Raw genomic sequence first — 121,896 nt, forward strand, 5'->3', positions numbered from 1 at the left:
GGCTGCGTGGCTGCTCCTGGCTCTGCTCCGCCGCGAGCGCTTCACGCGCTGCTGGGGGGGAGGGGGGGGCTTCTCGTCGAACCCCGTTTGTGGAGCAGCTCGCCCCGCGCGGCTGCCTGGACCCCGTGCCGGCGAGCAAACACTTGCTGGCTCCCGGTCTTTCCCCTGGGGCTCTGCCGATGGACGGGAATCTTTTTTCCCAGCAAAAGCCGTCTGCAGTCTCCGCTGCTGCCGAGGTGTTGCTGGGAGCTCAGCTGCTCCGTGTGCTGCGCACCGGCCGTCTCCGCTGCGCGGGGCGATGGCTGCCCGGCGCGTCGGGTGTCTGCGGCGGGAGCGTCAGCGGCCTCGCCGTCCGCAGGCATCCTCACACCCAGCCCTCCCCGCTTCACCCTGCAGAAAACCACTCCCCTGTCCGCTTTTCCCTGCTTTCAGCACTCGCTCGCTGCTCAGCCCAGGGGTTGTTTTTAAACCTTGTTCCCCTCCCGGCTCGCTCCTTTTTCTGACCTTGCTGAAATAGTTGGATGCTGCTTCGGAATAGTTTCCAGCGTGTTTCTTCGTTCCGTTCCCTGCTCCACCCTCTTCACCGCTGTCTGGGGTTTGGTGAAGACACGAAGCCGGTCCGGGAGCAAGCGGCGCTCGGGGGGCTTCCAGGCAGGCCAGCGCCTTCGGTTCCCGGAGCCGTGCTGCTGTCCCCGCTGTGAACGCAGCGATCGTTTTGGGGGTGGGAGGAAGGAGCCACCTCTATAGCGTAGATTAAAACCATAGACTGGCTTGGATCCCCGAACTGGGATGTGGGGAGAGGAGAGGATGACCTCAGCCAGTTTGCTGATGACACAGAACTGGGAGGACTGGTGAATACACCAGCAGGCTGTGCTGCCATCCAGCGAGACCTGGACAGGCTGGGGAGTTGGGCAGAGAGGAACCTGATGAGGTTCAACAAGGGCAAGTGCAGGGTCCTGCACCTGGGGAGGAACAACCCCAGGCACCAGTACAGGCTGGGGCTGACCTGCTGGAGAGCAGCTCTGTGGAGAGGGACTGGGAGTGCTGGGGGACGACAGGGTGACCGTGAGCCAGCAGCGTGCCCTGGGTGCCAAGAAGGCCAATGGGATCCTGGGGTGCATCACGAGGAGGGTGGGCAGCAGGGCGAGGGAGGTTCTCCTCCCCCTCTGCTCTGCCCTAGTGAGGCCCCATCTGCAGTGCTGTGTCCAGTGCTGGGCTCCCCAGTTCAAGAAAGATGAGGAGCTACTGGAGAGAGTCCAGCGGAGGGCTACGAGGATGGTGAGGGGACTGGAGCATCTCTCCTACGAGGAGAGGCTGAGGGAGCTGGGCTTGTTGAGCCTGGAGAAGAGAAGGCTGCGAGGGGACCTTAGAAATGCCTCTAAATATCTGCAGGGTGGGTGTCAGGAGGACGGGGCCAGACTCTGTTCAGTGGTGCCCAGCGACAGGACAAGGGGCAACGGGCACAAACTGAAGCAGAGGAAGCTCCAGCTGAACCCGAGGAAGAACTTCTTCCCTCTGAGGGTGACGGAGCCCTGGCCCAGGCTGCCCAGGGAGGCTGTGGAGTCTCCTTCTCTGGAGATATTCCAGCCCCGCCTGGCCGCGGTGCTGTGCAGCCTGCTCTGGGTGACCCTGCTTGGGCAGGGGGTTGGGCTGGGTGACCCCAGAGGTCCCTGCCAACCCCTGCCATGCTGGGATTCTGTGACTCTGAGGATGAGGTCCCCAGGGGCAGGAGAGCAGGGACAAGTCCCATGGCGTCCGGGCTGACTGGGCTCCCTGGGGCAGGTGGGGCAGGCCCAGTCCCGCAGAGCTCGTACTGGTTTCCTGCCGGACTCACTCTGGTGCGGGCGGTGGTGCTGGCTGGTGCGGGCTTTGTGGCTGTAGGCGCTGTGGATGCGTGAGGCAAAGAGCAGCTCCCACCCGGGATTTTCCACAGCTCTGTGTTCTCCCCGTCGAGCCAGACGTGGGTTATGGTCCGTGGTGAAAACAGAAGAGGAAGGATGCTGCGGTTTTACTGCAGAACAGGCTCTGTACCACCGACGGGGATGGGACAGAGCTGAGCCATGCGTGCGTGCTGTCCCTCTGCCCTGCTTTGCAGAAGACCTCTCGTGCGTGGTGGCAGCTGGCAAAGCACCGCTGGCCTGGTGTGCCCCAGTCTTCCCTCTCCTCCGTGCTCAGTCCCGCTGCACCCATCTCTGGGGTTGAATTTCCACCTGAGCCGGGACCCTCTCGAAGACCGGGACCCTCCTGGAAACTGTAACCTTGTTTTGGGGACCACTGGCAGGGAGGCTGCCGGCTCGGGGTGCTCCGGCTCCGCAGCAGTAACGTCGCCTGTCCTGCGTCGGGGGAACCTCACGCGGGGGTGGGAGCCCCTGCGCCGTGCCGGGAGCAGGCACCTCTCCCGGGTTTTGGCGTCAGGTCGCTGCCGGACTCACCATGAGCGAGGCTGGGCTCGGCGCAGGGCTTCACGCCTGCGGCTGCCTTGGGGTGATCGTCACCTGGATGTCCGGGGCTGCCCCGCGTCCCTGGGAGGAGGAGCAGAGCCCTGGCGCAGGCGCTTCCTGCCCTGCACTCCCAAAGAGATCTGCTGCTCGGTCTCAATTTTCCAGTTCCAGCGTAACAACATAATAATTTTCGGGGATAACAGCCATTTGTCTCTCTAGATCATCGCCTCTGCAGGTGGGGGGGATGTTTGGTGCGGTGTCCTTGGCCACCAGCCCCTCCGTGGTGCCTGGATCTGCCGCAGTGCCTTATCCCCAAGGCTTGACCAGCATTTGCTGCTCCCGTGCCCATCCTTGGACTGAGAGAGGAGGGAAAACACCAAGCTGGGCATCGCCGCCGCTCCACGGGGTGGATTTGGGTGCGTGGGGCTGAGCGGGGTGATGTGCCAGCAAGGACGCGGTCACCTGCAGCGCGGGGCTCGCACCCCACCACTGAGCAGATGGGGTGGGAGACGCTGGCGCTGGTCCCCTTTTGGGAGCTCGCTGCTGGGAGGGGTGCAGGGGCTGCACCCCCGTGCACCTCGCGTTCCCCCTCCTGGAGACTTGGACTCAGAGCAGGGAGCTTGTATTTTCTCTGAAGAGCTTCAGAAGCCCTATAAATGCTCTCCAAAAGAAAACCCCAAGGCTCTAATGATGTTTCTTTTGTTCCCCAGTGGCTTGAGTCCAGCAAATGACAGCGGAGCCAAAAAGAAGAAAAAGAAACCCAAACGGAAGAAAGAGAAAGGAGGAGACCAGCCTGACCAGGCTCAGGATCAGTCGGTGAAGGTGACCAACCCTTTCCCGGTGTCACAGCCCCACACGACAGCCAGCCCCATCCTGAACCTCTCAAATGTAGCTTAGGGCAAGGAACAGGTCTCCTGGTCCTGGTTTTAGGCGCTTGGCTGCTCCAAAAACTCAAGGTTTCGAGTGATTTCCTGGCCTGGCTCCCCGCGTGGGAACTCCCGTTGCGGCGGGAGGTGTGTGTGGAGCGGTCCTTGGCTGGGTGTCCCGGCCGGTCCCTGCGCTGCGGCGGAGGGCTCGGGCTGGCGCCTCGGCGTTGTTCTGCCCAGACGCCAGCTGCCTCCGCGCAGGCGGGGAACGGCCCCGCTGCCGCCTGCCAGCTTCCCCTCCTGCCCAGAGCCCGCACAACGGACGCCTTTTCCTGCGTTTGGGCAACGTCTGATGTTGTTGGGTTTCGCTTCATTAGCATGAGAACAGCAGCGGGGCAGAGCAGGGTCCCTCTTACTCCTCTTGGCTTTGCCCGGTGCCGAGTGGCAGCCGGCGCGTCGTGAAGGGGCGTGGGACGCGCGAGGTTTGTCCCTCCCGGCACTGGCAGTCACCCCTCCTGTCCCCTCTGGTCCTGTGGCACAGGACACACGCACAGATCAGCACATCAACAGAGGCTGTTTTCTGTCCAAAGCTTGGTTCCCATCCAAATATTTCTAATATTTTGTCCTCATGACTGTGCAGAGCATTAAATTGGGGCTTAGAGCGTTTCAAACAAACTTCGCTGGGAGTCAGGGAGGGGCGGGGGTGGTGAATTCGGTGCAGAGCTACCCACCCTGCCAGGCCTGGCGGGGGGAGGAGGAGGAGGAGAGCAGCCTTCATCTTGACTCGGCCTGTCTGCCTTGTCCTCATCCTCGGTGCCCAAGGACTCCTCTGGAAGCTGCAGTTGTAGATCACAGAATCACAGAACGATCGGGGCTGGCAGGGCCCTCTGTGGGTCACCCAGCCCACCCCCCTGCCCAAGCAGGGTCACCCACAGCAGGCTGCACAGCACCGTGGCCAGGCGGGGCTGGAATATCTCCAGAGAAGGAGACTCCACAGCCTCCCTGGGCAGCCTGGGCCAGGGCTCCGTCACCCTCAGAGGGAAGAAGTTCTTCCTCGGGTTCAGCTGGAGCTTCCTCTGCTTCAGTTTGTGCCCGTTGCCCCTTGTCCTGTCGCAGGGCACCACTGAACAGAGTCTGGCCCCGTCCTCCTGACCCCCACCCTGCAGATATTTATAAACATTTCTAAGGTCCCCTCTCAGCCTTCTCTTCTCCAGGCTGAACAAGCCCAGCTCCCTCAGCCTTTCCTCGTAGGAGAGATGCTCCAGTCCCCTCCTCATCCTCGTAGCCCTCCTCTGGACTCTCTCCAGTAGCTCCTCATCTTTCTTGAACTGAGGAGCCCAGTGGATCCAGCTTAGGTGGAGGAGGCTGAAGCAATGAGAGAGAAAAGCCACCGCAGAAGGTGCAGGCGCTGGGTGTTGTTGGCCCGGGGTGTCTCTGCGTGGGTGTTAGCCGAGGGGTAGCGGAGAGGTTTGCTCTCAGGGCTTCCAGCACCCTCTCCACTGAAGCTTAAAGCATTTTGAGGCAGCTCATCCATCCCCTTTGGCCCAGGAGTGCCTGGAAACCAGGTCTAGGTGTGTCGCGGGTGTCTGACAAGAGGGTTCACCCATCTTGTAGAGGATGACAAGCGGCTCTAGGCTGGGAAGGGAGTCTCCTGCCTGCTCTCCCCTTCCCTGAGGCACGGGCAGCTCCAGGTTCCCCTGACGAGGGGCTTAAGCACAGACCTGGTGGCTCAGCTTACTCGTTTTGTCTTTCCACCCTCCTTTTGTGCCCACAGGTGAACTCTTTACCCGCTGAGAGGATCCAGGAGATTCAAAAAGCCATCGAGCTCTTCTCTGTAGGTCAGGGCCCTGCCAAAACCATGGAGGAAGCCAGCAAGAGGAGCTACCAGTTCTGGGACACGCAGCCGGTGCCCAAGCTAGGTATGTACAGCCCCTCGCTGTTTTGTGCTCCTCAGGAGAAGCCTCGTGGTCCCCAGGCTGTTCAAAGAAGTCCTCAAAGAAGCCCTGAGAAGCTGGTTTCTGGGCAGCGAGTCCCTGGACAGCCTCTAAATGCTGTCCTGTCTGGGCTTCAAAGGCATCGGTGACACTTGTCCGTCACGGACTGAGCAGCCAGCCCTGCCGCCAGAGAGCTGTGCAGGTGGCCGGGGGGGTCGAGAGGGACGAGGAGCCGTTTCAGACATCCAGTTTGATGGCTCCTGTGTTTGGGCGTCCCTTCAGCTCGGTCTTTAGCCCTTGAATTGGGTCTCCCCAGCCCTCTGTGCCGAAGTTTTGCGCAGGGTGTTGCCAGCCTTCCTCTTGCCAAGTCCCAGGGGACTGGGAGCTCACCAGCTCTCCCCTTTCTGGGGGCTGGAGCTTCCCAGTAAGGGATCCTTGATGGGGAAGGTAATTCTGGGCGAGACGGGGCCAGCCAGGGATGGGAGCTGCCCAGGGCAGCAGGTCCATGTGCTGAGCTGCCGCGTCGCTGGTCTGCTGGGCTCGCATCAGCCTCCGTCACGGGCGGGCGCTGGGGCTGAGCCGGGAGAGGGGAGGCACAAACCTCGCCAGCGTCTGCACCCCAAGCTGCCGTGCCCATCTGGAGACAGGGAACCCATCTCCTTGTCCCCGCTTCCCCCCGTGAGCAGCCCGGCTGCGCTCCCCGCCTCGCCTCCTTGCTCCGGCTCGCTGCTGACGCTGTCAGGGGTGATGTGCTGTCGGTAACGGGGCGTCGGGAGCCCCGGGCAGCTGGGCAGGTCTGAGGAAGAGGGGTGCGCTGCCGCAGAGCTGCGTGGCCGGAAGGCGCTCGTTCCCGAGCTAATTAGAGCAAACCTGCAGCGCTAATGAGAGCAAACCTGCAGTGCTCCCGGGGTGCCCGGGATTGCTTCTCTTAGTCTCTCCGCCCCTGCGTCCCCCAGCAAAATCCACGCGGAGCTCAGGAGATCCACAGAGTGAGTCCAAGCCCGTAGTTTCTGGAATCACCCGAAGCTTGTCATGGCTTCAGCTTGGCTGCTGCTCAGTAATTCCCTTCATGGGGTTTTGTCCAACCCCTCTTGTTGCAAACACCGCGTTTGATTCCCTTTTCGTGTTGTCAGCACCAGTCTGAGGCTTGCTTTGGTCTCAGAGACCGTTTGCTGGGAGCAGCGGTCTCAGCTTTGTGCTGGGAAAATCACGGCGAGGTGGCACGGGGTTATGGGAGACAGCAAAGCCTGAGCTCGCGTTTGCCCTTCTCCCCAGAGGGTCCTGGACGTGGCAAACAGCGTTCCTGCTTGGGCAGACCCTGCGGGAAGGGTGGAAGGGATCTCAGGGGGAAGGGGAGGCACGCAGCAGCCCGCTCCTCCGCACGCCGATCTGCCGGCCGCGGGCTGGGCCCCGGCGTCGCGCGGCGCCTGCTCGGGAGCGCGCTCTGGCACGCAGCGCTGCGTGCACGGGGCTGTTTGGGGTCGGGTAACGAGAGTGCTGTGGGATTTTTGGGACCGGATTTCGGAGCGGTTCAGCACCTGCTCAGAACAGAGAGGACGGCCAAGGGTGAGCGTTTCTGGAAGCCGCCCTGGGTGGGTTTGACGGGGGCAGTTCTTGCTCGGGGCTTCTTTTCACCTTCCCATTGCCTGGAAACCTTTTCAATCGCTTTTTAAGGGAATTCCTAATTAGCACAGCGTGCTTCTCTTGGCAGCGCTGAAGCGATGCCACTGTGTTGACATCCCCGAGAAAGCTGGTGCTTGAACCAACATCTCCTGGCTGATTTGGGGGCTTTAGCAGTCACTGTTTTTTCCAACAAAAATTGCCTTGTTCGCGGCAGCTCTTCTTCACGCGCAGTGGGAGGGAGCCCTGACGCTTGCCAAATGGCCGGGCCAGAGCTGGCAGGGAGAGAGCCGCTGTCCGACGGAGCGGCTCATGGGAAAGCGCTGACCGAGGCCGGGATTGTGGGGATGGGGAAGGAGAAGGCATCGCAGGTGGGCCTGGAGGACGGAGCTCTGAAGCTCTGATCAGTTTATTCGCCTCCGCTCCTCTGCCTGATCGGCTCCGTCATTGCCCCTGAAAGAGGGGTTTTGGTTTCTCTGCCCCGGTGTCGCGTTGAGCGCATGGCACGTCCCAAACTGGGTGGTGAAACGGTGATCCAGGGACCTGGGGTGGGAGATCGCACTGGGGAAGCGGGGCACGTTGGTCACCAGACCGAGGTGTCGTGGAGACTTGGCCTCAAACAGCGGAGAGCATCTTCATGGCTCCCTGCTCTCTCCTACAGGAGAAGTGGTGAACACCCACGGTCCCGTTGAGCCAGACAAAGACAATATCCGTCAGGAGCCATACACCTTGCCCCAGGGCTTCACCTGGGACGCCCTGGATCTTGGGGACAGAGGCGTGGTGAGTACAGGCAGCTCGGCGTGTGTTGGGAGGGCGTCTCTGTGGCGCGGTCAGCAGTTCCGTGCTTGGACTGACAAAGATGGTTTTGGGGACAGGAACAGGTCCTTCACCACACCGGGCAGCTCTCCAGCTCGGTGGTCATGCTGTCTCCTCGGAGTTCGATGGGTCTGACTTCCCCCAGCACGCAGTCACCTCGCACCCGTCCCAGGCTGGCCTGGTTTCTTCATGGGGGTGTGAGGATGCCTGAAGCCAGGAGTTCTTCCCTTAGGAAGACCCTCCAGACCCTGACCCACCTCCCCGGGAGGTGACCCGAGGGCAGCGGGACTATCTACATGTCCTGCTGCTTACCCAGCTCCGCAGCGGCACCCGTTCGAGGTCCCCGAGCAGAGGGACGTGCCGGTGGCAGGGACACGGCTGCGTGCGGCGCCCGCTGCTGCGGCCACAGAAGCAGCGTTCAGGGCCCTGTCCCGGGGCAGCGGGGGGGTGTGATGGCTGAGTAACTCTCTTGACCTGCTTCGTCTCTCCTGCTTTAGCTGAAAGAGCTGTACACGCTTCTGAACGAGAACTACGTGGAGGACGACGACAACATGTTCCGGTTCGATTACTCTCCCGAGTTCCTGCTGTGGTGAGCGGCACGACGACGGCGGAGCAGAGGGTGGTGGACGCTGGCGAGCCTGATCCCGGTGGCAGCGCTGCCGCTGCCTTTGCTTGTCCCGTCTCCTTTCTCTCCAAAACCTCCCTTCCCCATCTGTCACCACGTGCAGCGTGCCAGGCTCGCTGCGAGAGGTCTCTCTCCCAGCCCTGCCTGCCTCTGGCTTCTTTGAGATGTGGGAGCCCGAAACTGGTTTTGTTTCCTCTTCGGTTTGGTCCCTCGAGTTTTTGTAAAAATCCTGGGAGCTGAGGAGCTTCCTGGTGCCCTGGAGCTGTAGGCTGAAGGCAGCTGCCAAGTGACGTTGCCAGCAGTGACACTGGGAGACCTGTTGCAGTGGAGCTGCCGTTTCCTCGGGGCGTTCATGAGTTGAGGAACGTGGTTTTCCTCCTGTGTCACCAGCAAGAACTTGCCTTGGCCACAGAGTGCAGGACTTACCCTGGATCCTGGTGGTCCTGCCCTGTCACGTCGCCGTCACCCTCTCATCCTCCTGCCTGCAAACCCATGGCTGCGCTGGGCAGCCTGGCGCAGGACACGGGGCGTCCCAGGGCGGGGTGGGGAGGCAGCAGCAGGTACACAGGGGACCTTTGTTGGGGCGTGACTTCTGAAGCACGTCTCTTCTCCAGGGCGCTGCGTCCTCCGGGCTGGCTGCCCGAGTGGCACTGTGGAGTCAGGGTTGTCTCCAGCAAGAAGCTGGTTGGATTTATCAGCGCGATTCCAGCCACTATCCACATCTATGACACGTGAGTGCTGCTTGGTGGCATGTGGGGCTTCTGGGAGCGCTCGGGGAGTCTGGCTGTGTTGTCCTCCCGTGACCGAGTGAGCCAGACCTGCGCTGTTCAGCTGTGGAGATGCTTCGCTGCTTGGAGGAGAGGGTGGGGAATATTTAAGATGGGCAGTGAAGTTCTGTACAAGGGGTTCATGGAATCATTAAGGTTGGAAAAGACCTCTCAGATCACCAAGTCCAACTGTTACCCCAACCCCACCATGCCTGCTAAACCATGTCCCGAAGTGCCACATCTACATGTTTTTTGAACACCTCCAGGGACGGGGACTCCACCACTGCCCTGGGCAGCCTGGTCCAGTCCCTGACCACTCTTTCAGTACAGAAACTTTTCCCAATATCCAACCTGAACCTCGCCTGATGCAACTTGAGGCCATTGCCTCTCATCCTATCACAGTTACCTGGGAGAAGAGACCAACACCCCCTCACTACACCCTCCTGTCAGGCAGTTGTAGAGAGCGAGAAGGTCTCCCCTCAGCCTCCTCTCCTCCAGACTGAACAACCCCAGCTCCCTCAGCAGCTCCTCATAGGACTCGTGCTCTAAACCCCTCCCCAGCCTTGCTGCTCTTCTCTGGACACACTCCAGCTCCTCCATGTCCTTCCTGTAGTGAGGGGCCCAAAACTGCACACAGTACTGGAGGTGCAGCCTCACCAGGGCCAAGTACAGGGGCACGATCCCCTCCCTGCTGCTGCTGGCCACACCATTCCTGATCCAAGCCAGGGTGGCATTGGCCTTCTTGGCCACCTGGGCACACTGCTGGCTCGTTCAGATCTTGTAGTCAGCAATCGTGAAGGCTGTTTTCTTCAACGAGTGACACCAGCTTAGAGCTCTGGCTTACAGAAATCCTCCAGGGCTGAATGGAGACCATTTTTCCTGGGAAAACCTTGGGTAACAGCTGAAAGCAGAGTTCTCCAAACCCAACCCTCGCCCCGTGGCCTTCCTTGAGGCTTTGACTCCTCTTTCTCTTGAAGGGGCTGGAGGCAGATTACCCAGGGCGTTGGGCTGGTCCTCCCAGGTCAGGGCAGTCGGGTCTCATGCTCTGCATTGTTTCTTTCCCAAGAGAGAAGAAGATGGTAGAGATAAACTTCCTGTGCGTCCACAAGAAGTTGCGCTCAAAACGGGTGGCTCCGGTTCTGATCCGCGAGATCACGCGGCGGGTTCATCTGGAGGGGATCTTTCAGGCTGTTTACACTGCGGGAGTGGTGCTGCCAAAGCCTGTGGGGACTTGCAGGTGAGTGTCTGTCCTTCTCCAAAGAGATTTTGGTCTGCAGACCTTCCCTTGCCGGGATCCCATCTGCGGCACATAGCACGTGTGGGGTTCCCCGGGACAGGAGAGCGATTCCAGCCCAGGTTTCTCCTCCCTGCACCATCCTGCCAGGATTAGGTCCAGTAGCTTTGCTTAAGCTGCTCATGTGTCACAAGACAGGAGACTTTCTGCAGCACGAGCGCTTCGGGCCACCCTTGTTTTTCTCTGCCGGAGCTGCTGGCCGCTTGGCGAGCCGCTGTGATGTTCTCGCTTGCCCTCTCATGGCAGCTACGAGAACCTCGTGCCCGTGCGGCCGTCTCGCTGCCCAAGAACAAGTCTCCCACCGCGAGTGTGTTTCTGCAGGTACTGGCACCGGTCCCTGAATCCTCGGAAACTCATCGAGGTCAAATTTTCCCACCTGAGCAGGAACATGACTATGCAACGTACCATGAAGCTTTACCGGTTGCCCGAGGTGGGTGCCAGCCGGGGCAGTAAGCCGTGGAGACAGAGCTCACGAATTGCTCCTCGCTGAGCAAGGGGTGAGGCTGGGGACTGGAGCCACAAACATCTCGGCCGAGGTCGAGTCCTCTGCCTGGAGAGCTGGGGTTTGTGTCGCGGAGTAAATGACTCTGTCGAGCCATTGCACTTTATGTAATCTTTATTTATTTTTGCCTGGGTACCTGCATTTTAAGGGCAAATTCTTGCAGCTAGAGGACCTGGTGAGCTTTTGTTTCATGGTGAGTCATATCCTGTCCTGGTAAAACGAGAAAGCAGATATGACAGCCTTCATCTGCCCAAACACGGCCTCGGAGTGACCTTGGATTGGATTAGTCCCTCATTCTTCGGTCAAACTGATCGGTTCTGTCACTGCCGTTGTCTTGCTGGGGAAGTTCCCCAGCTGGATATGGGAGAAAAAAACCAAAGCATTAAAATTGCCACCACCTTCCCCGACCTTGTGGGCTGCTGTTGGTCGGTCGGAGCTGCTCGTTTCGGTTGGAGAGTGCTGCTTGGGTGCTGGGCAGCACGTGCCTCCCGCCACAGCCAAGGCACCAGCTGCTGGTCTGTAGCTACCGATTTTTGTGCAGAAACCCACGGCCAGAATCCGTGCTGCTTGATCCAGGCTTCGCTGAGCAATCCCAGCCCTGGGTCGGGAACCGAGTCCACCTGGAAATGGCATCAGGCGGTGCCTGGGGCACGTCTCCCAGCCCGTCCCCGCTGCCAGCGGGAGCAGAGACCTGCAGGGAAGCGGAGATCTTGTGTCGTTAGTGGGTAGGAGGCCGCGTCCAGCAGGACTTGACCTGGCCCGTGGGACTTTGGGACCCGCTGGGCATCTCTGCGTTCTGTGCCATCGGTGTCACAGCCGATCACATCGTCCTTCTGCTGGGCAAGCAGGGCTGGAGGGGAGAGCGCTGGGTTGTGGGACTGAGAACGGGCTGATCCAAGCAGAGAGTGTCTCTGTGCCGCTTGTAGGAGAGCCCTGGGGTGAGGAGAGCAACACCAATGATTTTTCCCGCTTTCTGCAGACTCCCAAGACTCCCGGCTTGCGGCCGATGGAGCACAAAGACATCTCCGCAGTGCACAAGCTCCTGACCGAGTACCTGAAGCAGTTCCACCTGACGCCCGTCATGAGCCGAGAGGAGGTGGAGCACTGGTTCTTACCTCAGGAGAACATCATCGACACCTTTGTGGTAGAGGTGAGGGGGCAGGAGCGAGACGGGGGGGTGCTTACCTGGGCTTGTGCCTCCGCTGGAAGGGCATGCAGCGAGCTGTGGGAGCCATTAGGGAGGTTGCTGCCCCGGGTGGTGAGATGATCTTCCAGGGTGGGAGGTTTGAGCTGCTGGAGGACGGTGCCTCTCCATGCTGGGCTGCCCCAAGTCTCCTCACAGGGAGCGCACACATCAGAGACTGGCAAAGCTCTGCTAAGGCTCCAGCCAGGCTTTGTCCTGGCTCTGACGTCTTGCGGTGTCACTTCTGCCTTCCAGAGCGCCCCAGGGGAGGTGACAGACTTCCTGAGCTTCTACACGCTGCCCTCCACCATCATGAACCACCCAACTCACAAGAGCCTGAAAGCTGCTTACTCCTTCTACAACGTTCACACCAAGACGCCTCTCATCGACCTCATGGGCGATGCTCTCATACTCGCCAAGTCGGTGAGCGACGGTGGGCTGGGGCGGCAGCGCCGGGCACCGGGCAGCTCTCCGGGCAGTTCGCCGCTCGCCTGGCTGCCCTGCATTCCCTGGGGTGGGCTGGCCGTGGGGCAGGGCTCGTACCCAGGGCTGTACGAACCCAAATCCGAAAGGATCTGCCGCCCGGGAGCGGGTTGCGGGGTTAGCCTGACCACTCTGGCCAGCGTTGAGCTGGCTCCTCGTTTCTTACAGCAGATGATACTGCTGTGTGTCCGTAGCGCTTGAATTGCCCGGGGAGGGGGGTACCGCAATGCAAAGTCCTCCCCTGGCAGCCTCGCTGCCTTCTGGGGGTGCAGAGCTGGGTGGGAGAGCGGGCACGCAGCCCGTGGCTGGGAGGAACCCCCAGCATGCGAGCAAGGAGAGCCGACGGCCTCGTGTCTTGCCCCTGCAGAAAGGATTCGACGTCTTCAACGCACTGGATCTGATGGAGAACAAAACCTTCCTGGAGAAGCTGAAGTTCGGGATTGGGGATGGGAACCTGCAGTATTACCTGTACAATTGGAAGTGTCCCAGCATGGCGCCGGAGAAGGTCGGTGCCCTGGGGCGCTGGGCGCGGCGTGACGCGCGGCACTGGGTGAATCGGGGGACGGCTCCTCTGCCTGCGCAGAGGGTGTCCCTGGGGAAAGCGCTCGCCGCTTCTCTCCCCGGGCTCGTTTGACTGGATGTTGTCTGCCTCGACTTCAGCAAGGCTTTCGACACCGTCTCCCATAACATCCTCCTAGGGAAGCTCAGGAAGTGTGGGCTGGATGAGTGGTCGGTGAGGTGGATTGAGAACTGGCTGCATGGCAGAACTCAGAGGGTTGGCATCAGCAGCGCTGAGTCTAGTTGGAGGCCTTGGAACTAGTGGTGTTCCCCAGGGGTCAGTAATGGGCCCAGCCTTGTTTAACTTCTTCATCAATGACCTGGATGAAGAGTTAGAGTGCACCCTCAGCAAGTTTGCTGATGACACAAAACTGGGAGGAGTGGTGGATACACCAGCAGGCTGTGCTGCCATTCAGCGTGACCTGGACAGGCTGGAGAGCTGGGCAGAGAGGAACCTGATGAAGTTCAACAAGGGCAAGGGCAGGGTCCTGCGCCTGGGGAGGAACAACCCCAGGCACCAGTACAGGCTGGGGCTGAGCTGCTGGAGAGCAGCTCTGTGGAGAGGGACCTGGGTGTCCTGGTGGACAATAGGTTGACCATGAGCCAGCAGCGTGCCGTGGCTGCCAAGAAGGCCAATGGGATCCTGGGGTGCATCACGAGGAGTGTGGGCAGCAGGTCGAGGGAGGTTCTCCTCCCCCTCTGCTCTGCCCCAGTGAGGCCCCATCTGCAGTGCTGTGTCCAGTGCTGGGCTCCCCAGTTCAAGAAAGATGAGGAGCTACTGGAGAGAGTCCAGTGGAGGGCGATGAGGATGAGGAGGGGACTGGAGCATCTCTCCTACGAGGAGAGGCTGAGGGAGCTGGGCTTGTTCAGCCTGGAGAAGAGAAGGCTGCGAGGGGACCTTAGAAATGCCTACAAATATCTGCAGGGTGGGGGTCAGGAGGATGGGGCCAGACTCTGTTCAGTGGTGCCCAGCGACAGGACAAGGGGCAACGGGCACAAACTGGAGCAGAGGAAGCTCCAGCTGAACCCGAGGAAGAACTTCTTCCCTCTGAGGGTGACGGAGCCCTGGCCCAGGCTGCCCAGGGAGGCTGTGGAGTCTCCTTCTCTGGAGATATTCCAGCCCCGCCTGGCCGCGGTGCTGTGCAGCCTGCTGTGGGTGACCCTGCTTGGGTAGGGGGTTGGGCTGGGTGACCCACAGAGGGCCCTGCCAACCCCCAACATCCTGGGATTCTGTGACTTTTGGACGAGCACAGGTTCAGAGTCCAGCCGCGCAGACGGCCTCTTCCCCCCACGGAGAGAGCAGAGGCAGGCGGAGGGCTGCGGGGTGACGGTGTGACACCGGTGGCTGTGCTGTTCGCCGGGGAGGTGGTTGCTGTGCCCCGTGAGCCCACACAGGACCCGGGTGTGACCCCCCCAGCCCTGTAGCCGTGTGTCAGCCTGCCGTGGCGGGGCGAGACGATCAACCACCCCTCTCAGAACAGACGGGCGGGAGAGCGTTGGGTGGTTGTTGAGCAGGACGCCGTGGCGATGGGGAGCTGGGCCAGCACGGTCGCTCGTGGCGTGTGCCGAGGGGCTGAGCCGCAGGATGACCGGGCTGTCACCTTGTCCCTGTGGCCAGCAGCTCGCTCCCCACCCGGCTGCTCCCGGCGTCTCCCTGCCCAGGGCCATTTTCAGGCAGCACCCGGCTGCTACCATACCCCGCCCTGAAGATGCAGCTTAGCATCTCCCTGGTCCACAGCCGCCTTGGAGATGACGGTGCTTGAGAGCCAGGAACTGCGCAGTGCCCACGCTACGTCGTTAATTAATGCCTTATCAGCAGTGACGGGGCTTTGGTTGCCTTCGTGGAGTGGGTATGGCCAGGTCCCTCTGTGGGTGCAAGGCCACGTGCCTTCAGCCAGCCTCGCTGTGCCGCTGAGCCTTGCAGAGAGCTCCGGGAGGCTGCCGGGAGGTTTCTGCAATCCCTGTGTTGCTGGGAGAACGGGGGGGTTGGAGAGCCTGGCGCCGGGCACTGCTCCCAGCCGTAGCCCGTGGTGGGGCTGCCCGTGGCTCCAGCGGGTGGGAGCCCGGCGCCGGCCGCCAGCACGTCCCATCCCACAGCGGCCGCAGAGCACCCAGCGGTGCCGGGTGCCGGCGGAGGGACTGGCCCGGTACCGGGCTCTCGGGAAGCAGCTGCTCCCAGATCTGTCGTTACCAGCGTGGAAACAGCCCTGGCTCGGAAATCGGGGCTGCCTTGCAGCCTGCCCGGGCTCATCACGCCCCACACATCGGTCACTCCCCAGACAGGAGCTGGGCAGGGTCCGTCGGCCCGTTTGGCCCCACACCCCGGGCTCTCCCTGCGCTCCCAGATATCCCGAAGCCGGGGGGGAAAACCCTTGTGGGTGGTGCTGAGCCCTCCCGAGGCAGAGGACGCTGGCGCTGGGACGCGTCTGACCCGCCGTCTCCGTTGGCTCCCCCAGGTCGGACTGGTGCTGCAGTGAGCGAGCCCTGGCCGGGAGCGCAGCCGAGGAGCCGGGCCCCGCGGAGCTGCTGCCCTCGTGCTTTCCGCCGCAGCCGGACCCACGCCGGGAGAGGTGGAACCGAAGCAGCCGCCCATGTCCCGCAGCGCCGGCCGCCGCTGCCCCGCTGCCCTCCGCGGCCTCCTTTGTTTTGGTTTAATTGCATCCTCGTAAAGACGTGATCAAGGGAATGTAACTGCTGAAACTAGCTCATGATTGGCATATAATGGAGTTCACGGGTGAATAATAAAAGTATATATTATATATATTTTAAATCTTTCCTGTTCCAAACTGGCACGAGTCGCATTCGTCTGCTGAAGGCCACCTCCGGGCTGCTGGACTGTGACTTTTCTCGACGGGGCCGACCGAGGGAGATGCTTGCTGTGCCGAAGGGCCCGGCGCCGGCGTGCTGGAGCACCGGGCTGCCGAGCCCTCCCGCCTGCCCGGAGGGTGCTGGGGGCCCTGGCTGCGGCTCCGCTGTGTCCCCCGCTTCGCTCCCTCCTCTGCTAAACTCGGCCCTTGCCGCGGGTGCCTGGAGGGGGAGGATGGCACCGTCCCTCCCCGCGGGCTCGGGAGCACGTCAGAATTTCTTTCTAAGGGCTATTTGTGCAAGCGATGCCTTGTCCCTTCTCCTCCCCAGCCTCGGAGACTGGAACCCTCGCTGCTCAACGCTGAACCGAGGAGCAGCGACGCGCGAAGATACGGGGGGGACTCGGCTCGGCCACCCCGCTCCGCTCGGACTCCCGGGGCTTGTCCCCCGCCGCGACGCCAGGGCTGCGGGCGCCGGGGGGACGATCCGTCGCCGCTGCCGCACCTCGGGGCTCTCCGCTCGGCTGCTTTTCTCTGGGAGCGTGGAAACACGGCCGCACACGCAAGCGACTGCGCTGCGACGCGCCTTCGGCATCGGCTCTGCCGCCGCGCCAGCGCCGCTTCCACCCGGCTCGTCACCTTGTGCTACGGGGACCTCCGAGGTAAAGGAAGAGTTTTCTTCCGTGGAAAACCTTCATCCCATCACGCTATCCCGGGCACCGAGCGCCCCGGCAGCCTGCCGCCTCCCGCCGTGCCACGGACCGTGTCCCCGCAGAGCTCCGAGACGCTCCCGCCCTCCCAGCCAAAGGTTTCCACAGCTGCACGCCAAGGCCAGGACCCCGTCTATGCACCCCACGCCTCCCCGTCCGGGCCCCCCGTCGCGCCCCGTGGGACCCCCAGGGGCTGTGCTCACCCCGGCCGGGACCTGCGCGGCCTCGGTGGGGACCAGGAGCCCATCACATCCCCCCCCAGCAGCACCCTCGCGTCCCCCCTGCTCGGGGTCCCGTGTCACCTATGCAAATACCTGTGTCCCCTCCTGTGTCCCCGGTGTCCTGGGTGGGGGGAGGCTGGGTGCAGGACCCTCCCCCTGTCTCCGTTGTTGGGGGCTGCTCCAGTGACCCCCCCCACCCCCCGTGGGTGTTTGGCAGCTCCCCAGGGCCGTGCTGCGTTTGGGGCTGGGCTCAGCCCTCACCCCCCGTCCCCCCACCCAACGGGCCCCGGGAGGTGACAGGGACACCGGGACAGGCGCTGTTAAATAAAACCTTTATTGGACTGGCTTGGCACCGGGCTGTGAGTCTGTGAGCGGCGCTGGAGCAGGGGGGCACGGCCCCAGCCGAGCGAGGCCTCGATGCCATGGGGTGTGCGGTGGCAGGGTCCTCTCGGGGACTGCGTGGTGGCAGGGTCCCCTCGAGGACCTCGTGGCGATGGCCCCGTCCTTGCAGCCCAAAGTGGGGCCAGGATCGAGCGTGGCCGGGGGTGGTGACGTTCGGGGGTTGCTGTCACCCACCTCACCCCCTCCCGGGGCTGTGCTGGCCCACCCGCCCCGTCGCGGTGGTCACAGCGTCCCTGTCCCCTGGGGGTCACAGCCAGGGCAGGGAGGAGCGGGGCACACAGGCTGGCAGGCAGGGTGGCCCTTGGGGACATGGAGGGGGTCCCCTATCCCCGTGGGTCCCCTGACCAGCCCTGCTGTCACCGCAGCCGGGCGAGCGGTGTCCCCAGGCTGTCCCCGCACGGGACGCGGGGTGTCTGCGGCGCAGGAGGGTGCCCACCCCATGCAGGACCACGCCATCCCCCGCCCTGGGACACCACGTCCCTCCCACGGGGACCTCACAGGCTCTCGCATCGCACGTGGACGAAGAGCGTGGCGGGGGACAGGGACGCCCCATCCTTGGAGAGCAGATGGATGTGCCGATACCCTGGGGACGGAGACGGGGGCTGAGCGGGCGGCGGGGGGCCCGTCCCCATCCCCGTGGGGCGGCGGGGTGGGCGCCCACCCACCTTCCCGCATGCTGGCCAGGGGCAGGGTGAACTGGCCCACGAAGTCGTTGCAGGAGGTGCTGTCGTAGTCCTCCACCACGAAGCGCACCAGGGCCAGCTCGGGCGCCCGCAGCTGGAACCGCAGCGTCTCCTCCCAGCGCGGGTTGAAGCCTGCGGCAGCGGGACGGGGGGTGGGCGCTGCCACCGCGGCCACCGCGGCCACCCTGGGCGCTGGCACCAGCTCGGCCCCCCACCCCGCGCACCCCTGCCCCGGCTGAGCCGCCGTCCTGCACTGGGGAACGTGGGGACTGGGGCAGACTGGGGGAGTGGGTGTGATGCTGGGACTGGCTGGGCTGTACTGGGGAAATGGGGGTCATACTGGGGCTGGGCTGGGCTATACAGGGGGAATGGGGCTTATAGTGGGGCTGGGCTGGGCTATACTGGGAAATGGGGGGTCATACTGCGGCTGTGGTGCAGTATACTGGGGGAATGGGGGTCATGCTGGAGCTGGACCGGGCTATACTGGGGAATGGGGGTGATACTAGTGCTGGGCTGGGCTATACTGGGGGAATGGGGGTCATACTGGGGCCATAGTGGGGTATACTGGGGGAGTGGGGTTCATACTGGTGCTGGGCTGGGCTATACTGGGGGAATGGGGGCGATACTGGGGCCAGACTGGATTATACTGGGGGAGAGGAGGTCACACTGGGGCTAGCTGACCCCCATTTCCCCAGTACAGCCCAGCCAGTCCCAGGCTTTACTGGGGGAATGGGGGTCATACTGGGGCCATGGTGGGGTATACTGAGGGAATGGGGGTCATACTGGGACTGGACTGGATTATAATGGTGGAGAGGAGGTCACACTGGGGCTAGGCTGGGCTATACAGGGGGCCATACTGGTGCTGTGGTGGGTTATACTGGGGTAAAGGGGGTCATACTGGGGCCACTGCAGGGTACACTGGGGAACTGGGTGATGCTGGGGCCGTGGTGGGGTATATGGGGGGCAAGCGGGGTCATACTGGAGCTAGGCTGGGATATACTGGGGAATGGGGATCACACTGGGGCCATGGTGCAGTATACTGGGGGAATGGGAGTCATACTGGAGGTGGGCTGGGATATGCTGTGCAATGGGGGTGATACTGGTGCCGGGCCGGGCTACACTGGGGGAATGGGGGTCATACTGGGACTGTGATGGGGTATACTGGGGAGTGGGGGGTCATGCTGGGGCTGTGGTGCAGTATGCTGGGGGAATAGGGGTTGTACTGGAGCTGGGCTGGGCTATACTGGGGGAATGGGGTCATACTGTGGCCATGATGGGGTATACTGGGAGAAAGGGGGTGATACCAGGGCCAGGCTGGGCTATACTGGGGGAATGGGAGTGATACTGGGGCCGGACTGGATTATACTGGCAGGAATAGGGGTTGCACTGGGCTTGGGCTGGGTACACCGGAGGGAGGTGCACTGGGGAGGACTGGGATGTACTGGGGCCCTGCCACTGGCGGGGATCAGGCTGCGCTGGGGACGGGGCACTGTGGGACTGGGGTGCACTGGGGGGACTGGGGAGTCCTGGGCACCGGCTGCACTCGGGTCGGCAGCTGGGGTGCGGGGGGCAGCGGGTGCTCGGGGTGTTGGGTGCCGGGGGGCTCTGCCACCCCCCAGGGATTGGGGTGCCCTGGGGTGTCCCCAGGATTGGGGTGTCCCTGGGGTGTCCCCAGGAGGGACTGGGTGCCCTGGGGTGTCCCCGGGATCAGGGTGCCCTGGGGTGTCCCCAGGGATCGGGGTCCCCTGGGATGTCCCTGGAGATAGGGTGCCCTGGGATGTCTTCAGGGATTGGGGTGCCCCAGGGTGTCCCCAGGATTTGGGGTGCCCTGGGGTGTTCCCAAGGATCGGGGTGTCACTGCGGTGTCCCTGGGGTGTTGGATGCCCTGGGATGTCCCCAGGGGGTACTGGGTGCCCTGGGATGTCTTTGGGATTGGGGTGCCCCAGGGTGTCCCCAGGATTTGGGGTGCCCTGGGGTGTCCCCAGGGAATGGGTGCCCTGGGATATCTTCAGGGATGGGGGTGTCCCCACGGACCAGGTGCCCTGGGCTGTCCCAAGGCTCGGGGTGCCCGGGGCTGTCCCTGGGGCCGGTGGCCGGGCGGTGGTGGCCCGGCGGTCGCTCACCGTTGTTGAGCTTGTGGTGGGTCTGCTGCTTGCCGCAGTCGGCCGGGACGCCGTGGATCTCCACGCGCACGAAGGGGTCCACGATGGAGCTGCCCTTCTCCCGGTTCAGCTTGGGCAGCTGCTGCGCCGTGATCACCTGGGGACAGAGGGTTCTGGGTGCATGGGACGCGGTGGGTGGGGACACGGGTGCCACAGGGCTGCGTGTGGGGACAGGGCTGGTGTCCCCAGGAGAAGGGATGCAGGTGGAACCAGGCCAGGAGTGGGGATGGGGTCACTGTCACCCAGGAGTAGGGACATAGATGGCACCCGCACAGACGTGAGGACTTGATCAGTGGCCCCAGGAGAAGAGAGATTGGTGGCACCCAGAAGGGAAGTGGGTGGCACCTGGCTGGACATTGCATTGGCATCACCCAGAAGGGACATGGGTGGCACCTGGCTGGACACGGGTTTGGTGTCACCCAGAAGGGATGTGGGTGGCACCTAGCTGGACACGGGGTTGGTGTCACCCAGAAGGGATGTGGGTGGCACCCGGCTGGACACAGGGTTGGCATCACTCAGAAGCGACGTGGGTGGCACCTAGCTGGACATGGGGTTGGTGTCACCCACAAGGAATGTGGGTGGCACCTGGCTGGACACAGGGTTGGTGTCACCCAGAAGGGACGTGGGTGGCACCTGGCTGGACATTGGGTTGGCGTCACCCAGAAGGGACGTGGGTGGCACCTGGTTGGACATTGGGTTGGCATCACCCAGAAGGGACGTGGGTGGCACCTGCCTGGACACGGGGTTGGTGTCACCCAGAAGGGATGTGGGTGGCACCCGGCTGGACACAGGGTTGGCATCACTCAGAAGCGACGTGGGTGGCACCTAGCTGGACATGGGGTTGGTGTCACCCACAAGGAATGTGGGTGGCACCTGGCTGGACACAGGGTTGGTGTCACCCAGAAGGGACGTGGGTGGCACCTGGCTGGACATTGGGTTGGCGTCACCCAGAAGGGACGTGGGTGGCACCTGGCTGGACATTGGGTTGGCATCACCCAGAAGGGACGTGGGTGGCACCTGGCTGGACACGGGGTTGGTGCCACCCAGAAGGGACGTGGGTGGCACCTGCCTGGACACGGGGTTGGTGTCACCCAGAAGGGATGTGGGTGGCACCTGGCTGGACATGGGGCTGGCATCACTTATGCAAAGGGATGCAGGTGGCACCTGGCCAGGCATGGGAATGCCATGGCTGTCACCCAGCAGGGATGCGGGTGGCACCCACCCGGGCGCGGGACCAGGGGAAGCGGGGTGCCCTCACCCTGACTTGCAGCGCCAGGCGGCTGGGGCCCTCTCCAGGGGGGCTGCGCAGGCAGGGGGGCTTCAGGACGTAGCCGCAGCACCCGTTGCCCAGGAAGCGCCCGGCGTTCAGGTCCATCTCATAGCCCGGCGTCTGGAAGTTGAGGGCCACTGTGGGGACAGGGGGACAGGGCGTCAGGGTGGGGGGTGGCTCCAGAGAACGGGGGTCCCCCAGGCCCCGGGGTGTCCACGGGGTCCCTGGGGTCTCACCCAGCTGGCAGCCGGCGTTCCACATCTCCTGGGGGTTGTAGTTGGAGGAGTCCATCTTCAGCCCCAGTGGGTAGACGCGGCTGAGCTGCCGGGCGTTGTACCGGACCAGCGCCGGGCCTGGGGGGGGACGGCTGAGCGGGGCCGCGGCACCCATGGGTGCCGGAGCGGGGCCCTGCCAGGGGGTGTCCTGCTGGCGCGGGGACAGGGACAGAGCCCGCCAGGCTGGGCGGAGCCAGAGCCTGAAGCTGGACGCTGGGGGTCAGACCCCAACCCTGGACCTCGACCTTGGACTCCTGACCCCAGACCCTGACCCTGGCTGCTGAACCAGATCTTCATCCCAGCCCTGGACCCTGACTGTGACCTCACACCTTGACTTTAGACCCCAGACCCTGACACTGGACCTTGACCTTGACCCTGGATCCCAGGCCCTGACCCCAGATCCTGACCCTGGACCTCAAATTCCAGACCCCAGACCCTGGAGCCTGACCCAGATCTTAATCCCAGCCCCGGACCCCAGACCCCGACCTTGATCCCAGACCTCGACCCTAGACCCCAGACCTTGACCCTGGATCCCAGATCTTGACCCTAGACCTCAGACCCTGGACGCTGACTAAGATCTTAATCTCAGCCCTGGACCCCAGACTGTGACCCCAGACTCTGACCTCAGGCCCTGACCCTGGACCCCCGGACCGTGAACCCAAACCCCCGACCTTGACCCCACACCCTGGACCCCAACTCAGATCTTCATCCCAGCCCCAGACCCCACACCTGACCCTGGACCCAGATGCCACATCCCAAACCCTGACCCTGGCCCTGTGACCCTCACCTTGGCCTCTGGCCCCAGACCCCAGTCCCACCAGACCAGAGCAGCTTGGCCAGGGCCAGTGTGTCCCCGAGCATCACCTGCGGAGCCACCCCGGTGACAGAGCCCTTCGGTCTCAGCCCTGTGCTGCTTCCCAGTGAGGTCAGGAGCATGAAGCCACCCTGCCCCTGTCCCTGTCCCCATCCCGTCACCCTCACCCGCCTCCTTGATGAGCTTCCGAGCCTTCCTCTCGCTGAAGGAGGACATCTTGCAGGGCTGGGGGTGGCGCAGGGCGTGGGCCAGGCCGGGGAAGGGGACAGCCTGGCAGTACACCACCACAGCTGACAGCTCTGGGGCCACCTGTGACGCTTCCTTGGCCTGCAAGAGCCACCATGATCAGGGCCACCCCAGCTCCGGTGGTCACCCGCCTGCCTGAGGGTCTACAGATCCCCTACCCTGCTGGTGCTGAGTGCTGAGACCCCCGAGGCCACGGAGACCCCAAAGCGATGGAGAACCTGAGGCAATGGAGACCCCCAAAGAGATGGAGAACCCAAGCAGGTGGAGACCCTGATGTGACGCAGACCCCAAGATGTCAGAGACCCCAAGATGATGGAGAACCCAAGGTGATGGACAACTCAAGGTGATGGAGAACTTGAGGTGATGGAAACCTCAAAGTGATGGAGACTTCAAGGTGATGGAGAACCAAGGCAATGAAGAATCACCTCCAAAGGCAATGGAGACCCTGAGGTGACGGAGACCGCACAAATGGAGCACCCAGCCCAATGGTGGAAGAGGAAGGCACAGCCAAAGAGTCCCCAAGCTCAGTCCCCTCTGCCAGCCAGTGACAGCCGCTCGCCGCCCCCGCAGTACCCGACCCCTCAGCCCACCCAGTTCCATCACACGACCCACCTGCAGAGGTTTGACCTCCTGCAGTGACTGCAGCGACTGGAAGAGGAGAGAGCAGGGCCATGATGGTGGATGCTGGGATGCAGTGGTCCCCTGGCACCACCGGGATGCTGTGGTCCTTCAGGACCTCCAGGACGCCACGGTTCTCCAGCACCTCCGGGATGCCATGGTCATCCAGGACCAGTGGGATGCCATGGTCCTCTAGCACCTCCAGGATGCCGTGGTCCTCCAGCACCATAGCCCTGGGGGAGCCCCTTACCTGCCGTCTGCTTCTCTCCTGCAGCTTCTCCTCCTTTTCCTCTTCCTCCTCCTCCTCTTCCTTCTCCTCGGGATCTGAGAGGGATGTGACATCCCGGGGCTCGTGCCACGGCTCTGGCAGCCTCTTGCCCTTCACCAGGACCTTCCCCTTCAGCTGCTGTGGGAGGAAGGGCCGAGCTCAGGGCTCGGAGAGGACATGGGGACACTGTGATGGGTGGGCGGGTGGCCTTACCTCCGGGGATGGAAGGTCATGGGGGTCCTGCCCCTCCAGCGGCTGCGTCAGCAGCATGTCCCCCAGGATGGCCTTCAAGTGCCGGGCCATGGTGGCCTGCTGCTCCAGCCCACAGTGGTTCTCCAGGGACAGGATGACAGGGTAGGGTGATTGCTGGGCACAGGGACGGGCAGCGCTCAGCACCCGGCACCCAGCACCCGTCCCAGGGCTGGTGGCACCTGGCTGACCTTGAAGGCGTAGTCGCGGATGCTCTCGATGACATCGCGGAAGAGGATTTTGGAGGTGAGCGTGTGGCCATGGTAGACAATGGGTTCCCCGTCGGAGCCCTCCCAGCAGTCCAGCTCCACGCAGCGGCACCCCGCCATCAGCGCCCTGCCACCGCACCGTTACCGGATGGGCCCCTGCACCACCCCAGCACCCTCAAACCATGGAGCGACCAACCAGGGGCACCCACCTGACGTAAGCCTCGGTGCTGCTGGTGCCACCGATCTGGTTGCGGGTCAGGTAGGTGTTGTGGGAGGAGGAGATGAAGTAGTGGCACAGGGGCTGGCTCATGTCCTGGTGCACCTTGGTGTGCTCCTGGTTGAGGATGTCACCAGCCGCCGAGAGGAGGTACATCATGAAGCCATCCAGCATCATCAGGTCCTGCTGCCTGGCTGTGGGACACAGTGGAGGGGTGTCGCAGAGGGCTGCACGCTGCTGGCAGGGTGCCACCCCAGGGACTGTCCCCAGCTGGATGTCCCCTGTCTCCCAGCAGTGCCATGTTCACCCCAGACCTGGCACTGCAGCCCCCAGGGGACATGCAAGTCCCCACGAGTGTCTCATCTCCATCTGAATGTCCCCCATCCTGCCAGTGCCATGTTCTGCCTGGAGCTGGCAGGGTGGCATCCATGAGATGTGGAGGTTCTCTGTCCCCACCCTGATGTCCTCTGTCCTCATAGTGCCATGTTCACCCCAGACCTGGCACTGTGGCACCCAGGGGATGTGGAGGTCCCCTTGGTATTCCACCTCCACCCTGATGTCCCCCATCCTGCTAGTGCCATGTCCACCCTAGGGTTCCTACTGTGATACCCAAGGGACATGGAGGTCCTCCATCCCCACCATGATGTCCCTTGTCCTCCTGGTGCCATGCTCACCCTGGACCTGCCGTGGTGGGACCCAAAGGACATGGAGGTTCCCTGGCAGTGTCACATTCATGCTAGGGCTGGCACTGCATCACCCAGGAGACATGAAGGTCCACCTGCTGTCCATCCCCACCCTCATGTCCCCTGTCCCCACAGTGCCACATCCAACAGGGACTAGCAAGGCCACATGTTGGACCACTGAAACCAGATGCCACCCCAGGGAAGGGACATGGGGACACTCACCCAAACCTTGGAGGACGACATGGGGGTGACACCACCAAGCAGAGCCCCATCCCCATGCCATCCATGACCTCCCTTGGCTCCGGCCGCTCCCATCCCGCCATCCCACCACCACCCACGAACGGAGCTGGCCATCCTCAGCCATACCCTTCTCGTTGAGCTCGTAGGTGCGGATGACGGCGCGGGCCTGGCGCAGGCTGGCGTCCTCGCCCTGATCCCGCAGGAAATCCCGCAGCTCCTCGGCCGACAGGACACGGTCCTCGCCCGAGTAACGCCCAAAAAGCTCCTCCAGCTCCGGCCGCCGCAGCAGCCGTCGGCAAAACTCCTCCAGCTCCCGGCCCTCCAGCCGCTCGTTGCCTGAGCGGTCGCACTCCTGGTGGGACCGCAGGCCAACCTTGGGGACTGTCCCCTGCCCGCGGGGAGGGGGAACGGCCACCCCCCTCATCCTGCCTGTCCCTTGGGGTTGGCAGCGTGTGTGACGAGTGTGGGGGGGCTCAGCTACTGTCGTGAGGGCTCGGGGATGGGTTGTGCCTAGGGGGGTGTGGGGGCATGTTCCCTCTGTCCCCCTACCCATAGCCCTCCAACCTTCCAGTCTGGGGTGGAGCAGAGCAGAGCACCGTGCCTCAGTTTCCCCAGATGGAAAGGGATCATGGGAGATGCCCATGGGGGGAGATGCCCATGGTGGGGGGGGAGAATATCACACCTTGGGAACCCACAGAGCAGGCGGGGGGACAGCTCACCCCACCCCATCAGGAGCAGGAGCTGCTGATGGGACCCAGCCATTGGTGGTGGACCCAGCCATTGGCGATGATGGGTGGCTTTGGGTGTGAGGAGTTTGACAGCTCTCTGCACTGGGGAAGGCAGAGGAGGAGCCAGCATTCCCTCCCAGTGACAGCAGCAGGGGACAGCGGGTGGTGGAGCACGGGGTGGGTACCCTGAAGAGCTTGTAGGCGTAGACATCATCCATGTCGATGTTGATCATCCTCAGCATGCTCTTCACCTCCCGGAAGGACATCTTGTTGTCCTTGTTCCTGTCTGCTCGCTGCAGGACCCCATGGATCCAGCTACGCCGAGGTAAGGAAATCACCTGACGTCACCCCCATGGCCGTCCCCAACCCGTCCCCAAGCCCCCATAGCTCCAACGAAGGATATTGGTCAAGCTTCTCCACTTGACTCATGGCCTGCAGCCGCCCCATCAGCTTGGTGAGCCCTTGCACCCAGTGCCGGGCGTCCTCCTCGCCCCGGGCGGCCAGGTCGAGGTTCTTGCGCTTGCCCTTGAAGACGAGGGTGAAGCAGTGCCGCGCGGGGAAGGCGGCCCCGTGCTTGCGTAGCCCCTCCGACTGGTGTCCCTCGCGCACCCCCTCGACGTGCATCACCGAGACTGTGGGGGGACGCGCGGTGATGGGGCCACCCCGGGAAGGGAGGTGGTCCCTCGGCATTTCCCCCACCCATGAGCACCCAGCGAGACACCCCGGCTGCCGGTGACCACCCTGTGTGTCCCCTTTGTGCCCCAGGGAACAAGGGCTCGGGTGCTGTTGATGCCGCAGCCGGGCTTAACTCACTAATCCCAGGCGAGACAGGAGCGGTGGCCGCTGTCCCCTGCGGGGACGGGGACAGGGACACCGGTGGGGGATGGAGCTGTCTCGCAGCGGTGCCAGCTCCGGGCACCCGTCCCACATGAGAGGGTGGGAAGAGATGGGTGATGCTGGGGAGCAGGGACAGAGTCTGGCCAGGATGGAGACAGGACCTCATGCTGGTCCCAAGGCGGGTGGGAAAGGGTGTGGGCACTGGGGGCTTGGCCTGGAGTGCACTGGGAGGCACTGGGTGGACTGGGATGTAATGGGATGCACTGGGAAGCACTGGGAGGCACTGAGTGCAGTGGGTGTGGGTCTGGGTCCTGGGTCAGGGTCCATATTCGGGACTGGGGGTCCAAGACTCGGGTCAGGGTCTGGGTCCCAGGCCGGGGGTGCAGGTCCCAGTTTGAGGTGTGGGTGCTGGACTGGTGTCTGGGTGCCGGGCTGGTGTCTGGGTCCCATGTGGTGGTTCAGGTTCCCAGATGGAGTCCAGCTGGGGTCCTGGGCTGAGGTCTGGGTCTTGGGCTAGGGTCTGGGTCCCAGATTGGGGTCTGGGTTCTGGGCTGGGGTCTGGGTCCTGGGTGAGGGTCCAGGTTCCCAGACAGGCTCCAAGTGGGGGTCTGGGTCCCAGATTGGGGTCTGGCTTCTGGGTGGGGGTCTGGGACTGAGTGGGGTCCAGGTCCCAGGTCAGGGTCCTGGGTGGGGGTCTGGGTGCCAGGGCGGGCGTCTCAGTTGCACGTGAGGGTCTGGGTTGCAGGGTGGGATCTGGTTTGCATGTGGGGGTCCAGGTCCCAGGTTGGGGGCTGGGTCCTGGGTGGGGGTGTGGGACCCAGGTGGGGACCGGGTTCTGGGCAGGGGTCCAGGTTGTTGGTGGGAGTCTGGGTCCTGGGTTGGGATCTGTGTCCTGGGCTGGGGTCTGGGTCCCAGCTCACGCCCAGGTCCCAACCCCTCCCTGTAGGTCGAGGCTGTGCAGGATGTGGTCCAGGGTCCCCAACCCCCAGGGGGAGGGTCCCCAGCGCCAGCACTCACAGCTCTGCCCGGAGCGAGCGCGCCTGAAGCCCCCCTCGAAGCAGACGGTGGCCCCGTCCTCCTGCAGGCGGAAGAGCCGCTCCCTGGGGATCCCCCGGGCCTTGATCTTCCGGAGCAGGGACCCCCGCAGCATCCGCTGGACGTCCTCGTCCTCTGTCAGCCCTGCGGGGGACCAGCCGTGGGCACCCTGCGCAGCTGCTGGGGGCACTGGGGGCACTGGGAGGTACTGGAGGATCTGGGGGGTGTACTGGGGGTGCTGAGGGGGGGGAGGTGGGGCTCGGTGTGCATCTATATGCACACCTGAATGTGTACATCCCTGCACATCCCACGGGATGGGGTGGGATTGGGTGGGGTGGGGTGGGATGGCATGGGACATATAGGACAGCATGGGATAGATGGGACAGGACTGACACGATGGGGTGGGATGGGATGGGATGGGATGGGATGGGATGGGATGGGATGGGATGGGATGGGGTGGGGTGGGGTGGGATGGGTGGGGTGGGGTGGGGTGGGATGGGATGGGACAGAATGTCACAGCACAGCATGGGACAGGATGGAGGGATGGGTTGGGATGGGATGGGATGGGATGGGATGGGATGGGATGGGATGGGATGGGATGGGATGGGATGGGACAGACAGGACAGCATGGGACAGATGGGACAGGACAGACACAATGGGATGGGATGGGATGGGATGGGATGGGATGGGATGGGATGGGATGGGACAGGGTGAAGGGATGGGACACGACAGGGCGGGATGGACAGTGGAGGGTGATGCGATGGGGTGAGGTGGGGCACACGTGGCACAGTGTGACTGCAGATAGGACATGATGGGACAAGATGGGAAAGGTAGGATGGGGCAGAACAGGGTGGGGCAGACAGGTCGGGAGGGGACAGAGTTGGGCAGGACAAACCTGACGGGACGCGACAGAACAGCACGGGATGGGATGGGATATCACAGGATAGGACAGGACGGGACAGGGCAGACAGGGCAGGATGGGACATGATGGGACAGACGAGATGGGGCAGGACAGATGCAATGGGATGGGATGGGACAGACATGACGGGACAGGGCAGACAGGATGGGATGGGATGGGATGGGATGGGATGGGATGGGATGGGATGGGATGGGATGGGACGGGACGGGACGGGACGGGATGGGATGGGATGGGATGGGATGGGACAGACTTGATGGGACAGGGCAGGCAGGATGGGATAGGACGGCACAGAATGGGACAGGATGGGACAGCCAGGACAAGCCACTGCCATCAGGTCTCTCTGGGCACCACGCGGCCGGCCGGAGGGGCAGGGCACAGCATCGCGGTGGCAGAGCCCTGCTCACACGGCACAGCCCAGCCACTAAATCCCAACAAAATCACAAAAAACCCGCATGGGGAGCACCGGGATGGTGCTGGCAGCGGAGGTCAGGCTGGGCACGCTGACGGGGTGGCCTCGAGGGACCCACAGGCCCACGCCCGGGCTCATGGCGGGGCAGGGACTTTTCCGTCTATTCTCCGAAAAGCAGTGATTTCCTCCCTTTCTTGTTTTGGCAACCACCTCAACAGCAGCCCCAGCGCCCGTGTCCCCGCTCCGGCCGGGGACGCTGCTCCGGGGCTGGGAAACGGCAGGGCTGGGGCCGAGCAGGAACATCCCAGCCTCAGGGACACAGCCACCAGCTGCCACCACCTCCTGCACGATGACACCCTGCTGCGGTGCGGGATTGAGGGCACCTGCAGAGGGCAGGTACGGACACATGGACACACGGAAGCACAAGCATACGGATGCATGGATGTGTGGACGCATGGATACGGGTACACAGCGGGATGGACACACGGACTGTCGGACACAGGGACACATGAGGTCACGGGTACACTAGTGTGCGGATGCGTGGGCAGGTGGATGCATGGACACATGGATATATGGAGGCACTGGTACATGGACACATGGATGCATGGACACATGGACACATGGATGTGTGGACACATGGATACATGGACACACGGATGCACGGATATATGGAGGCACTGGTACCTGGACAGATGGCTGCATGGATATAGAGACGCAGGGACGTACAGATACATGGATGCACCAGTGCAAGGACACACGGACACATGGATGCAGCAGTATGTGGATGCACGGATGCGAGGATGCGTGGACACAGGCACACGGGCGTACAGCTGGACGGACACACAGATGCTCGGACACACGAGCACACGGGGTCACAGGTGTGAACACGGACGTAGGGATGCACCGATGCACGGACACAAGGATGCATGGATGCAGTGATACAAGGACTCACGGACACATGGATGCATAAGCATACGGATGCGCAGACACACGGACACATACGGGTGCATGGACACAGGGATGCACCAACACGCAGGGACACGGATGCAGGGACACAGGGATGTTTGGATGCACAGACACACGGATGCAAGGACAGACAGATGCACGGACACACGGATGCATGGATATACAGGTGCAGGGATGCATGGATACATGGAAACGGAGATGCAGGGACAGATGGATGCACTGATGCAAGGACACACCGACACGCGGGCACGTGGCTACACGGATGCACAAGCCTGTGGGTGCACAGACCCGTGGGTGCATGGACACAGGGACACACGGACACGGGGACACACGGACACGGGGCCGCGCAGAGCTGCGGCAGACACACGGCCGCACCGGGCCATGTTGCTCCGGGCCCACGGCCGCACGCCCGAAGCCGTGCGTGGGCCAGCGCAGCGGCGGGAGCAAAGCCCTCCCTCTGCGGCACGGGGCCAGCTCCTGCCCTGCCCACGGCACCCACGCAGGATCGGGCCCGGCCGCCCCGGCAGTCGCACCCCGACCTTCCCGGGCACCCGCTCCTCTGCCCCGAGCCGCTCCGGGGTCAGCAGGGCCCCGAGCCCATGGTGCTGCGGGCAGCACCGCTCTGCGGGGAAACTGAGGCAGGGTGTTGGGTGACAGTCCCAGCGAGCTGGAGCTGAGCCCTGGGGGCAATAAATACCCCCAGTTGGAGGGCTCCTGTCACCCTGATGTGGCTGAACCCCGACCCCCCGACATCTGCGGCAATGCATAGCTTGTCCGGGGCCACCTTGGGGACCCCTCCCAGCCACGGGGACCTTTCCCTGCCGTGGGGGACCCCAGCCACCCCGGGGACCCTCCCGGCCGTGGGGACCCCTCCTGGCCATGGGGACCCATCCCTGCCACGGGGGACCCCGTCCACTTTGGGGACGCCCCTTGGCATGGGGACGCTCACGACCATGGGGACGTCACCTAACCACGGGGACATTTTCCTACATGGGGAGCCCGGCTATCTTGGGGACCCCTCCCCGCCATGGGGGACCCCATCCACTTTGGGGACCCCCCTTGCCATGGGGAACCTCCCTGTCACGGGGTCACCTCTCTACCACGGGGACCCCTCCACCATGGGGACCCTCCCAGCCACGGGGACCCACCCCGGGACCCCTCCCCGGCTCAGTCCCCCATAGATCGCGACGTTTCTGCCCGGTCCTCCCCTGCCCGCCCCGTCGGGGCCCTGGTCCCCCCCACCCCGTCCCCCGTCGGGACCGGCCCCGGGACTCACCCATTTTCTTCAAGGCTCTCCCGGGCTGGCGGGGGCCCCCGGAGCCGTCCGGCGGGGAGCGGGGCTGCCCGGGGGGGTGACGAGCCTTCCTGCCGCAGATCATGGTGCGGGGCCGCTGCCCCGGGACCCCCGGAGCTGCCGGTGCCCCCGGCCGGTGCAGCCGGGCTGGGCGGCGGCGGAGGACGGGGCTGGGGCTGGGCTGGGGCTGGGACCGGGGCCGGGCGCGGGGAGGTACCGGGAGGAGCCACATCGCAGCCCGGGCAGCGTTAACCCTGTGTGCGGGGCCGGGAGGAGCGGTGGCTGCCGGTGGTGGGCTGCGCCGGGACGGGGCTGCGCCGGGACTGGTCTGTACTGGGAGGGGTCCGTACCGGGACGGGGCTGCGCCGGGACTGGTCTGTACTGGGAGGCTTCTGCACCGGGAGGGGTCTGCACTGGGACTGGTCTGTACTGTGAGGGGTCTGTACCGGGGCTGGTCTGCACTGGGAGGGGTCCGCACCGGGTCCGGTCTGCCCCGGGGGTCGTTCTGCCCCGGGAACGGGCCGGGGTCCCGCTGTGCACCCGCGGAGTTGCTCTGCACGGGGGAACGGTACGGGGGGGTCCCGCTCGGCACTGGGTAGAGCCCACAGGGCCGCTCTGCCCTGGAAGGGACCTGGGGTCCCCACCCCCCCGGGGGTCCACCTGCACCCGGGACCGGCCCAGGGGACATCCCGATCTCGGCCAGGGGACCCCGCTCTGCTCGGGGGGCACAGCTACCTGCTGCCGGTGCCACCCCGGTACCACCGGTGGGGACCCAGGGGACCCCCTCCGCCAGCCTGGGGACAGTAGGGACCCACGGGACCCCCTCTGCCATCACACTTGGGGACGGTGGGGACCCATGGGACACCATCCACCAGCCTGGGGACAGTGGGGACACATGGGACCCCCTCCGCCAGCCTGGGGACAGTGGGGACCAATGGGACCCCCTCTGCCATCACACTTGGGGATGGTGGGGACCCGTGGGACACCATCCACCAGCCTGGGGACAGTGGGGACCCATGGGACCCGCTCTGCCAGCCTGGGAGCAGTGGGAACCAACGGGACTCCCTCTGCCATCGTGCCTGGGGACAGTGGGGACCCATGGGACCCACTCTGCCAGCCTGGGGACAGTGGGGACCAACGGGACCCCCTCTGCCATCACACTTGGGGACAGTGGGGACCTATGGGACCCACTCTACCAGCCTGGGAGCAGTGGGAACCAACGGGACCCCCTCTGCCATCGCACCTGGGGACAGTGGGGACACATGGGACCCCCTCTACCAGCCTGGGAGCAGTGGGAACCAACGGGACCCCCTCTGCCATCGCACCTGGGGACAGTGGGGACACATGGGACCCCCTCCACCAGCCTGGGGACAGTGGGGACCAACGGGACCCCCTCTGCCATCGCACCTGGGGACAGTGGGGACACATGGGACCCACTCCGCCATCACACCCTGGGACCCAGTCCTGCCTGCCACATCCCCACCCTGGGCGCAGGGTGCGACAAGGGCTGGGGGGCCGCAGGCAGCTGCTGGGACCCCAGGTGACCGTCCCCACCGGTGGGCCAGCAGCAGGATCCGGAGGCTGGCAGCAGCACAGACCAGGCAGAGAGGAGGGCGATGTCCCCAGTTCGTCCCCAGTCCCAGGGCCCCACATGTGTGCAGGCCTGTACACGTGTGTGCGTACATCCATGCGTGTGTGTGCAGCCATGCGCACACGTACATGCAGATGTGTGCATGTGTGTGCACAGCGTGTGTGTGTACACATGTCTCTGCGTGCACAGGCACACACGCGTGTGTACACGTGTGCATGCAGCCATGTACACTCATATGCACGCATGTCCAGGCACACATGTTTGTGTGCACGTGTGTACGCTGCCATGTACACATGCACGCACGCATTTATGCGTGTGCAGACACACACGAGCATGTGCATGTGCGTGTGTAGCTATGTACACCCATGTGCGTGCACACGCGTGTGCTGCGGGTGTGCCCCCATCTGTGCAGCTGTGCCTGTGCCCACGCCAGCCCGTGCAGGGGTTCACCCCGCACCCAGGTCCCAGGCCAGGGGTGCAGGTCCCAGTTTGGAGTCTGGGTGCTGGACTGGGGTCTGAGTCCCACGTGGGGGTCCAGGTTCCCAGATGGAGTCCAGGTGGGGTCCTGGGCTGGGGTCTGGGCCCTGGGTGGGGGTCTGGGTGCTGGGTAGGGGTCCAGGTTCCCAGATGGGGTCCAAGTGGGGATCTGGGTCCCAGACTGGGGTCTGGGTTCTGGGTGGGGGTCTGGGTGCTGGGCTGGGGTCTGGGTCCTGGGTGGGGGTCTAGGTTCCCAGATGGGCTCCGAGTGGGGGTCTGGGTCCCAGATTGGGGTCTGGCTTCTGGGTGGGGGTCTGGGACTGAGTGGGGTCCTGGGTGGGGCTGTGGGTCCTGGACTGGGGTCTGGGTGCCAGGGTGGGCGTCTAGGTTGCACGTGAGGGTCTGGGTTGCAGGGTGGGATCTGGTTTGCACGTGGGGGTCCAGGTCCCAGGTTGGGGGCTGGGTCCTGCGTGGGGGTGTGGGACCCAGGTGGGGAGCAGCTTCTGCGTGGGGGTCCGGGTTCTGGGTGGGGGGCTGGGTCCTGGGTTGGGATCTGGGTCCTGGACTGGGATCTGTGTCCTGGGCTGGGGTCTGGGTCCCTGCTCACGCCCAGGTCCCAACCCCTCCCTGCAGCTCGAGGCTGTGCAGGACGCGGTCCAGGGTCCCCAAGCCCCCAGGGGAGGGTCCCCAGCGCCGGCACTCACAGCTCTGCCCGGAGCGAGCGCACCCAAAGCCCCCACCCCTACCTGTGCATGTGCCTGTGCCCACGCGAGCCCGTGCAGGGATTCACCCCAAACCCCTGCACCTTCACCCACACCCACCCTTCCCACGGCCCCGGCTTGCTGCGAGCCGATGGGGAGCGGACGGCTGAGCGGCTGCGGGGGAAGAACCCCTGTCCCCAACCCCGGGGGTCCCCACCCCAGTGGAAAGGCCACCCCAGGCCTGGCCAGGCTGTGGGGACCAGGAGCCACGGCACAGGGAGGGGAAGTAGGGACCATAGGCGGTGGCTTGCCCCGTGACTGGGGCAGTGGCAGCACTGCCAGCGGCTGTGAGACCCAGCCTGGGACGGCGGAGGACCCGGGGGTGATGGCAGGGCAGCTGGGGTCAACATCTGGGCACCCTGGGGCCACATCTGGGCACCTTGGGTGATACGCAAGCATCCTGGGTGATACCGGAATATCTGGGAGCAACATCTGGGCACCCTGGGGCAACATCTGGGCACCCTGGCTGATGACTGAATATCCTGGGGCAATATCTGGGTGCCCTGGGGCAACATCTGGGCACCTTGGGCAACATCTGCAGCTCAACACGCAGCAGCCGGACAGCAGGGGCCACATCTGGGCCACCCTTTGGCTGTGTTTGGGGGGGAGTACAGCTGTCCCCGAATCCCCTGGGGACACGGGGACGGGCAATGCCCGCTCCCGTTTGGGTTGAGGCTTTTACCACCCCAGGAGCTGCAAAATACATGGAATTTATTTCTGTGAAACATATCTCGCTTTGCCAAAAACCTGCGGGGAAAGCAGCCGCGGCCACCCAAAAAAATGCGCTTGCGACCCCGCAGCCGGGCTCGGCTCCGATTCCTCTCCCTCCCACGGGAACTGCGTGACCGGGAATCCAGCAACGGACGCACGGACCCGGCAAGAGGACCGGGATGAACACCTCTCACCGCCAAATCCGCAGCGAAAAAGAAATCCCAGTTGCGATTCCCTGCTTCTCGCGCGGCGTCGGGGTTTCCGCCCGCCGGCGACTCGGAAGGAGCCCCACGGAACGCGGCGCCGGGCGTTCCCGGCCGCTGAGGGCACGGCACGTGTCCCCGTGAATCACCGCTCGGGACGCGGGGTGCGCGGGGGGTCAGGGCCAGCCAGGCCCCGCTGCGCCGGCCCGGGGCAGAAAGCCTGAGTCACGGCTTGGGAACCGCAGGGGGTTCCAAAAGCTTCGCTGCTTTTTGGGAGTTTTTCCTGCTGGATCTTGAATTTTGGGCGGGAATTTATCGCCAGCGGACACGGGATGGGGATAAGGGGGGTTGGGAGGGGGGTTCCTCCGCTCGGGTTTGGGATTTGGAGGTTGGATGAAGAGCCGGGGCATGGGGATGCGACGACGCGGCCGAGAGCTGCTCTGCGCCCCGCTCCCAGCACCCAGCCAGGGCGAGGGCCGGGTCCCGGCGGTCCCCAGGGCACCCCGTAACGGCCCAGGTCCCCAGGGCACCCTGTACCTCCGGGTCACCCACGTCCCCACGCCACCCGCGTCCCCACAGCACCCTGCCTGCGAGGAAAGCCCTCGGAGCAGAGGGTGGAGGAGCTTCACCTCGGGGGCTTGGGGACACCAAGTCCCTCCCCTTCCTCACCCCATCACTAACGAAGTTTGATAATAATTGGCAGCAATCAATTGCTCTGCTGGACCCAGCTGTCCCCTGTCCCTTGCAATGGGACCATGCCCCTGCCCAGTGCCCCGGTGACATTGTCCCAGTGCAATGTCCTAGTGTCCCAGTGCAGTGTCCCAGTGTCCCAGTGCAGTGTCCCAGTGCATCGTCCCAGTGCAACGTCCCAGTGCTCCAGTGCATTATCCCAGTGCAATATCCGAGTTCCCCTGTGCATTGTCCCCATGCAGTGTCCCAGTACCCTGGTGCATTGTCCCAGTGCATTGTCCCAGTGCACCAGGGCATTGTCCCAGTGTGCCAGTGCCTGGCCCCAGTGCATTCCCCTGAGGTCCTCGGTACATGGCCCCAGCGCGCTGTCCCATGCCTGCTGCATCGTCCCAGGGCATTGCCCTGGTGCCACAGCGCACGGCCCCAGTGTCCCCGTGCACAGCCCCAGTGCTGTCCCAGTGCTCCTGGTGCACTGTCCCATTGCACTGGAGCACTGTCCCGATGCATTGCCCTGTCACGCTGTCCCAGTACACCGTCCCAGTGCTCCCAGTGCATTGCTCCCTTGCACTGCCCCGGTGCCTTGGAGCACTGTCCCAGTGCTGTCCCAGTGCTCCCAGTGCACTGGAGCATTGTCCGGGTGCATTGCCCTGTCATGCCATCCCTGCACACCGTCCCAGTGCTCCCAGCGCACTGTCCCAGTGCACTGACCCATTGCACTGTCCCGGTGTACTGTCCCGGTGCGTTGGAGCGCTGTCCCGGTGCTCCCGGCACTCTGTCCCGGTGCACAGTCCCGTTGCACCGTCCCCGTGCACAGCCTTACCGTCGCCGCGCATCGACCCCGCGCTCTGGTGCCGTGTCCCGTTGCAATGTCCCGGTGCCCGGGCTCACGGTCCCGGTGCCCGGTCCCCGTGCCCCGCCCGCCCGGTGCCCGGTGCCCGCCTCGCTGCAGTGCCACACGCTCCCCGCAAGGGGGCGCCGCGGCGGGACCGAGCCCCGCGCTCCCCCGGGGACCGCGCCGCTCTCTCCATCCCTCCGGCAGGGGGCGCGCCCGCCTCGCTTCCCCATTGGCTGCGGCGCGCCGGGAGCGAAGGGGCGGGAAAGGGGCAGCGCGGCCCGTTTCGGAAGCGAGGAGCTGATTGGGCGAGGGGCGGAGGGGCCGATGGAAGGCGGGAGCTGATTGGTCCCGGCGCTCTCCCCTCACGGAGGGAGGCACGCACCGGGGCCGGTGTCGGGGCCGGTGCCGGCGCCATGGAGGAGCCGGGTTGCGGGGCTCAGTTCCGCGCCGCCGTTCAGGTTATCCAAGGGTTGCCCCGGAGCGGTGAGTAGGGGCCGGGAGTGGGGCCGGGGCGCTGCGGCCGCGGCGGCGGCCGCGGCCGCAGCGCCCCGGCCCCGTTCCCGGCTCCGCTGAGGCCGTTGTCGCGTCGCAGGTTCGTACCGGCCCTCCTATGAGGAGATGCTGCGTTTCTACAGCTACTACAAGCAGGCGACGGCGGGGTGCTGCCAAGGCCCCAGGCCTGGTTTCTGGGACCCCATCGGCCGGTACAAGTGGTAAGGCCCCCCCCGGGTTGGGGGGGGGGGGGTGGCGGCCTAATTCGGGTCCGGTTGACCCCCGTTCCCCCCCCTGCCTCACAGCCACTGTGACCCGCAGGGATGCCTGGCACAGCCTGGGGAGGATGTCCAAGGAGGAGGCGATGGCGGCTTACGTGGCCGAGATGAAGAAGGTGGCTCAGAAGGTAACGGGGAGGGGGGGAGAGTGGGCGGGGTGCTCGGTGGGGCCCCGCGGCAAGCTGCGTCCCTCCCCAGATCATTGACACGGTGCCCATGGACGAGACGACAGAGGAGATGTTCGGGCACTTCGAGCCGCTCTACGAGGTGATTCACGACATGCCCCGGCCCCCTGAGGCCTTCTTCAAGAGGAAAGGGGGTGAGTGGGAGCTGCTGTGCCCCGCTTGCGCCCGGTGCATCCCTCACCTCTGTTCCACCCTCTTCTCTGCTGGCATGTCACTCCAGCTGTTCTCTGCGTGCTTCTGTGCCAGTATGGCCATCGCCTCTGAGCTCTGCTCTTCCCCAGAGCACGTCCTTCTGCTGCTCCCCGAGGAGGGGACAGCATGGACGCACCACGTCCCGTCTGACTCCCCTGCCATGGCGCGGCTGCTGCCGAGGCGCTCGCTAGGGTCGCACCAAACAAGCGTCCCTGCAAGTGGCGCGGGTGTCTTCATTCTGGGCTTTCTCTCTGTAAAGCTTTGAGGAGAGGACTTGCGATTTGGCTTCCAAATGCCCCTTGGCCCAGATCCCTGTACATGGCAGAGCAGGGGATCAGCTCCCGTGGAGCGCTGCGGCAGGGAGCCTGTGCTGTCTCTTGGCGCTGGCCCACCTCCAGGCATGGCGGGCTGTGTACAGGGAGTGCAGGTCGTCTGATGTAAACATCTGGGTAGGCCGGCCAGTTTTTGCAGCACAGTGCATGTGGAGAAACTGGGGTTGAGAAACAGGATTACTGGGGCCGCCTTCTGCTAGAGAAGAGTCCCCCCCAGCCCTTTCCATGCCTGTGGCTGCCGCCTCGTGCGGAGAGGTGGCTGGGGACCTGTCCCACCCCCGGAGCAGGGCAGTCCTCGGTGAGGACTGGTGAGAAGTGTCTGAGGGAGCGAGGGGCTGGGCATGGTGGTTCAGAAAGGTGTCGGCTGCCGCGGAGCGAACCTGCCGGCTGCACATCTGGAGGTTTTGGCTGCGCCGCATCTCCAGTAGATGAGCTCAGCAGCAGATCAGCTTTCGGGGTATGTTCACAGCGGGTGTGTAAGCAGTCAGTGGTTTGCTAGTGTCGGAAGAGCGCTGACAAATAGACTCGCTCCCCGCCTGTCCCAGGCATCTGTCCTGTGTCTGACAGCTCCTGTCACCCCCTGCTTCCAACAAGGATGCTGAAAACACGTTGCCTGTAAGGCCTGGCCTCAGGACGGCTGCTCCTTCCTGCAGTACCCAGGCGCTTTCGTTCTCCATTTTGATGCTGAATCCCTTGAAAAGGCAAATAGACTTAATGCTTCTCTGGAACGTGAAAGCTGCGTTCAAACTCCTGGTCGTTACCTGCCTGGGAGCGTCATCCTGCGCTGCATCCCTTAGAAATGGCTTCTGTCGCTTAGATCTAACCCTGGTAGCGTCTGTGGGGCGAATGAGCCCGAGGTGCCTGCAGCGGTGGTTTAAAGCGCTGAACTTCTTAAGCTGTTGAGTCATTTGTGTTAAAGGTTCTCAAACCTGCCTTCAGGTTTTGTGTGATCGCAGCTTTTGTTACCGATAGTCCAGGGGAGAAAGGGGATTTTAGATGCCGCGGCCGGTGAGAGCAGCGTGGCAGGCACAGGGCCCTCGGCGGCTGCAGAGCTTTCAGGGGACAGAGGTGCTGCACGCTGGGAGTCCGGGCAGGTTCGGTTTTGTTTATTTACCAAGTCAGCGCACTGCAAAGTGGCACTTGGAACCCACATCGTGAATAGGTCAGGGTCCCGACAGGTCTCCGCTCAGCGCAGCGTTCACCGGCGCCTTGCGTGTGCTGGCCAAGACCCTGAAGCAGCTGGGAACCGACGACTGAGGCCTTGAGGCGCAGGCCTGGTGCTGCTCTGCCAGCCCCGCGGGGCCGGGGGCCCAGCGCTGGAGCCAGGCGGCGACGCGTGAGGTGACAGGACCCTCCCTGCGCCCACCCGCCCAGGCTCGGGGTCACAGCACCCGCGCTGAGCGGGGACGTGGGGACGGGGACGGTCCCTGAGCAGAGCAGCCCTGCTGCTAAACTGCCGTGCGGGGTGGGGGCAGGGTCCACTCTGGGGGGCTGCTGCCTGCCGAGAGCCCTCGCAGGTGATGGCGGCGTGCGCTGCCGAGACAAGGCTGTCCCCAGCCGGCGCCTCGTGCGTTAGGCTCCGTTCGTTCGCGCGGGTGGGCCCTGTGCCCTGCAAGACGGTGGCCCTCGCCCGTCGGTGTTTACCCAGCCACTGGCCGGCGCTGATCCCTCCGCCTGCTGCCACGGGGGCTCGGGGGACAGGGACTCCCCTGCCACCCCCGGGTGAGCGAGACACTCTGCACGAGGTAGACGCTGCTGATGGCTTGAGTTCGCGGTGATTCCCGGCTGTCGGCAAGCGGAGCCGGCCCCTCTCCGTCTGTGCCTTGTCCGGAGGCTGCCGGCCTGCCTGGCAGCAGGGTGGCCCCGTGCCCGCCTGTCCCCAGCCGTGCCGGCCGGGACGCGGTGCCGAGCCCAGCCCGCAGAGAGCCTGCGCCGCGAGGATCCCCCGCAACGCTGTGATCCTCCTCTGCCCCTTCCCCTCCGTGCAGGCGGTCAGGAGCGGCCGGCCGACCCCAGCCAGGACGACCCGGCGAGCAGCCCGGCTCCGGAGCACCCTGAAGACGCCCTGCCCGGGGAGCAGCGCATGCCAGGTTGGTCTCCCTGGTGTGGCCAGCGCCCGGCAGAGACCCCGTGGAGGAGGCACCGGCGACGGGGCTGGGCCTCCGTCCGCCCGCAGAGCTGTTGGCTGCCAGCACCGCTGGGCAAACCCTGCCGGCGCGTCAGGCGTCACCCGAGTAACGGCGAGCTGGGGCTTTGCGTGGGTCCGGCTCTCAGTGCCGGGGTAACGCTGGGCGTGGTGGTTTGGCGCTGCGTTTCTCTCGCCTGCTCAGGGGGGCCTGATTCTGCGAAACCTCAGTGAGAAGCGAGGCTGTTTCCCTCTGGACTGGGAAAACGTCGCCCTGGAAGGTCCATGGTCCGGGAGGGGGATGTTCTCCCTCGGCTCAAGCCAAGTCCGCCCCTCCCACAGCACCGGGGGCCGCGGTGCCGAGCCCCGGCTCTCCCTGGCCGTGCCGTGGCCAACGCCTTGGTCCTGGCTTTTCTTATACAGCCCCTTGTACGCTCACCCCCCCCCGTGTGCCCCCCCGCGAGGGCACGTGCAGCTGTCCCAGCCCGGAGGGGCCTCTCACTGTGCCCGTCCTCGGGCAGCGTGCTCCGGGTACACGTTCCTCCCCCAAGGAGCATATATGGTCACCGAGCGAGCGCCGGCGTCGCCGCTGTGCCCGTGTGCGCCTGGGCTGGCAGCGTGCGGGGAGCTGGGCAGCGTCTCCGCGGGTGGCAGTTGGCGTTGTGCGAACGGTACCTGCTCCCCACTGGAGCAGCTGGGGCCGTGGGTCCTGCCGCGGGGGCTCCCCACCGTGCCGGGGTTTTGGCCGGCCACCGCCGCAGCCGTCTGCGCAGGCGGGAGCTGCACGTGGGTGGAGAAACCCACCCTGAAATGGCACCGCGTCGGGGCGTGCCCGCCGTGAGCGGGGCTCTGCGACACCGTGGGCAGCGGCAGGGGGAATCTGGTCCTTGGATTGACGGCCCCGATCCGGGGAGCGGTACCAGAGCCAGGTCCTCCCTGCTCTGTGCCTCAGTTTCCCTCTCCCCCTGCCTCCCCCCGTGCACGCAGACGCTGCTGGACCTGTTGCCTTGTGGCTGCTGCTGCCCTCCGGACACGGCCGAAAGGCCTCCCTGCCCCGCCGCGCTGCCGCGGCTGAGCCGTCTGCTTCCCTTCCAGGAGCCGGGCTGGCTCCCGCCGCCGAGGCGCTGGAGCGGAGCCAGGTGACCGGTGACTCCGAGGGGGACGTGTACTGCGACACCCTGGAGCAGATGGAGCTGGAGCAGGTAACGGAGGGCTACGAAGTGCCCGAGTCCTGCCACGCCGCGGCGAAGGCTTTGCCTGCTGCCCGCCCTGCCCTGCCTGTGCCGTACGGGCAAGCTCTCCGCGTCGTCGGCTCCCGCAGCTCCGCTCGCTGCTGCGGCACTGCCACACTGCTGCTTGGCACCACCGTCCTGGGAGCCCAGCGAGACTCCCAGCACCTCCAGGGCCACCCAGCTGCACCCCTCTGTGCTTTGTGTCCCTCTCGGAGCCTGGTCCCCATCACCAAGGGGAGGCTGCGGAGCCTGGCACTGCCCGTGGCCCAACTCGCTGCCGCGGCGCAGCTCCGGTGCGGCACCGGTGGGCTGCCGGGGCTGAGTGGGGCTGGTAGCCCCGAGTGGGGATGGTGCGGGCACCTCGCTTGCTCTCCGCTCCCTGCTGCCCGGCAGCTTGGCTCGGCACTTGGCGTGCTGCGGCGAGGCTCGGCGGATACGGTGGGCAGGGGCGAGGAAGCCGCCCGGCCGCCGTCTCGAGCGTGGGCACCTCATCTCCCTCGGAGGTTCTGCCCTGTCGCCTCCCAAACCGCCTGCTGACTGGTGCTGCCGGAGGGATTCGCTGCGCTCAGCCCCACGCGTGCTCCGCCACCAAAAATGCCGCCGTGGCACAGGGGCACAGACATCACCATTGCCCACCTCTCGCCGGCCGTGCCCCGGGGAGGGGAGCGGGGGTCTCAGCGCCCGTCTTCTCTCCCCTTGCGCAGGCCGGGCAGCCGCTGGGTCTCTCCCCGAACGGTGGCCGGGCCGGGCCTGAGCCCCTGACGCCGCACGGCGCTGGGCAGGGCGAGCGGGGCGAAGGCCGAAGACCGGAGGGGAGGAGCGGTGCTGGCCTCGCAGCCCCTGGCTCCGAGAGAGGTGGGTGCAGCGCTGGGCTCCCGCGCGCCTTCCCGCTGCCCCCTCCCCACCGCCCGGTGACCAGGGGCTGAGTGGCACGGCGAGGGCTGCGCCCGCCAGCAGGGACCAGAGCTTGGCTCCAGCACCCAGGGGTGGGTCGTGGAGTCGCTGCGAGGCGTCCCGGGCGTCCCTTCTCCTCATCCCTCAGTCCCCAAGCCGTTCAGTGTCTTTACCCCTCAAGGACGCGTCCCCTGTGCCACCTGTTTCTTGCAATGGTGCTAAATTGCCTGAATTTGGAGGCGGCTTTGCCGGGTGCTCTCCGGCAGCCGGGTGGGGAACGCGGATCCCTGGCTGCCTGCACCCAGCTCCTGCCAGCGTCTGTGCCCGGTGCCTGTGGGCGTGGGTGGTGCTGGGCGCAGCAGGTGAAGCTGGGCCTGGTGTCCCTGGAGGCCCTGAGCTCTACCGCAGCGGAGAGGGGAGAAGGAGCATCCTGCCAAGCTCTGCAGCCATCCCCAGACACGTCCCAAGGAGTTCTGGTGCCGGGGTGGCATCGCCGCCCTCACCCGTGGGACCGCAGGGCTGGTGCCACCGCCTCACCTGGGCACGGCCCACCTGTCTCACCCTTACCTTCCCCCCGCCAATGTTTCCGCAAACCCTCCCGGGCTGCTTGACCTTGGGAGTTAACTTGTAACGAGGCCGATAAAGCCGGGCTGGGCTGTCACCCCGGGGTGCCGGCGCATGGCGGGGCTGGCAGCGAGCCCCTGCCTGTGCCCGCTGGCAGCGCGGTTCGGCTGGGGGTTTGCCAGCCTAAGGCCAGGTGGGTTTGGGGCCGTTGCTGAGCCCGGGGGGTTGGCGGAGAGGCAGCCGCGCAGGCAAGGCATCCTGCCGCGCGCTGGGTGTCCTGCCTTCGCCGGGTGAAGCGAGGTGTCCAGCGTGTGCCACTGCACCTGCCGCGTCAGCAGGCCGGAGGTCACCCACTGCCACCACCATGGCACTGGGGGGCCTGGGGACGGGCCCAGTGCCGGCTGGTGGAGGGGGATGTGGGCAGCTGGGCTGGGGGCACCCGGCTCTGCCCGGAGCAGCTGCGGCACAGGCACCCGATGAGACCCACGGCTCGCCATGCCAGGCCTGGGCGTCCCCGGGGACGCGAGGCGCTGCCCAGCCTGCCCTGCCCGATCCGGACGGGCTCTGTGCCTGCCCTGCCGCCGCTGAGCAGCGCCCGTCTTCGTGCCCCACAGGTCTGCGGCTCGCCGGGGGGGAGCAGGACGCCGGGAGCGTCCCCGAGCTGGCCGCAGGGCTGCCGGCGGAGCTGGATGCCCTCGTGTCCAGCACGGTGCGAGCCCTGCAGGACGACATGCGGCGAGTGCTGGAGCGCCTGAGCGAGCTGGAGACGCTGGCCGCCGCACAGGTACGCGCCACGCCGCGCAGGCAGCCGCCGCACGCCGACGCTGGCTGGCAGGGCCGCCATGCCCGCACCGGCGTAGGCCAGGCCGGCAGGGCTCGGCTCCGGGCCCTGCGAACGGGCAGCCTGGGGTGGCTGAAGGGACCTCGGGGTTCGGTGATGCAACCCCAACGGGGCAGAGGGTGCTGCTGCTGTGATCCGCCCCGGGGGGCAGGCAGGGAGCCAGGGGGCACGCAGGGAGCTGGGGGGGCAGGCAGGGAGCCGGGGGGTGGAGGCAGGGAGCCGGGGGGACAGGCAGGGAGCCGGGGGGGGGCAGGCAGGGAGCTGGGGGGGCAGGCAGGGATCTGGAGGGCAGGCAGGGATCTGGAGGGCAGGCAGGGAGCCAGGGGGCAGGCAGGGAGCTGGGGGGGCAGGCAGGGAGCCGGGGGGTGGAGGCAGGGAGCCGGGGGGACAGGCAGGGAGCCGGGGGGGGGCAGGCAGGGAGCTGGGGGGGCAGGCAGGGATCTGGAGGGCAGGCAGGGAGCCGGGGGGGGCAGGCAGGGAGCTGGGGGGCAGGCAAGGAGCTGGGGGGTGGAGGCAGGGATCGGGGGGAGCAGGCAGGGAGCTGGGGGGTGGAGGCAGGGATCGGGGGGGGGCAGGCAGGGAGCCGGGGGGCAGGCAGGGAGCGGGGGGGGCAGGCAGGGATCGGGGGGGGCAGGCAGGGAGCTGGGGGGGTAGGCAGAGAGCGGGGGGGTCAGGCAGGGAGCCGGGGGGGGGCAGGCAGGGAGCGGGGGGGGCAGGCAGGGAGCTGGGGGGCAGGCAGGGAGAGGGGGGGTTAGGCAGGGAGCCGGGGGGGGCAGGCAGGGAGCCGGGGGGGCAGGCAGGGATCGGGGGGGGCAGGCAGGGAGCTGGGGGGTGGAGGCAGGGATCAGGGAGGCAGGCAGGGATCGGGGGGGCAGGCAGGGAGCTGGGGGGGCAGGCAGGGAGCTGGGGGGGCAGGCAGGGATCAGGGAGGCAGGCAGTGAGCTGGGGGGGCAGGCAGGGATCTGGAGGGCAGGCAGGGATCGGGGGGGGCAGGCAGGGATCGGGGGGGCAGGCAGGGAGCTGCTGCCCCCGTCATTCCCATTGCCCCTGCGGTCCCTGCCCAGTCCCCCCTCCCTCGGGGGCCGGAGGGGGGGCCCCGCACCCACAACCCTCTCCTCTCGCAGGGGGACGCAGCAGGGAGCGACCCCGGCCCGGCGCTGGCCCCGCAGGTGAGCCGGAGCCGGAGGGGGCTCTGGGGGGGGGGTCCCTTGGCTGGGGAGCGGGTGACACCCCCGGGTGCCAGGGACGTGGGTGCTGATGCCGGGTGTCCCTGGGGTGACGGGCGTGACACGGCCCGTGGCCCGCGGCTGCACAGCTGGGGGGTGCGGGGGGGGCTCGGTGCCAGGGTGACACCGGCGTCCTCCTCCCCTCCCGGTTCCTTCGCCAGGCCCCGCGGCCGCTGGCCGTCTCCCCGCGCACCCTGCTCTTCCTCGTCGCTTGGCCCTTCGTCACCCAGTGGCTGCTGCGCCGCTGGCAGGGCAAGAGGAGGTGACGGCCGCGACCCTCCCCCCCCGCCACCGCTCCCTCGCCGCCGGGGGTCTCTGCGGGCCGGGACCCCCCCAGGCGTGGGCCCGCACCGCGCTCCGGGCCCCGCAGCACCGCGGGGGGGGGGGGGCGGGGGGGGGGATCCCCGCGCAGGAGCGGGCCTCTCCCCCCCCGCACACCCCCGCCATTAAAGCTGTCTTTTGAGCCCGGCTCTGGCTGCTGCTGCCCGCGGGGGGGGGGGAACTGGACACAGCGGGGGGAGGGAGGGGAATCCGGCAGGCCCAGGGCTCCGGTGCCCCCCGCCCCGCGTGGGGTGCCCGGCCGCGCTGCCCGACACGGCCCCCCCAAGCCCAGGGTGAGCCCACGGTACCCCCCCCCCCCCCCCACCCGGGACGGAGCCCCCATGGCCGTGGGACGCCTAGGGCTGCCCCCCCCCTCCCGCCACAGCTCCCTCGGGCCCAGCCCCCCCCCCCCGCCCCCCCGTGAGGCCGCGGGATCGGGGTGGGGGGGAACGGACACCGCCACTGCGGGGGATGGGGGGGGGTAGGGCCAGGCTCCGGGCCGCTCTGCCCCCCCTTTCTGCCCCTCCCCTTCCCCCCCCCGGACGCGGGCGGACCCAGTCGTCCGGGAGCGCAGCTCCGCGCCGCCCCTTGGAAAAAGGGACGCGGTGCCTTTAAGGCGGGACTTCTTTCCGCTCGGGTTTGTTTACAACTCCCTCCGCGCGGTGAGGCCTCCGCACCCAGCGCAGCCCCGGGGTTCCTCCGCCCGCCCCCCCCCCCCCCCCCCCCCCGGGGCCTCCCCGCCGCCCGGGCCGGTGCAGCCCCTCCCGCCGGGGACCGGGCCGGGGGCCGAGGCGGGTCCACAGACCAGCCCGCCGCCTCCTCCGCCGCCCGGGGACTCCTTTCGGGCCGTCCCACCGGAGGGGGGGGGGGGCGCTGCCCTCGGCGCGGCCCTGAAGGTCGCCGGGCGCCCGCGGCCCCGCGCACGGGGGCGCCCCTCCGCGCGTGGTACGGCCCAGCCCCGCCCCCCGCCCCTCCGCGCATTGGCGGTGCCGCGGCACGAGTGGCGTCCCGCGCGGCCAATCGCGGCCTCCCTCCCGCGGCGGCCGGGGGGGCGGGGCCAGGCGGACTTTCCCCGCTCTCCGCGCCCGCCGATTGGCCGCGGGTCGGCACCGCCCCCGCGCGGGGAGCCGTGGCGGCGGCGGCGGGCGCGCGGCGCGGGGCGGGGCACTGCGGGTGCGGGCGTGCGGCGGGGCGGGGCGGGCAGCGCGCCTGCGCGGGGGCGGGGCGGGGCGCGCGCGGGTACATAAGGCGGGGCGGCGGGCGGGGAGCGGCAGTCGGGAGCGGGCGGCGGCGGTGGCGGGTGGGAGTGCGGGGCGAGGGGAGGCGGCGGCGGGAGGCGGTGGCGCGTGCCATGCGCGCGGGGGGGCGGGCCCGGCGGCGTTAACCCCTCGGCGGCCGGCGGCGACCCCCGGGGCCATGTCCCAGGCGGCCTGAGGCGGGGGGAGCGGGGGCAGCCCCATGCGGCGCCGGTAGCGCCGGGCCCTGAGGCAGCAGCGCAGCCGAGCGCCATGGCCGACGAGGCGCCCGCCGAGCCGGGGCCGCAGCCCCAGCGCGAACCGGAGCCCGAGCCGCGGCCAGAGCCCGAGCCCGAGGCGGCGGACGAGGAGGCGGCGCGGCTGCCGGCCCCGGTGCCGCAGGAGGAGCAGGAGGAGGCGGCGGCGGCAGCAGGCGGCGCCGAGGGGCGGCCGGCGGCGGGCGGAGCGGCGCGGCCCGGGCTGGGCCCGCGGTACCGGGCGGCCGTGGGCCGCGCCGAGGAGTGGCCGGCGAAGAAGAAGCATCGGCGGCGGCCCTCGAAGAAGAAGCGGCGCTGGAAGCCCTACTCGAAGCTGAGCTGGGAGGAGAAGCAGCAGTTCGACGAGCGGCAGAGCCTCCGCGCCTCCCGGCTGCGCGCCGAGATGTTCGCCAAGGGGCAGCCGGTGGCCCCCTACAACACGACGCAGTTCCTGATGGAGGACCACGACCAGGAGGAGCCCGACCTGAAGACGGGGCTGTACCCGCGGCGGGCGGCCGCCAAGGCGGAGGACACGAGCGAGGAGGATTTCCTGGAGGAGGCGGCGGAGGAGGAGGACGGGGGCAGCGACGGGATGGGGGGGGACGGCAGCGAGTTTCTGCAGCGGGACTTCTCGGAGACGTACGAGCGGTACCATGTGGAGAGCCTGCAGAACATGAGCAAGCAGGAGCTGGTGAAGGAGTACCTGGAGCTGGAGAAGTGCCTCTCCCGCATGGAGGAGGAGAACAACCGGCTGCGGCTGGAGGGGAAGAAGCACGGCGGGGGGGGGGAGGAGGCGGCGCGGCTGCGGCAGCTGGAGCTGGAGGTGGACAGGTTGCGGGCCGAGAACCTGCGGCTGCTGCGGGAGCGGGACCGGCCCGCGCCGGAGAAGGGACCCTGCAAGCCGGGGGAGTGACCTGGGGAGGGGCTTTTTACGGGGGGGGGGGGGGGGGGCACAGTCGCTGCGGGGGCGCCGCGGACCCTGAGGGGGGGGGGGGGCGAGGCCGCTCCCCTCCCCCTCTTTAGGTGGCTGTGGCGGGGGGGTGGGGGGGGGTCGGTGTATCGGTGATATTCGGTTGATTTTATTTTAAATGTTTCTTTTGTGTCTAAACCAAAAAAAAAAAAAAAAAAAAAAAATCCCCAGGAAAGCTGTAAATTGGCCAAAACTGACTATAAAAAAAAAATTATAGAGGTCTAATAAATTTAATTACTTGTAACTGTAACGGTTCTGGTGTGATTTCTGGAAAATCTTCCAAAGGGCGTTCCGGAGGGGAACACCTCGGGAATTATTTTGATGCTGTTCGAGCTGCTCCGTGGTGGTGTTTGGTTAAAATGAGCTGGAATTCCCCACTTTGCCCTTTTTTTTGTTACACACACCCCCCCCCCCCATTTTAAATTCTGCTGCTGCTCTGTCAGCTGCAGGCGTTGCCGTGATCCCAGCCCGGGGGTCGCTGGGTGCTGCCGACACCTCCTGGGTGCAGGAACAAGCTGAAGGCTCGCTGGAACCGAACTCTGCTTCCCCCCAGGGCTGGAGGAGGCCGGGTCGGTGAACTGGAATCTGGGCAAAAACTGCCGGAAAATGGACTTCAAGCTACAAGTGAGGGGGGGGGAAACTTCTGGAGCAGCTCAGGGAAAAGTTTTGGTCGTCAGCACTTGGCCTCCGAAATGGCTGACGAGGAGGGAGCGGGGCAAGGCGACGGCCGAACCTCCCCGTGCCCCGCTGCCGCACCTGAGAGCGGCCGGAGGAGGGAAAAGCAGCAGCTCCAGGGGGCTGCAGGGGACTTTTTTGGGGAAAACGGGTAAATTAAAGGGTAAGGTAATGGAGGGGCCCGAGCCTGCTCTGGGCTGTGCCGAGGCGTAATCGAAGGGGGTAGGGGTCGAAGTGGGGCGTGGGTGTCAGTGGAATTGTACCTGGGGAGCCGGGGGACCACGAAAACCGGGGAGGGGGAGGCAAAGGCATGGGGGTGGGCACCCAGGCGGGGGCATCTGAAATTGGGGCTCGAAGGATCACGCCGGATTTTTAACCAGAGTCTGGCAAAAAAACAATCTGCTCCGGGGCCTGGGCTGGCGTCGCCGCTCGGCTCCGGCGGGGAAGGACGGGAACCCTTTGAGGGCTGGAGAGCGCGGCAGCCGCCCGCGCTGCCATGACATCACCGGGCAGAGCCCGCGCCCGGTGCGGCGGCGGAGGGCGGCAGCACCGAGCCAGGCCGGCGGCGAGCGCGTCGGCATCGCGCTGGCCGCGACGGAGCGGCACCGAGCCCACCTCGCTCGTCCCGGGAGCTGCTTTCTGCAGTTTTATCCCCCCCAGGAGCGAGTCCCTCTCCGGAGCCGTGCTGCCCGCGGGTTTCATTTTCTCCGGGCACGGGACAAGCGCAGGCGCGTGTCCGATGGCGACGCCGCCGGCCGCGGTGCTGCGCGGCACCAGTACCACGCAGCGCAGGTCCCAGCGCCAACAGCGGAACATCAGGACACGTGGGCAGGCGCAGGCAGCGCGACGGCTGGGGCCGCGCTCGGCGCACCCGCGGGGTTTGCCCTCAGCCACTGTCCCTGAACCTGTCCCCTTCACTCCTGGGAATAAAGCGTTGAGCTGCAACTGCTTTACGAAACAGAACTTTAAAAAAAAATAATCCTGAAAGTACCGTAACGGTAACTCTCCAACCCGCTCTGGCTCCACCAACTCTTCCCACTTCGTTTTGTTTTAACGAAGACGAGTGTCGACGGGAGCCGGGTCACCCCGCTGCCGCAGGTGCGGACGCGCGGCACGGCTCCTCGCGGAGGCTCCCTCCAGCGCCCGCGTCCAAACCCCCCGGCAGACGCGGACTGACGGCGTGCGGGGACCTGTGAAAGCCCCGCACGCATCAGTGACGGACGGGGAGCTCGTCCCCGCGCCGCGGCCCCGGCCGAGGGCAGAGCTCGCCCGCCTGAGCCCCCCTGCCGGCTCCGGAGCCCGGCCGAGGGGACGCGCTCCACTGCAGCCCGGCTGGTCGAGAGGAACAAATAAAATCTTCGAGATGGCCGGAGAGAAAGGTGCCGCAGCGCTGGCTGTGACGCGGTGTCAGAGGGCAGCAATTCGTCCCTCCTGACAAGCGGGCAGCGCGCGGTCTTAACGAGTCGAGGGCAAGGCAGCCGCGCCTGCCAACCCTCGGCAGCGCATCCCTCCCCTCCCCACCGCCGCTGTGCTCTCGCCCTTTATTCCGGCTCCTCCGGTGAGCCCCGGCACGCCGCCGGCGCGGCAGCACCCCTCCGATCGCCCCACGGTGCCGCGCCTCGGCGCGGGGCCCGTGGCGGCAGGAACCTGCCCGTCGGAGCTCCGGCACGGCCGAGGAGGGAGGACAAGGCCGACAGCGGCCCCGCGGCAAGCAGCCTCGGGGACATGAGGGACCCTCCCGGCTCAAGGGCGCTCAGAATTCCTCCCCGGCACGGTCTCCCACTCGCCGAGGAGGGGACCGCCGCGCCGGCCCGGGGAGAGGCAGAAATTACCACACTGAGGCGAAAGAGCAGGCGGTGACGGGCACGCCGAGGCAGGGCGAAGCCGGGCAGGGACCGACCGCTTCCCCGACAGCGGCTGGCTGCAAGAAAAGAAAAGAAAATTAAAAAAAAGGGAAGTAGTCCATCTTACCAGGCGGTTACTGCCGCAGCGCCGGCGCAGGGCGAAAGCCGAATCCCTCACGGTCTGAGGACGTCGCAGCGGCGCGGCCATCGGTCCGGAGCGCCAAACCCGGCCGCCTGATTTTCCGGGCTGCGCAGAGCAAGGACACGGCGCTGGTGGGACTGCCGTCGGCCTGCCTCCCACCTGACTCGCGCTAATTGCCTTTAACGTCGTTAGCTTTACGTTCTGAGGGGATACTCACTCGGCTCTTCGGGAGGTCCCTGCGATTCTCAAAGCGGTAGTTGGGTAAAAAAGAGCGAGCCCCGCACACGGATGAGGCCTCCCAGCGCTCGCTGCCGAGGCTGTCGCCACAAAACTGGCAGCTTTTGGTCCATCTGCAACGTATCAAAGCCTGGCTGTTAGCGTCAGCCCCTTCGTGTTCGCGTCCTCCCCACAGCAAACCCTCTCACGAGCCGGGCAGGCGCAAGGCTCGCGGCTTGAACTAAGCGTAACCCCGATTCGACTGGCAAAAGCGACGTGAAATTGGATCTTCAGCTGTCGGGCGCACGCAAAGACACACACGGCGATAAGCCGCCCGGCTTTTATAACGCAGCGGTTTGTAAAAACACGAAGCTTCGGAGCTCAGGACCTGATAAAGCAACGTGGGAGTCGAAAATTATCAGCGGAGTCGTAACAACAAAGCATCTTCTTCCAAAACAGAACAGCAAGCCCATAAAGGCAAAATAATCCGGTTTTTAACTGGAAGGGCCCACATTTGACAGTGCAATCTGTGCTTCAACCAGAAGCCTCCCAAATCTCACTGTCTGGCATCTAAACCACGTCCTGCTCAGGCCAGGGCATGAGCCGGCACCGGCTGCCTCTCGCAGAGGGGAGGAAACGCGGCCGAGGAACTCGCCTACAGAACCTGGGCCTGCAACACCACCAGGAACGCAGCGCAGGCTGCCTCGCCGCCCGCCGGGGAACCCAGCGCAGAGCCTGCAGTCAGCTCAAAACTCCCCACCACCGAGGGCTGCTTTTTTTAAAAAAAAAAAAACAAACACAGAGTCTTCTTTTGCCTCTGCAGAGGCAAAAAACCCCCCTCAGTTACTTCCCCTGCCCTCCTTGCCCCCAGCCAGAGGAGTGGCATTATCACTCCAAGTCAAGGGTCGCTCCAGTTTATTATCGGCTTGGAGAGTCACCCCTTCGGCCCCGGCGAACGGTTTGGATTTCCGGCTCTCCAAGCGCCGCGGCGGTCGCTGCTGCCTCGGCAGCCGGCGTGGGGAGGCCATGTTAGCCGCGACCCACTGGATCCGGCCGGGGAGCACCGCTCCGGGGACCCGGCCGTGGTTCGGCTGAATCGTGTGGAACAAAGGATTAAATTCGAGGGGTCTGGGGTTCTCCCCCCCCCCCGACACGGTGCGCGAGCAGGGTGCGGTGCGATGGCGGGCGGGCGACGAGCAGCGTTCGTCCCTCCAGGAAACCCCTTCCCTCACCCGAATTTCACTTTCGACGCCAAACCGCGCCGCTCCTCCCCGCCGCGCTGGGCCAGGAGCCCCGCAACGCTCCGGCTCTGCCCAACGCGGGTTTGGAGAGGAAAACCTCCCCCTCCCCCCCCCCGGCGCTACAGGCCAGGCCGAGCCGCGGGGCCGAGGCGGGGAGGGCCGCGCCGGACCCCCGCCCGCCCCCCCAGACCCCGACGAGGGTCTCCCCGCGCTCCCGCAGCCCTGCCGGGGGGAGCGCCCGGCGGCGGGCGCGGCCCTGCCGCCCACCCCCGGGCCGGCGGGGAGCCCCGCGCTGCGCTCCCGGGGGAAGGAGGGAGGCCCGGGCGGAGCCCGCGCTCCCGGCTCGGTGCCGCGGAGGAGCCGCCGCCGCCCGCCTCACCCCCCCTGCCGGTCCCCGGCCGCTCACCGGCCCCGCCGCGCCGCCCACCCCCGCCTCCGCGGCGGGCAGCGGGGCCCGGAGCCGGCCTCCACACACACAAAATGGCGGCCGGCGCTCCCCCACCGCCCGCTCGGCCGCCATAGCCAGCGCCTCGGCTCCGTCGCCTTTCCACCAATCAGGCGCCGCCGTACCTCTGCCCGACGGCTCGGCGGAGCCAATGGAAATGAGCGTCGTAGAGGAAGAGGAGGGGCACGCCGCCGCCGCGGAGTCTTGTGGGGGTTGTAGTTCTGCGCCGCAGCAGGGCGGCGGGGAGGGGGCTGTGGCGGACTCGCTGTCCCATGATGCCGAGCGGGGAGAGCCGCATCCGGGCGCGGCGTGCTGCTATGGCGACGGGCGGGGGCCGAGGCGGGGGGCACCGGGCCTGCGCCGCCGCCGCCGGGACCCCGGTGCGGGCCGGGACCCGCCGGGCTGCGGGGAGGGGGGGTTCCGGCCTGGACAGAGGGGCCGGAATGCGGCCCTGGGTGCGGCGCGGCCCGGCGAGGCCTGCGCGGGGCGGGGGGGGGGAAGGGGTCCGGCAGATGGACGGTGCCCAGCTCCGCGCCCGGCCCGCTGCTCCGCCGCCACCACCTTAACTGCTTAACGCCCCTCTCCTGCAGGGCTGCTCCCGGTGGCGATGGACAGACACCGGTCCCAGTTAGCAGATACCGGTCCCAGTTAGCAGACACCGGTCCCAGTTAGCAGACACTGATCTCAATTAGCAGACACTGATCTCAATTAGCAGACCCCGGTCCCAGTTAGCAGACAGACACCGGTCCCAGTTAGCAGACACTGATCCCAGTTAGCGGACACCGATCCCAGTTAGCAGACACCGGTCCCAGTTAGCGGACAGACACCGATCCCAGTTAGCAGACACTGATCCCAGTTAGCGGACACCGATCCCAGTTAGCAGACCCTGGTCCCAGTTAGCGGACAGACACCGATCCCAGTTAGCAGACACTGATCCCAGTTAGCAGACAGACACTGGTCCCAGTTAGCAGAGCCCAGTCCCAGTTAGCGGACGGACCCTGGTCCCGCCGAGCGGACGCATCTCCCCAGGGACAGCCGGCGCAGCGCTGGTTCTGGCCCCGCATTCCCCCTGTGCCGCATCCACCCCCTGAGCCCGGGCTCCATCCTGCTCCTGCCGGAGAGCAGCGACCCAGAGGGTGACGCCGAGCAGGGCCCTTTCCGCGCGTCCCCCTCGGGTGCTCCCAACGCCTCGGTGCCGGCCGCCGGCCCTGGGCACGCTGCTCGCCGGCTGAGCCCCCGCGGCACGCCCCGGGTTTTCGGTCTGCGAGGAAGGGAATAACGTGTTTATTGGGGCTAGGGACACACGAAAGACAAAAATAAACCATAAATTTTGCGTAAAGGCAGAAAAATAAACGCCTCTCCATGCGCAGGCGGACGGCTGGGACTTCCCGTTGACGGCGGGGAGCGTGGGGCGGGCTGGGCCCGGCGGGATCTTGGGAAGAGCGGCGGCCAGGCTGCTCCCGCTCGGAAAAGCGGGAGACGGGGAGGGTAAAACGGGGCGAATCTTGGGACATGGGTGAGGAGGAAGGGGACAGACCCACCCCTCCCCCCCTGCTGAGGATGGGGGGGGGCAGAGCCCGGGGGGCTGCGGAGGAGGCTGGCGATGGCTGCGCCCCGTCCGTGGGGAGGGGGCTCCCCGGGTCCCCCCCGGCGTCGCGCCAGCCGCCCCCAGCCCCTCCGGGGCTCTCCCCGTCCCCGGTGGGCACCGTGCCCGGCAGCCAGCGAGAGGCCTGGGCTTGCCCCGCTGCGGTGACGGCGATGGCTGACGCGGTGCCAGGGAGCGGGGGGGGCCCTGGCACAGCCCCTCGCCCCCCCCCCGAGGGTTTCGTCCCCGTCCCCTCGCTGGCCGGGAGACGCTGGGCTCCTCAGGAGGGGTCCGGGGGGAGGCAGAGCCGCGCTCCCCGACCCTGCCATTGCTGGGGTGAGCGGCTGGGTGGGCTCCCGGTGCCAGCCCACCCCCACGAGCCCGAGGAACCCCCCCCTTTTTTGGGGCGTTTTCTGTGTCGGGAGCCCGGTTTCGGTCGCTCTGACATCGGCGACTCAAGGAGCCGACAGTCCCCAAGCAGCGCAGCTGGGGTTTGCCTCCCCCCCGTCCCATTTCCCGGGGCTTTGTGCCTTCGGCGGGTCCGAGCCCAGCGACAGCCCCCTCGGTCACGGTCACGGGGGTCCTGGCCGTGGGACCCCCCCCGCCTCCTCCCGCCCTTCCCTTGCCCGCTGTTGCCCAAAGCCCGGCGCAAGGCGGAGGCACAGAGGGGTTCGGCGGTGTGGGGGAGCAGCCTGGCGTGGTGATAACCCGCGCCCCGCACGGCGTCGAGCTTATCTTTCCACCCAGAGCTGCCCCGGCACAGCTGAGCCCCACACACACGTGTGCCGAGTCAGCCAGGGCTCAGCTCCGGCCCCCCCATCACAATACGCCGCGTATTTAACAGCAGAGCTCCCCGAGGCCACCATGTGAGATGATTCTTTGACCCGTGGGGTTGCCGTAAGGATCCGGGCGCGATTCCGCTCCCACGGGTGCTGCGTGCGCCGTGAAAGCGCCGCGGTCCCATCCCGAGCGGCTTCACCTTCCACGGGCTGGGGGAACAGGCTCCGGGTCCCACCGGTGCTGGGGGCTCGAGGCTGCGCGGAGGAGCTGGAGGCTTTGGTGGGGACGGGCTGATCCCCGAGCTGCTGCCGCCGGAGCTTTTTGGGTTTTAAAGTTCCAGATTGATTTTATTTTTTCTCCTCCCCCCCCCCCCCGAATTTGGATCATGAATTTGTGCTCAGCTGGACACCCCGACGTGTGGAGGGGGCGAAACCACGGCTGGAAAGCCGTGGTTTCGCCCCCTCCACACGTCGGGGTGTCCAGCTGAGCACGACCAGCCGGCTCCGGGCGCAGCCATCGCCCCGTCTGCCACCCGTGGGTCCTCCTGCCCTTCGCAGCACCTGAAAGCCTGGGTGCTGCGGCCCTGCCTGCGCCTCTCGGGGAGGTTTTGGGGACGTGGGGTGCTTGTACAGCCCCATCTTGCAGCTCTGGCCTCCTGCGGGGCGGCAGGCTGGGCTGGGTTTGCCCCCAGCCTCCGGGCAGGCTTTGCGGGGGGCTGAAGCACCTCGGGCTGGGGTTATACTGGTGACACTGGTTGGGGTGCCAACTTCCAGGGCAGTTTTGGGTCTGGATTTGCCGTCGGAGCAGGGGGGTTATCACGCCGTAGCCCCGGGATAGCGCTGCCCCGGATGAAGCGGGGCGGCTGCTGGGCTGGATGGGGCGGGGAGCTGCGTGCTGGGACCAGCCCGAGCGTGAGCAAAGCCTTTGGGTGCTGGGGCAGGGGTGGGGTGAAGGGAGCCCGGCGCTGGCGACCGAGCTCTGCAACCAGCCCTCGCAAGCCCAGTCATGGCCGTGAGCCCAGGCCCAGCTCCCAGACGTCCCTCTCCCGGCATCGGCGTGGGCAGCACCGCAGCCGGGGGGACGGGCTGCCTGCCCTGCCTGCCCGCTGCTGCCGGGAGCCCTCGGGTGCCCCCGGGTGCCCTCGTCCCCGGGGCGCCCAAAAGCCCAGCCCGTCACCCCGCCGTGGCCTCGTGCAGTTTGCTTTGCTCTGTTTCTCTCTCCGGGACGAAGCGGGTGGGAAGCCTCCCCCCGGCACCACCATGGCCTTCCCACCCACGTCCCACAGCCACCCAGTGCCCAGCGCCCAGCACCCAGCTCCACAGGTCATAGAGCACCAGCTCCCAGCACCCATGTCCCAGCTCTCCATATCCCAGCATCCAGCATCCGGTGACCATCGCCCAGCACCCCAGTCCCCAAGATCCCAGTGCTCCCAGCACACACCTCCCGGCACCCATCTCCCAGTGCTCCCAGTTACCCAGCTCCCAGCACTCCCATCTCCCCAGCTCCCATCTCCCAGCACTCAGCTCCCAGTGCTCCCAGCTCCCACACCGCAGCACTCTCAGCCCCCATCTCCCAGCACTCCCAGCTCCCAGCGCTCCCACCTCCTATTTCCCAGTGCTCCCAGCTCCTCTCGCCTCTCTCCCATCTCCCAGCACTCCCAGCTCCCATCTCCAATTTCCCAGTGCTCCCAGCTCCTCTCTCCTCTCTCCCAGCTCCCATCTCCCAGTGCTCCCATCTCCCAGTGCTCCCAGCTCCTCTCCTCTCTCCCATCTCCGATTTCCCAGTGCTCCCAGCTCCTCTCTCCCACCTTCCATCTCCCAGCACTCCCAGCTCCCATCTCCCATTTCCCAGTGCTCCCAGCTCCTCTCTCCCAGCTCCCAGTTCCCAGCACTCCCAGCTCCCAGCGCTCCCACCTCCTATTTCCCAGTGCTCCCAGCTCCTCTCGCCTCTCTCCCATCTCCCAGCACTCCCAGCTCCCATCTCCAATTTCCCAGTGCTCCCAGCTCCTCTCTCCCATTTCCCAGTGCTCCCAGCTCCTCTCTCCTCTCTCCCATCTCCGATTTCCCAGTGCTCCCAGCTCCTCTCTCCCAGATCCCAGCTCCCAGCACTCCCAGCTCCCATCTCCGATTTCCCAGTGCTCCCAGCTCCTCTCTCCTCTCTCCCATCTCCCACCTCCCAGCGCTCCCAGTGCTCCCAGTACGACGCTGCTCCCACCCGCCCCGAACGCAGCGGGGCGCCAGAGCCGGCCCCGCGCGCCCCCGCCTGGCCCCGCCCATTGCCGGGCATGGCCCCGCCCACCGTGGCGAACCAGCTTCTGTCCCCGCCCTCTGCGTTGCGCAACCGTCTGGCCCCGCCCCAACCGCCCCCGCCCCGCCCGCCAGTGCCCCGCCCACTCCTAGCTCCGCCCACGCGCGGCGCGCGCTGATCCCGGGCGTGTCCCCTGGGTCCCCCACGCGTGTCCGGGTCCCCTCTGCCCCCCCCCCCCCCCGTGTCCCCAGGTGTCCCCGCACCCCCCCCAGGTCCCTGCTGTCCCCGTCCCTGCTGTCCCCCGTGTCCCCCCCGCCTGCTGTGCCACCGCTGCCCCCACGGTGCTGGGGGGCCCTGTGGGTCCCCTGTCCCCCCATCCCCAGGGTCCCCCGCCTCTCCTCTGTCCCCTCCCCGGTCCCCCGGTCCCCCCATGTCCTCCAAGCACCCGCTTCTGGCTCCATGTCCCTGGTGTCCCCCCGTGTCCCCATGTCCTCCATGTGCCACCATGTCCCCTGTGTCCCCCAAGTCCTCTGTGTCCTCCAGGTCTATGGGGTCCCCCCATGTCCCTGGTGTCCCCCCTATGCCCTCCATGTGCCACCATGTCCCCTGTGTCCCCCAAGTCCTCTATGGCCTCCATGTCCCTCGTGTCCCCGTGTCCTACATGCACTCATGTCACCATGTCCTCCATGTCCTTTGTGTCCCCATATCCTCCATGTCCCCATGTCCCTGTGTCCTTCACATGGCCGCGTCCCCCACGTCCCCACACGCCTGGCGCCAGCGCACACACCGCGCGCTGCGTCCCCAGACGACGGGGACCGACGGGCTGTGCCCCCTCTGCAGAGAAATGGGGAGCAGGGACGGCGTGTCGCCCGCAGCGATGGCGGACGGGGACCTCGTCCCCCCAGGATAACGGGGAGCAGGGGCTGTGCCCCCCAGTGTCATCAAGCCCGTCCCTCAGGCACGATGGGACCGTGGACAGGCGGACGCCCAGACCCGGCACCCAGCGAGGTGACCCTGTCCCCCCCGCCCCCCCCCCCCCACGCTGTCACCCAGCATCAGCCCCGTGGCGACAGCGTTTATTGTAGGACCTACAAAAAAGCAGAGGCAGCTAAATCTGCCCAGTGCCCCGCATGGAGGGGCCCTGGCTGAGCCCACAGGCCGGGGGGGCTGCGCGGAGGGGTCGGGGTGAGGTGGGGGGGCCGACGGGACACCCCATGGCGGGCAAGAGCCCATGGGGGATGGGGGGCAGGCGCCTGGAAATCCCACCCCGGCTTTGCCATGGGCTCCTCCGGGCAGACGGGGACAGAGATGACCCCGGGGGAGCCCGTGGGTGCCTGGGAGTGAGTGGTAATGATTAAATAATTTATTTTTTAATTAATTAATTAATTTTCTAAGGCAGGAGAAGAGGACGTCCATGGCGGGTAACGCACCGCCGGCCATCCCACCGCCTTCCCAAACCCGAAAGCAAAGGCAGAAGATGAGGCCGGGGATCGGCGGCCGTCAAACGAAGCGCTGTCGGTAACGAGGTTCATTCCGCGGGCTGGAAAACACCGAAGGGTGGAGGGCTCTGCTTCTCCAGCCGTGCTCCGGCTCCTTTACCCTCGCTCCTTAAAACCCTTCCGGCATTTCCCGCTGCTGCTCTCAAACTCCCGGGGATGCTCCGGCAGACGAGATCGAAGGGAAATCTCATTTAGAGCTCGGCAATTAATTGCTGTCCTTAGGCGGGCTCGCGGGAGGCTGAGCCAGGCTCCGCTCCTGCGGGAATTAAGGGCTGGGAGCGGGATAACGACCGGTGCCGCAGCGTGAGGGACGGAGCTGGGGACGGCCGCGCTGTCCCCGACCTGTGCTTGGCCCAGAGCCGCTCGTTGTCCTCATCGGACACCGGGGAATAAAGATCTCCACGTCTGTTGGTGGCAAGAAGCCGAGTTGGGGTGGTGCCCTGGGCGATGTCACCATGCGGGGTCACCCTGGTGCCCCACGGCAGCCCAGGGACGCCGGGCTGGGGCCGTCCCGGGGCTGCAATTCTCCATCCTCGGGGTGGGAAGCGGCTCCCGAGGGATTCGCCCTCCAGCCAAGCGCCGGGTCCGGACGCGTCCTCGCAGGGACGATGGGTGCTGCCACCCCTCCGCAGCTCCCCCAAAGCTTTTTTCCCCTCCCGGCCTTTTTCTGCTCGTTTTTGCTGCTGGGCGCGGGGACGAGCATCGAGCGGCTGCGGGATCCCCCGCGTGCCGGGGCCCGATCCTGCCTCGCCCTGCACCGCAGAGCCCGGCATCGCCCGGACCCAAGCGGGGCTGCGGTCCGCGGCCAGCGGCGCTGGGCATCAGCGTGGTCAGGTCTCCGTCAGCCCTCACCGTGCGGGCAGCAGGCAGCCAGCCGTACGCCATCGTCACCAGCCGGGCCACCGCTGTGTCCTACCCCCGTCCCCGGCGTCCCTGGCCACGGCAGTCGATATCCCAGCGGGGTCGAGCCGAGCGCGCTGCCGGCATCGCCGAGCCGGGAGCATCCGCCGCATCCATCGCCACGGGGCACCGGTGGGGACCCCCCAGGCCGCGGCACCCGCATCCCGTGCGCTGCCCCGCCGGTGGCAAGGTCACGGGGCCGGGCGAGCAGCCAGGCCGTGGTGGCCCTGCCACCGCCCCGGCGCTGGGGACGTTTCTCCCTGACAACCTGCCAGCGGCCGTGGACTTTGTGCCAAGCGTGGGAGCGGCGGCGGTGACGGCGACGCGTCTGCCGGCGCTGGCGGAGCCCCAGATCGCCCACGAGACCTGGCTGCGGACAGCAGGTAACGGCGGGGTGACGTCCCCTCCGCTCGGGGGGATGCCGTGACACGGGGCTCGCCGGGGAGGACGGGTTCCCCCCGCGGTGCTGCTGCCCCATCCCCAGCTCTGGCGCCAGCTCTGGGAGGAAATCACGGCGTTATTCCCATTTTAAAGCAGGGGAAACTGAGGCACAGCCGCAGAGCAGCCGCGCGGTCCTGCTTTTAGGGGAGAAAGGCTGAAAAACTTCATTTTTCACCCAAACCACCGGGCTCGGAGGCCCGGAGGAGTTTTGCCATACCCCATTCACCTTCATCCCAGCTTCCCTGAACGGGGGGCTGAGCTCGGCCGGGGAAGCCCGAAGCCCGGGGTGGGTTTTGGGGAGAGCGCTGGCTCCGGCGGGGTATTGGCTGCAGGTGGGGCTGGGGAGGGGGAGCAGGTGTGGGTGCTCAGCCCCTCTCGGGAACCCACCCATGGGTGGGGATGGAGGTGGAGGCATGTTGGGGCTGGACCGCCGGTAGATTTAGCTCCCGAGAGTCTCTGAGGTCTGGATGCGTGCCGGGAAGGCTGAGCTTTCTGCCATGTGATGAGGTGCGTCAGGTCTCTGCAGAACCCCCCTGGGGTTCCTCCTGCTGGAACCCCCCTGTGCTGCAGACCTGTGGCCCTGCACGGTGCCAAGCGGGGGGTCGGGGGGTTTGGGGCCACGGTGCCCGGCACGGGTTGGGGAGGGCTCAGCAATGGTGCTGGTGGTTGTTTATCCCCCAAGTCCGGAAACTCTCTGCTGGGAAGGAAAGGGAGGAGGGAGCTGGGGCCGTTCCCGGCACCGGAGCGGGGGGGATGCTCCCGGAGACAGCCCCGAGCCATCCCCACACGTGTGGTCCCAGCGGTCCTTGACCCCCAGCATCGCCTCTGCCTCCCCTCCTCCAGCTCCCTGGTGATGCCGCAGTGACCGGGAGGGATCGGGGACCTGCTGGTGGCCTGGGACGGGACAGCACCGGACGGCGACAGGTCTGGGGCTCTTGGCTTGGGGTTTGGGTGCTGCTGCCCAGCACCCTTGGGTGCCTTCACCTTGCCCTCCCTAACTTCACATGGATGGAGTGAGGAGGGGACAGGCGTGAGGAAACGGGTCCTTTGCCCTAGAAATGTGGCTTTTCCTGGGGATTTCCTGGCCGATGCGGGCCAGGGCGGGAGCAAACCGGTGGCTCTGAGCCGAAGGCGCTGCTGGAGAGGGGTGGTCTCCACCTGGGAAGGGACTTTGCCTCGAAACTGGGTTTGGCCCCTGTGGGTCCATCACGACGTCAGCTCCCGGGGAGGATGGGGAGCGCAGGTGGACGGATGCTGGTGGTCTCGCGTGGCAGGGAGAAGGTGCGGGGCTCCGCGGAGCAGCCGGAGCGGACACAGCGGCGTCGCCTGCCCCAGCACAGCGCTGCCGGGAGCCCCGGGGCCGCATCCAGCACCCGTCCTGACTGCGCCGGCACCCGGCAGGAGCTGGTGGCACCGCCATGTCCTGGGCAGAAGGTACGGCTCAGCCCTCGGTCTGTCCCGGGGGAGGCGCAGGCTTTGCACGGGGACCCCAGCGCTGGTGTGACCCCCACCCCGCCGCCAAACCAGCACCGATCCCCATCCCCCCCTGTTTACTGGCCCTGTTTCGCTTGGAGTTTTGATCCTAAAAGCACCTTTTGCCCCAAACGCTGATTTGGTGGGTGCTGGGCTGCTCCCAGAGCTTCTGTAGCAGCAGCCCCTGTCCCCATGTCCCCCCCCAGGTCCCCTCTGCCCGCATGGGGAGGGTGGGTGGAGCTGGGGGGGGCACAGAAATGGGCACTGGTGGGGAAGCGAGGCAGCTGGTGCCCAAAATAGGAGGGATCCATGCATGGACCACCCCGCGCCGTCCCTCCCAGGAGGCCAGGAGACCTTTGAGTACTGCGACGTGGTCATCAACACCCAGGAGAAGGTTTCGGACGTGTACACGCAGCTGGAGAAGCTGGGAGAGTAAGTGGGGGGGGGGGGGTCCCGTGTCCCCGCTGCTCGGGGGTGGTCCATGGCTGCCCATGCACAGCCCCAGGTGGGATGCAGGGTGGTGGTGAAGGCTCCTCCATTGCTCATCCTCGCTCTGTCCTAGGGGAAAATTCGGGACGGTGTACCGGCTCCAGGAAAAAGCCACCGGCAAAATCCGGGCTGGGAAATATTTCCGGACGCGGACGGCTAAAGAGAAGCAGGCGGCGCGGGCCGAGGTGGAGCTCATGAACCTGCTGCATCACCCGCGCCTCGTGCAGTGCCTCGCCGCCTTCCAGGGTCCCGCCGAGCTGGTGATGGTGATGGAGTAGTGAGTGGAGGGGCAGGGTCAAGTCTGGGGGTGGTGGGGACAGTGCTGCACCCTGCAAGGAAGAGCGCTGAAGGTGGGGAGGGGTCCCTGCACTGTGGGGTGCTGGTATGGTGTGTAGGATGGACGGGGAACCTGAAGACCCTGGAGATACGGGTGGTGAGATGCTCCCAGAGTGCAGAGTCTGGGTTCCCTGGTGGGACTTCTCCTCCTTGGGGCTGGTAGACCCCAATGGGGTCCCCGGCACCTTGTCCTCCCCCAGCGTGGCAGGCGGGGAGCTCTTTGAGCGCATCGTGGACGATGACTTTGAGCACACGGAGCCCAGCAGCACCCAGTACATGCGGCAGATCCTGGAGGGGCTGCAGTTCATGCACGGCCAGGCCATCGTCCACCTTGACCTCAAACCCGAGAACATCGTCTGCGTCAGCCCCAGCAGCCACTGGCTCAAGATCATTGACTTTGGCTTGGCGCGGAAGCTGGGTGAGCAAGAACGGGGGTTCTGGGGGACCAGGGCAGGGACTGTCACCATCATCACAGGAACCTGATCTGGCCAGGCACGTCAGCAAGGAGCTTGGCACCCTCTTGCCGGCCTCTGGGACAGGGAGCCCTGTGGCACCAGATCAAAGCCCTTCCTGGTGACCATGAGATGCGCTGGGGAAACCTGCAAGTCCCCGGCCCTGTCTCTGAGGTGGGGACCCCTGAGACCCCTGCCCTTACAGCTGCTGGGCACCCAGAGATCATAGAATTACAGAGTGGTTTGGGTTGGAAGGGACCTTATAGACCATCTTGTTCCACCCCTCCTGCCATGGGCAGGGACCCCTTCCACCAGCCCAGGGTGCTCAGAGCCCTGTCCAACCTGGCCTTGAACACTGCCAGGGACGGGGCAGCCACAGCTTCTCTGGGCAACCTGTGCCAGGTGATCTAGGACATCACCAAGACCTGTGATGAGTCCTGGAGGGGAGGCAGATCCACCTGGATGCAGGGGCTCATCCCAGCTGGATACCTGCCCCATGGTCTCCATCTTCTCCACAGCTCCAGACACCCCCGTGAAGGTGTTGCATGGCACCCCTGAGTTCATGGCTCCAGAAGTGGTCGCCTTTGAGCCCGTGGGCTTCTTCACAGACATGTGGAGTGTTGGTGTCATCTGCTACATCCTGTGAGTGGCCTTCTGGGATCGGCAGGTCGGGCTGGAGGGGGCTGAGCCGTCGCTGATGTCCTTTTGTCACCTCTCCAGGCTGAGCGGGGAGTCCCCCTTCCAGGGGGACAATGACATGGAGACGCTGAGCAACATCACAGCTGCCCGGTGGGACTTTGAGGAGGAGACTTTCTCGGAGATCTCCCAGCAAGCCAAGGACTTCATCAGCCAACTGCTGCAGAAGGAGCCTCGGTAGGACCTGGGGGTAGCTGTGGGGTGGATTGCAATGGTCAGAGCTGAAGCTGGGCTGGGTTTTGGGGTGCCAAGGGGATGGGCAGGGGAAAGCGCCCGAAGTGGTTGGTGGAGGGGATGCTCCATGGGGCCATGTCAGCTTCTGGGGGTCTGGTGGTGGAGAAGCTCCCCCATGACCACTCCGTCTGCCCCTAGCCGCCGGCTCTCCAGCGCAGGGGCTCTGCTGCACCCCTGGCTGCAGCAGCCCCAGCCCAGCAGCACCAAGGCGCTGTCGAAGGAGAGGATCAAGCAGTTCCTGACTCGTCGGAAGTGGCAGGTACCTGGGGGAGGTGATGAGGACGTGGAGATGGGGCTGGGGAAGGTGGGGCTCAGTGCTGCTCCTCTTCTCTCCAGAAAACAGGCAAAGCCCTGCTGGCCCTCAACAGGTTGACCCTGCTGTCCCAGAGCCTGGAGAGGAAAGCATCAGAGGCTCAGGACGAGGAAGGTGATGGCCCCTGAAGCATCATCCCCAACACACTCTGCCAACCCCATTCTCTCTGCTTTGTCACCCCCAACTCCTGCTCCTGGGCAGCTTCCCTCACCTTTGCTCCAACCTGCCCTGGTGCCACCGAACACCCAGACATGTGTCCACTGTGGCATTTCTGCTCTGTGCTGGCTACCGGGCCCTGAAGTCCTCTCCATCCTCAGTCCCAAGGGGCCACCTCTGATGCAGCCTCAGAACAGGCGCATCCTGCTCAGCAGGGCTGGGATCTGCGTGTGACGCACATCTCTGGGATCCAGAGCTGATCCCCATGGGACCTGGTCCACTGGTGCCACATGTGTTCCACCAGCAGAAGAGGAGGTTGAACTCAGCCAGCTCCTCACCCTCCCCTCTGTCCATCTGCCAGCAGGCCTGGGCTGCAGCCCGGAGGAGGACCAAGCCTCCGGGTCTCTACCTCGGCGAGGTCCCAGCTGCTTGGACCAAGAGGAGGAGGAAGGTGGGAGCGCTGCGGCCGCAGCGGAGGCAGAGAGCAGCACTAGCGTGGCCGTGCCACCCCAGCCCCAGACCATCTAGAGCGGCCAGTACGAGAGGAGCAGGCAGTGATGGGGTTGAAACCCCCTCCAGCAGCTCACACGATAACCTGGCCAGCCTGGGGTAGACCCAGACCCCACAGCTCCTCTCCTATGGATGAGCTCTGGGGTCCCACGGTGTCCCTGCGCTGGTGTGTGGACAGCCATGCCTGCTGTTCCCAGCAAGAAACCAGTGCTCCTAACTGTATGGCCACCCGGGGTAGAGCTGTCGCCAATAAAGGACTGAGGATTTCTGCACTACCAGTGCTGCTCCTTTTTTACCCCAAAAATCACTGGGAGGGGTGGGAAAGAGCTGCCCAAGCTGTGCACACCCTTGGGGAGCTGGCACCATGCTCTCCCCCAACCTGGGCCACCACTCTTGTCTTCTCCAGGAGAGATGTTGGCCTTGGGGACAGGGTCTGAGTGGGGATGACTCTCGCAACTGCCCTTGGTGTGCCTTGTTTGGAAGAGTTTTCCTTCAGCCCCAAGAGGGGTTGGCAACATGTCCTGAGCCCACAGGCAGGAGGAGCCTGGATGAGCCCTGGGTGCTCTGGTCTCTCCCTTTCTGGGCCAACTCTGGTACCAACAGGGCTGGAAGGGGCCCAGAAACTGCCGGTGTGTCCTCCAACCTCCTCCCCAGGAGGCAGCCTGGGCAGAAATCGGGCTTTGGGAGCCCGTCTCCTTCAGCCCTACCTCTGGGGAAGAAGAACCCCAAGCACCAGTATGTGCTGGAGGACACCCAGCTTGCCCTGAGGGTCCTGGTGGACACCAGGTTGACCATAATTCAGCAGCGTGCCCTTGCAAAGAAGGTGAACGGTGGCCTGGGCTGCACTCGACAGCGTATCGCGAGCAGGCAAAGGGAGGTGACCCTTCCCTTTCCTCAGGGCTGGTGAGGCCACACCTGGATGATTCTGGTGTGTTCTGGGCTCCCCAGTACAAGAGAGACATGGGTGTACTGGGAAGAGTTCAGTGAAGGATTATGGAGGGACTGGAGCACCTCGCCTACGAGGGAAGGCTGAGGGAGCTGGCATTCTTTTGGCAAGAGAAGGCTCAGGGGCGTCAATGTAAATAAATCTCTGAAGGGAGGGCGTGGAGAGGATGGAGCCAGGCTCTTCTCCATGGTGCCCACTAACAGGACCATAGGCCACAGGCACCAACCAGCTCACAGGATATTCCATCTGAACCTCAGGAAACACTTTTTTTTTACTGGTGATGGAGCACTGGTGCAGGTTGCCCAGGGAGGTTGCATGATCTCCATCGTTGGAGATATTAAGCTGTCTAGGGATGGTCCTCAGCAACCTGCTCTAGGTGGCCCTGCTGGAGCAGGGGGATGGACCAGATGAGCTCCAGAGGTTCCTTCCAACCACACTCATCCCGTGACTCTGTGAAAACCCACCTCTGGCTGCAGCTGGGCTGGGGGCTGCTCTCCCTCAGGGCTTGCGAAGGTGTCCTGGTGGGAGTGGTCCAGCCCTGTGCCTGCTGCCAAGGTGTGCTGTGCCAAATAACCCACGGCTGAGGCACAGCTCCGACCCTTCGCCCTCCTCTTCCTCCTCCCCTGCTGGGCAAGGCCACCATAGGGTAGGAGGAAAGTGTTATTTTTGTTAAACAGAACCGAATCCACCCACTCTCAACTAGGGCGGGGACACGCGTCTGAGCGCTCTGGCCAGGAGTGCTCACTGGATGCAGACGGAAGGGACACCAGCCGTCAGAGCTGCTGCTGGGCTGGTGATGACAAACCCGCTTTTGGATCATTTGCTGAACCCTCGAGGAAGCTGATGGCCACCATGGCAGGAGGTTTCCATATCGGGATTTGACATCCTGCTGCCTCTGGAGACGGTAGACCAACTGGAGTGCCCGTGGTTCCTTGGGTGGGGGACGTCATGGCTCTTATCTGCTTTTCTCTTGGGCTAACAGGGAGGGATGCTGTCCCTTTCCTGTCCCGTTGTTGTGGCATGGACTCTCCAGCTGACAAGGCTTTATCAGCACCCGGGCCTGACTTGAATTTTTGTGGCAAAAGGCTTTTCCTGTTAATAACGTCCATGGCTGATGGCTGCTTCTGGGGCCATCTGACCACGGGAAGCCAGCGGTGTGGCCCAGTTATAACGTGCTCTGCTCGGGATTTGGTGGTCTCTGCCCTTGTTGGAAACAGTAGATGCAACCTAAAAAGGAACTTCATTTGGAAGCTGGTGCGTGACCTACAGCCAGAGCATGGGGAGCCCTTCTGGGGATCCCTGAACAACGCTGAGGCCACCTTGCTGTTCCTTTGGTTGGTCATTCCTCCCAGGGTCTGACCACGGCTCTTCAATGGCTGGGTGAGACATCTCCTGCCAGAACCCATCTGCTTCCTGTTCCTCCTGTGTTTTCAGAAGTGGATTCACTGCTCTGAGTTGGAGGAGAAACTTCTTAGAAACAAATAAACAAACGAAAATATTCCCTATTCTATCCATGGCGTTCGTTTTGCCTTCCCAGCGTAACAGGGAGAGGCTGAGGAACCCCTTTCTCCTCCACTGCTGTTCTCTTGATGTCCACACACATCAGAGCCCCATTCCTACCTGCTATCTACACCGTGTTTTCCTTGTTATGCAGGCTCTGAACTCACACGCGTCCCTTGGGAGCCAAGCCGCATGCCTTCAAGCTGCAGATGATAAGCAAACACCGAGTTATGTATAATCAATCCCTTGATGAGCTATTTACCATGTGACATTACCAAAATATTTCTGGTTGGGAACTATGTTTATCTTCATCTGTTTTCTAAACTCCTCGCAGCCCGGAAAATCCATGTCCCACGACTCCTGCCGTGAGCTTTCTCTCTGTAATCCTGGGTTTTACACTGTAAAAACTGATTTACCTGCAGAAGAAGCTGTTTGACCGTCAGAAGGCACACTTTTCTTCTTCTGCTGCTGCTTCCCACGGCTTAACACCTTAAAACGCGCTTGAGAAAGCGATGGACTCGATGGAGAGTGGAGTTCTACCTGGAACTCACTACAGCCACGGAGAAATTCAGCGGCGCTGAACACAGAAATCCGACATCAGCATCTCCGAGGCAAGGGAGTTAAGGTTTTGATCCTTCCACCAAAAAGGACTCCTGGGTTGACCTTCACTTCAGCTGCACAATGTCAGAGCAGGTCCTCAAACCACCAGAACTTCTCCATCAAGGCAGAAAGGAAGAGCGATGCCCCTGGGGAACCCTGAGAAACAGTTCCCTCCCTATCTCAGATACCCCCAGGTCCAGATCCTTGGCAGTGCGTGAGATGGGGTCGGCTGTCCAAAGACCCTCCAGCTTCTGGAGCTTAATCCTTCAGCGTCAAGTTGCCATGGTAATCTTGGGTTTATTCTGGGCTGCAGAAGCTAGGCCTAGGAACGCTTACTTGGATGAGGAAATCTTGCCTGCGTAGCTCTAACAGCAAGAAATGGATTTTTTTTTGTGGACCTGCAAATTCAGGGGGAAAAAACAGAAGAGCATGGCGTCCTGTTGGAGTGTTTTCCAGTGAATTGAAAGTGATCAGGAGAACAAACTGAAGTTTGAAGTCAACCTTAATGTAAAAATTAAAAAAAATTAGCCCTGGGCAGGTCTTGAAGACAATTATTTCAAGACGTGATTTCGAGCGTGGTTTTTTGAAGGACCGTTACAGCAGGGAGCGGACAGCCACCGTGTGATTTGAATTCTCCAACAAAAGCCTTCGCGTATCGCAAGTTGGACACCAGAGGAGCGGTGAAAGGAGAGCAGACGCGAGAGTACCAGGACTTGGTCGCGACAGATGCCGAGGCAGTTCAATGAGGAGAAGCTGTGGGTGACGAAGGGACATCAGTAACGTCCAAGCTGCGATGAGCTCGTCTCCCAGCAAAGGTCCCCGAGTGAAGCGGAGTGTCCTCATCTCCCAGAGGGCATGGCCTGGTCCCAGCCACGTTCTGGGGGGTCAGGAGGCTCTTTGTGGTCACAGGAGCTCAACAACCATCACCCCAAGGTGCAGCACCCACGCTGGGTCATCCAGGCTGGCCCAAGAGAACCGCTGATCCGCTGATGAGGGCCATGAAGTCCCCCAACCAAGGGACTCTGGCTGGTCTACCACCTCTGGAGGCATCCAGACCTCCAGGGGTTGAGATGAGGGGTGAGCAGGATGCTGCCCCACCTCATCCTCTTCTTCTCCCTAGTGCAAAGGACTGCCGTGTCCACGCTGCGCCAAGGACCACCAACAGCCCAAAAGTCAGGACTGGGCTCCCTCTTTGCAGCTTGGTACCATGCCCACGGGGGTCAGCGCAACCCCAAATCCCTCATGAAACACCTCCTCCTGCCAAGGGGGCCACAAGCCCCGTCCTTCCCAGCCTACAGTCCCCATTTCATGCCCTGCTTTCACAGCCTTCATCCCACCATCGCAGCCCTCACCGTGGCCAGGAGATGGTACCCTTGGCCTTGTCCCTGCTTCTTCTGAGGATCGAGAGCCATAGCTGTCCCTCCTGTCAACCTCACCCTGCCCAGCCCTGCCTGCTGCTCTGCCCTTGACATGGGGCATCCCACCCCAAGTCAGGAGGGACCTGGTGGGACTGCTGAGATCAAAGCCCGGCCCTGCCTGGCTCAGCAGGCAGCCTGGGACCTGCCCCAGCACCCATCTCCCACTGGGCTCGGTCCACGCCGAGTCTCCTGCGTGGGGGTCTCCACTCCTACCCTGCGTCTCCAGTTGGATCCCAGCCCTGGTGCTTCCCATCGGGAAAGGTCCTTGCGCCCTTGTCCAGCTGTGGTCAGGAGGGCGTTGCCAGCACGAATATGGGTGCTCCGACAGCACCCAGGTTTCACCCCGGCATGTAGGCAGGATGCGTATGGTGGGATCCAGACCCTGGGGGTCCCCACAGACCCCCTGCCCACAGCAGAGCCCATCCCTGGTCCTCACACGTGGTCCTGGTGACATCTGCCCGCCCAGGCACACCTCTAGGACTGCACTGGGGTGGCCGTCCCCGTCCCTGCCGAGGGTCGCAACACCTGCCCTTAAAAACCGGGATCTCAGGGAATCCGCTGCAAAATATTTAATGAAATGCTGAAATATTTAACAGAACAAAGAGATTTAAACTGCAAAATGGAGCTTTGGAAAATCAGAACCAACCCAAATGTGGGTGACCTGGATTTCGGTGCTGCGGAGCCGCCCGCGGCTCCTCTCGACCTCCCAAACCCCTGGAGATGATGAGGAGGACGCAGCATCGCGCCGAGAGCCGCCCGGGAATGGGCGGCAGCTGCCTGCTCGCGTCCCCCGGCTGGGGTTTGGGGTTTGCAGAGGGCGGGAGGGGTTGGCGGAACAGGTCCGGCGCGTTCCCCCGGTCCCTGCGGTGCCGACACCTCGGCCGGTCTCACCGAGCAGGAGACACCACGAAAGCCGGACGGACACGGTGACGCCGGCATCTGGCCCAGCGCTGCACGGGGTCTGCCGGACCACGCTGGGTCCCGTCTGGGTCTGCCCTCCACCCACCCCTCAGCAGATCTCGCCTTCAATCTTAAATCTCAGGAAATCTCGCCAAATCTCAGGAAATCTCGCCAAATCGCAGGAAATCTCGCCGGATCGCAGTAAATCTCACCGAATCTCAGGAAATCTCGCCAAATTGCAGGAAATCTCGCCGAATCTCAGTAAATCTCGCTGAATCTCAGTAAATCTCACCGAATCTCGCCAAATCTCAGCGGAACAGCGTGCTTCATGTCCCGGCAGCGGTTCGGAGCTGTCGTCATTGACGCCGGCGCGGTGGGAGCCGTGGGAGATGCCTTGCCCCACACAGGCGGGGAGCAGGCAGGAGTTGGGCATCGGTGGGGTGAAACTGGCCACCGCGTCCCCAGCCGCGAGCCGTGGGTGCTCTGCTGAAGGCGATGGGTGCTGCGGCTCCCCTGGGAGCGCCGGCAGGGAGCGTGGACACCGATGTCGGCTCCAGCTCCACGTGCCCCCTGCCCACGGCACCCCTGGGCCAGGGGGTTCTGCTCCTCCGGGTTTGTCCCGGCCCAGCGACCAGGCAGGAGCACCCCGGGCTGTCAGGATTTGTCCCTCCGGGCAGGTCCATCCCGGCCCACACCACGCCAGCGCTGGCACTGGGCACGTGTCCCCACCCGGGGAGCCCCCAGACCTGGTGTCGCACGCTCCAGAGGTCCCTTGCCCAGGGGTGCAATGAGTTGGCTCGGTCTCAGCTCTCCCTCCCATGGTGGCCGAGGCGGGGAGAGAGGGGAGGGAGCCCAGCACCTCCCAGCTGCCCTCCTTGCTCCCATCTGCCCCCTGAAAAAACAAAAGGTGTAAAATTAAAAAGTCAATAAAATCGGAGAAGTAGTAAAATAAAATAGAAAAGATAAGCAATTAAAGGAAAATAAAATAAAATAATGAAGTAGATAATAGAAAAGGAAAAAGTAGTGAAAATAAAAGAAATCATAAAATAAAGAAATAAAATGAAAATTGAAATAAAATGAAAATTGAAATAAAATGAAAATTGAAATAAAAGAAATAAAATAAAAATGGAAATTAAAAAATAAAATAAATCATAGAATGAAATAAAATTTAAATAAAATGATAAACTAAAATAAAAAGTATAAAATGACAAGTGATAAATTAAAAAATGAAGAAAATAATATTAAAAATAAAAAATAGATGAATAAAATGAAAGTGAATGATACCAAAATTACAATAAAAATGGAAATCATGAAATAAATACAAGTGAATGAAAAAATAAAGACGAACACTACAGTCAAGGCAGGGGCGGGGAGCGGGGAGGGGGCGGCCCGGAGCGCCCGGGGCCGCAGGTGCCGGGGCCGCCCCTCGCTGCCGGGGCGGGGGGGGGGCGGGGGGGGGCGGGGGGGGCGGTGTTCACAGCGCGCTAACGCCCCGGAGAAGTTGCAAACGGCGGAGAGCAGCGGCGGGGAAGGAGGGGAAGGAGGGGAAGGGACACCCTCCCCCCCCCCGCCCAAACCCCCCCTCCGACCCCGACCCAGCTGCACCACCCCCCCCCCCCGCGCCCCCGCCATGGGCAACGCGGCCGGGGGCTTGGACGGGGGGGCTGCGGGGCGGGAGAGCCGGGACGGGCGGCCCCCGGTGCCCCCCCCCGCCGCCGCCCCGCCGCCCATGCCCGCGGCCGCCGAGCTGGAGGAGCGCTTCGGCCGGGTCCTGGTGAGTGGGGGGCCGGGGGGGCTGGGGGGGGGGGGCTGGCAGCGCATCGCTGCCATCCCCGCCGTCATCACAGGCTGCTAATTGTCATTATCGTATCGTTTGGTATCTATGATTGTGATTATTATTTAATGATTAATAAGAATCCCCCCCCCCCCCCCCCCGCCCCGTTACCGGTGGGGATGCTGGAGCCTGCCCAGGGGATGCTCGAACCCGCTGCTCTCATGGGGGGGGGGGGGTTGCACCCCCAAACTGTTGGGGTGACCCCCGCAACGCTCCGCCATGGCGGGAGCCGGCGGCAGGGCCCGGGGCCGGCAGCGTGCCGCAGGCAGCCGGTGCTGCGGATGGCGAAGCGCTGCCTTCACCTCCTCCTCCTCCTCCTCCTCCTCCTCCTCCTCCCCGGGGAAAGCCGCCGGCATCGCTGCCGGCCTGCCCGGCTCCGGGCTGAGCAGCGGGCGGTGCCGGAGCCCCGTCCCCGTGGGATGGAGCCCCCCGGGAGCCCCCCGGGGCCGCCAGCCCCCGGCTCCCGCTCGCCGTCCTTGAGCCGCGCTGCCCGGCCGTGACCTTCGCACCGGGCCGGCCGCGGCCTCACGGCGGGAGCTGCGTCCCGTGCCCTCCCCGAGAACACCCCGTGGCGGAGGGGTCAGGCTGGGAACCGGGGGGGGGGGGAACCCAAAAATCGCTGCTTTAATCCCTCGGTGCCCCGGCGGGAGATGGAGCCTTTCGCCGGCCGCGTGCCGGGAGCGGCCGCGGGCAAGCGCCGGTGTCTGCGCGGTGGGACCCCCATCCCAGCCCCGCGCCTGGATGGATCGGAAGCTTTTTTATCTTGTGGCGGTTATAGGAGGGTTATTTGGGGGTGGGCATCGCGGCCGGAGCCGCTGCCGCTTCGCCGCCGCCGGTAGCATCCGCTCCGGCTCGGCATGGCCGTGGGGGGACGATGGCGAAGGCCTTTGCAAGGCGGGGACCCGCATGGGACCCCCCAAAACCGCCAAGGAGGGGGCTTTGCGGCGGGACGGCCGTCGGGAGGGCGGCGGGGGGCTGAGCTGGGTGCTGGCGCCCGTGGTGGCTCCGGGTGCCGCCGCGGCGGGAGGGGACGGGCGCGCGGGGACCTTGGGGTGCTTCCGCTGCTGCTGCGAGGCCTCAGGAAACGGCGCTTTCCGCCCGGCTGGGGGGCGGCAGGTTGGAGACCCTAAGCTGAAAAATGATCAGAAAAAGGGGGGGAAACGCCGGCGCAGAGCCTCACCGCCAGCCGGACCCCCGCCATCCGAGGGAGAGCCCTGTCCCGGAGCCGGGGGGACCCGGGGTGCTGGGTTCTGGCCAGAGGGGAACCGGGCGCCTTGTGAAATCGGCTGTCCCAATCTCGCTTCCTCCTTTCGCAGGTTCCCTTCCCCCTTCTCATGGCCGGGGGGGGGCAGAGGGACCCCCGAGGGATGGGGACAGGGGGGTCCCTCTGCCGCCCCCCGCCCCAGCCACCTCCCTTGAGTCGGGATTTCATTTTTCCACCTCCTGGGCTTGCGAGGTCGCTGATGGAGCGGGAGGTGACGGGTCGGGAGTCTCCCGGTGGGGCAGGATCTGGATCCAGCACGACGCCGTGAGAGCACGGTCGGTGCAAACCAGTCTCGGACTGGACATCCCAAACTGGGAGAGCTGGTGGGACAAAGCCCGGCAGAAAAGCCAACGGTGGGGTCTGGGGGATCGAACTGCCGCCGGGAAGGGGACGGATAAAGCCGCCACGTGCCGAGGAATGGGGAATTTAGGTTTATTCCCCAAAAGCTGGCTTCTGCCCAGCTAGGGCACGGTGGCAGATGCCGCTCTGGCAGAGCGGCGCGAGGGTTGTCCCCGTGCCAAGCGGTCTGGGCCGCGCCGGGGTGGCTGCTTAGGGTGGAGCGGAGGAAGGGGAGCGTCTTTGCTGCCGGGATGGGGATGCTCGGGTGCTCCCGCTCGGAGCAGCGGGGATTTTTTTCCCCCCTTTCCATGTTAAGAAGTAGCAAACGGGGAAATATAAATGAAATTGTGAGTCGAGAAAGCGGTGGAAGTCAAAAATAGCTGGGAGGGTTCGGCTGGAGCCTTGGGGACGGGGTCTGCTCCGGCCGGGACGTTTCGCTGGCGGAGGCTTTGCTGCCGCCTCTCCCGGGACCTGGGGGAGAGCGCGGCGAACGTCACCGCTGCAGATGTTTGCAGATGTGCTGCTGGCCCGGGCAGCGGGGCCACTCACCAGCGAGCCCCGGCTGCGGCGTCGGCCTCAGCTCAACTGGGAAAGCAAACTGGTGCTCGGCTTTGTCCCCAGCCCAGCGCCGGGGGTGCCGCGGGGGCTGCGGTGGTCCCCCCACGGGGGATGCGTGCCCTGGGTGGGAAGGGAAGCGGCCGTACGCGGCTGGATCTGGCGTCCCGGCACAGGATGGGAGCTGCTGGGTGGGTCCCAGGATGGGCAAGGTGGCAACAGCACCCAGATGTCCTGTTTGTTGGGGAGCCCAGTCCTCGTGGTCCCTAAGGTGCCATGCTCGGGATGGATGAGACCCTCCAGGAGGACCAGATCAAGGGATGCACCCAAACACCCTGCCCAGAGCCCTGGCAGCACCCGTGGCACCCTCCGTGGGACCTTCTGTTGGGTGCCCTCAGCGGCGAGGGGATGGTGGCACCCACCATATGGACCACCTCATCCAGGGACCACCTGTGGGACCTGGAAAACCCAGGACCAAGCGTCACCGGTGGGACAGGACCTCCCGCGGGCTCCCTGCCCCGGGGATGCAGGCAGGGCAGGGGGATGCTGCGGATGTCCCTACGGAGGTGGCTCTGCCACCGAGCCCCGCGGTCCCCTCCCCGCGAGCAGGGCTGGGCCGGGCGGCAGGATGTGGCCCGGCTCGGGTACGAGCTGGGTGGTGGCTGCGTCCCGCGGGCACATGGCGCCGGGGCGGAGGAAGTGGCTCCGTTGTGGTCCCCGGCATCAGCCGGCAGCACCAAGAAACCAGTTCTGGTTTCCTGCCAGGGAGGGGGGACCGGTGCTGCCAGAGGTGTGGGGCAGGGCGGGAGCTGTGGGTCTGGGTGGGAGATGTGGGGCAGGGCAGCACCCGAGCACCAGGGAGGTGTCAGGGGAAGGACTTCGTCCTCCTCTTCCTCCTCGGGGGACAAAGATGGAGCGGCCACGGGGACTCGCCCTCAGCAGCCACATCCCACCCCGGCGTGGGGCTTCCCCATCGTCCCCCCCCCACCCGCCAGCAGCGTCACAGCCCACCGCGCTGCTGAACGGATGCCACCAACGTCCCCCACCGACCCGCCTGGGACACGAGGTGCCAGGGAGCCCGCGGTGCCAGCCCACCCACGCCCAGCCGGCCGGGACCCCCCCACCTCAGGGTGGGTTTGCTGCGGGGTTGAGCTGGGCTGAACCCAACACCTAAAACCGAGACGGGGGGCAGGCAGAGCAGCGCCTGCACCGTTTTCCGGTACGAAAAGCCCTCATCTCACGGCACCCGCGGTGCTGGGGCTGCCGCGGCGCCGGGGACGGAGTTATTTTGGGTGTCAGACACCGTCTCTTCGTTCCGCACGCGAGCGGAGGCCGCGCTCTGCACCAAACCCCAGCGTCAGAAACTCGCAGCGCCCTTCGGGGTCTGCTCTGCGAAACATGGGGCGAGGCCAGGCCGAGCCCCGCGAGCGTCGCGCGTCCCCGGGGCGGGAGGGAAGGCCTCGACGGCGCGTGGCTCGGGAGCGCATCCCGGTCCGGCCATCGGCGCCCAGCGCTGCCTGCCACGGGGAAGGGGCCGGAGTGGTGCCGGGAGGGTGGATCAGGGGCTTCCACCGCCCGCGGGAAGGACCAGCGGCACCGGGACCACGCCGCTGCCGGGATGCTCCATCCCTCGTGCTCCATCAGAGCGCGATGCTCCAGCCCGAGGGGGCTCGGGGCACGCCCAGCCCCGCAGCGTCAGCCGTGCCGGGGTGTCCCCTCCAGTGTCCCCAACCACCACCGGATCCGTCCTCCCGCCTCTCCTTGAGGCCCAGCGCCGGGCACCCAGCAGGATCGGGCCCACCCAGGGCTCTCCCAGCCCCCAGCGTGCAGCAAACCGGGCTGGGCGACGCTCCCAGGACCAGCTCATCCCGCCGGGGACCCCCTGGATCCAGCCAGGCCCCAAACCCACCACGCGCAGGGCAGGGACGAGCCGGCGGAGGAGCAGACGGGTCCATGCTGATGGCCGGACCGTGCCGCCATGGCGGCGAGGAGCAGGCTACGGGACGGGCGGCCGCTACCGCCTGCTGCTCCCGGCTCCGGGAACAACCAGAAGCTGCTCCGGGCACGGGCTGGGGAGGTGACCCCGATCCTGCCACCGCCGTACCCCGCCGGCTGCCTGCCTGCCCACCCAACACCCCCCTGCCCTGCCTGCATCCCCGGGGCAGGGAGCCCGCGGGAGGTCCTGTCCCACTGGTGACGCTTGGTCCTGGGTTTTCCAGGTCCCACAGGTGGTCCCTGGATGAGGTGGTCCATATGGTGGGTGCCACCGTCCCCTCGCCGCTGAGGGCACCCAACAGAAGGTCCCACGGAGGGTGCCACGGGTGCTGCCAGGGCTCTGGGCGGGGTGTTTGGGTGCATCCCTTGATCTGGTCCTCCTGGAGGGTCTCATCCATCCCGAGCATGGCACCTTAGGGACCACGAGGACAGGGCTCCCCAACAAACAGGACATCTGGGTGCTGTTGCCACCTTGCCCATCCTGGACCCACCCAGCAGCTCCGGTGCAGCCCTGGCAGCTTCACGATGAGGCTCTTTCTGACCCCGCAGCCTCATCCCACCCTTCCTGCCCAGCTCTCCGTGTGAGCCGTCCCCTGGCCAAATCCAGCCGAGCGCTGGCTCCTCTCCACCCACAGCTTCTGGCTTTGGCTTCTTGCGAAAGCAGCTCCACAGGTCCTTGGTGGAGGTGGGTGGCGAGGTTTCCGCTCCTGCCTGCCACCCTGGCACCTCTCCTCTCGGACCCGCTCCTCTGTGGGCAACCAAACCCCTGCGAGATGCCACTTCCCCAAGGATGTGGGTGTTCCAGGGGTGCAGGCACCCCGCATCCACATCCTCAACATCAGGGGACCCCAAAACTGGAGGTTAAGGGTGACTTGGGGCTGTGCGTCACCTCCACGTGCCGTCGTGCCAGCTTGCCCGGGCTCTGCGGGCCGGCAGCAGCCTCAGCTCCTGCTTTTCCCCCGGGGACCAGATCACCAAGAGATGGGGTGTTTGGGCAGTTAAATCGGCCATGACCTCAGCGGAGCTCCCAGTGTCACCCGGGCTATGGTGGGTGCCCCGTTAAAGGCTCTGCTGGTCACCCCATGGTGTCCCTCGGGGACCCGCCATGTCCCTGAGCACCCCAGAGGCAGGAGCTGCACCCAGGGCCCCCCGGAACCCCCCGGCCGTGGTTTCGGCAGCCGCCTCGTGCCGTTCGGAGAGCGGAAACCACGTCACGTCCTGCCGGGGTGGCCCCAAGTTGGGGGCTGGGGTTGTGCAACGGTGGCACGGAGGGACGCGGTGACACGCCGGGCCCTGCCCTGACATCACGTCTCTAAAGAAACACTGATTTCACCCGCCGGGCTCGTCACGCGCCTGCGGCGGGGGGACGCGGAGGCGACCGTCGCCCTCGAGCGGGGCCCAGGCTCCTGGGTTCCTCAGCTGTGCCACCAACCTGCGTCCCCGTCCCTCAGCCCGAGTGGCTCTGCCGGCACCGGGCTGGCTGAGGCCGGGAGCGTTGTGCGCTCATGACATGGATGGACGGGTCCAGTTCTACCTCTTGTCCCCCGTGAACACCCCCTGCCCTCTGCCTCAGGGACCCAGTTCAAGAAAGATGAGGAGCTATTGGAGAGAGCCCAGCGGAGGGCTACGAGGATGGTGAGGGTACTGGAGCATCTCTCCTGTGAGGAGAGGCTGAGGGAGCTGGGCTTGTTGAGCCTGGAGAAGAGAAGGCTGCGAGGGGACCTTAGAAATGCCTCTACATATCTGCAGGGTGGGGGTCAGGAGGACGGGGCCAGACTCTTTCCAGTGGTGCCCAGCGACAGGACAAGGGGCAACAGGCACAAACTGAAGCAGAGGAAGCTCCAGCTGCACCCGAGGAAGAACTTCTTCCCTCTGAGGGTGACGGAGCCCTGGCCCAGGCTGCCCAGGGAGGCTGTGGAGTCTCCTTCTCTGGAGATATTCCAGCCCCGCCTGGCCGCGGTGCTGTGCAGCCTGCTCTGGGTGACCCTGCTTGGGCAGGGGGTTGGGCTGGGTGACCCACAGAGGGCCCTGCCAACCCCTGCCATGCTGGGATTCTGTGACCCCCAGGTGGGGACGTTGCTGATGTGTCCATGGGATGGTGACATCCTGGGGATGGTGGTGGCCCTGTGCTCCCACTGCTGAGCGAGGGCACCCGGCGGGTGCCACAGCCCCGGGGGGTGGTTTCGGGGGTGACCCCCCCCTCCCTGACACCCATCGCCCCACAGAACTCCATGAACCTGCCCCCGGACAAGATGAAGCTGCTCAACCAGTACGACAACGAGAAGAAGTGGGAGCTCATCTGCGACCAGGTGAGGTCCGGGCGTCACTGCGTCCCCGGTGCCGTCCCTGTCCCCAGGTGCCACTCGTGGTGTGGGCATCAGCTGGGCACGTGCCAAGTGCCGACAGCCACCGCCGTTAGCGAGACAGCGCCTCATTAACCTGATTAAACACTGACGCAGCGCGGGGGTGGGGACGGGGACGCGGTGGCTGCCGCGGGGACGGTGGCACGTCCCCGTGCCGTGGGCGGGTGGCCCGCTTTCAGCCACTCTCTGGGGCTCGTAGGAGCGTTTCCAGGTGAAGAACCCACCGTCCGCCTACATCCAGAAGCTCAAGAGCTACTTGGAGACGGGCGGCGTGAGCAGGAAGGTGAGGGGTCCCCTTGTCCCCTTGTCCCCATCCCGGGTTGGGGCAGGGACGGTGCCAACGGCTCTCCCCGTCCCCAGTTCAAGAGGCGAGTGCAGGAGTCGACGCAGGTGCTCCGGGAGCTGGAGATTTCCTTGAGGACCAACTACATCGGGTGAGGATGGGGGTGTCCCCGTTGTCACCCAGCCGCTGCTGCTGTCCCCGGCGTGGCTGGGACAGGGATGGGCATGGTGGTGGCTTCTGGCTGTGGGGGTGGCAGTGGGGTGCAGAGGCTGGTGGCCTTGTCCTGCCCCTCTGGGGTGGCTCTGATAGGGGGACGGGGGTGCTGAATGACCCAAACCCTGTTTTGGCTCTCGGGTGCACCCGGGGTGCCAGCATGGACCCTGGTCCCCACCCCAGGTGCCCGGACCCCTTGCAGTGTGGTGGGTGCTGAGCCCGGGTAGTCCCACTGCCCGGGGCTGGGTGGTCCTGTCGTGGTGGCAGTGGTGGCTTTGGTGGCTTTGGTGGCAGCAGAGCCCTAGGGCAGTGTCCCCTGGGCGTCAGGAGTGGGGGTCACCGTGGCACCCACCTGCCTCGGAGAGGTGCCAGCTCATGGTGCCACCTCGTGTCCCCAGCATGGGGACCTCTGGACAGGGGGTCTGCTGGGGGTCTGGGGAGGGGAGGAGAAGGGAGGATGAGGGGGGCTGGCAGAGCCCGCTGACCCCCTGCACCCCTCCAGCTGGGTCCAGGAGTTCCTCAACGAGGAGAACAAGGGCCTGGACGTGCTGCTGGAGTATCTCGCCTTCGCCCAGTGCTCCGTTGCGTACGTCCCCACCCGTCCCCGTTCCCCAAGGCCGGGGTCCCCCCGGGGCCCAGAGGGGCTGGGGGGGAGGTCCCGGGGGCTGCTCTTCCCTCTCATCAGAGTGATGGAGCATCGGGGTGATGGACCATGGGAGTGATGGACCATAGGAGTGATGGACCAGGGGAGTGATGGACCATGGGGGTGATGGACCAGGGGAGTGATGGACCATGGGGGTGATGGACCATGGGAGTGATGGACCGTGGGAGTGATGGACCATGGGGGTGATGGACCATGGGGGTGATGGAGCATGGGAGTGATGGAGCATTGGGGTGATGGACCATCAGAGTGATGGACCATCAGAGTGATGGAGCTCAGGATGCTGAGGGTGGAGCAGAGCATCCTCAGCACCTCCATGCCGATGTCCCCAGCCCTGGGGGGGTTCCCGCTCGTGTCGGGTTGCCACATCTCACCCGTCACCGTGTCCCCGCGGGCCGCCAGGTACGACATGGAGAACGCCGAGAACGGCAGCCCGGGCTCCGAGAAGGGCAAGGTCCTGGAGCGGTCGGTGGAGGACCTGAGCAAAAGCAACTCCTCGTCGCCCACCCAGGGCTCCTCCAAAGCGCGGCACCTCACCGTCAGGTAACGCGTCCCCCGCGTCCCCGCGCCCTGTCCCCAGCTCTCCGCCTCGCTGCACCCCCGGCCGCGCCGTGCTGGGAGAGGGGCTCAGCGGGGAGACGCAGGCCTGCTCCGAAAAAATGGGGTCCCCGGCGTTGGTTTGGGGGGGAACACAGAGCCCCAAAGTCCCTGTGGTGCGCGCAAGGGCTGAGCCCTGCGGGGAGCTGGGCTGGATCGGTCCCCCAGCCCCGCGCCGCGACCCGTGTGGGGGGCTCGGGGTAAGACCCACGAGCAAGCCAAAATTGGAGGTGGCTGAGATTTTTTGGGGGGAGCAAATCGCACCCCAGCCCTGGTTTAAAACCAGAATTGGGCCTGTGTCCCCCCCCCCGTAGCCAGTGCCGGGGGCTCTCGCTTGCCGCTGCTGGCCCCCGCAGCCCCCTCTAACCCCGCTCTTCTCTCGCACGCTGCCGGGGACGCGCTGACGGTAGGTGACGGGTGACGGGGCGCTGGGGGACGGGGACGCCCATCGGGACCCCGCTGCTGGTCACCGGCATTGGGGACGGTGCCTGGGTGGGGAGGGGGGGTCCCAGGGGCCACCCCACCGCCGTCACGCCGGGAGCCGTAATGTGGCATCTTGGGGACCATGGGGGTCCCTTGATGGCAGCTCCAGATGAGCCAGTGTCCCCTCCCCAGCCCCAGGACCAGGTCAGGAGTGAGGTGGCACCCGCAGGGGGTCCCGGCCCGCGTCCCCCACCCGTGTCCCCCAGCCCGGGCGTCCCAGGGGCGACACGGGAGCCCCGTTTCTCCCTCCTGTCCTGCAGGCTCTAACGCTCCTCCAGCTGCTGCCTCTCGAACCAGTACATCCACACCCTCCTCCGCCACGTCCACCCCAGCGTCCCCCCGCCCAGCGACGGGGACAGTGCCCCCCGGTCACCCGGCAGCTCCTGCCCGCCCCGGTGAGCCTCCGAGACCACCCTCCACCCCCCACCCCCACCCCAGGGCTTGTAGAAGGGCACGGATGTGGGGGTCTCGCCGGTGGGGACGTGGCCGCTTGGGTTCCTTGGTGTCACCCCAACCTGTCCCCGCTGCCACCCGCCCATGCGCTGCCCCCTCCCCGCTTGCGCTGCGCCCGCCGGCCGCCCCCCCCAGCCCCCGCTCAGCCGCCGTCTCGCCCGCCCAGGCTGAACCCCTCGCACAGCAGGAAGGCGCTGAGGAACTCCCGCCTCGTCAGCCAGAAGGACGACGTCCACGTCTGCATCATGTGTCTGCGCGCCATCATGAACTACCAGGTGGGAGAGGGTGACGTCCTTGGGTGACCCGCCTTGGGGGGGGGTCCCCAAATGTCTCCAGCCCCTGCGGTGCCGTCATTGAGGGCAGGGTTTGGGGTGGGACCCGTTCTCCATCCCTTTGCTCGGAGATGTCCTCACTCAAGCTCATCTCTTGATGGTTTGGGGATGTGATGGTCATGGGGACATGGCACGGGGACGGCCCAAGGTCCCGGAGCGTCCCTGGGGACAGGAGGACACACAGAATCACAGAATGATCGGGGTTGGCAGGGCCCTCTGTGGGTCACCCAGCCCAACCCCCTGCCCAAGCAGGGTCACCCAGAGCAGGCTGCACAGCACCGCGGCCAGGCGGGGCTGGAATATCTCCAGAGAAGGAGACTCCACAGCCTCCCTGGGCAGCCTGGGCCAGGGCTCCGGCACCCTCAGAGGGAAGAAGTTCTTCCTCGGGTTCAGCTGGAGCTTCCTCTGCTTCAGTTTGTGCCCGTTGCCCCTTGTCCTGTCGCTGGGCACCACTGGAAAGAGTCTGGCCCCGTCCTCCTGACCCCCACCCTGCAGATATTTAGAGGCATTTCTAAGGTCCCCTCTCAGCCTTCTCTTCTCCAGGCTGAACAAGCCCAGCTCCCTCAGCCTCTCCTTGTAGGAGAGATGCTCCAGTCCCCTCCTCATCCTCGTAGCCCTCCGCTGGGCTCTCTCCAGTAGCTCCTCATCTTTCTTGAACTGGGGAGCCCAGCACTGGACAGGGTACTCCAGATGGGGTCTCACTAGGGCACGACCCCAGTAACGCTCCTTTGCCCCCCAAGTCTGGCTTCAGCCTGGTGATGAACCACCCAGCCTGCGTCAACGAGATCACCCTGAGCCTCAACAACAAGAACGCCAGGTAGGACGCGTCCCCTGTCCCCGTCACCTCTCCCCCCAGCCCCTCACCCAGCCTGTGGCCCCGACCCCGCACACCCCGTGTCTCTGCAGGACCAAGGCGTTGGTGCTGGAGCTGCTGGCCGCTGTCTGCCTGGTCCGAGGTGGCCACGACATCATCCTGGCCGCCTTTGACAACTTCAAGGAGGTGGGTCCCCAGCAGAGACTCGCGGTCCCCACGCGGGCGGTTGCGCTCCGTCTGGGTTTGTGCCTCAGTTTCCCTATGTGTGGCAGAGCCTTGCGTCATCGGGGCATCCTCCATCCTAAAAATTCCACCCCGTGACACGCCTGGGGACGCTCCAGCTGTTGGACTTGATGTCCCCATGCCAGCGCATGTCCCCAGGGCCGTGTCCCAGGTGGACAGGGCACCAGGCAGCGCCCGGCAGGGTTGGGATGGCCTCACCGTTGGGTGCCTCTGCCCTGCCACCCCGCTGGGTGCCCACCCTGGCCATGTCCCTCCTGGCCCTCAGCCCTCTGCTCCCACCCCAGGTCTGCGGGGAGAAGAACCGCTTCGAGAAGCTGATGGAGTATTTCCGAAACGAGGACACCAACATCGACTTCATGGTGAGTGGCTGGTGGGGCTGGTGCTCCTCTGTCCCCAGGGCATCATGTCCCCAAGGGCTGCTGAGCCATCATCGTGTCCCCAAACCATCATGTCCCCAAGGGCTGCTGAGCCACCATCACGTCCCCAAACCATCATGTCCCCAAACCATCATGTCCCCAAGGGCTGTTGAGCCACCATGCTGTCCCCAAACCATCATGTCCCCAAGGGCTGCTGAGCCACCAAGCTGTCCCCAGGGCATTGTGTCCCCAAGGGCTACTGAGCCACCATCATGTCCCCAAATCATTGTGCCCCAAGGGCTGCTGAGCCACCATCACGTCCCCAAACCATCATGTCCCCAAATCATCACGTCCCCAAGGGCTGCTGAGCCACCATCGTGTCCCCAAACCATTGTGCCCCAAGGGCTGCTGAGCCACCATCACGTCCCCAAACCATCATGTCCCCAAACCATCACGTCCCCAAGGGCTGCTGAGCCACCATCGTGTCCCCAAACCATCGTGTCCCCAAGGGCTGCTGAGACACCAAGCTGTCCCCAGGGCATTGTGTCCCCAAACCATTGTTCCCCAAGGGCTGCTGAGCCACCATCATGTTGCCAAACCATCATGTCCCCAAACCATCGTGTCCCCAATGGCTGCTGAGCCACCATCGTGTCCCCAGGGCTGCTGAGCCACCAAGTTGTCCTCAGGGCATCGTGTCCCCAAGGGCTCCTGAGCTGCTGGTCCTTTCCCAGGTCCCCATGTCCCCAGAGCTGTGAAACCACCATGCATTCCCCAGGGCCACCATGCCGCTGAGGGCCACCCCTCCACTGCGCAGTCCCCGGGGCAGCGTGTCCCCGAGGACGGCAGGACCCCGGTGCGGTGCCGGTGGCCGCGCTGAGCCGGTGCCCGCCCCGCAGGTGGCCTGCATGCAGTTCATCAACATCGTGGTGCACTCGGTGGAGAACATGAACTTCCGCGTCTTCCTGCAGTACGAGTTCACCCACCTGGGGCTGGACCACTACCTGGAGGTGGGTGATCCCTGGCGCCGGGGGTGGGGGGTGCTGGGGGGGTGCCCCCGGCCGTGACGGTGCCACCGGCTGTCCCCTGGCAGAGCCTCCGCCTCACCGAGAGCGACAAGCTGCAGGTGCAGATCCAAGCCTACCTGGACAACGTCTTCGACGTGGGGGCCATGCTGGAGGACTCGGAGACCAAGACGGCCGTGCTGGAGCACATGGAGGAGCTGCAGGAGCACGTCAGCCAGGTGGGCCGCGGGCGCGTGGGCAGGAGCTGCTGACGCAAAGCCCCGAGGGAGGGACGGTGACGGGGCTGAGCGACGTCGCCTCGTCCCCCTCAGCTGACGGAGAAGCTGCAGGATGCGGAGAACGACTCCATGGCCAAGATAGCGGAGCTGGAGAAGCAGCTGAGCCAGGCGCGGCGGGAGCTGGAGGCGCTGCGGGTGAGCACCCGTGGGTGCCGCGGTGCTGGAGGACGGGATGGGTGCCTGGGTGGAGGAAGGGATGGGTGCCTGGGGGACTGGGGCTGCGTGGGGGACACCAGTGACGCGCCGGGGCTTGTCACCGCCGCAGGAGCAGCTGAGCCCACCGCGGCCGCCCAGCCCGCCGGCCCCGCAGCCGCAGGAGTGCTACCGGCGGGCGCTGGAGCGGCGGCTGGCGGAGCTGGAGGAGAAGGGGTTGGTGCAGATCCTGCGTGGGCCCGACGGAGACGTCGCCATCGAAATTGTCCCCGTCGTCATAGAAACCCCAGCAGCCCCCGTCGTTACCGGAGAGGCCACCACCGGCACTGCCACCAGCCCCGGCACAGGTACCATGGGTGCGGGGGGATGGCGGCAGCCCACGGTGTCCCCTTCCCGGTGGGGACACCCAGCAGAGAGGAGGGGTAGCAGCGTGTCTCCGGGCGCGGGGATGTGCCCAGGGATGCAGGGTCACTCGGTGGCAGAGAGACACGGGGATGTGCCCAGGGATGCAGAGCCACTCGGTGGCAGAGGGGCACAGGGATGTGCCCAGGGACACAGAGCCACTCGGTGGCAGAGAGACACGGGGATGTGCCCAGGGATGCAGAGCCACTCGGTGGCAGAGGGGCACGGGGATGTGCCCAGGGACACAGAGCCACTCGGTGGCAGAGGGGCACAGGGATGTGCCCAGGGATGCAGAGCCACTCGGTGGCAGAGGGGCACGGGGATGTGCCCAGGGACACAGAGCCACTCGGTGGCAGAGGGGCACAGGGATGTGCCCAGGGATGCAGAGTCACTCGGTGGCAGAGGGGCACAGGGATGTGCCCAGGGACGCAGGGTCACTCGGTGGCAGAGGGGCCGCGGCGGTGGCACCGTGCCCTGCTGTGTCACCGTCTCACCCACGTATTCTTTCCGTTGCAGATGCTCCGGCGCTGGCTCCATCTCCCCCCCCAGCACCCGCCACCCCCCCGGCTCCCCCCCCTCCGCCCCCCCCTCCACTGCCAGGGGCTGAGCCCGGCCCCCTGCTGCCCCCCTCACCCCCGCTGCCCGCAGGCACCAGTCCCCCCCCAGCCCCTCCGCTCCCGGGTGCCCAAGTGCCACCACCCCCACCCCCACCGCCCCCGGGGGGGCTGGAGGGCCCCGTCCCCCCACCCCCACCCCCCCCACCCCTCGGCGGGCAGCCCCCACCCGCGCCGGGTGCCCCCCCTGCCGCCGGCGGTTCAGGTGAGTGTGGCCCAGGGGTGGGGGGAGATCCCCTGGGCAAGGGCTGGGGGCACCCCAGGCTGGGGTTGGGGCCCCTCGTTGGGACCCCCCCACCCTGTGACGGGTGCCCCCTCCCCATCACCCCGCAGTGAAGGTGAAGAAGCCGATCCAGACCAAGTTTCGCATGCCCGTCTTCAACTGGGTGGCACTGAAGCCGAGCCAGATCGATGGCACCGTCTTCAACGAGCTCAACGACGAGAAGGTGCTGCAGGTGAGGACCCGGGGGGGCTGGGCGCAGGGTGCTTGGCTGGGCCGGTGCCCCAGTCCACGCCGTGCCCGCGCTGAGGTTGTCCCCGTGCCCACCTTGCCCCCGTCCATGGTGTCACGTGGGAGCTGGAGGTCGGAGCAGCTCCTTGGCGTCATGGAGAGGGACAACATGAGATCGGCCATCCATCTCCTGTCACCCTGTCCTTGTCCCCTTGCTCCGTCCTCATCCTCATGTCCTGTTCATGTCTTCTTCCTCATCCCCATCCTCTGGTCCCCTCATTCCCTCCTTACCCCTTCCCTGTCCCCTTGCCCTGTCCCTGTCCTTGTCCGCTCACTCATGCCTCCCATTTGACCTCGTCCCCTTGCTCCATCCTCATCCTCTCACTCCTCTCCCCCTTGTCCCAGTCCTCCGGCCCCATCCTCGTCCCAGATGTCCTGCGTCACCTCCCCGCTGTGCCCTCAGCCCTGTCTCCCCGCAGGAGCTGGACATGAGTGACTTTGAGGAGCAGTTCAAGACCAAGGCGCAGGGCCCTGGCTTGGACATCAGCGCCCTCAAGGTGAAGGCCACGCAGAAGACTCCCAGCAAGGTCACACTCATGGAGTCCAACCGAGCCAAGAACCTGGCCATCACCCTCCGCAAGGGCGGCCGCAGCGTCCAGGACATCTGCACAGCCATCGAGACGTGAGTGTCCCTTCCTTGATGGGAGAAGGTTGGGAGAAGGTCGAGTGCAAGCCCAGCTACACCGAGGGGTCAGGGTCGGATGGGGTTTGCTGGGGTTGGAGAAGTGATGGCACCGCGGACAGAGAGACAGAGGGATGCAGGGACCAGAGACGGAGATGGGAGGGGATGCAGGGACCAGCTGTGGGGATGGAGGGAAGATGGGAACCAGCGTGGGCGATGGGGGGCTGAGGGACCTGCCGCAGGGTCTGACTGCGCTGGGGGTTTCCCACCGCCCGCAGGTACGACCAGCAAGCCCTGAGCCTCGACTTTCTGGAGCTGCTGCTGCGCTTCCTGCCCACCGAGTACGAGCGGACGCTCATCGGGAAGTTCGAGCGGGAGCAGAAGCCGCCGGAGGAGCTGTCGGACGAGGACCAGTTCATGATCCGCTTCAGCAAGATCCCGCGCCTGGCCGAGCGCATGAACGTCATGATCTTCCTGGGCAACTTCAGCGACACGGCCCAGCTGCTCATGCCGGTGGGTGCTGGGGGGGTGGGGGGCTGCGAGGGGGTGGCATCCTGCGGCGAGGCTGACACGCTTCTCCTCCCACCCGCAGCAACTCAACGCCATCATCGCCGCCTCCATGTCCCTCAAGTCCTCCAGCAAACTGCGCGACATCCTGGAGGTGCGGTGGCGGGGGGACGTGGGGCTGGGACGGGTGCACGCGGGGTGCTGCCAGGCTGTGTGCCCGCACCGTCCCCGCCCCGGGCTGTGTCCCCAAGCCGCTGTGTCCCCGCAGATCGTCCTGGCCTTCGGGAACTACATGAACAGCAGCAAGCGCGGGGCAGCCTACGGCTTCCGGCTGCAGAGCCTGGATGCGGTAGGGTCGGCTGCGCGGCGTGCTGGCACATGGGGACACTGGCACTGCCCGGGGACCACCCTCGGGGCTGGGGGGACACGGGGACCAGCTGTAGGGCTGGAGAGGCATGGGGAGCAGTTATCGGGGTGGAGATACGCAAGAACCAGCCGTGGGGTTGGAAGGATGCAGAGACCAGACATGGCGAGATGGAGGGATGCAAGGATCAGCCGTGGGGACAGAGGGACGCAGGGACCAGTGTGGGGACAGAGGGATGCAGGAACCTGCTGTGGGGATGGAGGGATGCAGGGACCAGCCGTGGGGATGGAGGGATGCAGGAACCCTCTGTGGGGATGGAGGGATGCAGGGACCCTCGGTGGGGATGGAGGGATGCAGGGACCCTCAGTGGGGATGAAGGGATGCAGGGACCAACCATGGGGATGGAGGGATGCAGGGACCCTCGGTGGGGACAGAGGGATGCAGGGACCAGCCATGGGGACAGAGGAATGCAGGGATCCTCTGTGGGGACAGAGGGATGCAGGGACCCTCAGTGGGGACAGAGGGATGCAGGGACCAGCCATGGGAATGGAGGGATGCAGGGACCCTCAGTGGGGACAGAGGGATGCAGGGACCCTCGGTGGGGATGAAGGCCACCAGAGCCTGCTGTGAGCAGGGGTGAGGTGGGGCGGTGGGCTGCGGGTCGGGGCTGATGCTGCTCTCTCCCAGCTCCTGGAGATGAAGTCGACGGACCGCAAGCAAACGCTGCTGCACTACCTGGTGCGGGTGATCATGGAGAAGTACCCCGAGCTGACCGGCTTCCACACCGAGCTGCACTTCCTCGACAAGGCGGGCACAGGTAGCGCCCATGGGCACCACGCTGGGGGGTCGTGGTGGGCTGCAGCCCCGGCGGGGGGGTCTCCGAGCCTGCCCTGACCCCGGCGCTGCTCGCCCTGCCCGCAGTCTCCCTGGACAGCGTGCTGCAGGACGTGCGGAGCCTGCAGCAGGGCATGGAGCTGACCCGCAAGGAGTTCATGCGGCAGGACGACAGCCTGGTGCTCAAGGACTTCCTCAAGGTCAACTTGGAGGTGATGGAGAAGCTGCAGGCTGACAGCAAAACCGCCAAGGTGGGTGCTGGGGGGAGTGGGGCAGGATCGGGACCCCCCCGTTCCTACGTGGGGACACCCCGGGCTGCCCTCTGCTCACACCTCTGCCCCGTGGGAGAGGCTCCGGGTGCGATGTGGCTCCCGCTGCAGAGCTGGGGGGGGACACGGAGGGGGATGGCAAGGTGGGAGAGGCTGGGAGGAGGCGGTGGGTGATGGGGTGCCGCTGCCTGGCCCCAGCCCCCTGCATTGGGGTGTCTCTGCCCGCAGGAGGCCTACGAGTCGGCCGTGGAGTATTTCGGGGAGAACCCCAAAACCAGTCCCCCCACCACCTTCTTCCCCATGTTCATGCGCTTCATCAGAGCCTACAAGGTAGGAGGGGACAGGGGGTGCCCTGTTCCTGGGGGTTGCGAGGGGATTTGCGGTTGGGGGGGGGGGGGTCTGACCCCATTTTGGGGTAACCAGCAAAAGCCACACGTGAGGCTGGGGGCTCGCGGGGCAGAGAGACCCCGGGGCTGGGTGCTGCCCTTCGGAGATGCTGGAGGGGTTGGGGCGAGCCGGGAGCTGCCGAGGGGAGGAAGGGGGGGGGCTGTGCTCCGCAGCAGGACCCCCCCCCCGTCTCAGCACCCTGTCCCTGCGCCCCTCCCAAGAAAGCAGAGCAGGACATCGAGCTGTGGAAGAAACAAGAGGCTGCGGCCAAAGAGGCAGAATCCGGCCCCCCTGGCAGCGAGGACCGGCCTGAGGTGAAGGTCCCCCATGTGTCCCCCTGTCCTGGTGGGGAAGGGCCAAGCAGGTCCAGGGGGGGGGAGCCAGGGGGGCAAACTGCTCACCCCGCGCTGTCCCCAATGGCAGCTGCCCATCCAGAAGGCCAGGCGGCAGCAGATGGACATGATCGCCGAGCTGAAGAAGAAGCAGATGGTGAAGGAGCCGCTCATCTATGAAGGAAAAGACGGGGCCATCGAGGACATTATTTCAGGTGAGAGATTGTTTCAGGTGAGCGGCCGGGCGTCCCCCCCCTGCAGCAGACCCAGCGCTCCGTGCCACGGGGAGACCCTCGGTGATGGGGGGGCTGCAGGGGGTTGTCACAGCCAGGAGCCGGAGTGCCACCAGGCCCCATGGTGGGGACCAAACCCACCCGTAGCACCTTCCCATCCCACCCAGCAACGCCGCCGAGCGCTCTCTGCCCTGTCTCATAGCTCCTCTTCCTCTTCTGCTTCTTCTTCTTCCTCCTCCCTCCTCCTCCTCCTCGCTGTCTCTCTGGATTGCTCTGCTCAGCTCTGAAAACTGTTCCTTTCACGGCCCGGACGGGCAAGCGCTCGTCCCGGCTCTTCTGCGACGTGAGCTTCAACGAGGAGAGTCCTCTGTAGGTAACGTGGGGCAGCCGGGCGCGGGGCGAGGCACGGCGCAGGCAGCAGCTGCCAGACTTCGCCACCCTCCTGGGTTTCTTGCCCCCCCCCAGCAGGGGCTGCGTGGCAGATGGGCCGGGCTCTGCCCCACGGCATCAGCCGCACGCTATGGCGCCGGGCGCCGGAAGAGCCGAGGGACGGGGTCGCGCGGGCTGGGTGGTCGGAGCTGCTGGCCGTGCCTCGGCGTGCAGCGGGTCCGGCTGCTCCCAGGCACCCAGCCGGGGCGATGCTGGGTGGTGCTGGGTGCCAGCCCCCGCGCTTCCTCCCGCTGCAGATCTCCGGAACAATCCGTACCGGCGCGCTGACAAGGGCCGCGGCAGCGCCAAGAAACGGGCCGCGGGGCAGAGCCTGCAGGCGACACCGGACATCTCGCTGTGACCGACGCCGTCCCGGCACCATCCTCCCGACGCAGATGGGACCGCAGGCCGTGACCCTGCCAGCCCGGGATGATGCGGGGCGGGGGGACGGTGCCCGCTCCGCGCTGCCCCAGCCGCTTAGCGTGCCAGCTCCCACCCCGCACGCCCGCGGGTCCGGCGCGGGGATGCCCCGGCGCTTGCTTAGCAAAGCCTCTGAGCCCCTCTCCCCCAGGCTGGCAGGGCTGGGGGACCCTCCTGGGTGCGGGCAGGGGGTGAGGAGCGCAGAAAGCCCCAGCTTGCTTTGGAAGGACAAGAGGAGCTGCCCCATCCCCACCCCAGAGCTGCTCCACCGCACGCCTGTCCCGGAGCCAGCCCCACGCACGCTGTGCCCCACTCCGCAGCTTGCTGGTGCCTTCGATTTCCCGCTGCAGGAGGGGAGGAGGGTTGCAAGCTGGGGCCGCAGCCGTCCCTGCGCATCTCCCCCAGCCTCGCGGAGCCCCTCGAGACCCCGTGTCCTCCTTGGCTGCAGAGCCGAGCGGCACGGGCTGCGCCTGCTCTCCAGCGAGGAGCCTGCTGCAAGAGCCCACCCTGGGCACTGCCCGTACCCAGGCGCTGGCAGGGGTGCTATTTTACACTGATTTTATACGTCTTCCTTAAAATTTCTCCGTGCTACGGGAGCAGGGACTGCAGCAGCTATACAGAGGGTCTCACCAGGGTCCCAAGGCTGCGGTGAGTCTGTTCCTCGCTGCAGGGGAGGCTCCGTAGCTACGACCATCAGCAGCGGGGTCAAGGATTTTCTGTCCTTGTCTGCAAGGGGGTACCCAGCTCTGCCCTCCTGCATCCCCAGCATCGGCCTCGGCGACAGCGCTGAGCCCCAGCCCTCGGGGAGCGCGAGGCTGCGACGCAGCGGGTGCCAGCAGCCTCCGGGCCTCGCAGCCAACGCCACGATCCCAAACGGCCGCAGGTCCCTGCGGACATCACGCAGGAGAACGACGCTGGAGAGCTGCGCGAGCCTCCCCGCACCGCACCGCACCGCAGCCCTCCCCTGCCCTGCCGAGTCCATCCCAGCCCCGCGCTGTCGCAATTAACCTGTTAACGCAGTTACCTTGTTAACCGGCCCCCGCTCTCCCTGCGGCGAGGACGCGGGGCTGCCCCATGTGCGTCCTCGCCAGCGCCCGCTTTCAGACCGCGGTGAGCCCGCGCCGCACGCCGGCGCAGCGACTGCTGCCCGCTGTCATTAGGGTGCCGCGCGCCAGCCGGCTCCGTATCGCAACCAAGCTCAGAGGGGAGGGGAGGGAAATGAACGTGTAACTTATAAATGCCTTTAAGCCAGAAATGTAAAACATTAACTGCTAATTTGTATACATTATTTTTCTATACTGAAGGCCTGTTTAATCTAAAGCAGAACTGGTAATAAAACGACTCTAAGGATAAAGCAGTTGTCTGTGAGAAGGGGTGAAGCTGCATGGGGGGGGATGCTGCGATGGAGGAGGGAGGGATGGACACACGGGCTGCTGCTTGCAGCTCCGCTCACAACGCGTGACCTCCTGTGTAAGGAAGAGCTGCAGGCGTGGTGACCACGCACCTTTGAGGGTGTTTAAGTGGAAGATGCAGGTCTGAGCTGCCCACGGCTGCAGCTGGGGGCAGGGTGATGGCAAGGCTCTGCTCAGCCCTGCAGCTCCGGCCAGGGCGGGCAGCCTCCGGCTGGGGTGATCTCCTGGGTGGAAACTCAAGGAGTAAGAGTGCCACAGGACAAGGGAAAAGCCAGGGCTTGTGGCTCAGCCAAGGGCCTGTCCCACTTCTTACTACACAAGTAACAGCACAAGGAGTAATGGCTTTAAACTAAGGGAGGGGAGATTTAGACTAGATACAAGAAATTTTTTACCATGAGGGTGGTAAAACCCTGGCCCAGGTTGCCCAGAGAGGTAGGAGATGCCCCATCCCTGGAGACGTTCCAGGCCAGGTTGGACGGCGCTCTGAGCACCCTGATCCAGCTGAAGATGGCCCTGCTCACTGCAGGAGGCTGGGCTAGATGGCCTCTAAGGGTCCCTTCCAACCCAAAGCATTCTGTGATTCCAAGTGTCCCCAGGCAAGAAGGCGACCAGGCACCTGCACAGGCACGCACCCATCTCTGCTGGGCTACTGCGGCGAGGAGGCCACAGCTTCTGCCACCCACAGCGCGGAGGCACAGAAACCCTGGGGGAAAGGCCCAGCGCAATCTGTTTGGTACTGCCTCTCAGCTGGGCCGTCCTCAGAGACAAGAGCTGGGCTAGGGCTTCCCTACGCTGACCTGTGTGTTTATGGGGAAGTCCTGCGACAAAACACCCAACTGTTTTTTTATGGACAACGGATTTGACTTCTGTGTTCACAGCACAAACACAGGTAGGCGATAGCAACCCCCCCCCACTTCAATTTGGGGTTTATGTTTCGAGCTAACCGACCCCCCTCGCTCGCTGGCGCTGCCACAGCCCTGATCAAACAGAAACGCAGCGCCTACGCCGAGACCAACAGCTCGGGCAGGCGCAGGGAGCAGAAGCACTGGCTGCAAGGTGTGGGCGAAGCTCCAGAGCTCCGCCGGCCCGAGCCGGTGCCTCTGGCTCCCGGAGCTGCCTTCGAACGGCCGAGGGGAAGGCGCAGCAGCTCCCAGGACCGCGACTCCCCTTGCTGCAGGGGGAGAGGAGCAGCAGAGTGGGCTATGGACCTGGAAACAGAGAGATACCAGCGTGTTCAGCAATTCCTGCGCTTAGATCCATCAAAGTTACCGTTAAATGACTTCTCCCTGCATCCCCCCAAAACAAGGGTAACGTAGAGCAGAGTTCAACCAGACCAGGCTTCCCTTTGTGAAAAACATCATATTCAGGACCATCGTCTTGTTCTCTGGGACAACATATCAAACCACAGGCAATGAGAACAGAGAATCTTTTTTTCCAGCTTTATTTTTTTTTCTCCTGTGAAAACGCAGGTCAAAAATGTTAATTTCAAGAAATCACAGTTTTATAAAGTGTCATTCGTTCAACACAAGCTAGTCATTCCACCGCCCTCACCACGCCAGTACTGCCCATCCCAGAGATTACCAGCTCCGTATCACTTCACCAATGGTGATTTTTCCAGACTTTCAGGAGGAGCTACACGACAAGAGCCATCTGTGTTTGTCCCTCCTACTGCTATTTGTCCTTCCTACCCTGAACTGGGGTTCTGTCCTAAAGACTAGTTATGTTCTTATATATGGATAACAAAAACCTTTCCTGACTTTCTCTTCTGTCAGTATTGCACAGCCAGCCTTGATCTGGAAGCTGGACTTTTTATGCTCGTCGCTGCAAAAATGACCAGTCAAATTAAGAGGGAAGTGTCCTGGCAGCAGGAGAGAGTCGAGGAGATCCCAAGCTGGTAGGCAGCAAAACCACGAAACCCCTGGAGATACCCCCGAGAGGAGAGCCACGTCTCAGGACGGTAAGAAAGCAGCAGTGGTTTGCGGTGTCAGCCGAAGCGTCTGTCCCACGTGGCAGGGACTGCTGCCGCCACAGCCCGCTCGTCTGGCTGGCTGTCACGTAAAAGAACTGCTCGGTGGAAATCTGCAGCCTCTCTTTGTCACTTGAGGGGGCAGCAAAAGAGGAGGGAAGGTTTTGGACAAAACAAACAGGGAGATACTGGCTAATGCTGGTGTGAGGGTACAGGAGAACATGGAATTCTCCATCTACCCAGCAAAGACATTCGGGGTTCGCCAGGGTTTACTGCCTTTCACCCACTCTGGAGGTGGCCTGAGGTTACCGTTAATGCTGTAGATGAAGTGTAAAGCTCAGAAGTCCCGTAAACAGCGGGCTGCTGCACCCCGCCCTGCTGCTCGGCAGAACTTCAGTCTAACACCACGGTGCAAAACTGTACACCTGTACATCGAAGCATTTCGCAAACAGTGAAAGCCACGAGATGCAGCCTTTGGGAAGGGAACAGACCACGCTTTCGTATTGACACATCACCAACAGACTCTTCTTAGAAACAACCAACAGGTTTTTCTCCTCTCCCCCTCAGACGAAGCCTAGGAAGGGGCCAGGCGTGGGGAGATCGGTCGGTGCACTGAATACATGCTTGGGAGCTCCTGGGAAGGCATTTTGGTCCCTCCTGCTCCAGAGCCTACAATTCTTAGCAGTTTATGGTATCTGAAAAACACCAAAATCAAGCCAACCTACCCATTCCCCCCACTCCTTCCTGGAAGAGACATGCGTAATGTGTTAATTGTTTACTAAAAAGGCTCTTCATGTGGCATTTCAGCTATAATTAGGTGTCTATTTTGGACAACGTATTAAGTGCTTCAGAACAAAAAGTGCTATAAAAACTATACCCATAGCAGTGACAGGTTTCATTTTTCCTCAAGAATTCCACTTTATTGCATCACAACTTCAGTTTTCCGATTAGGAATGTCGCTGCCTGGTGTATCAAAACCATCCGATGTTCTGGGAGACCAAAGGGAAAGAGTTTCAGTTGCTCACGGAGCACTGGTCCTCACCAAGGGAGGCCCAGAGTATGACTTTTCCCAGCTATTTTCTAAGTGAACTCCACTTGGGAAAACTGCAAACACTCCTGCCCCGTCGGGTCCCTCAGAACCAGGATAGACCCGGCAGGACCTGCCTTGCTTTCTGGGAGCTGTTCCTCTGCTCAGCCTGGATGCAGAGAGCCCCTGCTGAGAGGCCGCACGTTGGAAGAGCCACAGCACACCGGCAAGGGACCACGAGGACTTTGAGCAGTCCCCAGCAGGTACACTCACAGCTTAACCCTCCCTCTGGTTCTGCTCTGGGTTACAGCACGGTTACAACACCCGCCCGTCTGAATTTGACCCACGCAGTTTCAGCGTACTCCAAACAACTCACAAATCAGTAAAAAAAGTTCAAAGCTTAAGGCATTATGGGCCCAGCAGCCCGTCCCCCTCCCTTAACACCTTCTGACAGAAGGGGAGCAGTACGACGCCTCGTGCCATCCGTCAGTGCCGGTGAAGACAGCTGGAGCCAACACACCACGCGGAACTGGGGCACCGAGCTCCAGCGAGGCCGAGCTGCCGGCCGCACCGAGCGCTGGGAGTGAGATTTTTAATAAATGCTGCAGCAAAATTCAGACTTTGTCTGAGCTGACAGAGCTGCTGTCCCTGCCCCCTCCAGGGGAAGCCACGTGGATGGGACAGTTCACGAGAAGTCCCAAGTCAGCGGTGGAAATAGGACGGAGGAACACAACCCCTCCACCCTGGCCACCAAGGAGCACCTTCCCCTCCTCCTGCCCCACCTGCCAGACAGCGTCGGCAGCAACACCAGAGAGAGAGCACCAGCTCCTAAGGCGGAGAGGAGACCTGAAGATGAGAGCTGCAAGCAAAGCTCTTTCTGGGAACAAAGTTCTTTTCTGATTCAAGAAGGAAGCGTCTGCGGGGAAGGGTGGGAGGTGAAACCAAGAACCCAGCTAGTTACTGCTGTCAACTTTCCCCATGCGAAAGGCTTGAGGTAGAGATGATGCTACCCAAAGCCTACAGAAACGTTCAGTTTTTCCTCCAGCTAGAAGGAAGTTAGCCAGCTCCCTCTGTACAAACAACCACAGCTGCACCGAAGATACCCAACCTCCTCCTTGGGGCAAGCCCAGCAACTACCAGTTCACCTCGGAGGCTGAGCCCCAGGAGTTCTCACCCAATCCCTCTACGCTCCTGAAATGCACAATCGCATTCCTCTGAAAAGCAGGAATTTCCACCCACCATTCTCAAGCTCAACCTAACACTCACACCCAAAACAAGTTAATTCCCGCTGTTCTGGGGAACATCTAAGGTCAGGACATGTCTTGGAACTGGATCAGAACGGACAACAGAAGTGAGGCCCGAGAGCAGTGAGCTGCTGAACCGCTATCCTACTTCAGCACAAAACACCAGCAACTGCACTTGGTGCTCCACGGCAGGGGTGGGTGGAAGCTTTTGCAATTCCTTCTTTCAACAAGGTAAACACCTCCGAAACAGGAACAGCTTCACGGCCTGTTCTCCAGCTGACCGTGTTTGACTCGCCATGTCCAGCTGACGCTGCAGTCAGGGGCAAGGGTGCACTGCAGCTCAATACCAGAGTCGGGGACCTCCATGTCGTAGTGAACCGGCTGGCCTTCTTTAGTAACCAGACTGAAGGCAGGGACTGGGATCTGTGAAGCAGAACAAACACATCTCAGTGGCACCTCAAGGCTCTTTCACAATGTAATATTCCTCTGTCAAAACCAGCAAACACCTTCCCAACCCAAGAAAAGCTCCAGGAGGGAGGCTTGTGCTTGGCAGGAACATTCTAACCTTCTCTTGTAAGAAGGTGTCTCAGAAATGGCAGTAGGTGGCATCCACCCTGCTGCCGAACCGCCTCACCCAAGCTTTTGGCCATTGCTGGTGGCTCTGAACCGCCCGTGTCTGGGCACTGTGAACTCCTCTGCAGGCTAGTGATATTTCACTTTGTGATGTCCAGGAGAACGAAGTACACCACAGAGAACCAACACCACTGAAACAGTGTCTGGACTTCCGCAATCTCTTTGTTTAGAGACGATCACCACATTTCACACTCGGATGAGTCACAGTCGCAGAAACACTCCGGAGTTTCTTTCAGGGACTGCCAGAGGCCCACAGTGAGGTTCACTGGAGTCTGCTGATATCTCCTCCAACCTCAAAAGTTAGAAGCATCGTAGCCAAACAAAGCCCTTTTCCCTTAGCTGATTTAACTGCTCTTGATGAAAGAGTCATATGGCGATTCTTCTTTAGGGAGAGGGGAAAGAATTTCTCTGTCTAGTTGAGGAGAAGGATTTTTAAGGTGCAGCACCAGGTACCTTCTACGATGGAGATCACTATGGCCCCTACAACAGTTAGCAATGGCTTATGATTCAGAAAACGTTTTCTGGTGTTGTACTCCTAACAGCAGCACTGAAGTTATGTTACTAAATGTGTCATTAGTGTCCTTGTGTGGACTTCTGGGTCACTGGTTTTAAGGCATTATAAGGCTGCATTACGGAAGAAATTGCCTCTCAGACAAAAAGCTGTACTCATCTCCCAGCTTGGTGTCTCACCTGGCTGCTTATCCCAGTGGCAATGTCTCCCACCTTTGTCCTGTGGAAATCCCTGATGTGTAGGTTTTCTCCACTTAGCAACTGGATCTGGATTTTTACTCCTGAAATGCACAAGAGAAGTCATTAACTTCTGCTGTAGGCATAATGACTTCACAGTCCAACACAGAAAAATCAATTAGCAATGTACATAGGTCAGAAGAACTCATTTTTGTCTTTAAGCATTTCATTTATGTAGGTCTATTCACTGAGCATGGAGGCTTCCTGAAGACAGCAATGACTCACAGAGCAGAGCTGGATTTAGCCAGAAAGCAGCTGAAGAGATGTATTCATGTGCACAACATGCCCTCAGAATTACTTTGTAGACATTTATGGGTATAAAGCATACATTCTCGCACACGGCAGTTGCACGAGGCAAGGCACACAAAGCTGAGCCAGAGTCTGTGCATTCAGGAACTTCTCTGGCCTTTACCAGACTACACAGACTTGAGTGCCTCCTCCCACCTACGACTGCAGCAAACTTGGCCTCTTGACAGCCCGTGTGCTTTTCGGAGGCTCTGTGCTGACACAGCAACCGAAGGATAAGAAGATCTCAAAGACTCCACATCCCAGACCCTCTAGATATTGAGAAAGTGATACCTGGCCATTTGTCCAAACGTTAGATATTCAGACTCACCGTTAAAATAGCTGGGAGTGTCGGTGTGCCGACTGCGGTTCAGCAGGTTGTTCCAGCTGAAGCTCTGGCCATCTGTCTGGCTGTTCCAGGAATGAATCCCAGAGCTCATAGTGTCCCTCAAGCTATGAGAAGCCTTCATGGAGTTCTGTGGAAGTAAGAACAAGTTTGTCAAAGGCTCCTAAAGAAAATGAGCTTGCATGAGATAAACATTAAAATAACCTCAGGAAGAAAACAGTAGAAGTCCACAGGGATCTAGGGGCCTTGAGTTACTCCACATTTACCTGCCACCTAGAAAAGGGGATGGATAACAACATAACAGTCTGCAGACATAGTAAGTTATTCTCAGTAGTCAAATCAACAATCAGCTGCAGAGCTGGATGAGGAAAAAAAGGGTTTTATTGTACTTAGTGACAGGAGAATAGAACATCAGATAAAATTCTAATGTCAATAAGTGGCAAGTAACACCCAGGAAAAACAGTTAGCTGTACACAAACACACACAGACTCTACATTGCTGTACTGCTTGGAAAAGTCTGTCCTATCTTAGAGCTGTGTAGAAGGTCAATCTGACAGCATCAGCATAGTGGTAAGTACCAGCCAAAAGTCAAGTTAAATGTTAGGGTTAGACATTAGGGGGGGGAAAAAAAAAAAAGACGACGAAAAGAAGCAGAGTCACATCCCACATCGCACACCATGCGGTGTTAACAGCTGAACGACTGCACAGAACTCTGCTCAGTCCTCCTCAAAGAATTAGAAGGCTGAGAAGAGGAACAGAAATTGCAAACAAAGCAGCTCACAGTCAGAAGTGACTCCTGTAGATGGCAGGCTATACAATTTTGGACACTATGTCTTTGAAAACAATGACTGAAGGGCTTACGTCCTTCCCTGGTTCAACAAGGCTTATTCAGTGTTTCTCACTGGTATTCCCTACCTTAGGAACACCAGAGATAGAGCAAACAAAATTAATCAAACTTGGTATTAAGTAATGTAGACTATGTAAGTCATTAGTATGAATGGGTTAAAAAACATTCATGGAGAACAGATCCATAGGCTGGGAATGAATATCCAAGAGCAGGGTCTCTGTACTTCTGCCCTCTCCCTGAACATCCCTTTAGTGGCTGTTGCCAGGAAGCAGACCCTGGGCTGCACAGCCATTTGGTCCACCTTGGTACAGCTCCTACGCTCATCACTGCTTCTTCAGTTCCTTGCTTCTGCACAGGGAGGGTCAAGGCTGCTGAGATTTTCCACATCCACACACTTAACGCTCACTGTGAGTATACAGCACAGGAGAGCAACTGGAGGACAGGGATCCATGCTGGACAGTGAGCTAAAGAACAGCTACAACCCTAAATACCCACTGCCCAAGAACAAAGATTTCTTCCCAAGGTACTCTCCAGCAAACTGGTGTCAAAAAGCAGCAACAAACGTGAGAAACTCCGGATGTCTGTTGGTCACAGACTCCAGCTTCCCAGAGGTGCTCGCCCTGACGCCCCCCAAACACACAATAACACGGCCAGCATCCATTTACTCTCACCTTCTCACTGGCATCTGACACGAACGGGCTGTCGATGCTGAGACATGAAAGCATTTGTTCTTGCTCTTCCAGCGAGTAAGGTTGTGAGAGGCTGTTCAAAAACAGTTCTGCAAGCAAAAGGGAAGAGAAGGAAGACATTTCCAGCGTTTCCTTTCATGCCTCCCTGCTCTAACCACAATTACAGCAATTAATACCCAAAGCTTCTTCAGCTTTATCTCATGAACATTGGTATTCGTGTCCACAAAACACAGGACACACAGTTCCTCTGCTAAGTAGAGGCTACGGCCACGACTGTGAAAATAGGGAAACTGAGCCAGAAAGGCCAGATGAGTTGTGCAGTGACATGCAAAATGCCAGAGACAGGACGAGCACCCAGAATTTCCCCGTTCTTGCCTAGTATGTCATGTTTCTGTCTTCACTCTAGATCCAGCCACATTATACCCAGGGAAAGGACAAACTTCTATACTCAACTCTTGCAGTAATTTACACGGATGATATCCAGACCTCACAAGGCTGCTGGAGATCCAAAGCCATTTGAGCAGAAAGCTGGCCCTCAGCAACCCCTCAAATGCCATCCCTCAGTTTTGCAACAACAGTTACATTTCAAGACACCTTCTTCCTAGCTTGAAGTTTTCAACGCATTCACAAAGACTAGAAAATATGGGATAAAACAAGGTGAAATGTTGAGTTATACTGGGGCAATGGAACTGCACTATTACTTCACCGATTTTCACACTGAACTCACTGCTGGTTTTCAAACCCTGGATTGCTGCTGGCAATCACGTTCGTCGGCTGGTGGCTGTAGGTTTTCCAATGCCCAGAACAAACAGCTGCAGACTGATTTTACCTATACTGCTTCATTTGCCATCTCCCATACAACAGGCTTATCTGTTTATTAAAAGAATTCTGTTTGAAAACCCAAAATTCCAGATAAAGTGGGAATTGCAGACACTGTTTACACAGCACACATAAGCACAAGTCTGAAACTGGCTGGTTTTTGAGAGATTCCTGCACCTCTCACAGAGGTTCGCTCCACTGTTCAAAGAATGGAAGGAAATCCTGACCACTACCTTTGTGGCATATTTCATTGGTTAAGAACTACTAGTTTTGGTAATTTCAAGGAAGGCTGAGCAATTTGTGCAACAAGAGAGGAACTATGAACAGAATGACATCCAAGCTCAGAAACCAGAAATAACTGTCAAGATGCTGAAAGAAAGCAGCTGTATTTTCATCACGCGCTCAAGCAAAAAGCCGAATTCCCTACATAGCACATCGCTTACCTATTTCCAGCTGCTGAAGCTCCTGCTCCGAAATGGTTGTTGCTCTCTCCACATGGCTGCAGCTCTTTAGGGGGAGAGGGGTCGAGGAGAGAGGTGGAGGATCCCAGGTCTCCGGTAACTCCTTGCACATGTTCCAAGGGGTTCCCTCCACCTCCTCTGTTTGCTCCGGAGATGGTGGTGGTACAACTGGGCTCGCACAAGACACTTTGACTGCCAGTTTTGGGTCAGAACCAGTCTCAGAAACTGGGCTCACTGTGGGGGATAGGGATGTCTGTGGATTGTTTTCTTTGTTCAAAGAGAAATGTCTAGGCTCTCTGTATTCACCTTTCCAAGGGCTTGTCACCCCTCCCACTATAAAAACAAAACGCAAACAAACATTACCAAATAAGGAAAAAAGAAGAAAAAAAAAAAGAGAGGTAAAAGTTTTCCTTCACAGTAAGCGTTTCTGAACTTTATTTTGCTGTAAAATGTCCAGCTTCTTCAAAAGACAAAGCCAGAACACCTCCACAAACTCTTGCTGTATTACAGAACCTTCCAGCAGGATTAAGTTCAAATACGTTATGGATAGTTTTATAGGCAAGACGGGACCACAAGCAGAGTTACAGGTCAGGATGCAACAAACCTCTGCTTTCACTTGTGCTGCGTACCAGCCTTCAGCTCACTTGATGCAGCTGACACTTCAGCCGAGTACGCGCCCAGCCACAGCACACACCTTAACAAACCCACGTACAGCACAACACTGTCTTCTTCGAGCGGAGAAGGAAGCAAGGGCATGTGACAGCACACAGGAAATTATCATTTATTTGAGTGAGAAACACCCAGCTGTGGGAAAAAGCTATCAACCCAAACATATATATCAGGGCTGAAGCCTGTGTGAAGGAAATACCGAACAGTAAAACATACTGCTATTTCCCACAGGACCCCTCTGATCTAACTAGCAACCGGCCACTTTACCAGCGTGAATAAGCAGCTTTAGATATGGGGCATCGCTACCTTCTTGAAGAGCGACGCTGGTCTTCGTTTTCAGTTCAGACGCAGATGCTCTCTGAACAGGCTCCTTCTCCAGACCCATTTTAATGATCTCAGCCGTGAGAGGGTTGCAGGAAGGTGGAATTTCCCTCAGAGGAGGTGGCTCTTTAGCTATCTGTGTAACAAACAGGAAGTGAAAGAGGTTAGACCAGAGAGGCTTCACTTGATTTCAGAAAGGTTCTTCCCACACCGAGAGCGTTTCCAACTGAAATTACAGCATTAAATGAGAGATATGAGCACTAATTTGATTACAGCTGAATGGCTAAAAAGTCACACCCAAGTCGTGAGCAGGATAGAAAAGAAACAGCCCCAGTGTATGCAATACACAGCAGTCAGAGGCGTCAGAAATGACCAGCTTCCGAAGCAAGGCTGGCAGCACCTTAGCGGCCCAGCTGGCTCTCGGCCAGCCTTCCTGAAACGACTGCTCTCCAGCTAGGTATAACGAGATTTCACAGGCTTACGCACCTTTGAGCGGAGACACGCTGGGTCACCTACCTTCAGACAGAGCGGGTGATTGTAATACTGGGTCCAAGGGTGGCACCCGTTAAGCATGTGCAGCATCATACAGCAGCTGCTCCAGACGTCCACTTTGGAGTCACAACGCTTTCCCATCACCACCTCCGGAGCCATATGAGTCTCGGTGCCAGGCACATAGTTCCCTAAAACCATTCAAATGAAAACTCACTGCATGTGAACTAGAGAATTGTTCCAATGGAACTGCTGGGAAGCCCAAGGCAGCCTCCTTGTCTTTTCAGTTAAAGTGAGAAACAAGTCACCTTAACCCAAAAACCAGCATCGTGTCCTCTTACAAGCTGTTCAAAGGCTACATCTCCGTATCAGTCCCATCCCTTATACACAGAATAGGTAATAAACTCCCCTTCCAAGCAAATTTGGGAGGCAAAACATGATGCTCGGTGAGCTTGGCATTAGAAAAGACATCCTTCTCTTTCAACAACTGCATTAAAAAGCACTGTAAAGCTTAACTGCACAAAGGTCAGTGAGGAATTTGGCTTTGGTGGAGGTCAGGATTCCTCCCCACCTGTTCAGTGAGGTTACATGACAAGTCAGAGCTAGATTTTTAAGTTTCCATTGGTTTCTTCCATGGACAGAACACTGAATGTAGTATGCTGACATCATCTTACAAAAACTACAACAGCCTTCTAGGCTGGGAGATAAGGACCACCTCTCAACTCTAAGTTCACTTCAGCTGTCAGCGGGATACATCACAGTAATATCAATAAATGCAAAACTATGAGCAACATTAAGTCTGGAAAATACAGTTGCTTGCAAATTGGCCATATGTAAATGTTCAAAAAGAAAGAATGAGTCAGTAGTGCGATTCTTTAGAATCGCAGCAGCAAATCCTTACCTGTGACCAAGCACTTGCCCAGGCCATCTGGATGAAGGTGAGCAGAGTGACCAAAGTCACACAGAAGAGCCCTGCTTCCATCATCAGACAAGAGCACGTTTTCCGCTGGCAATGAGAAGTTTATAATTAGCCAGTCTCCATTGTATTATGGTCATCAAGATGGAAAACAAGTCAAAAGCCCACAGAACTCCAGTTTTTTAAGCCCAAACCAAGGTCTATTACTCCTACGGAGCATCACTGCCTTAAGCAAGTATGCGACCAGAATTATCTCTGCTTATAAGCTACCAATTCTCTGTCCTGGAGATTCCACTACCCCAGTGGTGGGGCAGCCTGGGCAAACAGCCTGTCAGACCCACCAGATGACAGAAAGAAAGAGGTGACAAATATGACATGCCCAGCTCTTCAGAACCAAGTTAAGATCTATTCTCAAATGCAGAGCTGAAAATCTAGTAAATAACCTTTTGCCACTCAGTAACTTTATCTCCAAACAGTTTGCTCCTTGTCAGAAAAAGGGAAGAACAAGGTACCCTAAGTATCATCCTACCTTTTACATCTCCGTGGAGAATGTTTTGAGCATGAAGATACTCCAAGCCCTCTAATGCCTGGCCCAAATAACTGAGGGCTCTGTCCTCTGGCAGGCAGCCACTCTGTTTAATTAGCTGACCTAGTGAGCCACCTAGAAAGGAATCCAGAAAGTCCACGTTAGCTTATCTTCAAATTCTTCCCAGCATCATCAGTGTTCCTCGTTGTTCCTGATGAAGAAATGTGAACTGCCAGGTCTGACAGCCCTTATCTTCCACATATGTGTCTGCTCCTTTTGTTTATTCCCAAAATTCTTACTGCCACAGAAACTGGCCTCTTTCATGAAGCCTTTTGCTTAGTGTCAGTCTAATGGTCAAATGCTAATGCTCTGTGTCAAAGGCAACTATGCTGTGATCAGACCAGACACTTCTAGGCGCTACTGATCGCCAGCTGATTCTTCAGAGGCTGCATTTTCCGTGATCCTGGCTGGGAAACAAGCATCAGGTAATGGAAGCACCCAGTTTGCTGATACAGTATCCCCTGTCCCAGTACAACACATGGTGCCACACAAAAAACCAGCACCAGCTACGTGTTTCAGTGAGAATCTGCAGCTGCTGCTCGAGAGATACACATCTTGAACTGGAGTGAGGCAGGACTGGAAATGATTCCCCCCAAGAGAGGCCACTGCTACACACCAGCATGGGTTAGACACACCTGTCCCAACCCACTCAGGAATTAATGCCAGGAACACCAAAGAACTAACAGATTTAAAACTGGGGCAGGAGGAAGAGATCAACGTCCACTGCATTCAACAGTTACAATGGTGCTTGCATTGTGGTTGTTCCTTTCTCACCCTCCATCAGCTTCATGAAGATGGTCACCCAAGGTCCTTCCTTCACAGCTCCGTACAAGGGGACAACTTTAGGACTTGCCAGTGTAGCACATGTCGTTAACTCCTCTGCACGGAAGTGTTCGACTTGTACCTACAGAAACGAAGACACAGCACTGAACAAATTTAACAAATCCTGACAGAACCGTCCCTCCCCAATGCCTGGGTCAGAGTGTCCCACACTGTTCAACAGCAGAGGCACAAGGATAACCTTCGTTAACAGAAATCAGAGGGTACAGCAACAACAAGGAACACTTAGAACGATTCTGAACAAGGACAATGAGAGCCCCTAAATCCTCAGTGTCTGAGTAAAGTGAAGATTTGTCAAAAAACGATGCCAGGTTGCAATACCTCCGGCTTGCGGCTGAGTACTGGCAATCTTCAGCAGGAAGGTAATTTCTGTCTCAGTTAAAAAGATAATACTGACAAATTAAGCATTCTGCTGTCATGAAAGAAGAAAAAATATCTAAGGATGGTGCAGTACTTAGCAAAAATAAATGTCCCCCAAAACAGGAGGGAATATGAAATACGGCCACAAGCAGTGATCGACACTATCACCTTTTTAGGTGGTACTCAGCCTGTACAGAAACATGGTTAAAGAAAAACTCTACTCACTGAGTTCGGCCAAACAAAATAGAACACGAGTTTGCTAAAGACCAGAAGGAAAACATGAGTCATTAAGATTCTGGTGGGAAAAAGACCTATCCTGTTTCTTCACTGTCAGCAATCCAGCTATAGCCAGTTTTCTTTAATCTCCAAATTTGGAGAGCAGGTGCTTACAGCCCCAAGTGTGGTGAAAGCAGGTCAGGTAGTCCCCTTCCAACACAGGCAGACAGCAGTAATTCCAGACAGTTACCGAGGCAAAATGAAATACATGGCTGTTAAGCGTCCAGCCTGCATGTTAGAACTCACTGGTTTAAGAGTTTGGTCTGAGCAGATGTATTTCTGATCTACAGAAGCATCCTTGGAAGTCCTCCAGTAATTAGGGAAAAAAAATAAATTGACTTTTTGAAAGACTTCAGCTTCTCCTGCTCTTGTGTCTTTCTTTTCAGCACTACCACGCCTCCTTCCTGAAAATATACCCCACTAGTAACAGCTGCTTTTCTTAAGACTGTGTATTTGCAAAATGGATAATAAATTTAAGTAGTTACATACTGCCAGAGAACAAGCTGGTCATGTTGCCACAAAATTCCACATCTAAAATGTGAGGATGCAGAATAGGAAATAATTTTCCACGTGCTTGAAGTATGTTCGCTTCTATATAGCGGACAGATGAAATGGTTAAAAAAGTGGACAAGCTGGCTTAGTCTTGCCACTTGCATCTTCCCACAGGCAATACATCATGTTGAGACCAACGTAAACAAGAAAAAGCAAACATTTTAAATTGAAAAATGCAAGCTCCAAATCTCTTTGCATATAATGTTTTTGTACTGAAGACAAACGCTTCCCACACGCTGTTAAAGTTTTCTGTTGGAGTAATGTGAGAAACATCCGTGCACAGAGGTGATGAAACTATTCGAGCGTTACGTTCAAACACAACAGTTCACATTCGCATCATCCACTTGCATTCTCACTCTGCCTTCACCTCTGAGGCCCCCCCATGGCCGCCCACAAATCAATACCTTGACTCAAATTATATTCCACACACTTTATACATGGTATGACAATGGCGTGTACAACAGATTATTAAGACAACTTCTGGAAAAATACACATCCTTTGCTGCACTTGTACCAGAATCACCTCATTACAGTGTGCCAGCACTGCATCTGACACTCACTGAGCAGATGCAAGCTCTCTCCATTTTAAGTGCCTACTGACCGCCTTATTTTTTCCTACTTTATTCCTTTTTCAACAAAGAAACACCTGCCATGTCCCCATTTACACTAAACATGTTTTAAGATGAGAATACTTAGCTAAGCAGACAACTCACACAGCCATTCCTCCCCCCCAGTCACTAGGAACGCATTTACAATCTGCCTGAAATCTCTGCTCTCTTGGCCTGTCTCGGCACAGAAACCGAGATCCCTTGCAGCACGCTTCGAAGGCCAAATGAACCGCTTTCTGGCTGCTAAGCTTGATCCCATGTGCACATACAGGTTCTCCATCTGCTGCTTCTCTCCATACCGTCACCTCAAAGTTTCTCCTTGGACATAACCACAGCAGCTTTTCACTGTGGCTGTACAAGGTACCTACAGTCATGGCAGTTGGAAGGAGAAGACTTTTTCTCCATATGCCTTCTTGTGTCAGGAAATCCCCTTTCTCACACATAATTACCTTTTTGGCAGCACACTGAAATCCTGTCTGTTTGTCCTTTATTTTATATACTTCTCCAAAAGAGCCAATGCCCAAAGAACCGTGACACTTGGTCCAATGAACCTCTTCTCGGTACTCGTAATCCACTGGCTTTAGTTTCTGGAAGTTAAAAATCAGAAAACACATGAAACAAGGAAAGAAACAACTGTTGAGCTCCACAGAGAGAGTCCAACTTTTTCAGAAAACGCACAATGATAGGTACTGCCACATCCCTCTAAAAATCCCTGTACAAAATTACTGCTGTCGCAGGTTTGAGAGGAGACGACACGGGAGGACCTACTTGATTTCTGGGGGCTCTGTTCGATCTAAACGAGTGCACCCCGTTGTTGCAAAGAAAGGCCACCAGTATTTGGATAGCTTTGGAGCTCCAAACTATTCCCGTCACATGCAGGACATAACCACAAAGCTAATTCCCACAGACATAACAAGATTGACGTGACTAAATGCAGACATCTATGGGTGAGCTAAACCTTTTTTTTATAGTTAGTTGACCAAAATTGCACCTTCGGTCTCCGTGTAAATGTATTCAAGCAGGTAAGCGACACCCTGAACTCCACCAACAATACAGACAGGGTGACCCTGATTCCAGAGAAGAGCCCTCTGAGGGGCGGTGGCAAGAGAAAGCTGAATTCAGAAGAAATGAATCATGCCTCTAAGATTTACAGGCAGTTGCTAAGCCCAAGCCCTGTGTCTGGCAAGGGACAATGAGCAAGCTGCTGGCATCCTACCAGAGGCAGCAGACATGCTGTTTGCGCCTTTACAATCTACGTGTCCCTGGCTTCTGTCCGTGTCACAGTCCGGGCCATCTCTAGCCAACAAAACATCACGGCCTGTTCACCTGAATGGACTGGGTTCTCTCCAGACAAACAGAGAAGACATGTTTGAAGACAGACTAAGCACAGAAACACTTCTCACAGACAAGCATGCATATTTTGTGAATGAGTGAACAAATTAGAGCCACCAGTCTAAGACAGGGCTTTACATCCTTCAAAAACCAAAACTGCATCTTTAACTGGCAGTCTTCAACCATATCAAGAACCATTCAGAAAAGGCAGTCTTGTCACAGAAGCTAGCACATGGATGCAGACTATCTCTCTTCTGAAGCCCAGGAGAAGCTCTGCCTTCCACGACACTAGTGTGTAGGGTCAGAAGATCACCTCATTAAGTAGCACGCCTTCATTTTCATCTGCTTCATGAAACTGTTCCTTCGGGTCCACACCACCTCCTCTCCACGTCTTGGCTAGGCTGGCCAAATTTTGCGGTTCACCGAGACTCACGCTCCCCTTCAAGGCGTCTACCAAGTATTCTTCCACAGAAATCTTGTCTGAACTGATTTTTATGGACTGGTTGACGCATTTGGGGAAGCTATATTCTAAGTTTAGGCCAGATAAGTGATGGTCTTTGTCTTGATAGTTGAGATCGCCATGGAAGTACGTCTCCAGAGCATTATGTTTCATGGCACGGAGAGGACTGTCCAGATGTGGGAAATGAGGGGGCATTATGTTGTAGGGAAAAGGATGGAGAGTTTCAGGCTGTGGAACACTGTCCCTCTGACAGTGCCGTTTCCAAACATGATTAAGGCACTGAATAGGGCTTATCAACTTGTGCAGTTCTATTTTGTATTGGCTTCTTGGTGAATGGAGTTTGCCCATGGACAGAACTTGTTCCGGTTTCTCAAATGGCAGTGGATCATAGGCCAAGTCCTTGTTAAATTCTGAAACCCAAAAGTCGTTTCTGTAAAGATTATTTTGGTGTGATTCATCCTCCTAGAAAATAAAACAAAACCAAAATAAAACAGCTGAGCAGGAACCTCAGTATAGCCACCCAAAAACTCAACCAGGAATTGCCAGGAGTTGGCAGGGGTCCCAACAGTACAAAAGAAAGGCTTAAGGAGTCTCACCTGAACGGGAATTGGGGTGCAGCTCTCTTGTTCTGGAGTTCTGGGACCTCGCCTGCCAGCAGCCACTGTTTGTATTTTCAGCTTGGATCTTTTCTTGTGCCGTTTCTTTTTCGTCTTACCACGATGCCTCCCCCTCCAACAGGTAGGTGCCATCTTCCCCTCCGTCGCATGGGCCACATTGTTGGGGATTTGATCGAGACTGTCTGACCGGCTACTGGAAACCAAAATGCATGAAGGCTCTTAGATCTGACGGTGAAAGCACACCTCCAGTTAGCAATTACAACAACAGAACGAGAATTAGCAATTCTGCCTTCTGAGATTTAAAGAATAGAGAATTATGTCGTAACTTCTTGCCTTTTAATATACAGCATTTGTAACTTCAATATCAAGGCACAGTAGTGTATCTGGCATCGTAACAAAGAAATATCGGGGGCGTGTGGGGGAAGCAAAGCATTAAGTCTCTCAGTATTTGCAAATTCTGCAAGGAACAGCAAGACTAGACAGCAAAGTAGAGGGAAAAGCACTGAATGTCTCCAGGTTGCTCTGAGACAGTTTGTGTCTAGGATTTATAGTGAGCACAGAGGTTATGTATAAATGCAATTTTGAAAAACTGTTAAAATTAATAAAAGTGCTCATAATATAAACGTCTGTTCTATTTGAAAGAAAAATAAGCTTTGCACCAAAGAAAAGGAACGCCTAAGCGCATTCAAATAAAATAGCTTCAAAAAGCCAAAATGTTCTGGCATGTAAAGCTCAATACTACAATATATTTCTAGGAATGCATACATACACAAAACAGCACTGGCCAGCGCACCAGCTGGGGGTCTGCACAAACAGAGACAGCTCTCCAGAGGAACATTTGCCTGCAGTTATTCAATACCAATCATAGTAGTTCGATTTTTTTAATCGAGTTGTAAGAAAAAACCAGGATATTTGATCTTCAAGTGAAGAAATCATCACTGCTTTATTGATCCATGCAGTATATCGTCTGCCTTTAATGAACAGCGATGCAGTTCACAGCCAGCATTGCTCTGTCCATCTTTTCCTGCTGTTTCAGCGCACCACTGAGTGCTAAATATCCAGTAAGTAGAGTTCTAGGTGATGGCATTGCCTTGAACCTGAACATCTAGCTGGTGTGCATTCCACATAAACCCCTTCAGAAACAGTTCACCCTGCATTTCTTCAGTTGGTTCATCGGACAACGTCATGAAGTCAGTGGGCAATGTGAAACCACACACCTCACAGGGCCAGATTCAGTGTCTGAAAGTTGCCAGCAGACAGGCAGCACCGAATTCTGTATCCCAGGCACCCACTCCAGAGACCACTGGAGCTGCTCCGTAAATCCCCAGTGCTCAAGTAAAGCTCCAGTATGTGCCCCAACAGGGCACAGGTTCTTCATGAAGAAGTGGCTCACTCCCAGAAGACCTCAGAAACACAAGTCCCAGGCCTCCATTTCTCTATCACAACTGTTAGTCCCTCTTCACCGCTTTCAGCTTCTGTTCACAACTATTTCTCTGCTGATGCTGTCATTAAGTAAAGGTCCTTCTCTCATCCCCTTTTGTGTACCCTACCCAGAAACAAAGCAGTTCCTTTTTCTCAGGACTACTTCTAGCAGCAGCCTAAGTTTCCCACAACTTTTCAAACGGGACGGTATAACATGGTTTCAACAGGATCACTGAAAACTTCAAGCCCATGAACCTCAAAAAATGACTCAGTCATTTCAAAACAAGTTTGACAACCCAGAAACAGAGGCAGAAGGCAATCAGCAGGCACTGGCAATGAGACAATGCAAGGTGTTTTGAGTGGTTTGTGCCTAAATTTATATTTTCTCCTAACACAAAAAGTTTTTGAGGAAGATGTCTGGGGAAAGACATGCTCTTCCTGAGCCTCAGACAGAAAAGCTAATTCAAATAGGAGTGCTTTTGGAAAAAAATATTGTAAGCACACAGAGCCAGGGTGATTTGGAGCAAGCCAGCACACAGAACAGGGAAGGTGCGTATTCATGTTAAGGGGTCTCTCACCTGTAACGCTTACTATGAGCAATAAAGGATCTCTCTGATAAAGTGGGGCTGAACTCCTGACTGTTTTCACCTGTGTGAAAGAAAAGAGGATCATCACATGTCTCCATTATCAGGCAGAGTCTCTCCTGGTACCAGCTGGACTAAGAAGCAACTCCACCAACTTGCTAAACCAGTGATCCAGACAAATTGCCACACAGTCGTGCCATATCACCCACACTATGTTCCTCCTCCTCCAACACCAGACAGCTTCCCAGCACTGCAATCTCCTGAGCCCCCAGCTCCTTCCCACCTGACAGCTTTGTTTTGTTTTTCTTCTCTTTCCCCCGCTGCGTTTGAAACACCTTTCAGAAGTCAGCCAAGAACAGATGACCCAGCAGGACACAGATTTATAGTCACAGCAGCTAGGTGCAGTGGCCACATGCTGTTCTGTTATTTATGCTTTATTCGGTGGCTGCTGCCACATTATTAGGAGATTTCACGAGCTTCCAAAATAGTGACTGGGATGTGTCACCATCTCCACCCCACTTGGGATTACAAATAGATTACAGCTCAGCTCTCCAGGAGTGCAAAGTGAGGGAGATCTCATACTGCATTACACATTCCTTTTTCTCAATGAAGAGCAGACTGCCCTGCTACTTACATTCTGCTTGGGCAATAATAGAAATCGATGCACAGCCTCCTTCTGTTTCTTCTTTTGCTGTTCCTTTGGTGATTACATCATTCAGGATTTTCCACTGACTGTGAAAGATGACCTTCTTCGAATCTTCTACTTTGCAAACACTGCTCTGCTTTTCACTCGCTGTCTCGTTCAGCCCCTTGGTAGCCGTGAGCTCCTTCTTCTGCTTGACAGCTGGATCAGGAGCTCCTTGGCACGTAATTCCCATCACTGCCATTTCCCAGGTTCAGAGTTACTGAGGGAGAACAAAAAACCAAAGCAAAACACTTGTCAAAATACTTCACAGGCAGAAGCAGCTTCAAGTTCATGAGAAACAGGAGGCTGCTGAAGGTATCGGACTACTAAATAATTTAAAGCATATCAAGGTCCTACCCAACCTCTGAGCATGGAGCCGCAAAAGAAGCCAAGACTGCCAGCTCTCCACCCCTGACTTGTACCACTGAAGATCTAAATAATCAATGCTCTTCTCAGTACTAAAAATACGAGACCACATGGGTTTCGAAGGGAAATTTTTTCTTGGTATATTCCCTTAGCTTAAATACAAACACTGAAACCATATAGAAGAGGGAACTCTCGTATCACTAAACAGGAAGAATATTCTCCAATAACCAAAAAAGAAAAAAAAAGAAAAGATATGAAAGATTTTCTCCTAGAGTGCATCTAGGAGAAATTACATTGTGCTCTCACACCACATAAAACAGCCATAAAATCCTGCTAATTACTTTCCTCTTTGTACTCAGTCACTCTCAAATCCATTTCTCATTTTTCCTTCCAATAAAACAAGGCTAGGCAATCAGCCTGCCCATACATAACCCCTCCCTTGCTCCCCTTCCTTCCCCTTCATTGCCAATAACCTCTGAAATCCTTGGTCAAGCCCGACAAAAGCAGAGCTCTTACGGCGTATGGGATGAACAGAAGCTGGTGTTGGACAGGGCACAGCGACGGCGCTGGAAAAGACGATCCCCTCCGCTTGGCAGCAGCTGGCGAGTCAATCAGCACGGGCTGCTCGCTGACCAGTGAGCGTCAACGCAGCTCCAAACAAGTCCCAGCACATGCCAAATCCTGGCCAATTGGCAGCGCAGAGGAAGGTGGAAGGGAGCCAGGGGTGGAAAGGGAGACGCATAAAGAAGCATGGAAGCAAGGCACTGCGGGACGGGACAGGGGTATATTGTGGGGTGGAAATCAGGAATGGGGACCGACCACAAGCCCACAGGAAACAGGGCTTTGGGTTAGCCCTTGGTGCCTTCGCCTTGGACTCACAGAATCACAGCACGTTCGGGGTTGGAAGGGACCAACCAAGGTCACCCAGCCCAACCCCCTGCCCAAGCAGGGTCACCCAGAGCAGGCTGCACAGCACCGCGGCCAGGCGGGGCTGGAATATCTCCAGAGAAGGAGACTCCACAGCCTCCCTGGGCAGCCTGGGCCAGGGCTCCGTCACCCTCAGAGGGAAGAAGTTCTTCCTCGGGTGCAGCTGGAGCTTCCTCTGCTTCAGTTTGTGCCTGTTGCCCCTTGTCCTGTCGCTGGGCACCGCTGAACAGAGTCTGGCCCCGTCCTCCTGACCCCCACCCTGCAGATATTTAGAGGCATTTCTAAGGTCCCCTCGCAGCCTTCTCTTCTCCAGGCTCAACAAGCCCAGCTCCCTCAGCCTTTCCTCATAGCAGAGATGCTCCAGTCCCCTCCTCATCCTCGTAGCCCTCCTCTGGACTCTCTCCAGTAGCTCCTCATCTTTCTTGAAGTGGGGAGCCCAGCACTGGACACAGCACTGCAGATGGGGCCTCACTGGGGCAGAGCAGAGGGGAAGAAGAACCTTCCTCGACCTGCTGGCCACACTTTTCCTAATGCACCCCAGGATCCCATTGCCCTTCTTGGCACCCAGGGCACGCTGCTGGCTCATGGTCACCCTGTCGTCCCCCAGCACTCCCAGTCCCTCTCCACAGAGCTGCTCTCCAGCAGGTCAGCCCCCAGCCTGTACTGGTGCCTGGGGTTGTTCCTCCCCAGGTGCAGGACCCTGCATTTGTCTTTGTTGAACCTCATCAGGTTCCTCTCTGCCCAGCTCTCCAGCCTGTCCAGGTCACGCTGAATGGCAGCACAGCCTGCTGGTGTGTCCACCACTCCTCCCAGCTTTGTGTCATCAGCAAACTGGCTGAGGGTACACTCTAACTCTTCATCCAGGTCACTGATGAAATTAAACAAAACTGGGCCCAGTACTGACCCTTGGGGGACACCACATTCCAGAAAAGTTCAAACATAGATGTTTTCTTTTAAACCAGAATATGCTCTACTGCTCCTTAACTGTAGGTGTCACTTCCTTGGGCCAGTCCTCTCGCAGCTCAAGTGCAAAAAATTTAAAATTAATTTTTCCATCGTTAAACCACCCATGAAAAATCAGAAACCTCCGCAAACACATACAGGTGTGAAGCACCACAAACCCAATAGAAGATGAAGAGCAGGGACACTTGAAGGGAGGCCAGCAAAAACAAGTTCTCACAACTATCACAGCAGCACACCTTTGAGGCTCACCCGTGTAAATCTGTGCCAGGGATTCTCTTTCCCTTTTTTCTTTCCTTTCCACCCACCCGGAGCAGCTGCCTGGGGCAACAGGACATTTACTCCAACAGGCTCCTGGAAACACAGAGCTCAATCAGGAAAATGACAAAATCCGTGGGTGCTCTGTGCCCAAAGGACCACCAAGGAAAGAAGGGAGCCATGAATCTTGGTGTGATGTGTAAATGAGTCACCTAACAACCTGGCAGGTATACAAGGAAAGTCAACAATGACCACATTCAGCAGCTAAACACAGAACAGCTGCTGTGCAAAAGAAGTGCTGATGACAGCATCCCACTCATTACCCCGGCTCGCTCCCTCTCCTCTACAGAAATTATGTCAAATCTCAGCGCTGTAAAATAATCCCTTGGAGCAGCAGAAAGAGAGCCTGTCAGATGACTAACCCAAGCCACCAGTGACCAAACCGACAAGTTCAGAGCTATTTTTGTACTCACTCTCTCCTGATTTGCATTAACTCTGTCTCTCCTGGCCCTCCCCTCACCTTCAAGGACCTTCAAGGTCTGCAGCCCTAACCCATCCCCAGCGCCAAAAAATACCTAATTCTACAAGTCACTCCGCAGCTTAGTTAAAAGACAAGAGAGGGAGGGGAGGAGCAAAATTGCAAGTCCTTGTCACCCTCTGAAATGGAGCAGAGTAGCAAGGAAAGTTACTGTGACTAAAGTCAACAAAGCGCATACCTCCCTTGCCGACCTGAAAAAACAAGAGGTAGCTATTGTAAGCAAGGTCCTCCAACAGGGCAGCCGCCAGCGCGCCGTTTAATGTGTGACTCAGGTCTACAAGGCTGTGTAGGCACCGAAGCTGCAAGCCCAGCCCAGTTTAACTGTTGGTGCACGATTTTCAAGTCCTTATAAGAATCAAAAACCCAACTATTTTCCGCTGTGTAGTCAGCAGAAGTGGTGATTAAAAAAAAAGAAACAAAATCAGAACTTTTAAGTAATTTTTGAAGCGTAACTTATCTTGAAGCTATGTCTTCAGAACCGAACCAGTGAGACTCATCTCTGTGCACTTGGAGGGGGTGGCAATCCAGAGAGGCGCAAAGCATTCGTAAGCCTCATTAATTTGGACATAGGCACTCGGTCTCTCAGGCCCAGGCCCCAGGTGCAGTCCTCCTCAGGGAAGCTCTAGGTAAAAGAGAGCCTCGGGAGCAGTAAACGGGGACCTTAGGTTCCACGGCAAGACCACTAAGAACAGGATTTGCCCACATGAGACACGTTGGAGCTGCGGTTTCGGCTGCCTATTTACTGGCCACGGCTCCAGGATGAGCACTGCTTCCTGTACAGACACAAGTTACGTACGTGCAATGTGAGGAGCTTCAAGTTATTGAGCTGGAGCGTGGCTGTTTCATAGCCCAAACTGCTTCTCTGGTTTTCAAAACCTCCTCTCCCTCATCTGAGTCACTTAGATTCAACTGCAGTTCTCGATTTCAATCTCCCTGACTTTCTTCCTTCTGTAGACGTGTGTACGAGCCCATTAATTTCAAGGAAGAAAGGGGAAGTCGGGTTAATGATACAGTAGATAAAAGCGAATACTACACCCCCAACCCACAATGGGCTTTTGCTAGCAGCGTTGAGGACTACTTGCTCCTTATCTTCACTAAGGTTTTACACTCACCTCTGGGTAATTAGCGTTAGTTCTCACTGCTGTAAAAAAGAAAGTGCGTTTTTACAGAATGAAAGCCAAGCACAGTATCAGTTGTGCTCTGGAGGCACTGGTGCGATGGCAGTGGCAACTCGTCCCTCAGACAATGTCTGTGCTCCTGTGAGAAACTCATATACTGGATAAGGGCATCTGTGACTTGTAGGGAGTCAGAATTTAGGAGACACGCAAACATTATTAATGTAAGAGACAACTATGTGCTTTCTGCTCCTTTAAAATCTCTTCCCTCCACCCTTCTCTAAACAAGTCCCTGTTCATCCTCCTCAGCTCTTCCATACCAACTGGAAGCTATTTGTAGCAGGGACCTTAAAAGCACATTTCTACATTTCATGAAGTTACTATGTATGTAGAAAGAGAGACTCATAGCTGGGAAAAAGTAACGCAGATACCTCTCCGGCACTGAAACACTGCAGCACACCATAACATGGGATCCTGCTTGGTCTGCCTGGGTCAAATCTCCCTTGCCAGCAGCTTCTTGGAGAATTTCAGTTCACGTTTTGTGGAGTAGCCCCCAGATTTGGTTAAAAAAGACTTGGGAAAGAGCTTTAAAATATACATAAGACTATCAAGTAAGATTCAATGTATGCAGATTTCCTCTCCTAGTCTGAGTGCGAACATTCAGCAGCAGTTTCACGTTGACATTTAGTTTGAAAAAAAGAAAAAAAAAAATCATGTTGTCTCAGTGAGGTTTCCCACTTCCTTATTGAGAAGAGTTTTATGAACAATGCATTAACTCAGGTTACCCTTCTCTTTTGCAGCTGCTACTGGTTTATCACAACAACACAACTAGCATTTTAGCAACGTTGCTTTGCTGACCACTACAACAAAGCAACAGCTGGGAAGAGCCAGGAATTTCTGCATCACTAGAGCAGAGAATATCAACTGAAAAGCAGACCATACACCTTTTGGGGACCTCCCCGTCCTAACAGCCGTCAGCAGGTATTCGAGAAAGTGCCAAGTCTGCAGCCAGAAGAACCTGTCCAGAGTATTAGCTACTAAATCATCACACACAGACATCAAGTCTTCTCAAAAACCACACATTTCACCAAAGGGAAAAAAAAAAAAAAGAAAAAAAGACACTTGTTAAAAAAATGAATCACACTAAAGAGCTGGTTTGGGGCCCAAGAAGTAGATTTCTATGTACAACCCCTTCAGACCCCAGGCACCACTTTTTCCCTTCATCCCTGCCTCCTCACCACTGTCTTTCTCTGCCTGGATGGTATCGATGAGCTTCCTTGCCTGCCCACGTTTCAGATGGAACTGAAATTAAGACGGTTCCGTTTTCGGCCGTGTCAGTTTAAGGCATATTATTGTAGCATGGCCCTAGGGTGGTTATTTAAACAAGCTTAATGCTGTCAGCAAGGAGAAGTTTCAATTTGTGTCAAAAGGGATTTAAAAAAAGCTGTAGCACTCACACATCCCTGCCTTAAAACACAGTTAATGCCATTTGAAGTTACCATGTTTAAGAGAAAAAAAAAAACAACCACCAAACCTTCCCTCTCGTATCTAAGAGTTCCAAAGTAAAAATAAATAGAATGCCTTACTGATTAAAATACTGGTGAGTCAGATCAGCAGTTGCTATTCCAGGATGCTCACAGCCTTCACCTCCTTTGCTTCAACCGGTGTTGCCCACTCCTCTGTACGAGGGGATCCTGTACGATCTTGCCTGGTTCCTCTTAGTCTCTCACCTCTCGTTAAGCGCTGCTGCACACAGGCTTACCTGGAGATCATCAGGTAAAGCTAAACCTTCTACCTAAACCACCACAGGAAGAATTTCACTATCAGCCTTATGTTCATGAGTAAGTTATGTTACAAATGGTAATAAAAATGTAAACATATTATTTAAAGTGGTTTGATAGTAAATACTTCAAAATCCCGTTCCAGCCATTTGCATTGCTTACTGTAAACGTCAGGGTAATGAGCTTCAGCTGCCTTTTCAGTTGCCAGGCGTTCGTATATTGCAATAGTTTGGTTACAAAGTCTGTAGGAAAATATCCGCCTGGGTTTAACCATCAGCAGTATCTAAACACACCTATCTTCATTTCCTCAAGTACAAGCTTGGGTACAACTCACCCCTTGACAATTCCCCTCATGCTGTTGAACAAAGACACAAACACCACCGTTTGCCCAGAGTTTACGAACCTCACCGCAACCCCATTCATTCAAAGAAGCCGCCAAGGTTTCCAAACTGCTTTGCAACCAGCAAGCATCAGAACAGACTTCGACCTGACAAGGTTTTGCTTCCCAGCCTGGCTCAGCTGTTCCCACGCAGGCTCTCAGGACACTGCTTAATGACATCCTGCATTTGAAGACCCACTTGTGGAGTGAAGTTATTTCCGAAATTATAACAAGATGATATCGTAAAACACCTAAATGGACAACTTCCAACAACAGCCACAAACACACATTAAAATCCATTCTGCCCATGCAGGCAGGACCAAGATTTCACCAGTTATTACAATACATTGAAGGATTGAAGCTGCAGAACAATCACACCTATAAAATGCCATGAAAGGCTACAAGGAAGCAGTAACGCTGAAATGCTGGGCCAAACCAAAAGTTTAGTTAAATTTAGTATAGATAGAAGCCTTTCTATGTAATCTTAATTTATGATTGGTCCTGTGAATTCATTTATGATGATTTTCTACTATAAAGTAGAAACCCGAACTGCCCCGAGTCGTTTCTAACTGTCCAGCCTGAGCAAACTCCCATGAGACAAACTCCCACATGAACTGCAGCAGAGAACTGCCTTTTAGACAAGACGAGGTCCACATCCATCAGGGCCCCGTGGTCACTCAGCTGTGACCAGCTAAGCCCAGTTTCCTACAGATTGAAGTCCCACAGGTCTAGCCCTCACAGAGCTCCTTCTGGTCCCTCCATGCACCCTCCTGACTCCCCTTCCCCAGCATCTCCAGACCCTTTTCCTAACCCGGGTCTCTTTTACTCCGAGCCAGCTGCTCCTCTTAGAGCTTGGAAATCTTTCCGTCCTCCAGACCTCTATCCCTCCGTCTGCACTGACACTTGCCACCAAACTCCAAAAGTCGCAGAAGGAAAGTTAGAGCGACAGCACGGTCACGTTTGCCTCCATCCTCTTGGCAGAGCAATAATCAGGCACCACGTCACTGTCACAGCAAAAGCTCAGCTCTCCCTTCTCACACCTCACACCGAAACGAGACTCGGGACAGGCAGCGGCAAAGCTCGCTAGCTGCGGCGGTGTCGGATCAGGGCCCACAAATCCTTTCGGTTTTTTGGTTGCTGTATGTTTGTTTGTTACACTCCTCCTCCTCCGCATGCTGTACAAAGATTCACTCTCTTAGAGCAGTTAAAATTTAATAGTTAATAGCAAATGACTCATTCCAAAGGCATCTAGCGGTTGTGCCAATAACAGATTTTCACCGAGTTAAAACGCAATAACGCGGCACACTACAGACGCACGTTTCAAAGCCCGATTCGATCGCTCTTATCACCAATGTCACAGCAAAGAGGGTGCAAGTTATTACTCACAAAAGAGTTCAGAAAACCAGCTGAAAAAAGAAATTCTGATGTTGTTTATGGATGCCAGTTTCAGACCGCCGCTTCTCACACGCGCGGAGCGCTGAAACACGTTTCTAACGCAGCCGATTCAAGCAGACAGGAAGCATCTGAGCCCAACCACAGCAGCCTCTTATTAATCAGCAAAGAAGCATTTTAACCTTCTGCCAGAGGAAAAAAAAAGAATAAAAAAAGAGCCGCGGCAGAGAGAAGCGCCAGGGCTCGCTGGGAGCGGGCGGCAGCTCAGCCGAACCCCGGCTCTCATTCAGCTGCGGCTTCGGCTTAGCCGAGCTCCGGGCTGCGCCTCCTGCTCCTCCTCCCGTCTCCCGGGCTGGGGAGCACCCGGCAGCGCCCACCGAGCGGGCAAAGGCCACGGCCTCTCCGCCGCTCTCCGCGGGCGCGGAACCGGGGAGCCGGGGGCCGAGGAGCGGAGCTTCCCGGCAGAGACAGCGCGTCCAGGCTTCGAACCGAGCCCGGGGAGCGCGGCCCAGGAGCCGGCCGGTACCGCTCAGAGCTGCCGGTGCTCCCGGGGCCCTCCCCGCGGCGGCCGGCTCCCTTCCCGCCGGGGCCGGGCAGCGAGCGGGGGGCTCCCTCCCGCCCTCCTCCCGCAGGCGGCCGCGGAAGCGGCGGCGCCGGGTTCGCCTCAGGCCGGCCGGCCCGGAGAGACGCGCTCCACGGTTCCCAGGCCGACCGCCAACGGCCGCCGCCGCCCCCCCACAGCCCGTCCCCGCGGCGGCGGCCGGACGCAGCCCCGCTCCGCGCCCCCTGAGCAGCGGCACCTACCGCTACGGCCCGGCTCGGTGCGGCCCGGCCCGGCCCGCCGCGGCCCCTCAGGCCTCCTCAGCGCCGCCCCGCTCACTGACAGGCGGTGGCCAGCGCCGGCCCCGCCCCCCCGGCGCCGCGCAGCCAATCGCCGACCGGCCCTGCCCCGCCGCCCGCGCGCGCCCAACCAGCGCCCCGCCCGGCCCCGCCGGCTCCCCGGGCGCGGCGCGGTCCCGGCGGGCGGGACGAGGCCGGGGGCGGGGGCGAGCGGCCGGGGGCGGCCCGGGTTTCCCAGAAGCGGGCGGGGCTTCCTGACAAGCCCCGCCCCCTCCCCCCGCTTCCTCCCGGTGCCGCATGCGCGCGCAGCCGGAGGGGCGCCGGCAGGGCAGCGGCGCGGAGGCGCCCAGTGCGCAGGCGCGGGGGGGAGGTGGGGGGGAGAGGGGGATTCGCCTCACGATCGTCCGTCACGTCGGGCGCGCTCGGCTCCGCGCCGGGGTCTCGGGAAGGGAGGCGGGGAGCGGGCCGGAGCGCGGCCGAGGAGAGCGGAGCCGCCTCCGCTGGGGCTGGCGGGCCGGACTGCGTTTGGCTTGGGGAACCGAGGCCTGCGGACTCTGCTCTCCCTGCGCTGAGGCTCCGTCACCTTTTCCCGCCTGGATGCCGAGGGAAAGGCTGCGAGAAAGGAGGCGAGGCCGCGCCTGGAGTGCTGTGCTCAGCTCTGGGCCCCTCACCACAAGCAGGACATGGAGGGGCTGGAGCGTGTCCAGAGAAGGGCAGCGAGGCTGGGGAGGGGTCTGAAGAACAAGTCTGATGGGGAGTGGCTGAGGGAGCTGGGGTTGGTCAGTCTGGAGAAGAGGAGGCTGAGGGGAGACCTTCTCGATCTCCACAGCTCCCTGACAGAAGGGTGTAGTGAGGGGTGGTTGGTCTCTGCTCCCAGGTAACTGCGATAGGACGAGAGGCAATGGCCTCGAGTTGGGGGAGGTTTAGATTGGATATCAGGAAAAATTTCTTCACTGAAAGAGCGGTCAGGCATTGGACCAGGCTGCCCAGGGTGGTGGTGGAGTCCCCATCCCTGGAGGGGTTCAAAAACTGTGTAGATGTGGCACTTGAGGACATGGTTTGGCAGGTGTGGTGGGGTTGGGGTTGACGGTTGGACTTGGTGATCCTAGAGGTAGTTTTCAACCTAGGATTCTATATCTGCATCTGGTGTCAGAGCTGCAGCAAGGCCATGGGAGAGGTGAGGCTGAGCCTTCATCCCCGGGCGCTGTGGAGCCCACTGAAAGGGCTGCAGTCCTGATGCGGAGAGAATGTTTCTGAGTAAGTTTGTGATAACTTTGAATCACAGAATCATTAAGGTTGGAAAAGACCTCAAAGGTTATCATGTCCAACTGTCAACCCAACACCACCATGCCTGCTAAACCATGTCCCCAGGTGCCATATCTACATGTTTTTTGAACACTTTACCAACCTTACTGGTAGGTGGTAGTATTGGTAGGTACTTACATACATTATTGGTAGGGTTTTTTCCCCTCATTTCATCTGATGCTTCCCAGTAAGTAATGGTTTATTCTTCGGATCCTAATTTGCCCAAGTAGCATTAATCTTTGACCCTAAACATAGGGCTCAGTTTGGGTAACTCCTGGTCCTTGCCTCAGAGGGCTGGGGGCTACAGAAAATAAATAATTTCAGAGCTAAGAATTTCCAAGCTCCTAAGAACGGACCCTGATGTACTTGCTGAGTCCCTCTGGATTTGGACTCCGTAGTGTGACGTACAGCATGCTCTGCCCCACGCAGGAGGATGACTCTGCTGTGGCAAAGAGTCTGTGTATGACAACCGCCGTGATGGTGCTCTGCGCCGCGCTGAAATTCATGGCAGCAGATCCCGTATCCCTCACCTGCGGTATGGACTGGCTCCATACGGGAGTCTGTTACACTCAGACTCTGCATAGTTTCGAGAGAATTTTTTAGTCCCGAGAGCTCTTTCCTAAGAGAATTAGCTGTGTAGTGTTGCAAAATGATCCCCTGTTGCCTGGTTACACTACAGAAATGGAGTTAAATGAACCTAGGTCACTGTTATTTGTGGTATGTTCTAGTCAATAGGATATTCTGTAGGTTACTTCAATACCTTTAGAAGTTATGAAAGTGGAGATAGAAAATGTTGGGTGCGGGGTTGCCATCATCAGGTCAGCTCTCGCAGAGAGGCAGCCAGTGGTTACAGGTGTTTTTCTGTCCCACCTGCAGGAACTG

General features: G+C 61.3%; 7 protein-coding genes across 22 annotated transcripts in view; 5 read left to right on the forward strand and 2 right to left on the reverse strand.

Moving 5' to 3' along the window:
- NMT1 (N-myristoyltransferase 1) overlaps nt 1-15,661 on the forward strand; it is a 21,169-nt gene extending 5,508 nt beyond the window's left edge. Inside the window, exons 2-12 of the mRNA XM_075443477.1 lie at nt 3,152-3,263; nt 5,082-5,226; nt 7,523-7,641; nt 8,175-8,266; nt 8,917-9,033; nt 10,136-10,306; nt 10,685-10,793; nt 11,845-12,015; nt 12,304-12,471; nt 12,899-13,036; nt 15,546-15,661. Coding sequence (XP_075299592.1) covers nt 3,152-3,263; nt 5,082-5,226; nt 7,523-7,641; nt 8,175-8,266; nt 8,917-9,033; nt 10,136-10,306; nt 10,685-10,793; nt 11,845-12,015; nt 12,304-12,471; nt 12,899-13,036; nt 15,546-15,566 — 1,363 coding nt within the window. The 3' untranslated portion in view covers nt 15,567-15,661. The remainder of the gene's footprint in view (nt 1-3,151; nt 3,264-5,081; nt 5,227-7,522; nt 7,642-8,174; nt 8,267-8,916; nt 9,034-10,135; nt 10,307-10,684; nt 10,794-11,844; nt 12,016-12,303; nt 12,472-12,898; nt 13,037-15,545) is intronic.
- Nucleotides 15,662-17,161: 1,500 nt separating this feature from the next.
- On the reverse strand, nt 17,162-31,580 carry PLCD3 (phospholipase C delta 3). Its single transcript, XM_075443475.1, has 16 exons — nt 31,331-31,580; nt 27,743-27,904; nt 26,292-26,520; nt 26,074-26,203; nt 25,287-25,512; nt 24,230-24,431; nt 24,003-24,147; nt 23,776-23,928; nt 23,545-23,700; nt 23,289-23,324; nt 22,598-22,757; nt 21,578-21,694; nt 21,330-21,478; nt 20,033-20,168; nt 17,892-18,041; nt 17,162-17,809 (listed from the first exon to the last, which is right to left on the reverse strand). Exons 1-16 carry the CDS (start codon nt 31,578-31,580, stop codon nt 17,721-17,723), a joined length of 2,490 nt encoding a protein of 829 aa, XP_075299590.1. The 3' UTR covers nt 17,162-17,720.
- Nucleotides 31,581-36,958: 5,378 nt separating this feature from the next.
- On the forward strand, nt 36,959-45,346 carry ACBD4 (acyl-CoA binding domain containing 4). Of its 4 annotated transcripts, none has more exons than XM_075443691.1 (10): nt 36,959-37,099; nt 37,209-37,329; nt 37,430-37,514; nt 37,585-37,705; nt 40,084-40,185; nt 41,316-41,422; nt 42,157-42,307; nt 43,525-43,694; nt 44,876-44,920; nt 45,139-45,343. In XM_075443691.1, the coding sequence occupies exons 1-10, from the start codon at nt 37,030-37,032 to the stop codon at nt 45,241-45,243; spliced, it is 1,077 nt and encodes a 358-aa protein (XP_075299806.1). In that variant the 5' UTR covers nt 36,959-37,029; the 3' UTR covers nt 45,244-45,343. The 4 variants fall into 4 exon arrangements, with proteins under 4 accessions (XP_075299806.1, XP_075299807.1, XP_075299809.1 ...); XM_075443692.1 differs by having other exon boundaries at nt 36,970-37,074; nt 37,414-37,514; nt 45,139-45,346; XM_075443694.1 differs by having other exon boundaries at nt 37,006-37,088; nt 37,168-37,329; nt 45,139-45,342.
- A 1,297-nt stretch (nt 45,347-46,643) lies between these two features.
- Nucleotides 46,644-47,719, forward strand: HEXIM1 (HEXIM P-TEFb complex subunit 1). Its single transcript, XM_075443532.1, has one exon. The coding sequence runs from the start codon at nt 46,807-46,809 to the stop codon at nt 47,701-47,703; it is 897 nt and encodes a 298-aa protein (XP_075299647.1). The 5' UTR covers nt 46,644-46,806; the 3' UTR covers nt 47,704-47,719.
- An 11,919-nt stretch (nt 47,720-59,638) lies between these two features.
- On the forward strand, nt 59,639-64,694 carry LOC142364238 (myosin light chain kinase, smooth muscle-like). Its single transcript, XM_075443525.1, has 11 exons — nt 59,639-59,717; nt 60,619-60,699; nt 61,050-61,209; nt 61,590-61,680; nt 61,811-62,014; nt 62,274-62,491; nt 63,044-63,167; nt 63,246-63,398; nt 63,594-63,714; nt 63,792-63,882; nt 64,289-64,694. The coding sequence occupies exons 3-11, from the start codon at nt 61,194-61,196 to the stop codon at nt 64,450-64,452; spliced, it is 1,182 nt and encodes a 393-aa protein (XP_075299640.1). The 5' UTR covers nt 59,639-59,717; nt 60,619-60,699; nt 61,050-61,193; the 3' UTR covers nt 64,453-64,694.
- A 6,702-nt stretch (nt 64,695-71,396) lies between these two features.
- On the forward strand, nt 71,397-91,293 carry FMNL1 (formin like 1). Of its 8 annotated transcripts, none has more exons than XM_075443517.1 (28): nt 71,397-71,572; nt 78,011-78,094; nt 78,348-78,431; nt 78,509-78,582; nt 79,147-79,230; nt 79,708-79,848; nt 80,664-80,780; nt 81,005-81,113; nt 81,911-81,987; nt 82,077-82,170; nt 82,512-82,586; nt 83,480-83,590; nt 83,674-83,823; nt 83,917-84,018; nt 84,149-84,383; nt 84,955-85,257; nt 85,386-85,507; nt 85,983-86,185; nt 86,464-86,698; nt 86,778-86,846; nt 86,961-87,041; nt 87,744-87,873; nt 87,978-88,141; nt 88,388-88,489; nt 88,768-88,860; nt 88,970-89,093; nt 89,393-89,480; nt 89,798-89,916. In XM_075443517.1, the coding sequence occupies exons 1-28, from the start codon at nt 71,429-71,431 to the stop codon at nt 89,826-89,828; spliced, it is 3,426 nt and encodes a 1,141-aa protein (XP_075299632.1). In that variant the 5' UTR covers nt 71,397-71,428; the 3' UTR covers nt 89,829-89,916. The 8 variants fall into 8 exon arrangements, with proteins under 8 accessions (XP_075299632.1, XP_075299634.1, XP_075299633.1 ...); XM_075443519.1 differs by having other exon boundaries at nt 89,393-89,484; nt 89,798-89,888; XM_075443518.1 differs by lacking the exon at nt 89,393-89,480 and having other exon boundaries at nt 89,798-91,293.
- Nucleotides 91,294-92,797: 1,504 nt separating this feature from the next.
- MAP3K14 (mitogen-activated protein kinase kinase kinase 14) lies at nt 92,798-121,171 on the reverse strand. Of its 6 annotated transcripts, none has more exons than XM_075443901.1 (17): nt 119,674-119,693; nt 118,864-119,054; nt 111,103-111,373; nt 110,463-110,532; nt 108,442-108,655; nt 107,699-108,307; nt 106,503-106,640; nt 104,192-104,321; nt 103,361-103,492; nt 102,817-102,921; nt 101,943-102,106; nt 101,412-101,562; nt 100,419-100,769; nt 99,139-99,245; nt 97,606-97,750; nt 96,933-97,033; nt 92,798-96,032 (listed from the first exon to the last, which is right to left on the reverse strand). In XM_075443901.1, the coding sequence occupies exons 3-17, from the start codon at nt 111,353-111,355 to the stop codon at nt 95,868-95,870; spliced, it is 2,835 nt and encodes a 944-aa protein (XP_075300016.1). In that variant the 5' UTR covers nt 111,356-111,373; nt 118,864-119,054; nt 119,674-119,693; the 3' UTR covers nt 92,798-95,867. The 6 variants fall into 6 exon arrangements, with proteins under 6 accessions (XP_075300016.1, XP_075300015.1, XP_075300017.1 ...); XM_075443900.1 differs by lacking the exons at nt 118,864-119,054; nt 119,674-119,693 and adding exons at nt 112,036-112,283; nt 113,646-114,339; XM_075443902.1 differs by lacking the exons at nt 118,864-119,054; nt 119,674-119,693 and adding an exon at nt 121,153-121,171.
- Between the last annotated feature and the right edge of the window lie 725 nt (nt 121,172-121,896).

Source organism: Opisthocomus hoazin, chromosome 26, assembly GCF_030867145.1.
Source record: "Opisthocomus hoazin isolate bOpiHoa1 chromosome 26, bOpiHoa1.hap1, whole genome shotgun sequence".
Taxonomy (NCBI): Eukaryota; Metazoa; Chordata; class Aves; order Opisthocomiformes; family Opisthocomidae; genus Opisthocomus; species Opisthocomus hoazin.

What these genes read in the sequence shown, in the direction of transcription:
- ACBD4 (XM_075443691.1), top strand. Translation starts at nt 37,030, where the DNA reads ATGGAGGAGCCGGGTTGCGGGGCTCAGTTCCGCGCCGCCGTTCAGGTT. An exon ending in CCAAGGGTTGCCCCGGAGCG is followed by an intron (nt 37,100 to 37,208) that starts GTGAGTAGGGGC and finishes GTCGCGTCGCAG; the next exon opens with GTTCGTACCGGCCCTCCTAT. An exon ending in TGAAGAAGGTGGCTCAGAAG is followed by an intron (nt 37,515 to 37,584) that starts GTAACGGGGAGG and finishes GTCCCTCCCCAG; the next exon opens with ATCATTGACACGGTGCCCAT.
- FMNL1 (XM_075443517.1), top strand. Translation starts at nt 71,429, where the DNA reads ATGGGCAACGCGGCCGGGGGCTTGGACGGGGGGGCTGCGGGGCGGGAG. An exon ending in CCTCGACAAGGCGGGCACAG is followed by an intron (nt 87,874 to 87,977) that starts GTAGCGCCCATG and finishes CCCTGCCCGCAG; the next exon opens with TCTCCCTGGACAGCGTGCTG. An exon ending in TTCAACGAGGAGAGTCCTCT is followed by an intron (nt 89,481 to 89,797) that starts GTAGGTAACGTG and finishes CTCCCGCTGCAG; the next exon opens with ATCTCCGGAACAATCCGTAC.
- MAP3K14 (XM_075443902.1), bottom strand. Translation starts at nt 111,355, where the DNA reads ATGGCAGTGATGGGAATTACGTGCCAAGGAGCTCCTGATCCAGCTGTC. An exon ending in TTCAGTGTGCTGCCAAAAAG is followed by an intron (nt 104,322 to 106,502) that starts GTAATTATGTGT and finishes TCGTTTCTGTAG; the next exon opens with GTACAAGTCGAACACTTCCG. An exon ending in GCTTCAGCAGCTGGAAATAG is followed by an intron (nt 99,246 to 100,418) that starts GTAAGCGATGTG and finishes TTTTGCTTGCAG; the next exon opens with AACTGTTTTTGAACAGCCTC.
- LOC142364238 (XM_075443525.1), top strand. An exon ending in CTGCTGCAGAAGGAGCCTCG is followed by an intron (nt 63,399 to 63,593) that starts GTAGGACCTGGG and finishes GTCTGCCCCTAG; the next exon opens with CCGCCGGCTCTCCAGCGCAG. An exon ending in TGACTCGTCGGAAGTGGCAG is followed by an intron (nt 63,715 to 63,791) that starts GTACCTGGGGGA and finishes TCTTCTCTCCAG; the next exon opens with AAAACAGGCAAAGCCCTGCT.
- HEXIM1 (XM_075443532.1), top strand. Translation starts at nt 46,807, where the DNA reads ATGGCCGACGAGGCGCCCGCCGAGCCGGGGCCGCAGCCCCAGCGCGAA.
- PLCD3 (XM_075443475.1), bottom strand. Translation starts at nt 31,580, where the DNA reads ATGTGGCTCCTCCCGGTACCTCCCCGCGCCCGGCCCCGGTCCCAGCCC. An exon ending in GAGAGCCTTGAAGAAAATGG is followed by an intron (nt 27,905 to 31,330) that starts GTGAGTCCCGGG and finishes GGTCCCCCGCAG; the next exon opens with GGCTGACAGAGGACGAGGAC. An exon ending in AGGAGAGAAGCAGACGGCAG is followed by an intron (nt 23,325 to 23,544) that starts GTAAGGGGCTCC and finishes CTCCTCTTCCAG; the next exon opens with TCGCTGCAGTCACTGCAGGA.